This window comes from Xenopus laevis, chromosome 7S, assembly GCF_017654675.1.
Source record: "Xenopus laevis strain J_2021 chromosome 7S, Xenopus_laevis_v10.1, whole genome shotgun sequence".
In the NCBI taxonomy this organism is placed as follows: domain Eukaryota; kingdom Metazoa; phylum Chordata; class Amphibia; order Anura; family Pipidae; genus Xenopus; species Xenopus laevis.
The window spans coordinates 49,953,053-50,067,240 of NC_054384.1; the positions used below are offsets into that span (position 1 = coordinate 49,953,053).

Genomic DNA, 114,188 nt, shown 5'->3' on the forward strand with positions numbered 1-114,188 from the left:
TTAAACACGGAACAAAAATGGGAAGTCTTTAAATGCTGCTTAATAAATATACATGTCAGTATATTCCCCTTGTAAGCAAGGAACGACGTTGCAAAGCAAAACCTTTTTGTTTCAATAGAAGTGTTGGTGTTGAGGTGGGTAAGAAAATGCGTGCTTTTAAGGCTTTCAAGTTAGCTGGGACAGCCAAATCAATTATAAGGTACAACGAGGCCAATAAATCATGCAAAGAAGCTATAAGGCAAGCTAAATTAATATGTAAAATTATATTGCAGCAAGCAGTAAAAAAAATCCCAAATTATTTTTTAAATATGTTAATATTAAAAAAATGAAGCAGGAAGGAGTGGGACCTTTAGTTTCAGAGGGGGGTCAGCTGGTTGATGAAAACAAATTAAAAGCGCATATTCTGAATTCAAATTTTTCGTCTGTCTACACAAATGAGGAACCAGTTATTGAAGGTTTCTTTCTTAATAGTCCTAATTCTAGTAATACAACTAATGATGCATGGTTCACACATGAGGAAATCCTGGGATACTTAGCAAGCTTAGCTCTGTGATTGCCAAACCTCTTTACTTAATTTTTCAGGATTCATTTAGGTCTAGCATAGTGCCGAGAGACTGGCAGATTGCTAATGTGGTGCCTCTATTCAAAAAAGGATCCTGTTCTCAGCCTCAAAATTATAGGCCAATTTTAGTCCGACGTCAGTAGTAGGAAAGCTTTTTGAAGGGTTATTAAAGGATAAGATACTGGACTTTATAGCAAATCATAATAATATGAGTGTATGCCAGCATGGTTTTATGTGTAATAGATCTTGCCAGACTAACTTAATTTCTTTTTATGAGAAGGTAAGCAGGGACCTCAATTCTGGGATGGCAGTGGATGTGATTTACTTAGACTTTGCTAAAGCATTTGATACAGTGCCACACAAAAGGTTACTGGTTAAATTAAGGAATGTTGGCCTGGAACATAGTGTTTGTACCTGGATAGAGAACTGGTTACAAGATAGACTACAAAGAGTGGTGGTAAATGGAACATTTTCTAATTGGACCAGTGTTGTTAGTGGAGTACCGCGGGGCTCTGTACTAGGTCCCTTGCTTTTCAACTTGTTTATTAATGACCTGGAGGTGGGCATTGGAAGTACTGTTTCTATTTTTGCAGATGATACTAAATTGTGCAGAGCTATAGGTTCCAAGCAGGATGCTGCCGCTTTGCAGAGTGATTTGTCTAAGTTGGAAAACTGGGCAGCAAACTGGAAAATGAGGTTCAATGTTGATAAATGCAAGTTATACACTAAATGGCAGTGTGTTGGGAGTTTCCTTAAATGAGAAGGATCTAGGGGTTTTTGTAGATAAAACGTTGTCTAATTCTGGGCAGTGTCATTCTGTGGCTACTAAAGCAAATAAAGTTCTGTCTTGCATAAAAAAGGGCATTAACTCAAGGGATGAAAACATAATTATGCCTCTTTATAGGTCCCTGGTAAGGCCTCATCTGGAGTATGCAGTGCAGTTTTGGACTCCAGTCCTTAAGAGGGATATAAATGAGCTGGAGAGAGTGCAGAGATGTGCAACTAAACTGGTTAGAGGTGTGAAAGACTAAAATTATGAGGTTGGGGTTGTTTTCTCTGGAAAAAAGGCGCTTGCGAGGGGACAGGATTACACTTTACGAGGACATTATAGACAAATAGCAGGGGGCCTTTTTACCCATAAAGAGGATCACCGTACCAGAGGCCACCCCTTTAGACTAGAAGAAAAGAACTTTCATTTGAAGCAACATAGGGGGTTCTTCACGGTCAGGACAGCGAGGTTGTGGAATGCACTGCCAGGTGATGTTGTAATGGCTGATTCAGTTAATGCCTTTAAGAATGGCTTGGATGATTTTTTGGACAGACAGAATATCAAAGGCTATAGTGATACTAAACTCTATAGTTAGTATAGGTATGGGTATATATAATTTGTGTGAAAGTAGGGAGGGGTGTGTGTATGGATGCGGGGTTTTCATTTGGAGGGGTTGGACTTGATGGACTTTGTCTTTTTTCAGCCCGATTTAACTATGTTCATCTGTAAAAAAGGCATAATTTATTATAGTTCGGGCCTACTTTTAGGCCCATGATATTGTTTTTTTCTCAAATCAGTGCTTTGTCACCACCTTTTACCCTCCGTGAGGTACACAAGAATTAATCTTTTCCCCTGGACAATATCTCAGTTTAACCAAGAAAGTCTGTACCTTTGTAGACCACTTTTTACAAGCTATGTTCTTATCTTTTGACTGTTTTCTTGCTTATATTGAACAACTTAATGATGTGAAACTGAAAATTATTCTTGTGATATAGTGTATGATTACACTTTACAAGTACATTAGAGGACATTATAGACAAATGGCAGGGGACCTTTTTACCCATAAAGAGGATCACCGTACCAGAGGCCACCCCTTTAGACTAGAAGAAAAGAACTTTCATTTGAAGCAACGTAGGGGGTTCTTCACAGTCAGGACAGTGAGGTTGTGGAATGCACTGCCGGGTGATGTTGTGATGGCTGATTCAGTTAATGCCTTTAAGAATGGCTTGGATGATTTTTTGGACAGACATAATATCAAAGGCTATTGTGATACTAAGCTCTATAGTTAGTATAGGTATGGGTATATAGAATTTAATTAAAAGTAGGGAGGGGTGTATATATGGATGCTGGGTTTTCATTTGGAGGGGTTGAACTTGATGGACTTTATATTTTTTCAACCCAATTTAACTATGTAACTAACTATGTAACTATGTAATGTGGAATTATTGTAATCCAGCATACCACATGCTCTCCTCCTCAGGGTTGTCAACTATACTTCTTATGATTGGGTGAGACAGGGCTGAAACCATTCTATGAATTTGTTTTGAGTTCATTAGTTATATAGGTAGAATATACCAGTCACCTGTTTTAGAGCAAGCAAGTTATTGGTTGCTATTAATAATGGACAATTCTGACTTGTTTCGCTTTGCCGAAAATTAGTGAAATGGCGAAAAAAATTCGAAATGCATTGAAGTCTATGGGTAACACATTTCTTTTGTGAGCAACACAATTCCATTGGCGTCTATGGGCGTCTTTTTTTGCAGTGGAACCTGCTGAAAAATCTTGCTCATCACTAGTTGCTGGATTGCTGCTATTGGGCAAACTAAGTGCCTTTTTTGACATATGAGGTAGCTGTGCTAACTTCAGATTAATCAAGAGCCTTTTAAGTCACTAAAAGGCTGTAACACCCCTCAGGAAACTAAGATCTACTCATTGTTGGATCCTAATTAGCCCGAGGTCTCTGGGGCCTATATAACCTTTAAACTCTGGTTCATTTCTATACCATTTTCTATTTCTAAAGCATATAAGTCAGTCAAGGTGAAAATATTTTTCTCTTTCTTGAGCTTATTTTTACTTATGTATGCAGACAGAAAAAAGATTGCACATGATGTTGAAGATGGTGGAAGATGGTTCTATAAACAATATGTTGTGTTATGGTACAACCTTGGGCTTCGAGGTTACTTAGAATAAGAACTAACTAACTAAAATTATTTTGGAAAAAAGTAATCACCTTTATACTGAATGTAACCAATCATGTATGGTTAATATTTTCTATGCTGATGTGATATTATAAGATATGTGTAACAGTCAGTGTGGGTAGAAAATTCTCCTGAGCTACTGAATGCTTTTGTATTCTGTGCTTGAATAAACTTCCTTCTCTGATTAAAAATTTGAAATGGCATTGGATTGTATCATTGGAAAAGACACTTAGGGGCCGATTCACAAAGGGTCGAATATCAAGGGTTAATTAACCCTCGATATTCGACTGGGAATTAAAATCCTTCGGCTTGAATATCGAAGTCGAAGGATTTTTGCGCAAATAGTGCGATCGAACGATCGAAGGATTATTCCTTCGATCGAATGATAAAATCCTTTGAAACTAACAATTCACAGGATTTAAATCCAACGATCGAAGGAATATCCTTCGATCAAAAAAACTTAGCTAACATTGAGTTTGGTAGCTTTTAGATGGCGAACTAGGGGGTTGAAGTTTTTTCTTAAAGAGACAGTACTTCGAGTATCGAATGGTCGAATAGTCGAACGATTTTTAGTTCGAATCCTTCACTCGAAGTTAGTGAATCGGCCCCTTACTGAGGTCCAGACCCAACTACAGGAAAAAAACAGCAACATTAAGGGGGTAATTTACTAAAACTCGACTTTTTTCTCACTTTATTCGACAAAACGACCAAATCCAAATCCCCTTAATTCACCAATAAAACTGCTTGAAAAAATTGGTGCTACAAAAAGCAGCGACAAAATTTTATGCAAATTTTTTGAATTGTTGCTCTGAAAACTCGAAAAATTTGTTGGATTGCCAAGCAAAAACCAGTGCAAACACCCGAAACTATAGAGAATCCTGAAGGTAAAAAACATGCTGCACTTGTTAAAAAGGGACCATCTGCCATTGACTTTTACATGATTTCGAAAGATTTTAGGTGGAGTATTTTCGGATATTAATTTTTAGCACATTCAGAGCATAGTCAATCTTGAAAAATGTGAGGTATTTTTCCCACTAAAAATACAAGTTTTTGCCCCATTAAAAACTCGACCATAAAAATTTGAGGTTTAATAATTAGGCTAGAGTCATGCGTGGGTCCATTTTTTGGAACCCGTACCGGCAACCTGCAATCTAGGACTCTAAATTAGGCCCCTAAATCTAGTGCCAGGACCCCCGTTACAAGTTAAAAAAAACATTGGTGGCAGGGGTCTATAGAGTATTAAAATAATAAATTGGTGACCAGGGGTTTAAATAAAAAAAAAACACACACACACATTGGTGTTCAGTAGAACTGAACTCGCGGCTTCAGGACTTCAACTTCGGCTATTTTTTGCAGCTTTGGATCTTTTCACCGCTTCAGCTGTTCGGCACTTCGGAAAAGGTGGCATGGCTTTGGTGCTGTTAACGGGGGCCCGGCAATTTCAAAACATGCAGCACAGCCGGCCCCCCTTAAAGCCCGGTACAGGAGTACCCCCGGTGCCCCCCTGATGGCGGCCCTGACTATGGTCCCTCCCACGGTCCACTCACCAATTAGAAGTACATGGAGCCAGACAGAGTTGGGCACACTGCTGGGACTGGTAGGCGTGGGGGTACTGTAGGCACCAAGTAGGGGTGGGATGGGATAGATAGCCTGTGGTGAATGGGCAGTTCTATGTGTCCAAATGGGAGGGGTGAGGAAAGCATACATGTAGTAGTGCTGCGCTTCTAATCTGGGACACCCCCCCTGCAGAATTGATCCTGTCCACCACTGAAGTAGACCGGGATATCGCCGAAGGGATCAGAGCTGTGAGGTGACCCGTGTTGCTTTATTTGAAGCCGTGGTTGTGATTGGTGCAGCAATTCTTGTGCAGTGAGTTTGCAGCAAGTGAGTGGGCTGAGGTCTGTATATGTGAAGTGACACTCGCAGGAGGCACGCGCTTCTGTAGGATTTGTTAAGACGCGTTCTGGTTAGAGGCAGGGCAGGAGTAAACACAACGCAGATTGGGGGAAAGAGGAGCTGTGCGCGGCTGTGTTCGTAAGGAGAATCACCATGTGTCTGTGGCAAGTTCTGAATCCCCTCAATGTTGCTGCTGCTTCTGTCACACGCACATTGTCACTTACATGGTAACATAGTAAGTTAGGTTGAAAAAAAGACACACATCCATCAAGTTCAACCTTTTAAAGGAAAACTATACCCCCAAAATGAACACTTAAGCAACAGATAGTTTATATCATATTAAGTGGCATATTAAAGAATCTTACCAAACTGGAATATATATTTAAGTAAATAGTGCCCTTTTACATCTCTTGCCTTGAGCCACCATTTCGTGATGGTTTCTGTGCTGCCTCAGAGATCACCTGACCAGAAAAACTACAACTCTAACTGTAACAGGAAGAAGTGTGGAAGCAAAAGACACAACTCTGTCTGTTAATTGGCTCATGTGACCTAACATGTATGGTTTGTTGGTATTTTGAGTACAGTGAATCCTATGATCCCAGGGGGCGGCCCTTATTTTTTAAAATGGCAATTTTCTATTTATCATTACCCAATGGCACATACTACTAGAAAAGTATATTATTATGAAAATGGTTTATTTACATAAAGCAGGATTTTACATATGAGTTGTTTTATGCAATATCTTTTTATAGAGACCTACATTGTTTGGGGGGTATAGTTTTCCTTTAACTTTTTATAACCTGCCTAATTGACAGCTGATCCAGAGGAAGGCAAAAACCCAATCTGAAGCCTCTCCAATTTGCCTCAGGGGGGGAAAAATGTCCTTCCTGACTCCAAAATGGCAATCAAACTAGTCCATGGATCAACTTGTTCTATGAGCTATCTTCCATAACCCTGTATTCCCTCACTTGCTAAAAAACCATCCAACCCCTTCTTAAAGCCTTCTAATGTATCGGCCTATACAGATGATTCAGGGAGAGAATTGAACATCTTCACAGCTCTCACTGTAAAAACCCCTACTGAATATTTAGGTGGAACCTCTTTTCTTCTAAATGGAACGTGTGACCTTGTGTCAGCTGGAAAGATCTACTGGTAAATAAAGCATTAGAAAGATTATTATATGATCCCCTTATATATTTATACATAGTTATCATATCACCCCTTAAGCGCCTCTTCTCCAGCATGAACCTCCCCAAATTGGCCAGTCTTTCTTCATAGCTAAGATTTTCCATACCTTTCACCAGTTTAGTTGCCCTTCTCTGTACTCTCTGTAATATAATAATGTCCTGTTTTAGTGATGGAGACCAAAACTGTATGGCATATTCTAGATGGGGTCTTACCAGTGCTCTATAAAGTGGAAGAATGACTGATTTCTGCTGTGAATCAATGCCCCTGTAGCAAGGATGCCACATCCTGGGTGGAATTTATTGGGCTGGATAGTTTTGTGTCATCTGCAAACACATACATTACTTACAACACCCTCCCCTAAGTCATTAATGAACAAGTTAAATAAAAGTGGACCCAATACTGAGCCCTGAGGGACCCCACTGAGAACCTTACTCCAAGTAGAGAATATACCATTAACAACGACCCTCTGTGCCCGATCCTTTAGCCAGTTTCCTATCCATGTGCAAACAACTTCATTAGGCCCAACAGACCACTTCTGTGCCTTTATTAGGAACTAAATGGAACCGCCTAATTCTTAAAGTGTCTCGACTGTTCGGCACTTCGGAAAAGGCCTGTCAAGGGCCCCTTTAAGGCCTGGGCCTGGTACAGCAGTACCCCCTATGCCCCCCTTATGGCGGCCCTGCTTGCTGTACACTAACTTCTATCCTGTCTGCTCCACATTTTTAACCTTTTAACTGCCAAGAACGTAGCTCCTACGTTCTTTTGAAAAAAGGCTTTAAGTGCCAGGAACGTAGGAGCTACGTTCTTTACTAAAACAGCTCTCTCTCTGCACACACTGCAAAATCAGCGTGCAGAGAGGAGCAGCTAGCAGCAGAACCCCCTAGGCAACGAGCTTACCTGAAAAAGATCGGCGATCCTCCACTCCAGGGTCGCAGAGAGACGCAGCAACAGATTCAGCAGCTTCCATGTCGCAAGCACCAGCAGAGCACGTGCTCCTGCTTCGCCCACGCACTTCCTGGTGCAGTGACTCAGCGTGTCTCAACCCTACCGCACTGAAAAGAACTCCTCTTCATCTAGAGTTGGTAAGTGCCCCTTTTTTTACTTATTTACAGGTATTTACAGGCATTTACATATACACAGTACACATACTAGTAAAAGTATTTTTTTTTTATTTTCTGATTTTTTTTATTTTTCAAACTTTTGCACATATTTACATACTCAAATACATATATGCACATATTTATACACTTTTTAGAGCTGTACATCCATGCATACACAAACACACACTTATAGGGGTTTTTTTTCACTTTTTTTTTGTTCATTTTCTAAGTTTCCCTTATGTTATTTCCCTAAAAACTTTAGATTTCACAGCATGACTACTGGATCAAGCATTTTGACCTCTAACCACGCTGTCTGATCAGTTGTTTTGTTATTTCGTTGATTTTCCTAATTGTATTTGCTTTTTTGTGATTTTTATTGCAGTTTTATGCTTGCATTGTTTTTCCTTATGTCATTTTTTAGCATCATTTACACTTTGATAATTTGGGGTAGAAACACATTTTTAGCAATTCTGTGTTTGTCAGAATGTGTATTTTCCAAAAATATATGGTTTTGGGGGGTCTTTGTACTGTTAGTTGGTCTTACGGCACATTATATGCAGTCAGAGTGCTATGTTCACAGAAGGCGAATTGACAGCCGAGAAAATTCTTATGCACTGTTTTTATTTGGGATCCGCACGTGCCCACCTGCTTTGGTTTATCTATGCATATTGGGCATCAAACTGTTCAGTAGACCCTTGGCGTCAATATTTAGGGTGTTTTCTTATTGTATGTAAGAAATTGGGTGAGATAAATGCGACCAACTGCAATATTTTTAGGCGATTTTCAGAAATATCATAAAAACCATTGCCTTTAGCGTTGCTTTGCAGTATGTACATTTGGACCAGAAATCAAAAATTTAGTCTTACCTGAAATTTTCCTTTTCTTTAGTCCGAAAGGCAGCACATCACAATTGGGTAATAGATTCCATTTCCCCTGATAGGACAGAATAATAAACAAGCTTAATTAACCCCTATAAGAGTCACCTCCTCCCCCCAGGCATCAGTGTTCATTTTCTAGCTTCTTAAATAAAAACATACCACTTCTTTAAATTTATCGGGAGGGATTATTGTGCTGCCTTTCGGACTAAAGAAAAGGAAAATTTCAGGTAAGACTAAATTTTTGATTTTCTTTACGTCCTACAGGCAGCACATCACAATTGGGATTTAGCAAGCTAAACACAGGGAGGGATCATTATTTCTCTGCCAAGGCCGATACCCAAACTGTACTGCCAAAGGCTGCTTCTTGAGAGGCTGCTATGTCAAGCTTGTAGAACTTTGCAAAAGTATGTACATTACTCCAAGGGACTGCTCTGCAGATATCTCAAATATGCACTTGTGATCTTTCTGCCCAAGAAGTGGACACTATCCTTGAATATGCTTTTAAATCTGCTGGAGGTTTCCTCCCTGCCATATAAGCTTTCCTATCCAAGGATCTTTAAATGGTGACTCTTCCACAGGAATTGTTGTTCTTTTAGAAAGTCTTGCGATCAAAACATCCACCGGAAGTGGCTCCTCCCAGGGTGCCTCCTTAGCATCTATAGGAAACATCAATTAGAATCTTTTTATCAATTTGGGTGTGTTTTCCACCTAAAATAAATAAAACCGTTCCTTAGATTTGTGTTGTACTAATGAGGAAGAATCACTATCAGCAACTGAATCAAGATTCTAAACTAGATTACAAATCTCTAGAATGTCAGCAGGTGACATACGTGTATTTATATTTGATCTGACCTCATCAACATATTTTGACAACAGTTTCTTGAACCAGCTAACAAACTGTTCCGTGTTATTTACTGGCCACTTGAAATACATGATTCACAATTTGACTGAGAATAATCTTCAGGCAATGGCTGATCACATCCTGAACAAATATTATATCTGGATTTTCGCTTTTTCCTGGAAGATCTTTCTCCAGACACCTAAAATATATGAAAAGTGAGCATAAGTACACATTAACTTTGTAAATGTGACCCCAGTAAATCTGCTACACATAGTACCTTTAGCAGCCTAATCACAGTCTAGCTTCTTCCGCTACAGGAACGGACACACAAATGGCAAATGCTGCACAATACCTGCTTAAGGGCATACCACACCCTTAGCTGTGAGTTTCCTGGAAATATCTTAAACTCCTCATACTCACCATATTTTGCATGCATGTGGTATAAATGATACTCCCTAACCAGTAACAGTTTTATACTGGTAAAGATAATAGAATGCAGGACAGCCTAGGAATGGTAACAGCAATGATAATTTGCAATTATTTGAATATCACATTATAACAGATTTCTAAACACTCATTTGAAATGGTAAACTGCAGATGCAATACTATTAAAATATAACTGTAAAGGAGTAATAGGATATTTGCAACCCCTATATCTTTGTAATATAGACAATAAAATTCAAAGTTTCCTGAATGCACTGCCCTTGTACTCTACAAGGTCATGATTTAATGGTGGTAAACTGCAGTGCCGTATAAAAACTAATGCAGCATAATGGACAAGGTACCACTAGCTACAATCTACAGTCACATACCTCGCATGCTGAGGGATTATAACTACATTATATTAATAACCCCTTAACTAGAACATTAGTGAAAGTACAGTTCTGTATTCTGTATGTTTGGATCTATATGTCACTTAAATCTAGTCACTTACAACTGGGTAGTTGTATCATTAGAATAAGACACAGCATTATCTATCTAGTATCCATATATTTTGGAATTAACAGATAACCTGCCAAAACCCACATCCATAAATGTAGTACAGTTAGTGTTGATATACTTAGCTATTGAGCATAGTCAAGATAACCTACAGTTTACACCGTAGGATAGAAACACGGAAAAAGCCACAAACACAGTACCAATACTTCAGCAATTGGCATGTGATAGTAGCTGGATTAACCTAGAGAGATACTAAGTACGGTAGTTGTAGAAGGAAATAAAAAGACCTGAAGCACTATGTTAATATGGTGCATAAACCAAAAAAATTCAGACAATCCATCATGAAACTATTTTCACCGCTGTAATGTCATAGCAATGAACTTCCGAAAATGTTTACTTTTAACATTTACAGTGCAATGTCTGCAGAAATTGCAATGTGGTAAACACATTGTATTTCTGGAGTGCCCTTTGTATTCATCTGCTTAAATGCTGTCAACTGTAAAGATTGCAATATGTTAATATATTGAATTGCACAGTACAAATAATTCAGCGCCGTGAATGGTTATACGATAACTTGGGTTGCAACCGAACTTGTAGTATAGTAAAAAAGTGAACTGCAGTCGTGCACATAAGATCCGTAAATTGAATGTATGACCTTATGGACAGGTTACATGCAGATGTCATAGTAAGGCAACAAGTGAAGTAAAGGGTGCCCTTAGTATAATGCAAGGGTGTGTTAGTAAAACTGGTTATATCATGATAATACTGATGTTTGCAGACCTATATAGTTGTATGAACTACAGGACTTCAACTGGCCTCCATATTCTCAATGACTATCCTGCTAGTACTGGTTAAATGAAGACATTCCAATATGGTAATATAGAGAACTGTAGGCGAGTATTTAGTACAACACTCTGAAAGGCTATATAATGATAGTTTTGATCATATCATTACATAAATTGTAAATAAGTAATAATGAAACACAGAAGTGCACTTAATATCCTGAATGGCTATTCTGCTATTACTGGTAAAATGCAGACGTGACGATATGGTATTATAGCGAACTATGGAAGCACAACACACTGAATGGCTATACAATGATAACTTTGATTAACAATAGCATAAAGTTACATAAATTGTAATATAGTAATAATATCTGCAGAAATGCACGTAATCCAAATGCTGATGGACTATTCTGCTAATCTGGTTTGATTGCAGCCATTACACTATAGTAGAATAGAGAGCTGTAGTTGAACATTTAGTAGAACACCCTGTGCAGAAGTGCACTTAATCCATACACTGCATGGCTATTCTGCTAATCCTGTTTGAATGCAGCCATTACACTATGATAGTATAGGGAGCTCCATTTGTTGCATGGCAGCTTCATGGTATCACAGGTTAATGCAGATGTTGCCGTATGGTAGCAAAATGAAGATAGCCATGCACTTAGTTTGAATGCGGTCATTACATATGATATGTTGTATTATGATACTGCTTAATACAGGTATTGTCGTACAGAATCCTGGTGGAGAGCAAGGGTGTGATTAGTGTAACACACTGTATGGCTATATCATGATAGTACTTATGCCTGCAGACATAGTAATAATAATAACCATATATGCTGTTAGAATTCATATGCTGAATGGTAGACATTGTAATTCAGGAATGAACAAACATTTTTACACACAAGAAAAATTGCAGGTAAGAACCACCGCCTGAGGATTAAATCCTGCAATACTAACAGCTTCATGGTGAAATTGGAGTCTCATGTGGTCATTTACCACCATTTCCTACTAACCATAACAAGTAACCGGTTTAGTAGCCATATTGTTGGGAAACACGGTGTTGAGAAAGTGACAATTCTGTGTATATCCCAGGGATTTGGTTAACCATACCCGCAACAGTTCCAATGCCTTTACTGAGATAGCCAAACAGCTAATTTGTTACGTCAGGCTCAAATACCTGCAATCCCAAAAAGCTAATTTGCATGCCAGAGGCAATTAGTGCACCAGGCTCCTTTGCATTAGGAGCCTTTCCCTTAAAGGGACAGCACATTTGCTGATGTAGGCTGAGAAAAAAAAAATAAATAAATAAAAACAGCTAGTATTACTGAGGCTAGGTTACCAAACTTTCCATAATGATGTGGATCCAATCCACTATAGTTGATAAGGCTGCACAATCTGAATGCTATCTGGCAGACTGCAGAGTGCACAGTGAGGAGAGCCCCATACTCCTGTTTGTATGTAAAAGCCAAGTTATTGTACACATGTTATTCCTCTGAGTACATGATTTACATAGTGAGTGGGAATAGTTATTAGGCAATAGTTCTTCACATCCTATGACCCATAGTAATTCTGCTAAGACTATCCATTGTACCTTAGCAGCCTAGTCAAATTCTAGCAGCCTGGCAGCTTCCGCTCCAATAACTGACCCAAATGACAAAGGCAATAAACACTGCAAGATTACCTGCTTTCCATAAAGTTCCTGGTTTATACTGCCTTGTCCACTTAGACGCGCACCTACACAGAACGGTAGTGCGACGTCATCAGCATACGCCCGGTAATACCGGCGTGTAGCGCTGAACCACATCCAGACATATTCTTCTTCTCTCTGCGGGTCCTCACGCTCTCTCCCAGCAGTCAGGTTACTAGTGAGGACTCTGCATTGCCTAAGGGCGTTTTTCCTGCCTCCCCGAAGTGACCCACGCTGGCGTGGTCACTTCTACGGCCTTCAAGCTCTCAAGCCTGGATCTTCAGCCTTCCGGCCATCTTCTACGTCCTATCCTGGAAGGACAGAAAAAAAAAACACTGATGCCTGGGGGGAGGAGGTGACTCTTATAGGGGTTAATTAAGCTTGTTTATTATTCTGTCCTATCAGGGGAAATGGAATCTATTACCCAATTGTGATGTGCTGCCTGTAGGACGTAAAGAAAAGATAGTTTTAGCAAATTTTTATTCGGCACAAGGTGTACTTTCCAAAAATATATGGTTTTGGGGGGTCTTTGTACTGTTAGGGGGTCTTACGGCACATTATATGCAGTCAGAGTGCTATGTTCACAGGAGGCGAATTGACAGCCGAGAAAATTCTTATGCACTGTTTTTATTTGGGGTCCTCACGTGCCCACCTGCTTTGGTTTATCTATGCATATTGGGCATCAAACTGTTCAGTAGACCCTTAGTGTCAATATTTATGGTGTTTTCTAATTGTATGTAAGAAATTGGGTGAGATAAATGTGACCAACTGCAATATTTTTAGGCGATTTTCAGAAATGTCATAAAAACCGCTGTCTTTAGCATAGTATTGCAGTATGTAAGTTTGGAGTAGAAAGACAGTTATAGCAAATTATTATTCAGCAGAATGTGTACTTTCCAAAAATATATGGTTTTGGGGGGTCTTTGTACTGTTAGGGGGTCTTACGGCACATTATATGGAGTCAGAGTGCTATCTTCACAGAAGGCGAATTGACAGCCGACAAAATTCTTAAGCACTATTTTCATTTGGGGTCCGCACGTGCCCACCTGCTTTGGTATATCTATGCATATTGGGCATCAAACTGTTCAGCAGACCCTTGGCGTCAATATTTATGGTGTTTTCTAATTGTATATAAGAAATTGGGTGAGATAAATGCGACCAACTGCAATATTTTTAGGAGATTTTCAGAAATATCATAAAAACCACTGCCTTTAGTGTTACTTTGCAGTATGTACGTTTGGAGTAGAAAGACAGTTATAGCAAATTTTTATTCAGCAGAAGGTGTACTTTCCAAAAATATATGGTTTTCTGGGGTGAACCTAGTTTTTTCTACCTTTGGCTGTCGCAAAATGCTGTATATGTGCTGATTATGCAGTATCTGGAATTACAGAACTCGTATGGGGTGTCTTCTTTCTTGGGCCCCTATACGCCACATACTTAGGCGTACCTATGCATATTGGGTATCAAACTGTTCAGCGGACCACGGGCTTTCATATTTAGGGTATTTTATCTTGGTATATAATGATATGTGTGAGATACGATGCTTTAGAGTTGGAGTATTGAGGAGATTTTTGTATATGTCATAAAAATTGCGAAATGTAGGAAAGCTTTGCGGCTTGGTACTTTGGAGTAGAAAGATGTGCATACCCATTTTAGATTCGTCAGAATGTGCACTTTCCAAAAACATATGGTTTTCTGGGGTGAATATACATTTTTGTACTTTTGCCCCTTGAAAAATGATATAAATGTGCTGATTTTGCAGTATTTGGAATTCCAGAACTGATAACTCGTATGGGGTGTCTTCGTTCTGGGGCCCCTATACTCCACATACTTAGGTGTACCTATGCATATTGGGCATCAAACTGTTCAGCGGACCCCGGGCTTTTATATTTAGGGTGTTTTATCTTGGTATGTAATGATATGTGGGAGATACGATGCTTCAGAATTGCAATATTGAGGTGATTTTCAGTAATGTCATAAAAATTGCCAAATGTAGGAAAGCTTTACGGCTTGGTACTTTGGGGTAGAAAGATGTGCATACCCATATTAGATTCAGCAGAATGTGTACTTTCCAAAAACATATGGTTTTCTGGGGTGAACATACATTTTTGTACTTTTGCCCCTTGAAAAATGCTGTAAATGTGCTGATTTTGCAGTATTTGGAATATTATTCAAATTGCAGGTGAGTGATTGCTCACCAAAATGAATTACACCTCAAAGGAGATGTTGATGATGAATATAATAGATCTGTCACTTAAATTAAAGTGCACTTAAATATGAAGTGTGAGAGTTGTCTTAACAGAAACCAAATCTGGGGATACTGAGCAAAGCAACCCATCTATTGCCCACTGGTCAGCAAATTCACTCAACCGGCCAGTGAACACTGCCTGGGTGTACTCTGCTCGGATGCGGGAACGCACCAGCACCCGGAACAAAGCCTCTACCGGTAGAGGATTCCCACCCTCCAAACATTGCATTCTAGACTTATGGCTAGTTTGGCTAAAGCTAGGAGCAAGTTGAAGAGAAGGTCTTTCTCTCGATTGTCCCGGGATACTGGGCGTCCAAAAATAAAAACGTGAGGGGAAAAATGTAACCAGAACTGCAGATGAAGTTTCCTCAAAAGGGCCAAAAGAGGTTGCAGTCTAGCACACGAAAAATAAGCATGAAACACAGACTCCCTTTTGCCACAGAATGGGCAAGCAGCTGTGGAGTCTGTAAAATGGACCAGGTACTCTCCTGTGCTCAAAGCACCATGGAGCACTCTCCAACTCAAGTCTCCAGTGGGTCTAGGCACCAGGCTGGAATAAAGGGCTCGCCACTGGGGTTTCTCACCCTCATTAAACACCCGCCTCCAGATGGTATCATAGCGGGAGACAAGAGCAAGAAAGTGTACAGTGTGGAGCATGAGGGAGTACAATAGCTTTCTTGTCATGTCATAAAAGCACGTCGAGGTAAAATTCTCCAACTGGCTCAAGTTGGGAGAAGGAGGTGTGTCAGGGGATTGACGGGTCTTGGGTGCTATTTTTATGGCTGGAGGTGGAGAGTTCCAAGGTGGATGTGGTTCTCCACCACGTAAAACCCCATCAATAAATGAGTGAGAGTCAGGAGAGAGGTTATTCTTGATCTCCTGGAGCAGACGATGTGGAACTCTAGTGGTAAGGTACCCCATGCGTGGCATAACTGCCCGAGCTTCCACCCAATCTGACCTCTCGAAATCCAGGAAATCCCCAACTCTGGTTAGCTGAGCCCTGCAAAGGCGGTGACGGATGCTGGTGGACTCCAACATCCTAGTCTTTAAAGATGGATTGTAAAGTATGGGCTCAGTTAGAATGTCCTCCCCCTGAATGCCTCCTTGCCTTAGCACAGTCACCATGCTCCAGGTCTTTAGAGTCTCTTGGTAATAAGCCGGCAATGGTGAGAGGCTTCTTATGAATCCTTCAGGTTCGATGACAAACAATTGCCGGTCATACCCCATGTTGCGTACCTGATGATAAAAGCTGGATGCTAGGGTACACCACTGTGGAGAAGGATCTGCATACAAGTATCTCTGTATCTGCTGGAGACGGAAAGTATGTACTTGAGAGCGTATGCATACAACTCCCTGTCCTCCCTCTCTCAAGGGTAGGCTTGAAACACCTGCAGAGACCCAGTGCTTTCCCATCCAGAGAAAGTCCAGCAACCTTCTCTGGATTTTAGCAATGAATTCTTGGGTTGGGCTAAGACATGTCAGCCTATACCAGAGTTGAGAGGCTACCAGCTGGTTAATCACCAAAGCCCTCCCCCTCATAGAAAGCATTTTAGCAAGACCCTTCCACTTTCCCAGGCGGGTAAGAACATGCTCCTCAAGTTCAATAAAATTCTGTGGAACAGGACGCTCTTCAGCTGACAGATAGACACCTAAATATTTGATGACTTTAGTCTCCCACGAGATGTCGCGAAAAGCAGAAGGCAAAGAATCTACATGTAGAGGACCTTCCAGAAGGCCTGAGCTCTTGGTCCAGTTGATCCGAGCTGATGAGGCAGCAGCGTAAACCTCTTGGCATTCTTGTGCTCGCTCAAGATCAACTAGGTCCTGGGCCACAAGGATGACATCATCAGCATATGCTGAAAGAACTACCCTCATGTCAGGTTCCCTGAGCACCAGTCCTGTAAGCCTCTTCCTTAGTAGACACAGGAAAGGCTCAATGGCCAGTGCATACAGCTGTCCCGACAAAGGGCATCCTTGTCGAACTCCTCGTTTGAAGGCCAGAGGTGCAGTCAGAGACCAGTTGATTTTAACAAGACACTCTGCAGAGGTGTACAGTGTTTTTAGATAGCTCACAAACTGTGGGCCAAAGCTATAGGCTTGCAGAGAGCCTAAAAGATATTGGTGATCTACTCTGTCAAATGCCTTCTCTTGATCCAGGGAGAGAAAAGCGAGAGATAGACCAGCCTTCTGGGCAAAATGTAGTAAATCCCGAACCAGAAAGACATTGTCAAAAATTGTCCGGCCGGGGACTGTATAGGACTGGTCAGGATGAACCACCTCTGCCAGCACAGACTTGAGCCTGAGTGATATAGCTTTGGCTACAATTTTATAGTCTGTGCTGAGCAATGAGACCGGTCTCCAATTCTTAATAAGGCGGAGATCCCCCTTCTTAGGTAGCAGTGATAACACTGCTCGACGACACGAAAGTGGCATCTCACCGGTCTTGAGGGCCTCATTTAGAACCCTATGGAAATCATGTCCCAGAGTATCCCAGAAGAACTGGAAGAACTCTACAGTCAATCCATCTAGCCCTGGAGATTTATTATGGGGCATTAAGTGGAGTGCTTGAGAGAGTTCATTCAGAGTGATTGGTTTTTCCAACCTCTCTCTTCTCCCTTCGCTGACCTCTGGAAGCCCATTCCATAGCTCCCTGCAGGCATCTGGAGAGATGGGATCAGGAGAAAAAAGGTTCTGATAGAAGGACCGGGCTCTGTCCCGGATAGCCTCCGGATCTTCAAGGGGGGTGCCATCCTCCGCAAGAAGGCATGTTATTTGTTTTCGATTCCCCTTCTTCTTCTCCAGAGCATAGAAGAATCGTGAGCCACGATCCATATCGCAGAGTAACTGCATGCGGCTTCGTACATAAGCACCACGAGCCTGTCGATGTTCCATGTTACGCAGAGTCTCTTTCTTTTCTACATATTCACACTGTATGGCTTGGTCTTCAGAGCCTGACAGCCTTTGCTCAAGATCAAGCACCTCCCTATTCAGAGCCTCAATCTCTGCATTTTTCTGTCTGCTCAAACATTTTGTATACTCTTGACACAAGAGCTTTAGGTGAACCTTGCCTACATCCCACCATTGACTCAGTGTGGCAAATTCATCCTGATAACCCTTCCAGTCTGTCCACATTTCCCAGACTGCCTTTGCAAACCCTTCATCCTTTAATAAGCTGTTATTAAAGTGCCAATAGGCTGCTTTGGGCAGAGATGGTGCAACTGCCACTATCAAAGAAGCACAATTGTGGTCCGAGAAAGGTGCCAAGCTAATATTACTGGACCGAACTCGTGACATAATATGGCTAGATATATAAAGCCTATCAATCCGGGACTGAGACACACGGCCATCCCTCACCCTAACATAGGTGAAAGCATCGGTTTCTGGGTGTTGTTCTCTCCAGATGTCTACCAAGGAGAAATGGGCAATGAGTTCCCGCAAAGCTGACTCAGATGAATCCCTTTTCTGGGGAACATTCCGGTCCCGAGCCTCAAGGGTGTAATTGAAATCACCCCCTATAATCACGGCTTCATCTGAGTCAATTGTCTCCATATAGGCTGATAAACTTTCAAAAAAATACTTTCTCTCTGGTCCAGTAGTTGGGGCATACAAGTTTATCAGATTGTATGTTCCACTAGACTCCCGGACCCGGAGATGTAACAGACGGCCTGGGATGACAGAATTAACACTCAGTACCTCTGGCTGGAAGGATTCTGAGAACAAGGTCACCACCCCACATGACGTCCATGTGAGGTGATTAAAAAAGATTCTACCCTTCCATTCCAGATGCCAGGTCGCTTCAAGCTCCTGAGTGATATGGGTCTCTTGAAGGAAACTCACAGAGTACCCTCCTTGGCGTAGAAAGGAGAGTACCTGAAACATTCTAAAAGGCTCCCGACAGCCATTTGTATTAAGAGTGCTTATACTTAGAGCCATTATTGTGTGTTAGTAAATGCTTTAGCCCTCACAGAGGCCTGGTGAGACAAACACTTTTTGTGGAACTTAACACTACGGAGATATTCTGCAGTTCCATAGTTTTTGGCCTCTTTTATGACCTTGATGTATTGTCTCACAGAACTGATCACCAAAGTCAAATCATGCCACTTCTCTAGAGCCATATGTAGCTTCTTCTCCAATTTAACACCAAGGGTGCTCTCAAGAAACATCTTGAGATCCTCAGCTGGGATGATTGGGGTAGAAGGATTTGTCACAACTGTGTCAACCTCCTCTTCGATGTCCCCCTCATCCATGAACTCTTCTTGGCTAAGGGATTGATAATTTCCCCTCTCCACTGGAGCTTTGATAATATCTACACAAGAAGTCGCAGGAGAAGGATCAGAAGCACCTGCTATCTGGAGACCCAGCAACGGCTCAGATAATACTTGGATTTTGCTTGGAACACCACTGGAGGTGTTTGGCTCAGGGGTAGCAGATGGAATTGGCTCCTTAACAACAGGAGCTTTAGAGGCTCGATGGGCAACCTCTGCCCTTTCCACTGCCTCCTGTGCCTCCTGAATGGCAATAACATTGGGGTCAGTGGAAGAGAAAGGAGGAGAGATCTTAACATGCACAGTAGACCTTACAGAGTCTGTCTGGCTATCCTCCATATTTACAACTCTAGCCTCATTATCCTCCCTCGCAGCATTGTCTGCAGGATCCTGTATGGGGGTTGTCCCAATGTTCTCCATTTCTTGGAGTGAAATACCCTGAGGCACTAAACACTGAGGCTGGTTGTAGTTCCCAAAGCTCAGCACCTCAGGGACACTTACGGCCCACTCTGCAGGGGTTTCATTAGCTGTCCCGTTATACTCCAGGGGAAGATCCCCTGTTGGAGACAGATGCAGCACCCCTGACTCTGTGGGGAGACCTATAATCCCCTCCTCTTCCCCAACTGGGTCTATAGGTGCATGGTCTGGCACCAGTTTATTGCATCCAACAGTTGGACTAGACAATATCACCACATGAGGAACAGATGTTTTGCTGCCCTTTTTGCCCTTGGATGGGGGTGCTCCATCATTGACCACTGAAACCCATTCCTCAGGTATCAGCCTGTTGGATTTAAATTTCCTCTTCTTTTTCTTGTCATTTGAAGAGGAAATGCTACTCTCTGCTCCCACCACGACAGGTGTTACAACCACCGGCACCCCCACACCCTTAGGAGTGTTAATAACAGGGTTACGTTGGTTTTTGGCAAGAACAACTGCAGCACTAAGGGATGCATTGACATTCCTCCCCCCCTTCTCTTTTGCTGAACTTGAAATGCAGGCTGTAGCCTTAGATAACTTGAGTGGAGAAGGAGGAGGTTTGGAGGTTTCAGAGGTGGGTTGTGTAACAACCCCCTTGAGGTTCTTTACTGAAGGGGATTTCTCCTTTGAGGAGCCTGCAGCAATAGATGTGGCAGGGTATGCTGTTGCATTAGAGGTACTGGGGGCAGGAACAGGGACTGTGGTCTTAATATGCCCTTTGGGGCAACTCTGGCGAGTGTGCCCCAGGTTCTTGCAAAGGAAGCACCTCACTTCTTCAGTGCAGTAAAAAATTTTATAGAGCACCCCCTCAAATGGAACACCAAAGGACCCCTCAATAGTATCTTGACCCCGAGGCAAAAGTAATTGCACCTGCCTTTTAAAAGAGAGGATATGTCTCAATCTGCTCTCCTTGCAACCCAAGGGAAGTTTAGAAATAGTTGACTTTATTTCACCGAGGGCTTGCAGGTGGGGTAGCAATAAGTGGTCTTGCAGGAAGGGGGGCACATTAGATAAGACTATCTTTATGCCTAATCCTTCTAGGGGTTCTACAGGGATATAACCACCCCCTACTGTGATGCCTCTCTGCACTAGAGTATGCACTGCAGTTAGTGTACGGGCAAATATTATGGCTTTCCCATACATTTTACTTGCTGCCACTATTACAGATGGGCCCACCACTTCAGCTGCAGCTTTTATGTAAGCCTCTATGCCATGAGCTCCTGTCATTAGACATCTAACCCCATGCTTCCTTGTAAGCTGCTCTACCCCAGCAGTGACTTGGCTTGGGTTGTTGCCAATAGCCACTGCCTGTGCAAAACTTTTAGCAGGGGTCACATTGGCTGCAGCAGCAGAAACAGAAGCAGTGGAGCTTTTTGACAGAGGCTGTGACTGGTGCTTTTTAGCATAGCTACAGCCAGGTTTTTCAGCTCCTTTTCCTTTAGGAGCTTGAGGTATTTTTTTATAATTTTGTTTTTATTCCCTCCCATTATTTTACAAAACAATCCACAAAAAAGTAAGCTTAATTCTATGAATCAGCAAAAGTAAATGCAACAATGAGAAGCTTTAGCAGGGAGAGGGTTAACGAGAGCAGGTGCCTGGGAGTTGCACTGCTACTAGAAAATGTTTTATTTTCTTAAATCCTTCTCCCTTTAGCTTTCTCTCCTTACAAAACAAGGATAAAAGTAAAAGCACACACACAATCTGTGCAAATAGTGATAAATTTCAGCTAAAACTAAATACAAAAAAACAAGTGAAACTGACACCCAGGTGTGGGGGAGGGGTAGGGGATCTGTCAGTGAGTTTGTAGCCCACAGGAAGTGAAGGGAACTGGGCTAGCAATCACTCACCTTCTGGGTCAAAATAAAAATCGATTTTAAATAAAGTAAATCAACTCAAAACTTCCCAAAATTCACACACCAAGTAGCTAACACCTTCACACACCAAATGAGAACAAAAAATCCTGCCTTAAACAGGGATTTCTCTGCTTAATTTGAAATCAAACAGAGAGCTTTCTTTTTTGTGGCTTCTGCAGTATTTGGAATTCCTGAACTGATAACTCGTATGGGGTGTCTTCGTTCTGGGGCCCCTATACGCCACATTTTTAGGTGCACCTATGCATATTGGGCATCAAACTGTTCAGTGGACCCGGGCTTTCATATTTGGGGTGTTTTATCTTGGTATTTAATGATATGTGGGAGATACGATGCTTCAGAATTGCAATATTGAGGTGATTTTCGGTAATGTCATAAAAATTGCGAAATATAGGAAAGCTTTGCGGTTTGGTACTTTTGAGTAGAAAGACATGCATACCCATTTTAGATTCGTCAGAATGTGTACTTTCCAAAAGTATATGGTTTTCTGGGGTGAACATACATTTTTGTACTTTTGCCCCTTGAAAAATGATGTAAATATGCGGATTTTGCAGTATTTGGAATTCCAGAACTGATAACTCATATGGGGTGTCTTCGTTCTGTGGCCCCTATACGCCACATACTTATGTGTACCTATGCATATTGGGCATCAAACTGTTCAGCGGACCCTGGGCTTTCATATTTGGGGTGTTGTATCTTGGTATATAATGATATGTGGGAGATACAATGCTGTAGACTGGACACTTTGAGGTAATTTTTTAAAAAATGTAACACGTTTTTATAAAAACTGCTAACTTTAGGAAAGAATTGCAAATTGGTAGTTTGGAGTACAAATATATATTTACCCATTTTGAACTCGTTAGAATCTGTTCTTTCCAATAAGGGGTGGTTTTTTAGGGTAAACCTACTGTTAGTGGAATGTTTGGCCTTGAAATCAGATGTATGCAGTTTTGTGGAGTGGTGCTTTGGAAATTTGGTAGTTTGCTGCTTCGGAGTTTTTGATCTATAGAAGTAAGAAATATCCATAAAATTATATATATTTGGTATTGGCGCGTTCGGGAGACACAGAACTTTCCAAATCTGCCATGTTCTCATGCATAAAATAAATTATGCTTCTGATATATGCGTTTGTATCATGTGAAACTGTTTTTTTTTGGGTTTTTTTATACACTTAGAAGCCCATATCTTTTTACAGGACTGGAATGACAATGAAATTCTAGCATATTTTGAAAGCTTAGGTTGTCCTGAAAAAAACAATATCTTATTTTCATGGGTAAACTAAAAGACCCCCCCAGGAAAGTCCCCTAAAGTGAAAGAGCAAAAAATGTTCAAAAACGGTCTGGCAAAAGATGTTCCAACTTGGCCAAATTGGCTGGCAGTGAAAAGGTTAATGTTTTTAATATGCCCGCTCTGAACTAAACATCTCACTTCACTTTGGTTGGTTAATTACCATAGGCGGAGGGTGATTTGTTTGTTTGGGTAGGCTGTCTGTTACATCAACTAGAGATTTTCAACTTGAGGTGAAACAGCTGATTCAGTCCCATATTATAAACACTGACAAAAGTTGTAATTCAAATATAAATTTTATTAGATACTATTAAAATTCAAACATTCCCCTCATGGCACCTAACGCGTTTCATGCTTACCTAGCATTATTGTTATAGGCAATCTCTAATAACTCAGTTTCTTTCTAAACCCTAAATACTAGCTCTCATAGACTGCCCCACAATAAAACCAATCACAATCTGCCACATATGTTGCATATAACATTCATTATAACCACGGCTATTGGCTCAGTTTTTTTGTTAGTTGTCATAATATGGTCTACACAGTCCATGTTTCGGGGTATTACAAAACGTTATAAAAACACAGTATAAAAAGTCATAAAAGATAGTAAATATCATTAAATATAACAAGTTACATCAAATGCATAGTTTAATCCAAGTGGCAACCTGGTTTGTAAGTGGAATATCCAGTATACTTTTTCGCAATTTTGTCACAAAATCTCCTCCTCTGTCTCCTATTCTAATCTGTTCTATTCCTTGTACAGAAAAATATTTCAGATTACTCTCATTGCACTCTGCAAAATGCCTAGTGACATTGGTTTTGTTACTTAGCTTGATATTATTGATCTGATTAATATGTTCTCTAATGCACAAAGCCCAGACTATTTTGAAAATAATATTCATATTTTTAGAATTATAAATGAAGTTTGGTTTGTCCACATTACTGGAAATTAGGGCTAATGATTGGGTTATTTAACATGAAACCACAAGGGATTTGTTAACTGTGTCATTTATTGGAGATCTTATATATAGAAAGTATAATGCAGATATATGTTGGTCCCCTTGCAAAAAACAGTAGCTGCTTTTTGATGCATTATTAAAGTAATACAGTATAGTAGTAGATGAGGTTAAAATAATTTACACTCAATCTAGCCTAGCATAACTGATCTACTAACTCAGTACTGTTGTGGTCCTGAGGGCCGGAATTATTTTCAAAATAGTCTGGGCTTTGTGCATGGCAAGTGGAAAAATACTTAGTATTTAACCCTGCAGTCTGTGGAAACATTAGTTGGTAGCTCTTAAATCAGACCATGTATGGGACAGATTTCAGATTGTAGTGCATCCTCCCTGTGTGCTCAGACAGGTGAATTACAACTTCTACATTCAAATACCATGGATCAATTTTTCTGGCCTACATGGTGGAGGGCCGATGATAGAAGCCCGTGTTAACCACTCCCTGTTTTTAAACCACAACCACTTTGAACCACAGCAATGTTACCACAAGACCATGTCCACATTAAATGAGGTTGCACACCAAAAAAAACAAATGGTTGGTTCTCACTGCAGGGAAATTACTTATCACTCATATGTGAAAAAATCACATATTAAGACATAACCTCTCCTGTGGATAACACAGCACCCCCAGCATATGCTTAAACACCTTAAGGGCCCCTAACAATAATTTTGAAATGCTAACAAACCCCCAGAACAAATACCAGGATTATGTTTCACAGGTAGAGTATGGCACAAACAGGGAGCACAGGACAGGCAGATCATGGAACACACAGGGCGCATAGGGCAGGCAGAGTATGGCACACACAGGGAGCATAGGACAGGTAGACTATGGTGCACACAGGGAGCATAGGAAGGGCAGCGTTCGGCACACACAGGGAGCATAGGACAGACTGGTACCCCTCCAGCAGTTTATATTTGCTAGGCAGCTAAGGATACAAGGCTATTAACCCTCTTAAAGTGATTCTGACATGTTCCTATAAAAATCATAGGAACGTGTCAGTATGAAGAAAATGCTGCACACAAAATATTTCCTGCCAAGGCCCGCCCCCGCAAGGCCCCCCTCAAATCTGCCCCCTGCCCTGCGCACCTTTCTCAGCCAAATCCCTCCCTGCACTGACTGATCTTCCGGGTTGCTTCACTGATGCAGGGCTGGGGGCGGAGCAATCCTACCATAGGCTGAAGTCCTGTTGTGATACGTAATCAGCCAATGGAAGGATCGCGCCGCCCCCAGCCCTGCGTCAGTAAAGCAACCCGGAAGATGTAGGAAACAGTTGAAGAGATTTAGTCAGCATTTGAAGAGATTTTTTAAGTGGGTCGGATAAGTGCGGGTTTGCGGGGCTGGGGACGGCTTTGTGGGGGTATTGAGGGGAAATATTTTGTGTGCAGCATTTTCTTCATACTGACACGTTCCTATGATTTTTATAGGAACGTGTCAGCATCACTTTAAGGAAACTGTCACCCATATACAATCACAATGGTTCCATTGAACTAATCAGGTAGGTGTTTGCTGAGACTCACAAAGGTGGAAAGTCAGATCTGGTCACAATGGTACTATAACGACTGTATTACACCTTCACAGTTTCAACTAACACCTAACTGAATAGTTCAATGGAGCTACCATTGACCTTTGATGGTATTTATTTTTGTGCCAATAATCCCTTGCAACAAATCCTTCCCAAAAAACCCTATCCATCAATGGAGTCACCAGATAGGATTTTTTTTTTAAAGATGCTAGTGAGCAGTGCCTTCTGTCCCTCCCCCGATAAACTCAAATAGACACATCGGTCAGTCAGAGTTTTTTTTCTTTTTTTTTCTCTCTTACTTATTTTTCTATTTTCTCAGGCAAACAGGTTTTGGGAGGCTTAGCCTTAATAAAAATCTGCATATGTTAATTACTGTATAGTTCCAAGACACTAGCAAACCTCCTCGCTCATAAACTATAAATTACTCCGCCTCCCTGCCCGGTTCCAACACCTTTGCCTAAGGCACAGGTAGGATGAGTTCCTTGGACAAAAATATTTTTGAAATTTTGGAGGTTTTCTCTAATTTGAATACACTCTCTGTATAACACACCATTGAATAAGCCTCTGAGCCAATTCATTCTTACTGCAGGTCTTACAGAAACCACTGGCTTAAACAGCCCAAATTAGCTATTTTTGCTATGCAAAGAAGAGAAATTGCCTTTGATTAGTATGTGCAATATTAAAATTACAACGCAAAGTAATATTTATATCCTGTTTACACAAGTGCTCCGTGAATAAGGAGGAGCATTGAATGGTTCCAACACTGAGGTTGAGATTTGGGCAGAAAAAGTATGAGCTGTCCTACATATCTAATATGACTAAATATCTGATACAACGATGTTTGCAAATATTTGTAACCCTGTTATGAGCTAAGGACTGGACCAGAGGTATGACATCCAATATGGATTTAAACTGAAAAAGTCACTGGATATCTCAACACCTTGAAAATATAAGAATATTTACTTTAGCAGAATCACAGTGTAAATTAGTTCAAGCAGCTAAGGGTGGTCTTTCACAGAAAATTTACATTTTTATTTTATATATGTAGGGGACCCATAGGTTTAATATGTCTATATAGGTGAGACCACACAGATGGTGAAGTCACATATCTGACAACATCGCTCAAGTATAAATTTAGGACATATGTCATTACCTGTGTCGAAACATTTTTTGGAAAAAGGACATACAGCAGACCAATTGAAATTTATGGTGTTAGAAACTATACCTCCCTTAAAGAGAGGGGGAGACAGAGAATTGAAGCTAAAACAGAGAGAGAGGTGTGGTGAATTAATAAATTTAAATCATTATATCCTTCAGGTCTAAATAGGGACTATGACCTTTTCTTATTCCTCTGATACCTAATGCCTTTGTAGGGTTAAATTGGTGGAGTGATGGATGTGGAACATGCAATATGCTAATTATGAAGTCATTTCCTGTTTACTGCTTTTAAATTTCACGTGTGTAATGCTGTATTATTTACGGCTTGATAAAGGGCATATAGCTTGCCCGAAACGTCGCTATACTGATGTGTTGAATATACACTTTTTGCAAAAATTGTGTGCTGCTCCACTTCTTTTTTCTATATATATCACAAAAAAGACCCAGCACTCATATTATAATGCATATAAAATGTATTGTAGAAACAGCCACATAGCCCATACAAATAGTGATGCTTCAGTGTCTACAAACACCTTTATCAAGCCATATATTATATATATATATATATATATATATATATATATATATATATATATATATATATATATATATATATATATATACCAGTCTCATGGGTGTCCGCACTCTTTTCTCCTGTTTTGCTGAGGTGCACGATCAAATGTTTGTAATGTATATGATGAAGGGTCAGCACACTCATTTGTAGATCAATCAAACGTGATTTTATTCAACACAGCATTGTGTCCAACGTTTCGGTCCCACTTGGGGACCTTTATCAAGGATATATATATATATATATATATATATATATATATATATATATATATATATATAGGCAGGATCAAGCGGCACTCACCATTCAGAAATATTCTCGCTGGGTGCTGACCAATAGATCAATAAAAAGTTTAAAGAAAGCACTCACGGCATTGATCATGGGATGAGAGCCGAAACGCGTTGATGCACCATGCACGAATAAAGACACTTTGAAATTCATCCCATGATCAATGCCGTGAGTGCTTTCTTCAAACTTTTATATATATATATTTATATATATATATATATATATATATATATATATATATATATATATATATATATATATATATCATATGATACAATGCTTAACTCATTGTATAAAAAGGAAAAATTGTGAGAGCACTCCATGGCTTAATAAAAATGTACTAAAATACATCCCCTTTGAAAGCTAATGGCGGGGGAGGACTAAGCCCTATGATGAAAACCAATGCCCAGGTCGGGAGACCTTATTTTTCAGGTAATGCTCTTATGCCGGGAGGCTTTAGCATTTGAAATTATGACCAGAGGTAAATAGTTAGGGACCGCCATATGGGTTTTACCTTGACGTGGTATGGTGGCTTATCAATCTTATGATCATAATTTTGTAACTAAAAAAACCCCTGTCTTTGTAAATACATGCATCTGCATAGATTACTGATATGACAGGGGACCAGGGAATGTGCATTGATCAATTTTTCTTCTTTTTTTCTATGTCTGTAGTTAATTTGGCCAGATCGGTAGCACTTCCAATGTATTTTAGTACATTTTTATTAAGCCATGGAGTGCTCTCACAATTTTTCCTTTTTGTATTTTGTATTGTAGCAGATTTATTCTGTTCGGAAGTTCAGCAGCTATGCTGCAGGCCAGGCTTCCATGTGGTTGTAGCACCCCCACACCTGTCTCTTTAAATGGTGGAACAATGCCTTTGGAAATGGGTGTTGGTCTGGGCAGTTTCTCCCTCTTAAAAGCCGCAAGCGGGGGAGGATTAATCTTATGGAACCAATGCTGGGGTCTAGGTTATCTCTCCCCTTTGAAAGCTAATGGCGGGGGAGGACTAAGCCCTATGATGAAAACCAATGCCCAGGTCGGGAGACCTTATTTTTCAGGTAATGCTCTTATGCCGGGAGGCTTTAGCATTTGAAATTATGACCAGAGGTAAATAGTTAGGGACCGCCATATGGGTTTTACCTTGACGTGGTATGGTGGCTTATCAATCTTATGATCATAATTTTGTAACTAAAAAAACCCCTGTCTTTGTAAATACATGCATCTGCATAGATTACTGATATGACAGGGGACCAGGGAATGTGCATTGATCAATTTTTCTTCTTTTTTTCTATGTCTGTAGTTAATTTGGCCAGATCAGTAGCACTTCCAATGTATTTTAGTACATTTTTATTAAGCCATGGAGTGCTCTCACAATTTTTCCTTTTTGTATTTTGTATTGTAGCAGATTTATTCTGTTCGGAAGTTCAGCAGCTATGCTGCAGGCCAGGCTTCCATGTGGTTGTAGCACCCCCACACCTGTCTCTTTAAATGGTGGAACAATGCCTTTGGAAATGGGTGTTGGTCTGGGCAGTTTCTCTCTCTTAAAAGCCGCAAGCGGGGGAGGATTAATCTTATGGAACCAATGCTGGGGTCTAGGTTATCTCTCCCCTTTGAAAGCTTATGGCGGGGGAGGACTAAGCCCTATGATGAAAACCAATGCCCAGGTCGGGAGACCTTATTTTTCAGGTAATGCTCTTATGCCGGGAGGCTTTAGCATTTGAAATTATGACCAGAGGTAAATAGTTAGGGACCGCCATATGGATTTTACCTTGACGTGGTATGGTGGCTTATCAATCTTATGATCATAATTTTGTAACTAAAAAAAACCCCTGTCTTTGTAAATACATGCATCTGCATAGATTACTGATATGACAGGGGACCAGGGAATGTGCATTGATCAATTTTTCTTCTTTTTTTCTATGTCTGTAGTTAACTCATTGTATGCTTGCATATCTCAATTTAAAGGGGTCAGCCAGAAGTGAGGAGGCTGATAAGTGCTAATGGCAAAAAGGAAATGAGTAACTGATTTAAAGGAAGGGGATATGTGAAGGATATAATTTTCCAGTATTAATGACAAATGGCCAGCTTACAAAGCAAATAAGAAACAAAGAGAAAAAATGAAAGGTAAGTATATGGAAACCAACAAATGTTTCTTTTCCTATTCAAACACGTAAGCATTGGCTATATTTGAACTCATGTTAATGCCAATATTTTCTTAAGGAAAATGTAACAAAAATACATTTTAATGGAGAAAAAAAAGGTTCAATCACTGGGAGGTGCTTAGACACCCCTCAGTGATTGTATTCACTTCCCTGATACCCCTGGCTTGTGTTCCTGTTAAGAGTACATTGCATTGGGCAGGGGTGCTTCTGTGAGCAGACCAAGGAACAATACTCTTCTTCCACTTCTTCTTTCTTGAATACAATAGGGCTGACACATGCACAGTAGAGTGAAAATGCCAAAAGCTACTGCACATGCACATGAAGTAAGAAGAAGCAGGAAAAAGATTGCTCCCTGGTGCATGCAGTGATTACAATCACTGGGGGGTGCCAAACATTTTGCACCACTTGTGATTGTACCTTTTCCTTTCCCTTTAAATGATTGTGTTCAGGCACAAAAATGTAATAATTGCAGAAAATATTTAGTGGATGGACCATTATAAAATACTGTATTATTATTATTTTTAGAGCGCCAACATATTGCGCATATTGTAGTCATATTTATATTACCTTGTAAGATCCCTTTGGTTTTGTAGTCTGTATATAAAGGTATAGTTATAAATGGGGAATATATTTTACTGTGTTGTTTTATTTCATTGTGTTATCAGACATATCTTTACTTTCTATTTTGTTATAGAAAATATTTCAACATTTAACCTTGGTTAAGGTTGCAAGTGAAAATATGCAAAACACACAAATGTAAGCAAAAGGGTCTTAGAGGTTGCACTGATATTTGCAACTAAATTCTTCCAAGTGAATCAGATACTAATGCACATCAGAAGTAATGCCATTCCAAAATTCTGTGTAAATAGTATGCACTGCAACTTTTGTGTGACCATTGTGTGCTAATTTGCACCTGTACTGGTGCAATGTGGACAGGTTGTAGTGGATACTATTAATTAAACTTGGACAACAACCAGTGCATGAAGTTCTTTAACCCCATGTAGGTCTTTGTTTTTCCGATTAAGACATGTAAAACACATTTCAAAAATTAAAGCTTTTATTTGGACACAAGGCTGTACTTGTAGACAGGATACTTAGGTGTGTCCAGAACATACAGTGCCTACAGTGACTTCAACCTTTTACTAACAGTGACTAAATAGGGTATGTTGCTCTGTTAGTTTGTTACGTGGCTCTTTGGTGCAGATGCACCTGGCAACTTAGGCATTGTAGACACCCCTCCCTTTCTCTCCTTTCAGTCCTCCCTATTTGTCTCACGTCTTCCTGGTAGGATTAGGGAGGAGCTGTGTTTGTGAGAGAACTGATCAGTCAAAGAGAGAGGCAGGGGATTTACAGGGAGAGTGAGTGAATCAGAGAATTACTGAATCACACAACTAGGAAGAGAAAATTGAGGTCTGAAAGAGCTGCAGATCTATGACATCTTAATGAAGCTACATTAAAGGATGGTACAGGAAAAGACAGAAGAAAAGAATGTTACAATCTGAAAGGCAGATCAAGAGTATCATGCATTATTTTCATTGTCTTAACTGACACAGAAGAAGAAAACAGAAAAAGAACTGAAAATAAACCAGGAAATTACAGAGAAGTGAAAAAGAGAAACTGTGTCTGTTGCTAAAAAGTACAAAGTTTCTTCATCATGAAGGATCGGCTAGAGCAACTGAAAGCGGCAAGTACACAAATCAAAACAACAGGGAATTGTTGTGGGTATATGGCAATGAAAAGGTCTTAAGAGGTTAAAAGGAACGTTCACAAACCAGTTTTACAGGTTGTATTCTGGGAACTTCCCATGGTCACTGTAATGTATTTAATGACAAATGGGAAAATTGTGCCACCATTCTTTATTTTAACACTTCATCTGTACACAGTGGGGCAAATTTACTAAAGGACGAAGTGACTAATGCAGGCGAAAAATCAACAGTGTGACGTCATTGCGGTACTTCGTAAATTTAGCGGTCGCTGGCGTAACTTCGCTAGCGAAGGAGATAGACTCTAGCGGTACTTCGCTCCCTAACGCCTGGCGAATTTGCGCTCTGGCGAATGGACGCAACTACGCAAATCCACAAAGATGCGGATTTTACTGAACGTTACCTCTTGCACCAGACTTGCCTTCGCCACCTCAGACCAGACGAAGTGCAATAGAGTAGATAGGACTTCCTAAAAAAAAATTCTTTTCTTTTCCTTTTTTCAGGGTGATAGGCTGAAAAAGAGCGTAATTTTTTTTGGGGGTAACCAGCTTCCTCCCTACATTTCCTAACATATGGCACATTTTATTAAGGTTCCCGGAATTGTGTAGTGTAATGTATTTGCTGCAACATATACGTCCATTGAACTTTAACTTCCCGCCTTTGCAAATTAGGCAACGCTAGCGCAACTTCGCCAGTGTTCGTCGCCCTGGGCGCAACATCGGATTTTAGTGAATTAGCATTGTCCTGGCTAAGCTATGCCTGGCAAAGTGTTGCACTGTGAGCGAAGCCGCCGCTGGCGAATTTTTGGAGGTTAGTGAATTTGTCTCAGTGTACTAGCTTCCATGCCACCTATAAATGTATCAATGATATCTAAAATTAAAGATATTATATTATTATTACATTGCAATGTATTATTATAGTAGTACCTGTACATGATTGTACAGTTTACTATATTCAGAATAGGTTGACATGGCAAATATAAAGAATACATAAGTCCCTGAGCCACAATAAAACATTATCAAAGATCCTTTCAAAAGGCTGGGGTAAAACCCTGTCCTTGATAAATGCAGCTAACATGCTGACTGAGGTAGTAAGTTACATAGATAAGGTGACATACTAACCTAAAAAATTGGGAATTATGATTAATAGTTGTTATTTGCTATGAACAGCAAAACAGCAAAAGATAGCAGGCAGTATGGCAATGATCGGGTCAGAGTATAAGATTACCTCCTTCTTTCTGATACAGTGACTAAGGAGGAATGTTTGATGACTGATTAACAAACCAGCTTTACTTGATGACTGAAAAGCTTTAGAAATCTTAACCATTTGCTTTTTAAATATTAAATGTAAGAACATTAAATTGTCACAATTGTATGCATCTGTGGAGTATGCCAAAATGTAGCAGATTGTCTTGGTATCAGCCACTTCTTATTCTAATATGACTCTAATTTGAGACTTTATTTTATTCAGCATATAGCTGCTGTTTGGAGCTATGTGCATACAGATTTCTTTTCTTCCTATACTATGTTGTTTTCCCTTCCGCCATTACACAGTTTTTTTTTTTAAAAAAAACCTTAATAACATGTTATAGTTATTTGAAGATAATCCACTGACCATCTGCACCAAGAGAGACGGACAGAGAAAAGAGACAACTAGAGTGAGACTAGAAGATAACCAGCTGGAAAACATTCATTAAAGGGATAAACAAATAGAGCAGCTTTTAACAGCAAAGACAGAAACTGCAAGGATAAAAAGATGATATAGACTGGTCACGGGATAGCCATAACTAGTGACAGAGGGCTAGAAATAGACTAATAACAGTAATAACAAGTTCAAAAGATGAGAACCAGAAGTAGATATTATTTTGTTGTTCTTTTTAAGAAATATGTAATTAATTAAAATGCTAAAGAATATTTTGGAATGGCAGCATTATTAGGTGAATAATTTATTGTTTTTTTATTTATTTTTTTGTAGACAAGGGACACTGATGATCAAGATGAAGTTGACATCTCCATCGACAATCCCGCTTTTATGGATGACTTCTTTTCCCAGGTTAGATCTGAGATGTACACAGCACATGTCACGCTACATGACTTGTGGGCTGGCATGTACAAGTGTACAGTTATATTTAAAGGTGCTTCCTACTGTATAGCTGCTCCCCACATTTTCCATTTCAAGGCTGGATTGGAATCAGAACATGTTTGGTAACGGACAATCTGAAAATCTATTTGCACTAAAATGCTCATTCTATTTTGTTTGGCACCCAACCATACACTAGACAGCTTCTAATCTTTTACATAAGAAGTGGTGTATTCTGGCCAGCACCTGTGATTCACGGTGCACATAATACCATACATGGTACATCACATGAAGCAATTAATGGACAAAGTTTTGTCTTTTGATTGCACACCTCTTCCTGTTACAGTTAGAGCTGCTGTATTTATGGTCAGGTGACCTCAGGCAACACAGAGAATATCATACAATGAGGGATCAAAGGAAAAGATGGGCAATATTTACTTAAAGGAATTGTTCAGTGTAAAAATAAAAACTGGGTAAAAAGATATGCTGTGCAAAATAAAAGATGTTTCTAATATAGTTAGTTAGCCAAAAATGTAATGTTTAAAGACTGGAATGATTTGATGTATAACATGTCAGTCAGAACACTACTTCCTGCTTTTCAGCTCTCTTGGTTTACACTGACTGGTTACCCTGGTTACCAGGCAGTAACCAATCAGAGACTTGAGGGGGGGCTACATGGGTCATACCTGTTGCTTTTGAATCTGATCTGAATGCTGAGGGTCAATTACAAACTCACTGAACAGAAATGTACCATGTGGCCCCCCTTCAAGTCGCTGACTAACTCAGAGTTATAGAGCTGAAAAGCAGGAAGTTGGATTCTGGCTGTTTTCTTAGAGATCTGTTCACTCCAGCCTTTATACATTTTTTTTTGGCTAACTAACTATATTAGAAACATTTTTTATTTTGCACAGCCTATCTATTTACACAGTTTTTATTTTCACACACTGAACTATCCCTTTAATATTCCAGTTTGGTAAGATTCTTTAATATGCCACTTGATATGATATAAACTGTTGCTTAAGAATTCATTTTGGGGGTATAGTTTTCCTTTAACTAAGATCTTTCTAATTCCAATTTAGCCCTCTAGACAACTATCATGGGATCTATTGCAACCTTACAGTACACCCCAGTTTTAACTGATACCTGCAGAGTCAGGACCATTGCTCTTAAACATGTAAAGCTAACCCATGGCTGTCCTTCCCACATCTTCCACTATAGGGCAACTACCATATGAAACATTTTGCTGAGCTGTTGAAATACAAGCAGTGGCCAAAGTTCTAGCAGATCTCTTTCATAAGGGTAACTTTATAAGCTACGAACAAATTTAACTGGCCAGACCTGAAAGGCCACCCAGGTTCTTTGCTTACCAATAATTTCAACACCTGCAGACAGGATATGAAGCACCTAGCCAACTAACTCTGTTAGGCATGTGACTTTTACTCTTAATTTTACGTTTTGCTCAAATGAATATGACAATTGTTTTGTTTACAATTTACACAATTTTTTTTATATATATATATATATATATATATATTTACATGAAACATTAAGGGGCCTATTTATTACAGTGCTACGCAAAATGTTGGCACTATATAAATACATGTTAATAATAAAATAATTATTAGACCTCAAATTTTTCTGGTCAAGTTTTTAAAGGGGTAAAACTAAATTTTTTTGAGGAAAAGATTAACTAAATTTTTTTCAGATTTATTATGCTCTGAAGCTGCTAAAAAATTTGAATCTGAAAATACTCTTGCTAAAACCTCATGTATAATCATGTATAAGTCAGTGGTCCCTGTAAAAAATTGGAACATGTTTTATACATTCAGGAATCATGATAGTTTTGGGCGGTTTGCCCTGGTTTTCATTTGAGAATCCAATAAATCTGAGTTGTCACAGTGACAACTTGAAAAAGTCATGTAACCTACGCCCTGTTGGAATAAAGTTGCCTGCTGGCCCAGGGGTAATGTGACCAATAATTGTCTCCTAAATGTAATGGTGCATGAACCTCTGTAAATCCTTTTAATCTATGCAATACTACTTAAGACTCATAATTGTTACTTTGTTTTGTTGTTGTTCATTAATATGCTAAAATAGCTTAGTTCCGTTTTAGACCAGCCCCTACTTCTGATTTTCTCACATTCACTTTCATCTAGTATGATACTTATGGATTGGAGAAAAGCTGATGTCATTCAAATATTTAAAAAGGGATTATGATCTCAGCCTGGCAATTATATGCCAGTAACTTTGACATCTTTGGTGGGCAAATTATTTGAAGGCTTGTTAAGGGATCACATTCAAAATTTGGTCCTAGTGAATGGCAATATGAGCAGCAATCAGCATGGCTTTATGAATGATAGGTCATGTCAGATACATTTGATTGCTTTTTATGATGAGGTTAGTAAGATGCTGGACAGTGGGAGGGAGGGGGTAGTAGATGTGATATATTTGGATTTTGCCAAAGCGTACCCCACAAATGACTGCTTTCTAAACTAAGGTCTGTTGGGCTTAATGAAGTCATTTGCACATGGATAGGAAACTGGCTACAGGATAGGGTACAGAGGTTGTTAATGGTACATCTCTACTTGGAGTAAGGTTTTTAGTGGGGTCCCTCAGGGCTCGGTATTGGGTCCACTTTTATTTAACTTGTTCATTAATAACTCAGTGTTTGCAGATGACACAAAACTATCCAGCCCAATTAATTCCATCCAGGATGTAGCATCCTTGCAACAGGATCTTGAAAAACTGGCAATCTGGGCAGCTAAGTGGCAAATGAGATTCAATGTTGATAAATGTACAGTCATGCACCAGGGATATAGAAATATCCAAGCCACTTATACCCTTAATGGGACTGCACTGGGCAAATCCATTATGGAAAAGGACCTTGGAGTCCTTGTAGATGATAAACTTGGCTGTAGCAAGCAATGCCAGTCTACAGCATGCAGTGTAATTAAGGTCTTGAGCTGTATTAAAAGGGGCATTGATTCACGACAGGAATCTGTCATTTTTCCACTTTATAGAGCACTGGTAAGGCCCCATCTAGAATATGCCGTACAGTTTTGGTCTCCGTCACTCAAACAGGACATTATTGTATTAGAGAGTGTACAGAGAAGGGCAACTCAGCTGGTAAAAGGTATGGGAAATATTAGCTATGAGGAAAGACTAGCCCAATTGGGGATGTTCACTCTGGAGAAGAGGAGCTTAAGGGGTGATATGATAACTTTGTATAAATATATAAGGGGATCATATAATAATCTATCTAATGCTTTATTTACCAATAGGTCTTTCCAAGCTGACACAAGGTCACCCATTCCAATTAGAAGAAAAGAGGTTCCACCTAAATATTTGGAAGGGGTTTTTTACAGTGAGAGCTGTGAAGAAGTTGTACTGGCTGACACATTAGATAGCTTTAAGAAGGGGTTGGATGGCTTTTTAGCAAGTGAGGGAATACAGGGTTATGGAAGATAGCTCATAGTACAAGTTGATCCATGGACTAGTCTGATTGGAGTCAGGAAGGGATTTTTCCCCCGCAGAGGCAAATTGGAGAGGCTGCAGATGTTTGTTTTTTTTGCCTTCCTCTGGATCAACTGGCAGTTAGGCAGGTTAAAAAAAGTTAGAAGGTTGATAGAGCCATTGCCTGGCCAGCTTCCGCCAATCGCAGCATCTAGTGGAGGTGGGTGTGCGCACTTGCGCTGTAAACATCGGTACAGCTGCCCGTTGCCTCGAACCCGTCATCTGGCAACCCAAAATTAGCATATTTAGCAGCGTACACAGTAGACACAGCTCCCTGTGTCTCATGAGCTCAGATTAAAGCAACGTGCCTAATAGCGATAGCCGCTCGTAGCAGGCAGTGACAGCTTGCAGCCGGTGGCATATATTTCAAGGCACAAACCGCATCAGAGCGGATAAGGAATGGGTTGGAGCGCCCAAGGTATGGGACCAGGTCAGGGCTGGCGGGTGTACTTCACACACTAGACAATCAAAATGTCAGCAATCCGCAACTGGAAAACCAGAGGGTATAGGACAGCACAGGCATGGTGGTATGTGGCATGATCAGCAGATAGTGTAAGAATAGGGTAAAAACAGCGTAGGAGGGACAGAGGAGCGTAGGAGGAGGAATACAGGAAATGAACTATAGTAACATGTCCATCCAAGTGTAGCAACTACAAAGGCAAATTGTCATCAGAAACATTTAGTGGAAACAGCAGTATTGAAACAGTAATATACACATAAAGTATCAACAAGCGAAAAAGGGTCTATTATGCACCAAGGTTCACAAAAACATCCTAGTGGTAACCTCTTGCCTGGAACCTCTCGAATGCTTCCTTCAGTTGGGTTTCTGCCGTTACAGGATCACTGTTGTTACGTATTGTCCGAAGAAATTGTGAGTAGGGAATTGCCCTAATGGTCGAGGGAGGGTGGTCGCTGTCAGCATGCAGAATAGTGTTTCGATGCCTTGTAGGAAGGCATATCGGAGGGAGATCCGTTCGTTTGGCGACATCGCCAAACGAGCGGATCTATCCATGTATGGCCACCTTTAGTTTATTTGAAATTGGTTAGGTCTTGTTTATGTTTTTTATGATGTCAGTTAATTTTTTCAACCAGTCACAAGTATTGTCAGATTTTAGAGATTCTAAGTGGGCCGTTTCTAGTTTAGCAATGTCTTCCCTGACTTTCACCAGGTCTTTGCCTACTTGTTCTACCACCAGTAAGATTAGATCCAAGGAGCAGCGATTCAGGATGCCACACCACTTACTGTAAAAATCAGGGTTACTGTGTCCAAGAGTTGGTATGTTACTAATTCTGAATCCTCTTGGAATCAATTTCTGTCTGTGGTAGTTAGATATGAAAACGCCATGTAAGTGTAGATCCACCTCTTTACGTTTCATGTCCAAAAGTTCATGGTAAATATTGGTGGAGGATTTACTCACAGTTTCTTCAAAGGTAGTGTCTGGGAATAGAATCCGGTCTGCATCCAATGTAGTGAATCCAAATTCCCTTGTGGTGTCTATATTCAGTGCAGGTTGTGTGTATAAATCCTCCATTCCCTCCTCTGCTGGTCCTACGATACACTCGATGTCCTGGTCGAAAGAGGTGAATTGATCACAGTGACCAGTTACCAGCCTTCAGACGACCAGCTCATCACCTATCTTCGCTACATAGATGATTTGCTTTTGATTTGGGGAGGAGACGTCACATCACTTACCACATTCTTTAATAAACTTAACAGTCTGGATACTCCAATTCGTTTTACAATAAATTTCAGCGACCAGAGTATCGAATTTCTTGATTTACTTATCTTTAAGACAGCTGATGGCCTAGGGACGAAGCTATACAGAAAACCTACGGATCGAAACACTATTCTGCATGCTGACAGCGACCACCCTTCCTCGACCGTTAGGGCAATTCCCTACTCACAATTTCTTCGGACAATACGTAACAACAGTGATCCTGTAACAGCAGAAACCCAACTGAAGGAAGCATTCGAGAGGTTCCAGGCAAGAGGTTACCACTAGGATGTTTTTTGTAAAACTTGGTGCATAATAGACCCTTTTTCGCTTGTTGATAATTTATGTGTATATTACTGTTTCAATACTGCTGTTTCCACTAAATGTTTCTGATGACAATTTGCCTTTGTAGTTGCTACACTTGGATGGACATGTTACTATAGTTAATTTCCTGTATTCCTCCTCCTACGCTCCTCTGTCCCTCCTACGCTGTTTTTACCCTATTCTTACACTATCTGCTGAACATGCCATATACCACCGTGCCTGTGCTGTCCTATACCCTCTGGTTTTCCAGTTGCGGATTGCGGACATTTCGATTGTCTAGTGTGTGGGCACGGACTGAAGTACACCCGCCAGCCCTGAGCTGGTCCCATACCTTGGGCGCTCCAACCCATTCCTTATCCGCTCTGATGCGGTTTGTGCCTTGAAATATATGCTACCGCCTGCAAGCTGTCACTGCCTGCTACGAGCGGCTATCGCTATTAGGCACGTTGCTTTAATCTGAGCAGCGGCTCCTGAGACACAGGGAGCTGTGTCTACTGTGTCCGCTGCTAAATATGCTAATTTTGGGTTGCCAGCTGACGGGTTCCAGGCAACGGGCTGCTGTACCGATGTTTACAGCGCAAGTGCGCACACCCACCTCCACTAGATGCTGCGATTGGTGGAAGCTGGCCAGGCAACGGCTTTGATTGGATGCTCCTCTATTTGCCCAGGGGCCCTGACAGCGCTTCTGATTGGTCAAGGACGGTTCAGCACAACAGTGTGGTTTTTCCTGGCACAGAGAGAGTTTTCTCGAATCGAATACTTACCTACTTATTCACTTTACTCCCTTCACTCACTACTGCATCTCTCCCCTTTCTTTTTCCCTGCACCTCACGAGCTTACGAACACTCTGTACAGTACCTGATTGACAGCTTACACGGTTGCCAGGCAATGATTCTTGGCGCCATTTTCTGTGTTTGGGGGTTTAAATTCTGGGGAATTATGGGTTGTCTGAATGTTTCTTTGTATACTCCTGACGAAGATCCCTGTGGGGGATCGAAACGTTGAGCTTTAATAAACAACTTTTTTTGTTTTTCAACTCTTTACAAAACCTGTGAGTGTCGCTACTTTCGACTTTGCATTTATCCAAAATTGGCAGGCACCCAGGTACATTCACCTGGAAACGGTGTGCACCTTCAAACAATATATATATATATATATATATATATATATATATATATATATATATATATATATATATATATATATATATATATATATATATATATATATATATATATATATATATATATATATATATATATATATAAAATATTCAAAAGTCATGAATATCTTGTACATTATATCCTTATAGAGATTAGACATAAATATATAGATCTGAGGAAATAGTGAGATCAGTTGGCACAGAATTTAGTGGGAAGGTTGTCAAGTAGAGAATTGCACATACCAACAAGAATAAAGGGATATGCAGGAAGAAGGTTTCTTGTGTTTTGCTGTTGTGCTGTGAGTTGGTCATGCCAAATACCATCCACCCATTAATTGGCATACTTTGTGTTAGATATGCTCTATTTTGAGGTGCCAGGCTAATGACTTGAGGCAGACTGATCTTTAAATAAGTGGTATTTATTTACAAAGGAACTAAAAGGTATAACATAAAAAGGGAACTAACTAACATGGAGGGAGGTAGAAAGGGATAGGGAAGGATGCAATGGAAGGGAGTGGAAAGTGACTAACTAATAAAGTATTTACAATGCTCTTTATATACACATAAGGAAGACCATTCAAACAAACATACTACCCTGTTCCCAAAACAGCCACACCCAAAAGACAGTCCCAGCCAATCAGGTCAATGTTAGCTTTTCTTGAAGATGGTTCATCTCTTCTTAGATAGACAAGGGACTGAAATCAAGTTAGGAAAGAAATCCCATAACCCAATGCTCCAGGTGTCCCTTTGTTGATCCAGCAGAGTGTCATTTCCTTGGGAACTCTTGCTATCCCTGCACCCACACCACTATGTCCAGTTATTTGCATCTCTTTGATATGGACATTACTGTAGCTGCAAGGATTGTTTTATGGCAGGATGACTGTTGTCCAGGCTTGCACCTTCACAGTTGCCATTGATGGAAAGGCAAATATCTGTTAACCCATTGCGTGTATGGGCTTATTGTTGAATATCCAAAATTCAGTACTACATTCCCCACTTTTTTTTTTGTGTGTCAGAATGACAAACATACTTTTGGATATTCTATGAAAACAAACATAATTACTGTCGTGGCAAATCCTCTTCGCAAGTTGTGGCAAATCCTCTTCGGACCTGTGGCTCTCTCGGTGTATTATGCCAATGGGCAGGGGACATACAACAATACACCATTTACTCACATTCACACATAAGATATGGCAATAACATCGGTTTTCAATACCACCAAACATTGCACATGACATATACACATGCATTTCATGTAGCATAACATCAAATTAAACTTTATATACTACAGACATTTGTTCGCTAGTCTGCATATTCTTATATTAATGTTATTTTTATCCAGATAATGCCTTCTAACTTTATATTTAAATTCACTTCTATGTAAAAACAACAAACCACATCATACATATATATATATATATATATATATATATATATATATATATATATATATATATATATACACAAACATTCTATGACGAAAGTTGTGCCCTATGTTTTCCATTTTAACCTAAACAATGAGTGAGTAATGTTGTTCTGAAACCTGTTTTAATAAAATTCAAAAGTTCTGAACACATTTGCCTTTCAAAATATAACCAAACTCAGTTGATCCAGGGCCCAAATTTTTTCTATGTAGTTTCATGGATCCTCGAAATAAAAGAGCAAGAGCAGGACCATATGTGTAGCATTATTATCTGTTCAATACATTCTGTTTAAAAAAAAATAACATAAAATGAGAGCTGCAAAAAAAACAAAAATAAAAATTGTAAAAACATTTTCATGTATCTTTTGGTGGGCTTTAGGAAAGAAAACTATGATCACCCCCCATTTGGTACCGAAAAACGTAGGTACCATTATGCAAGTAGAGAGCAAAAAAAAATTCTAAATTACACGGTCTGCTATTTTTAGCAGTGTTTTGATTAAAACAATGAAGATACTAATACTGTATACAAACTAACACACAAAACACTAAACAGAGACAACATGTAAAACAAAGATAAACACATTTACATTTAACAACACAAATACATGAACAAAAACAAATACCTGTGGACAATAAAGTTAATAATATACCAAGGACACCAGTATTGTGAAGAGATGTTATTGAGTTTAAATATTGTTTTTTAAATTGTTTGCAAACAATTATTTTACTATTGAGCTCATTGATTGTACCACGTGGTTTTAAAAACAATACAGTTATCCAGTTAATCAGGGTTATTTAGTGTAAGACACAAAGTCATCAGGTGCTGTGCTCCTTAAAACAAATCTACAACCTGTTGAAACAAAAATCAATTTTAAAATCACAGTATCTTCTTCATTTTACAGGATAAATGGACAATCGTTCTTCCACTAGTACTCTGAAAAAGAAACATACATATAATTAATATACATAAAATTACAAATAACATAGTACATATCCATTATACAGTGGTCATGGCCATATCTAGTTTTAATTCCATCACATTCCTTGTCATTAGAAAACAGGCATATTTGTGTTTGGTACACCCTGGGCAAACTGTGCTAAATTGGCCATTAGCATTTGCATAGCAATGTGAGACCAACTGCTGTAAAGCCACAGTGGAATGTTCACCCAAGGCATAAAGGGTGGGGCAGTTGTCCCTTCTTTTCCTGTTTTACAGGGAGGTGTGTGAAATTCCCTTTTGGGCTCATTTTGGCTCTCTTTTTGATCTCCTGCACTATTGGAACCTGTGTCTATGTTATCAGAGGAGACAACAGTTTCAGGCTCTGAGGGAGGGCTATGGTCTAGGAGATAATCATTTAGATTTTCCTGTGCATCCTCCTCTTGTCTCTGTATTGAATGGATTGGGTAAGTATCATGCTGATTGGCAGAAGTTCTGCAAAATCGAGCAACATGACCATACTTACCACAATTGTAACATTTCCGTGGAAATCTCCTGCTTTGGTGGTTTTTAGAAGCAACAGAAATATGTCTCTGGAATTCAAAAGACTCCTGAGACCAATCCCTAAGTGTATTTATAAAATTGTTGTATGAGGTGGCATACCTAAGGGCAGTTCTTGTGTTGTAATCAACATTACATTTATTTGCCATTGAGTAGAGAAAATTGGGCTCATCTGGCAACATATCAGGGCAGTTGAATACAACTTTATATAGGGAGAGATAATCAGTGCAAAATAACATTGGATCATCTCCTTTCTTATACCTTGCATTCTCCAATGCATTTGTACCTCTTGTATCATGCCCACCCAAAATCCTTTGCAACTCTCTTAACCTTTCAGTGGTACCTCCCCAATTTTCATTGATATTGGACAATGTCCCAATGTGCTTACCAACCGGAGGCCTAAGTTCTGCAGCCAACTGATATGGGAGCCATGCCCTAAGCAAGGCACATGCATCTTTATTTCCAAGGTTATATTGTTTGACCACAGCTTCCAATTTATTGGAAAGGGTAATAGGGGATAAATTAGTGTCAAACTTTCCCAATATCTGGGTCAAACCTCTTGTATTTTCAGTGCTGCTGAGTTTGAATGAATATTATTATTAGTTGGCCCATGTGTATTATTGATCTGTTGTCTAGCACATTCTGATTGGGGGCTAAAGAGAGATGGACTAGGTAATGTTTGTGGTCTTATACCTTGTTCTCCATCTTTTATCTCTTGCTCAGTAACAGGGCAGACACTTACTGGGACATTTAGTTCATATCCAGCCTTGCTTTCTAAAGATATCACCTCTTGTTCTCTGAGCCTGCACCTCTCCTCACAATCCTTCAACTTTTCTTCTAACAAATCATTCTGTTTAGCTAACAGTTCTACCTTCTCCCTCAGTTCTTCTAATTCTGAAATATGCTCTTCTGAAGTGCTAGCTGCTACAATAAGTGACTCACCAAACTTTTCCAAGTTTTCTCTTAACTGGACCTTCTCATTTCTCCACTGTTCTGCCTTATTCTCAGCAATAACTTTCATCTTTAATAATGCTAATATTTCATTGGCCATTTTAATTTTCTTTACCATTTTTGCAAGATGATTACATTTTACTTTATTGTTGTAACTTTGACACTGTGTCAGTAGACTTTTAAACTGATGTGTCAAAGACTCATCTGCACATGAATGGTAATCAGCTGAGGCATATTTGTTTACATATCTTTGAACAAATTCCATGTTTACAACAAACAATACACACTACAAACAATTACTTACACAAACAAAACACTAAACTTCAGAACAACAACAAACTATACCATAGTTTCTACACAATAACTGACCTTACTACCTTACTTAAAGTGTTCCTTAACTTCTTTCCACTAAAAAAACAGAAACGTTTCTAATACAATAACTTCAGTTAAAATTAGATAAAAGAAACATATACTTACCTGTGTTAGGCTCCAGGATTTCTTTTCTGGTCAGACCTTTAACGCGTCAGTCTCAGGCTTCTCAAATCTTCTCAGCCAAGCAGATTCCTTTTCCTTACGATGATGGGTTTAGTTGAAATCCTCAAATCTGGGGTGCCAATATGTTGGATCTGCTCTATTTTGAGGTGCCAGGCTAATGACTTGAGGCAGACTGATCTTTAAATAAGTGGTATTTATTTACAAAGGAACTAAAAGGTATAACATAAAAAGGGAACTAACTAACATGGAGGGAGGTAGAAAGGGATAGGGAAGGATGCAATGGAAGGGAGTGGAAAGTGAGTAACTAATAAAGTATTTACAATGCTCTTTATATACACATAAGGAAGACCATTCAAACAAACATACTACCCTGTTCCCAAAACAGCCACACCCAAAAGACAGTCCCAGCCAATCAGGTCAATGTTAGCTTTTCTTGAAGATGGTTCATCTCTTCTTAGATAGACAAGGGACTGAAATCAAGTTAGGAAAGAAATCCCATAACCCAATGCTCCAGGTGTCCCTTTGTTGATCCAGCAGAGTGTCATTTCCTTGGGAACTCTTGCTATCCCTGCACCCACACCACTATGTCCAGTTATTTGCATCTCTTTGATATGGACATTACTGTAGCTGCAAGGATTGTTTTATGGCAGGATGACTGTTGTCCAGGCTTGCACCTTCACAGTTGCCATTGATGGAAAGGCAAATATCTGTTAACCCATTGCGTGTATGGGCTTATTGTTGAATATCCAAAATTCAGTACTACACTTTGCAAAGGCTTAGGCCTTTTCAAGAACAAAAGAATATTGTTTATATATGAAGCAAAAGCTTTAATTCTTTTTTTTTTCAAGATAGATTCAAATCTGGTGTGAAAGGAAGCAAATTGCCCCAGAAAAGCAAATTTTAGTTTTATAATGTTAGTATTTAAGAGCATAGATTGGGGCGTTATGCATTTCACTAAAAACACATAACAGAAATGGTTACGTGCAACAGGCCCCTCGACAAAAAATTGTTTGGAGGGGCCGGTACCCACAAAAAACTTGCAGCAACTCCCATGGGCACACAAAATTAAAGATACTATACAAGCAGTGCCGGACCGGTCCAGGCCGACTAGGAGCCCTAGGCAACAACCACGTCCCTTCCACCCACTTGCATGCGCTCAAACACATAAACAGGTGTAGAGCATAATACATCTGAAAAACTTTAGTTTTTTTTCCTGTAAAAATTAACGTTTTTCTCCTTAAAAACATGGGCAGAAAAATTGGAGGCTTAATAAATAGGCCACTTGGCGTCAGTTAAAAGCAAAAAAGTCCAATTGGCACTGTATTCAAGGATAAGTGTTTGATTGCAGCTCCCACCAAACGTGTCCACCTTGCAGGACTATCACATAGGCTTGAAAACAGGGCTGCCATCATTTTTAAAAAATATTCTTTGGGGCCCCATTTTTTTTTAACTTATAGAGGGGCCCTGGTCACCAATTATTTTTTAACTTAAAAGGGGGCCCTGACCATAAATAGCTTTTTATAACTTGTGTGTGTGGGGGTTACCTTTTGTAGCACTGATGTCTGTGTGGTATTTTACACTGTTGTGTGGAGTGGGCAGGATCTGGGGTGGGGCTTGTTGTACGGGGCCCCATGATTTCTAATGGCGGCACCTGCTTGAAAATATATTCTGTGGTGAAGAGCAAACAAGAAAACTCCTAGTGCAGAATATCCAAATACGTTGTGCTCAGTAAAAAGTGCAAAAACACATCCACCCTGTCAGTATGGTAATCCTACTAATAAAGGTAATAAGAAACCTCTCTGGAGAGAATACCTACTCACCAGATTTAAGAGGTATTTAGGTTACACGCATTTAGTTCAATCTTCACAACCTTGGATAAAACAAAGATAGGAATGCCAGGGCTGGAACTAGGGGTAGGCAGAGTAGGCACCCGCCTAGGGTGCCATCATGGGTTGGGGGCGCTCTTTTAATTGTAACTTAATAGTAATAATTTAATCGTTTTTTAATATTATAAACTGCCTGTTCTTTCCCGTGAGTCGTACTGTGGGAAGAAGCACTTCCCACCTCCCTCTTGGCAGCTGCTGGCACAGGTACATATTTGTGGGCAATATCTTGGCTGCTACTTGCACAGGTAAACAGATGATATGGGGCAAAATCCATTGATTTTTGGCTGCTGCTGGCACAGATACATATTTAGGGGCAATATGATGGATTTTTGGCTGCTGCTGGCACAGATACATATTTGAGGGTAATATGATGGATTTTTGCCTGCTGCTGGCATAGGTGCATATTTTGTGTCAATATGATGGATTTTTGGCTCCTGCTGGCACAGGTACATATTTGGGGGCAATTTTGTGGATATTTTTGGATTGACTGCTGTTGGCACAGGTACAAATGGGAGCAATATGAGTTGTTGGCACAGGTACATGAGGCAACACAATGGCTGCTGGCACAGGTACAGGGGGCAATATGAATGGTATGGTGGATACTGAAATATGGAATCATTTTTGCGAAATTAATTCTGCATTTCTTATTTAGAGTGTCTAATTGCCATACATATTTTATAAAAATGTTCGAAGCATGTACACAGTTGCTTAATCTTTCTCATACAGAAAAGTCCTTTGAATGTGTGGTGAAGAGTCAAGAATCCTGACCTCACGTACTGTTTTGGATTGAGTTTTGAGCTACCAGGAAGATTTTAATTGCCTGTTGTATTGAATCTGAGACTGGGATCTAGGTTGTCTGATATTGAATGATCTGTGGTGATAATTCCTTTTTGTGGAATCATGTATGGGTCTTTTATCTTGTTGTAGAAAGACTCCAAACTGTAAAGATGTAAGACTAAAAAACTAGATGAACAGGTGGAGACACAAGGAGAAAGGAGACTGGAAAACTTTATTTCAGATTGTTCTGCCTCCACAGTGGAACAACTCAACCCCAATTGTTCTGCAGACAATTGAACAGTGAAAGATTTGTTAGCATACACTTAATTTGGAGCAAGGCAGTTGTATGTGTAGGCACAAAATTAATGGGACGTCTTGGTACGTAATGTACAGTAATGTATCTTCATTTAACAATCAAAATAGGTTAGAAATATCCAAAAACACAGATGTGAATTTTTTGGTAGGCTTAGAGAAGAAAAGAGCATGTGTAACATAAATAAAACAGAGACCAAAACTGAAAAGTCAAAATAAGGCAATATAATCAGTAAGTAATTTAATAAAAACCATTGCAACTGATTCAATGTTATCTTATTTTTGTAATGTGTCATAGCTTTATTTATCATTTTATTTGTTTAGATCGAGGAGATCCGTCACAACATTGACAAAATTGCAGAGTGTGTTAATGAAACAAAGAGGCTGCACAGCGTGATCTTGTCTGCACCTCTCCCTGAGCAAAGTAAGTAGTTGCAATTAAATTAGTACAGATATTGAAATATAAATATGCGTTTGATTATTAATGCTTTAATATAAGTGGCCTGCTTTGATAACAGAGGGCAAAGTTCTAGTGTAAAATCTGGCCTAATTCACCCATTGTAAAATATTCTAAAGAATTCCAAAGTCAATTTGTATCCAGCAAAATGTTGGTAATTTTGCAAATCATGTCCAGCTTTAATATATGAGCATTTCCTGGGCATGTAGTGGACATTCTACTATACACCCTCCAATCAAATGAGTGTGTGAAAATGAGAATGACAGAATTTCACTCTAGGGGACTGTGGCGATCTCTAACGTCACTCTTTGATAAATATACCCCATAGTGTGAGTGCAGAGCACAATATTAACCCTGCCCTTAACTAGTGAAAATACAGGGTTTTCCTCTGCCTACTGAGGTGCTAGGAAATAGGTGTGCCTGGTGCTACAATTTTGATGCTACATGCTGCAATGACGTGCAGTAAATTCTTTCTGTATGGTGATTATAAAGTATGCACATTTGTGCCCATTTCCGTGCCCAGTACTTCACTTGCCGGAAATGGAGCAATATAAGAGAATGAACTCAAGGACTGATTATGTTGCTTTAATATTATTGGTAACAGAGGGCTCACAAAATCACCACCTGAATGCTTTACAGTTGAGAATATGTCAAAACTCAAACTAAAAGTACTCAATTTGATAGTTGGTCCACTATAACAACATGTTATTGTTTTGGGCAAAGGCACACAGAACAATTCCAGGTGTTACACTGTTATAATGCAACCAGTTTTTAAACAGCCAGACTTGTAGCGCAATACATATAGTTACTTTTCAGAACTCAAGCAGCTTATATGCTGCTTTCCCACAGTCTCTTATGGCTATTTTTAGTGTGGCTCAATCTCTGCCCCTACACTTACACCACTTAAGGTCCATATACTTGGGATTCCCTAGGTACTAATCTCACCACATGTACTCAGAGAAGGTTAGAGCTAGTATTCTAGCATCCTCTACTTCTACATGATAGAAACACTGAACTGGAATGTAGCTTACGCATTCTTTTCACTCACTATGGGACACTAACACCGATGAATTCAGTGATGGAAATATTAAATATAAGTGACAGCATATGATAGGTGAGAGAACATTTAATTGTTTCTCTATTTGCATTTTCAGGGAAAGATGAAAAAGTACAAATATATGTATCATTATACACTGAATCTAAATAACTGTAAAGGTAATCATATAATGACAATAGACATCTGAAATAATAGGAATAGGAGGAGAAAGTGTAGGGTAGTGGTGCAGGGGTAGGAAGGAAGAGGAGAACTGGGCTACTTACTTCTGAGGTGATAGTATGGTGATAGTAGTGAAACATATCCATAATACAACTCAGCAAAACTACAGTAAACTAAATTGCCACATCGCTGCCAACCATGACCTTAGGGATTAGAATAACTTGTAAATATAAAGGGAAGGAAAAAGGTGTTCAACAACTGCCTCCAGCTATTATTATGAGACTGTTATCAACAGTGTCAGACTGGGCCGGCGGGACACCATGCCCCCCAGTCCGACGCTGGTTATCAAATTAAACCAGATGGACCATACACTTGATCTACATGTTTAAGACCTTTATGAGAGCGAGAGATAACATACATTTTCAAAATTATTTTGAAGAGAGGGTACTGAAACTAGAAAAATAGTAAAGTATGCTTAACAAGGTAGAATTAAAAAAGGGCTTATTAAGCAAGGTGAGGCAAATTGCAACACACTGTACTATTTGCTTCCAATACAATGCTTCCACAGGAATGCAACTGTGTTGTCCATAAAATCTCCAGCACAGATTGCAAATAGGTGTGCTTTACAACAAAATGTGCACTTGCAAGTGCAGCTTGCCCCTAAGACCATTTCCTTCTACCTTCATTTTTATACTCATTGTAAAAGGCAGAAATGTTGCACATTATGTTTTGAGCTTCTATTTATCAACCAAATGAAATCACAGCTCTTTAGCATTGAAGATCTGTGAATCCAAAGATGCCTCATCCCATCTTCTTTTTTGCTGATTCACTGCACATGCTCTGTACTGCTTTCAGTTACTGAGCTTAGGGACCGACTCACAAGGTATTCAGTATATAAAATATAAATGTATAAGACTGAGACTGGTAAATAATGTAAATTATCGGTACATGGCAGCTCAGAAACCAATACAATTATCATAACAATTTATAATCAGCCCTGTAGCATCAGATTATATAACAGGTCAACCTAATTTGCTGCTCGATGATTTGAGACAACCACTAAGCCTAGCTACTCAACAGCTGCTCAAAGCCCACTGAACATGGTGCTTTGAAGGCTTTGATCATTATTACTATAGAGATGCTGAACCTTAAAGGGGTTGTTCACCTTTAAGTAAACTTTTAGTATGATGTATGTAGAGGGTCATATTCTAAGACAATTTGCAATTAGTTTTATTTTTTTATTATGTGTTTTTTTAGTTATTTAGCTTTTTATTCAGTAGCTCACCAGTTTGCAATTTCAGCAATCTGGTTGCTAGGTTCCAAATTACCCTCCAGTCACTGATTCTAACAATAGACAGGAATATGAATAGAAGAAAGCCTCAATAGAAAGAGGAGTAATATAAAAAGTAGAAGGCAAAGAATTCGAAAACTATAAAATAAAAATAAATAAATAATGAAGACCAACTGAAAGGTTGGTTAGAAATGGGCAATCTATAACATACTAAAAGTTAACGTAATGGTGAACCACCCCTTTAAGTCTGCTTTAAAATTTTTCGGTTTATAAAATATGGCACTTCTAGCCATGTTTATTTTTTAGGGTTTAGTTCTACTTTAATGGATATTGCATCAAATGCTGCACTGCAACATATCCGAAATTGCAACTGGATATGTTTCATTCTTGAATTTCACCATAGCTGAAAAAAAGCACAGAATATTTTTGTATGTTTGTTCTACTTGGGTTGTGTAAAAGTAAAATGGTAATAAATCAATAAAGTACCACCAAGCTGTGGATTTACATTTGTTCAGGCAGTTAATACATTGTTGGCTCCATTAAACTGATAATGTTCCAGTGAAAAATGATAAAGTTTATTCAAGAATAAATGTCAATCAGTTCAGAATCACAAAGGTTGGCAAAGTATTCTACAGAGCTATGATATAAACAATATCATGGGACCAGACTGTAGATTTACTTCCATTAGAAGTCTGTGAACTTTCAAACTAGAACTACAATTTGCTCACCTGTTGTCAACCTAGAATTCAAAACAAGCCTTCAGGACTTGTAATGGTGAACCACAAACTGATCTAAAAGACTAGGCATTAGCTGAACCTAGTCACACATGTTCATTCAAGCAGTGATATTTTTCAGTCCTATAATACAAAGTGGTATACAAGTGTGGGGCCTCTTATCCAGAATGTGCAGGATCTGGGGTTTTCTGGATAATTGATCTTTCTGTAATTTTGATCTTCATATCTCAAGTCTACTAGAAAATCATGTAAACATTAAATAAACCCAATAGGCTGTTTTTTTTACTTCCAATAAGGATTAGTTATATCTTAGTTTGGATCAAGTACAAGGTACTGTTTTAATATTACAGAAAAAAAGGAAATCATTTTTAAAAATTTGAATCATTTGTAAAATGGAGTCTATGGGAGACGGCATTTCCATAATTCGGAGCTTTCTGGATAACTGGTTTACGGATAACGGATCCCATACCATTACATCTATGCAGCCGGGCTCCACAATAACTTTTTTGAGAAAACCTAAACCAGATTTTATGACCTATTTCATGAGGTCAGAACATAATAAAAGTTGGTTTTTAGTAACTATAATTTCTTTGTAATTTGTCAATGACAAACAAAGCTAATTTATAGCATACAGACTCTAACTTTTTTTGAATTTCTTTTTTTTTTTTGTTTTAAGAAACAAAGGATGAGCTGGAGAATCTAACACTGGAAATAAAAAAAACAGCAAATAATGTGAGATCACGTTTAAAATGTAAGTATATTGATTAGTGGGGCTACTTATTGACAATATAATTCTCTGTCCAGATTCAGTGAGAAACCGCAAACTTTGTACTCTTGGTACCCTGTCTAGCACTCTTGACAATATTACAACTCTTCTGTGGTAATCATTGATATACAAGGGACTGACCTTAGTCACTTAGTGGTGGTAGGTGGAGGTGGGGCCCTTTACTTCAAGAAAACCACAGGTCTCTCTCTCCTCGCTGGGCTTTCCAGTTCTAGTTTAATTGTGCTGGCTTCCCGATTGATTTTGGTTTACCTGCACCATGGTTTTCTGCTTGGCCGCTTGCTAGCCAACCACCAATAACTAACATGGCAATTCCCATTGGAAAGAGCAGCCATTGCACCACTACAGGAGGTAAGTGTGAGGGTTTAGCACCACCATCTACACTTTCCACTTGCTTGCAAATATTCTCACCACACCTAGCCTCCATATTAGAATAATAGAAAGGTGGCTATATCATGTATAGCCACTCAAATTATATCAATACGTTTAGCCAACAGGACATGCACCTTTCTGTCATTTTCACAAACACACTAAACAGGGCACAATCAGGGTCTTTTTGAGAAGCTACCATTGGGACTGCTACAGCAATCTTTATTAGATTCAAGGAATTCTCAACAGATGACACATCTCTTTTCATTAACACTGATACCAGTTCCAAGCTAAACCCAGCAGTACCTCCAATGTTATATAAAAGATATTGTTTTTGCCACTTTGCCAGTACTGCATCCTTTCCCTGGAGCTCAACGGTTGGCATAGGACACACCTGACTCATTCTACAGTAACAATAACTAGAGGGTGTCGTTTCTGAAGAAACCACGGGATGTTGGCTATGAAACGCTATAGGTGTCTTGCCCAGTCGCCCCCGGTGCCTAGAGAGTACACAAAGTCGGTAGAATCCGGATTAAAACGGTGAAATTTAAAGCCAATCCAATTTTACCATTGAAATCCATTCAAACAAACTGGCTATTTTTGGCTCCGCCCACTTTTAAAAATTTGCATCCCAGTCACCCCTTCACCAAATGGACCAAGTTTGAGCACTCTTACATTAACAGTGTAAGATTGACAGGAATTTAAATATTCCCATTGAATAGCGTTTGGTAAAATGTGATTGGCTGTCTTAAGCTCCGCCCAGTTTTCTGAATTTTAACCCCAGTTACCTAGTCATGGTCAGTGCCAAGTTTGGGGCCTCCGGTTTTAAAACTGTGAGAACGGCGGTAATACAAAATTTTACATTAAAGTCAAGAGGTGAAAACTGATTGGCTGTTTTTGGCTCCACCCACTTTTCCTAAATTTTGACCGCAGTCACCCAGTGAGTAATTGAGTCAAGTTTGGTACACCTAGCATTTAAACTGTGATAATAGCAGCAGTTTATCATTTTTCTTTAAGGTCAATGGCTGAAATCTGATTGGTTGTTGTTGCCCCGCCCCTTTTTTTCCTAATTATGAACCACAGTCACTCAGTGACTAACATTTCAAAGTTTGTGAATGCTCTGATTTAATGTGTAAAAATGGCAGCATTTTTATTTTTTTCTAGTGAAAATCAATGAATGAAATTCGATTGGTTGTTGGTGGCTCCGCCCACTTTTTCTAAACTTGAAGTGGAAACCCCCAGCGGCCACATTTGTGATATTCAAGGTCCCTGACATCAATACTGTGAGAATGGCAGCCTTCTTAATTGTTCCCATTAAAATCAATCAAAGAAATCTGATTGGCTGTCTTAAGCTCCGCCCAGTTTTCTGAATTTTAACCCCAGTTACCTAGTCATGGTCAGTGCTAAGTTTGGGACCTCTGGTTTTAAAACTGTGAGAACGGCAGTAATCAAAAATTTTACATTGAAGTCAATAGGTGAAAACTGATTGGCCGTTTTGGCTCCACCCACTTTTCCTAAATTTGACCGCAGTCACCCAGTGAGTAATTGAGCCAAGTTTGGTACACCTAGCATTTAAACCGTGATAATAGCAGCAGTTTATCATTTTTAATTAAGGTCAATGGCTGAAATCTGATTGGCTGTTGTTGCCCCGCCCCATTTTTTTTCCTAATTGTGAACCACAGTCACTCAGTGACTAACATTCCAAAGTTTGGGAATGCTGTCATTTATTGTGTAAAAATGGCAGCATTTTTATTTTTTTCTATTGAAAATCAATGAATGAAATTCGATTGGTTGTTGGTGGCTCCGCCCACTTTTTCTAAACTTGAAGTGGAAACCCCCAGCGACCACATTTGTGATATTCAAGGTCCCTGACATCAATACTGAGAGAATGGCAGCCTTCTTAATTGTTCTCATTAAAATCAATCAAAGAAATCTGATTGGTTGGTTTTGGCTCCACCCACTTTTCTTAATTTTAATCCCAGTGACCAACTGTGCCAAGTTTGAGGACCCTGCCATTAACCGTCTAAGAGCGGCAGCAGTTTAACATTTTCCTATTTATTTGAATGGCTGAAACTTTAGGTAAATTTTAGCCGAGTCACCCAGTGACCCACGGTGCCAAGTTTGGGAGAGCTCTAGCTTTAATACTGTGAGAATTACAGCTGTTTACATTTTCTCATTGAAGTCAATAGGGAAAATCTGATTGGTTGTTTGCGGCTCCGCCCACTTTTTTGGGTCCCCAAAATAGGACAGAATTTTTCAGTTTCACCCCATGACTAAATGAGCCAAGTTTGGTGAGTGTAACTTCAAAGCTGTACAAGTGGCAAAAGTTTCAAGTTTTCCAATGAAAGTCTATGGGGAAAAAAGGGGTCGTCGGGGGGTCGCCACAGGGGCACGGAGGTTGGGATCGCTTAACAAAGCACAAGCAACCTATTAGAGTATGAGTCGAACAAGTGTGCAAAGATTCATAATTGTACTCCTAAAACTCTGGGAGGAGTAGCGTTTAGAAAATTGCTCAATTTTCATTGGGCGTTGGTAGCTCCACCCACTTTGGGGTGCCCCCCCAAAATACTTATTTTTATTCGGGGTGACATCAACTATATGTGGTCCGAGTTTGGGGACTGTATCTTCAAAACTGTACAAGTGGCAGCGATTTGAAATTTTTCCCTGTCAATCTCAATGGGAAAAAAGGGGTCGTCGGGGGGTCGCCACAGGGGCGGGGTGGGTCCCCAAAATAGGACAGAATTTTTCAGCTTCACCCCATGACTAAATGACCCAAGTTTGGTGAGTGTAACTTCAAAGCTGTACAAGTGGCAAAAGTTTCAAGTTTTCCAATGAAAGTCTATGGGGAAAATGGGGTCGTCGGGGGGTCGCCACAGGGGCACGGAGGGTGGGATCGCTTAACAAAGCACATGCAACCTATTCGGGTATGAGCCGAACAAGTGTGCAAAGTATCATAATTGTACTCCTAAACCTCTGGGAGGAGTAGCGTATAGAAAATTGCTAAATTTTCATTGGGCGTTGGTAGCTCCGCCCACTTTGGGGTGCCCCCCCAAAATACTTATTTTTATTCGGGGTGACATCAACAATATGTGGTCCGAGTTTGGGGACTATATCTTCAAAACTGTACGAGTGGCGGCGATTTGAAATTTTTCCCTGTCAAAGTTAATGGGAAAAAAGGGGTCGTCGGGGGGTCGCCACAGGGGCAGGGTGGGTGGGATCGCTTATTAAAGCACAAGCAACGTACTTTGCTATAAGAGGAATAAGTGTGGAAAGTTTGGCGCTTGCACCCCTAAAACTGTAGGAGGAGTAGCGTTTAGAAAATGGGGTTCGCCAATAATAATAAGAAGAAGAAGAAGAAGAACGAGCTGAACTCGAAGAACAGAACAGTATGTTGGCTATTTCATAGCCAACATAATAAAAGGAATGACGTGTGATTAATCAAATTTTCCACTCAGATTCTGAAAGCATTTCATAAGCAGAACGTGAACACAATATATTAACAGTACCTGCAATAAAAGTGATTGATTGCTGCTAAGATGTTATCATCTAGAATTTTGTAAACAACTTTAACACATAGTACTATGAGTTGTTAGATTTAGGGGCCAAACTGTTACACCACTTCATGACATTCAGGGCACTCTCAATAAGTGACACATCTTTTCTTACTTACATTAAGTCTAGAATGTAGATGGCACCAACAATGCATGATAAATATGATCACACTTGTGTAACGTTTGTTCTTCCTGATATATATATATATATATATATATATATATATATATATATATATATATATATATACATATATATATGTGTATATATATATATATATATAATGATATAGACAGTATGTTTGCTTCTCTTACTTTCCATTTCAGCAATGGAACAATCCATTGAACAGGATGATATGCAGTCATCAACAGACCTTCGGATACGAAAATCTCAGGTTGGATATTGCTTTGTTTGGTATAGATTATTCAAAATGCAAAAACAGGACATGTAATTGTGAAAACGTGGAACTTTTTTCATAGTACAGGGTAATGGAATAATAATTGTAAAGATTTGCCAGGTCTACTAATCTATAGCAGCCAAACATTTATTTGCTTTCAAACAGATATGAGTTAGCACATGGTACAAGCAGTGAAATGTTTATTATATTTTGTCCTACAAGTATTTACATCACATTTCTATGCTGGTGTGGTGCAGTTCCCTGATACGTGTTGAAAAGATGAATATTGCATTAATAGAGATAAACAGGGATGACACATTCACATTGCAAATATATATATATATATATATATATATATATATATATTTATTGTGACAACTAGACATGTAGGGGTACCTGGGTCAGTGTCTTGGGGCCGCTTTCCACAGTCTTTTAGGGTAAAAACAGTCACAGTAGTCACTCCTCTTAAAGGCAAGTGCTTGCAGTTTATTCTGTTACACAGTCTTTAGTAACAAGCACACAAAGAAATCAAAACAAGGAAAAATAAACCCTTGCACCAGAGCGCTGGCTAAACACAGTTGGCAGCCTAACTACAGTTGGGTGGCTTTCCCAACACCAACTTAAAACAAAAGAATCACAATATAACACAAAACTCTGGTAATTAGTACCTTCCCTGTGCAGTGCAGCTCCTGCTCTCTCTCACACTCTGAGGTGGTAGGGGTCCCTCCTCCCAAGGTCAGTCAGGTACTTTAGCTGCAGCAATTACATTGCAGCTTTGGTCTGTATTAATTAATCCATGTTCCAGGGTGTTGTATTATATAACACCCTGGGAGAAACATATCGCCCATCTATAACTAACCCAGCTGCTTTGTTACACATCCTCCCCCCCAGCGCAGACCTAGAGGGGTGAGCGACCATGGACATTAAAGAGTATAACCTTGACAGCCCATCAGCATTGCCTTGTTTTATTCCAGCCCGGTGTTCCACAGTGAAACTGTAGGGCTGCAAGCTCAGAAACCTTCTGGTAACCCTTACATTTTTGTCTTTGTTCTGGCTGATCCATGTAAGTGGGGCATGATCTGTATGTAATAAGCCTGAACTGTCTGCCCAAGAGATATTATCTCAACGATTCCAGAGCCCATTTTATGGCTAAACATTCTTTCTCCACAATTGAATAGTTCCTCTCCTGGGAACTAGGTTTTCTACTCAAGTAGTTTACTGGGTGCTCCTCCCCATTCACTTCTTGTGACAGAACTGCCCCTAAGCCAACATCCAAGGCATCTGTTTGCACGATAAATCGCTTTGTGAAATCAGGCGCCACCAAGACTGGATGTGCACAGAGGGCTTATTTAAACCTAACAAAAGCTTCTTCAGCTTCTGCTGACCAACGTACTATTACAGGAGCTTTTGCTTTAGTAAGGTCAGTTAAAGGACTGGCAATAGTAGCAAAATCAGGTATGAACCTTCTGTAGTAGCTTGTTAAGCCCAGAAAGGTCCTAACTTGTTTTTTGGTGGAAGGTCGTGGCCAGCTCTGAATAGATTCCACCTTTGTGATTTGTGGTTTAACTAGACCCCTTCCTATGGAAAATCCCAAGTATTTGGCTTCCTCAAGCCCAATAGTAAATTTTTTTGGATTGGCCGTTAAACCAGCTTTCCTAACTGAATCTAGAACGGCTTCAACTTTTGGTAGGTGGGATTCCCAATCTGTGCTGTGAATGACTATGTCATCAAGGTAAGCAGCAGCATACCGACCATGGGGCTTTAGGATTTGGTCTATCATTCTTTGAAAAGTTGCAGGGGCCCCATGTAACCCAAAAGGTAATACTTTATACTGGAACAGCCCCTCGGGAGTGGAAAATGCAGTTTTCTCTTTTGCTTGTTTCGTAAGAGGAACCTGCCAATAACCTTTTCTCAGATCAATAGTTGTGAGGTACCTTGCTTTCGCTAACCGCTCTACCAGCTCATCAACCCTGGGCATAGGATAAGCATCAAATTTAGATACAGCTTTTAACTTGCGATAGTCATTGCAAAATCTAATTTCCCCATTGGGTTTTGGGACAAGGACAATGGGACTGCACCATTCACTTTGGGATTCCTCAATCACATCAAGCTCCAGCATTTTTTTTACCTCCCTATTAACAACCTCTCTACGAGCTTCTGGTATTCTATATGGTTTGAGATGTACACGTTGCCCCCGGATCTGTAACAATGTCATGTTCAATTATTTTAGTTCGCCTGGGCATTGCTGAGAACACATCTTTATTAAGGTTCACAAAATCTTTGACTTCACGTTTCTGGGGAGTCGACAGGGTATCGGCTATGTTTACCTCTGGTGCTTTCTCCACTTCAAGAGGAGATTGGGATGCCATTAACACCTCCCTGTCCTTCCACGGCTTTAGCAGGTTAACGTGATATATCTGTTCCGGCTTCCGTCTACCAGGTTGTCGTATTTTATAATTAACCTCTCCAATTCTCTCCATTACTTCATATGGGCCATGCCAAGTTGCTAGAAATTTATTTTCTACTGTAGGGACTAGAACAAGTACTCTGTCCCCTGGCTGAAATACACGCAATCTAGCATTCCTATTGTATGAGTCTCTTTGAGCTCTCTGGGCTTTTAGCAAATGCTCACGTACAATAGGCATAACGGCCTCAATCCTATCCTGCATCTGAGCCACATGTTCTATAACGCTTCGGAAAGGGGTAGTTTCATGCTCCCAGGTTTCCTTCGCTATATCCAACAACCCTCTGGGGTTCCGACCATATAATAATTCAAATGGAGAAAACCCTGTTGAAGACTGGGGAACTTCCCTGATTGAGAACATTAAATAAGGCAACAGGAAGTCCCAGTTTTTCCCATCTTTGTCAATTACTCTGCGGAGCATGGTTTTTAGGGTTTTATTGAACCTTTCGACAAAGCCATCTAACTGAGGGTGGTAAACAGATGTCCTGAGATGTTTTATTTGCAACAACTTGCACAACTCTTTCATGACCCTAGGCATAAATGGTGTCCCTTGGTCAGTTAGAATTTCCTTTGGGATACCCACCCTACTAAACATTAACATTAACTCCTTTGCTGATGAATTGCGTAGGGGAATAGCCTCAGGGTATCGTGTGGCATAGTCCACAACAAATAGAATATATAGGTGTCCCCTAGCAGATTTTATAAGTGGGCCGACTAGATCCATGCCTATCCTATCAAAAGGAACATCAATTATTGGAAGAGGCACAAGGGGGCTTCTATAAACTTTCAGGGGGGCAGTATGCTGGCAATCAGGGCATGAGGAACAATAGTTGCTAATGGAGGCAAATACACCAGGCCAGTAAAACCTCCTTAAAACCCGTTCCTTTGTTTTCTCTACCCCTAAATGTCCTTCTAATACATGACTATGTGCCAGCCTTAGAACAGCATTACGGAACACCTGGGGAACCAGTAACTGTTGGTGTACAACCTCATTTCTCTTTTCTAAACGATACAGGAGATCATTAGGCACTTCAAAATAAGGATATGAAAGTGAGACACCTGGGTTATTCACAACCCCATTTGTCACCTGAACATTATGCCTTGGTCCCACCAAAGTGGGATCCTCCCACTGAGCACTTTTAAAATTAAGAGGACTGACTTCTAGGTCAGCTAATTCCTTGTTTGTCTCATCAGAAGTATGGGGCTCAGTATCACTACTTGTGTTATTCCCTACCAAAGCAGGGAGAGGGGTTGGGGCCTCATCACACTGTACATCAGCAAAGGGAAATACATACTCGAGGTTATCTGTATCCCCCACTGGTTCTTGTGATGTACCATTAACAAAAGCCCATAAATCAAAGAAATAAGGGAAATCTCTTCCCAACACAACTTCATGTGCAAGTTGGGGAACCACTCCGACTTGGTACTCCACAGACCCACATGGGGTTGCCAGGGTGACCTGCGTAGTAGGATAATCCGGTCTATCCCCATGAACACAGACAACTCCCACACTTTTTGTATGATCAATTTTACACTGGGGTACAAGGGACCGGGTTACTAAGGTTAACATACTCCCGGAAACCAGTAACGCTTGTACCTTTTTCCCATTTACTTTTACAGTACACCATTGTGGTTTCTCGGCATAACAGCATACAGCATCTGCCTCTGCTCTTTTTGAAAGCAAAGAGTAAGGTTTACCCCTGTTACTCATATCACTTTGCATAGGTTCAACATTTAATGGGCAGTCTTTAGATATGTGTCCATACGCAAAACATTTAAAACATTTTACTGTATTATAAGACCACTGTCTATTGTCTTTGCCACCCTGATCTTCATCGCCCCTTAACCTTGAGACAGTCTTAAGGGTAGGGACACACTGGACGATTTGTCGCCAACGTTTTAAAAAAGTAAATCGCGGCGACAAGACGATCGTCTTTTTTGAACAGACGATTCACAGCGACTGTTGGCACAGAGCGATTTGTATCCCATTACTCTGTGCGGTACGTGCTCCACCCAAACCGGAAACGGTTTGTGCTTCCCGCTGTAACCTGGCGTCTTTACATCTTTACGTTCTTGCGTCATTGCGTTCGCATTGTAATTTGAATACAATTGCTGCTACTTATCTGCATGTGTGTGCGTGTCTAGGAGATTTCAGTGCTTTTCTAAGTACATGCTATTTCTGATAAATCGCTCGGAAAAGGGTCTCAGTGCGTTTTGGAGCTACAGGCGATTCACAAACGCACTGTGGGCACAGGAGCTGGCGTCTTTCATTTGGTTTTGTTCAGAGACAAAACGAGCGATATGTCGCCGCGATTTGCTTTTTAAAAACGTTTGCGACAAATCGTCCAGTGTGTCCCTACCCTAATAGACCTTGTGCGACTCTGAAATTTGGAGCTGGGGAATTTCTCATCACTCGGTGGATTAACCAGCTGTCACTCCCAGACGTGCAAGTATTTCCGCCTTCAACTTGCTGTAGCACTGGCATCTGCTGGCTCCAAATCATGATATGCCTTTTGTGGTTCTCCACTCAGGAAAGGGGCCAGTAAACTTGCCCATTCACCAGTTGGCCACCATTCTCGCTCAGCGGTGCGTTCAAAGGCTAGAAGATATGCCTCAACATCATCAGTAGCCGCCATCTTTTGCAGGTAATGGCTTGCACGTATGAGCTTTTTCCCATGCTGGGTGAATTCAGGGTTTAGACTGACTTTGTCTGACAAGGCCTGTATTTCCTGCTGCACCATTCTCGTAGCCGCATGCTTTTCCTGACGGACCTCGGCCTGTACCTCTACCAGCTGTCGCACTACTGTTTCAGTGCTTTCTTGCTGGATTTTGGCAAGAGTAGCAACACTTTCTCCTTGTTGTAGAACCAGCTGCTGCAAAGCAGCAACACTCTGGGAAGCATGTCTGTTTGTCTCAGCAGCATGTCTGTTCGTTTCTTGCTGCACTGCAGTAGACTGAATGAGAGCTTTTATCACATCCTCCATTTTGGAAACTGCTGTACTTTTACCCTCAGACTTTAGTGTGGTGCCCACTGCATCCTCCACCACGTGTGACAACTAGACCTGTAGGGGTACCTGGGTCAGTGCCTTGGGGCCGCTTTCCACAGTCTTTTAGAGTAAAAACAGTCACAGTAGTCGCTCCTCTTAAAGGCAAGTGCCTGCAGTTTATTCTGTTACACAGTCTTTAGTAACAAGCACACAAAGAAATCAAAACAAGGAAAAATAAACCCTTGCACCAGAGCACTGGCTAAACACAGTTGACAGCCTAACTACAGTTGGGTGGCTTTCCCAACACCAACTTAAAACAAAAGAATCACAATATAACACAACACTCTGGTAATTATTACCTTCCCTGTGCAGCTCCTGCACTCTCTCTCACTCTGAGGTGGGAGGGGTCCCTCCTCCCAAGGTCAGTCAGGTACTTTAGCTGCAGCAATTACCTTGCAGCTTTGGTCTGTATTAATTAATCCATGTTCCAGGGTGTTGTATTATATAACACCCTGGGAGAAACATATCGCCCATCTATAACTAACCCAGCTGCTTTGTTACACATCCTCCCCCCCAGCGCAGACCTAGAGGGGTGAGCGACCATGGACATTAAAGAGTATAACCTTGACAGCCCATCAGCATTGCCTTGTTTTATTCCAGCCCGGTGTTCCACAGTGAAACTGTAGGGCTGCAAGCTCAGAAACCTTCTGGTAACCCTTGCACCAGAGCACTGGCTAAACACAGTTGACAGCCTAACTACAGTTGGGTGGCTTTCCCAACACCAACTTAAAACAAAAGAATCACAATATAACACAACACTCTGGTAATTATTACCTTCCCTGTGCAGCTCCTGCTCTCTCTCTCACTCTGAGGTGGGAGGGGTCCCTCCTCCCAAGGTCAGTCAGATACTTACCTTGCAGCTTTGGTCTGTATTAATTAATCCATGTTCCAGGGAGTTGTATTATATAACACCCTGGAAGAAACATATAGCCCATCTATAACTAACCCAGCTGCTTATATATATATATATATATATATATATATATATATATATATATCATCCTTCACTATGCATGAAAAAAATAGCATTGCATAAAAGTCACAGCTATGTTTCTAAAATTATTACAAAATTATTGGTTTAGCATTTTTACAAATGATTACAAATTGGTAGGTTTAAATCTTTTTTTATGAAAGAAAATGTAATGGTATGTGTTCTCGTTCCACAGCACTCTGTTTTGTCTCGGAAATTTGTGGATGTTATGACTAAATACAATGAAGCTCAGGTTGATTTCAGAGAAAAAAGCAAAGGCCGAATACAACGACAGCTGGAAATTAGTGAGTTGCCATTCTAATACACTCTAATTTCATATAACTCAAATTAAATACGACCATTTGAGACAATAAGTCAGTCTCCTTTGGGTATAAGGGGGAAGACTGTAAAGTTGATAGAACAGTAACACCAAATTATTAAAACATTTTTAAGTAATTTAAATATCATATGCCCTGCATTTGTAAAAATGATGTGTTGTGTAAAAGTTATGTGTTTGCTTTAGAAAGACTACTATAGTTTATATAAATAGGCTGCTGTGTAGCCATGGGGATAGGTATAGGACAAACTGCACACACATTATGCAATAAATTGTGTAAAATTCCCTAATTGCATATACTGTATTCATAGCATTGGGGGCAGCCATTCAAGCTGTAAAAGGAGAAAAGTCACAGGATACACAGTACATAACAGATAAGCACTGTAATCGAATGTACTAGTGCAGGGAAATAGTACATTATATTTAAATTCTTTAAAACATGTGTGGGCCTAACGTGGGTCTGAACAGGATAAACAGATGAATGGTGGTAAAATACCTGAAAAGACCAAAGCATGCCTTCTTATCCCCTTCTATGCAATGTTGAAGACCTGCCACAGGCAACCCGGCAGGCAGCGTCGCCCCCTCCACTGTGCACGGACAGCCGCGTTACCCCCCTTCACGAACACATTTGTCTTCGTTGGCAAAAGTTTCTTTTTTCCACATCTGTTTTCTAATAAATTGTGCAAAATCACAAACTCACAATTGATGTTCTGCACACATTCATGTCTGTGACCATGATTTTGTGACCATGATTTTTTTGTAAACACAGAGGCTTAAAACCCATACAAATCTCTGGGAATGCAGGTATACCCTTTTTCCTTACCCTAATCCAACTCGCTAATGTCATTACCTACCCCTTGACAACATCATCCTTGCCCCCTATACGTATTACCATGAAGTGATATAAGGGGTATTCCTTAAAACTGTAACCAATTGACAGGTGTTGCCCTGACATGAAAGTAAACTGAAATGGATTAACATATAAACTAGACAAAGGAAAGTTGTGTGAGATAACAGAAAATTATATGGAGACAGGATATGTGAAATAATATTAGAAGCTGAGAAGTATGTTTATGAAAAATAGAAAATAAAAATATGGAAAATATAATTCCCATATATGAAAGTTTTTTTGATATTTGTAAGATGTATCTTGGCAGAAGCTTTTAAAATGTACTGTTTTCCTTTAAAAAAAAAAACCTGTTATTTAATATACTGAAGTTAATCTGAAGCTTTTGCAGTCATCATACTTAATGTTGTCCTTCTCTCTTGCACTTCCGACCAGCTGGCAAAAGTACCACAGATGAAGAACTGGAAGAAATGTTAGAAAGTGGAAATCCTAGCATCTTCACTTCTGGGGTAAGAATAAAAATCAATGAGTATGGGGAAGAAATATTAATAATTTAGGGTGGGGATGGAAAATGGCATTTGCTATGCTTTTTAAGATATAGTAATACTTATTTTACAGGAGCAGAAGTAGAAATGTTTCGGGGGTATACGTGTTTCAGGATAAGGAATAACTTAAAAGAAAATAATTTCACAAACTGATTCAAAAGAAGGTTGAGTTAAGATTTTAAGTAATCTAAGGCTAGCACAGGTTATGTACAATGTTATGTCTTGTACACAGTGGTATAAAAAGAAATGGCACACAGCAAAGGCCAGATGACTTGCTTAAAACAGTATCAGGCACTAGGGGTAGGCAGAAGTGGCACGTGTCTAGGGTGCAATGGGGGGGGGGCACAAGGGCACATACCTTGCCTGCCTTCAGCTCTCCAAACAAGTTACAGAGGTTTTCCAAAGGCGGAATGAGGACTGGATCTGTCTTGGGAGTATGTTTGTTATGGCCCAGCGCTGAGCAGTATGAATGATAATGGCCTGACTTGTATTAAGGAATAAGATCCTGGACTTCATTCATTCATCATACTACTATGAGTTTGTGCCAGCATGGTTTTATGCATAATTGATCTTGCCAGACTAATTTAATTTCCTTTTATATGAAGGTGAGCAGAGACCTGGAATCAGGGAAGGCAGTGGATGTTATCTACTTAGACTTTGAAGACATTCTTCCTATTACTGTGAAATTGTGAAGCTTCCTGCTGGCACAGCCAGGTACTGATTTGGGTGGGGGGCCATATGTTTGCTTTTTCTGCTGGCACAGCTCCATAAATACTTGGGGGCAATATGATGTGATCAGATTTATTTTTGGCTGCTGCTGGCACAGGTAAAGATTTGGGCAATATGATGGCTGCTGGAGGGCTGTGTGAAGGATGGCTGCTGGGCTTGCTGATACAGGCATGGGGGGGCAGTATAATGGATGCAGCGTAAGTTCAAAAAAAAAAAGTCTTTCACATCAGATGACACCCAACGCGTTTCGCGTGTCTCCACACGTAGTCATAGCAACCTAGCCGCTAATTAATTAATTGAATAAGCTTGCAGCACCTGTAAATTGTTGGTATGACTATTAAGACATACCCTTAAATCCATATGCCTCCTCCTCCCCTGTGTATAATACAGTACCTTCAGCATATGATTAAACATCTTAGGGGCCCCTAACAATATTTTTAAAATGCTAACAAACCCCGAGAACAAATACCAGGCTTATGTTCCATAGGTCAGGCAGAGTATGGCAAACACAGGGTGCAAAGAGCAGGCAAAGTATGACACACACAGGGAGCATAGGGAAGACAGAACAGAGCAGGAGACAGGAAAATCAGGACCACTCTAGGATGTACTACATACAGTGACTCAGTGCTGGTGCCCCATTCGCATTTTGAATATGGTGTGAACAGGTGAACAATGTGCGCAGTTTCAGTCTGGGTCTCAGGTGTGAACAGTAGAGGTGTCGCAAGTGTGAATAATGCAGGGGGGATTACATGTGTGAACAATACAGGGGATTGCATTCTGAATTTGAAGTTTAAACTATGCAGGGGCCAGTAAATCTCTGTAGTGATACCATTTAAATCTTACAAAAAGCAGACACAGCAGGCAGACTTTGATGTGGAGGGCCACATAAACGGTCACAGTTGGACAGCCCTGACGTAGATGGTTCTTCACAGTTAGGGCAGTGATGTTGTGGAATGCACTGCCGGAAGATGTAGTGATGGTTGATTATGTTAATGCCTTAAGTGTGTCTTAGATGATTTCTTGGACAAGCATAATATCCAAGGCTATTGTGATACTAAAATCTATAGTTAGTTTATGAGTATATATAGCTTATGTGAGTGCATGGAGTGGTCGGTGTGTGTATGTATGGATGCTGGGTTGAACTTGAAGGACTTTGGTATTTTTTTCAACCCAATCTAACTATGTAACTATGTGTGTACCCAAGGGCTTCAGGCAATTCCAACTGAGGGGTGATTCTGAAACTTTTTTCATCCATCCAGTGAGCATAATAATAGTTTGGGCGAAAATACATATTGAATAACATTGTGTGCTGTTGCATTAAAAGTTGATGTCTATGCTTTATTGAGAAAAATGCTCTTTATCTCTTGAATGGATCACTTTTTTTTTCACAAATCTTTTTATTTGTTTCTCAATATGCAGATGAAATAAATTGTAGCAAAATAAAAAAAAATAAATAAATAAGGTAAACAGTCAATGTCAAGTACAGATTTGAATATGAGAAAGCAGGGTTGACAATAGTAATCTAAGTTCTTACCAAGTGATCATAAAAGAAAAGAACCGGGTAGGTATTCCTCTATCTATAAATATTGAAAGTTTCTCATGATTTCATTGTCTGTAGATGATGAGTTGGAATGTTAGAGATTTGTGATCATGTTAGAGTGGTTGTAAATATTTGGTTAAGATGATGACTCCCGCGGGGTCCCATTGTAGTTGGTTGTTGTGGATTACCAACAGACCTTAGCAGTTGTTCCTCCTCACAGACAAGATCGGTCCCCATCAGCAGCTCCCTTTCGTACCACGTGGTATTTTGAAAAGTTTGGATAGTTAGTAATTTTGTGGGTGATGGAAGGGTGTTTATGTAAGTCAGCCAGGTGTCAAAAAACAGTCCTGTGTTTTTTTCCTTGTTTGTTAACGTTTCTATCCAATCTAAGTGAAATATGTATTGCAATTTTTGTTGCACCAAAGATATTGGAGGAGGGAATTGAGATAGCCAGGTGTGTAGGATGGCTTTCCTGGCTGCCGCGCCAGTCTTTCTGCTAGGGCCCTCTCCGGTTTGGAGGTATGTGGAGTAGGTTGCATTTTGCTAAATATAGCCCATGTGGCATTAATGTTCAGTGACTTCCCAGATAGGTTTTCCCAGTAACTAGCGATTTCCTTCCAGAACTGCTGTATAAGTGGGCATGACCATAGACAGTGTATTATATCAGCTCTGGGTGCTCCGCATTTTAGGCAGTTATCTGAATGTGTTGTGCCTATATGAAATCTTTTTAAAGGTGTTAGGTAAGTATGGTGTAGAATTTGTAAGGACATTTCTGGTATATACTAGCAGGCAGAATTTTCATCATTCATGTGTGGTATCTGTAATGGAAACTGTTACATTTTCTCAAGATGGCTTCCAAGATGGCGACCCTCTGCTCCACCGCATGGCTCCTGCTGGGCGCTGTCCTGTGACATCAGCATCTTCTCGCCCTGGGATTGGTCGCCGGCGACGGAATGGACGCCGGCGTCAGAATCGGGCGCCGGCGTCAAGACGTCAGCGTGAGGACGCTGGCGTCTGCGTCTGACGCCAGCGCGTCAACATTTTGGCGCCAAGCCTTGGACTATTTAAACCCCATTCCCCTTTTCTTCTTTGCCCAATTATAGGTTCCATTGACTTGTGTTCCTGGGTGTGTTATATATATATTCTGATTATCCGTGTACCGACCTTTGCCTGTTTCTTGTCTTCGTTTGATTGCCGCCTGAACTGATATTTTGCCTGTACCTTGACGATTGTTCTGGATAAACCCTTTTTGTACTTCGAACCTGGTTTGGTCTCCTCTTTGGTCCTCAACTTTACTGCTGCGCCTTCGGGCCCATTACAGTATAATTGGGCCATGGACCCCTCGGAGGAGGCCCAAGCACCTCTTGATGTCGGAGGGGCCATTCGTGGATTGGCTTCTTGGATGAAGACGTATGAAGCTCAACAATCCCATTTTGGCCAGGCCCTTGAAGCGATTTTGGAGAAGCTTACTGCTCTGTCTCCTGCAGCCCCTGCGGTTGTGCCTGCTCCGGCCATTTCAATTCCGCTTCAGGTTTCCGAGCCACGTCTGCCTGCTCCACCTCTTTTCAGCGGTGATCCGGAAGCGTGTAGAGGCTTTATCAATCAGTGCGAGTCAGTTTGTTTCCGAACGTGCAAAAGTGGGTTATATAATCACTCGTCTGCAGGGAAAAGCTTTGGAGTGGGCATCACCCTTTTGGGAAAAGGAGGATCCGCTTATTGACAACGCCAGGGCCTTTGTCCAAGAACTCCGTACGGTGTTCGATGCTCCAGGTCGTGCCACTGCATCCTCCGCTAGACTTTTCCAGCTGCAGCAAGGCGTCCGCTCTGTCTCTGAGTATGCCATAGAATTCCGCACTCTGGTGGCGGAGACTTCTTGGAACAACGACGGTTACCATGCAGCCTTTTACAATGGATTGGCCATGCGGATAAAAAACGATCTGGTGTCTCGTGAAATTCCCTCCAGATGGGAGGACTTGGTCGCCTTGGCCGTGAAGGTGGATACCCGCCAGAGAGAGTTCCAGGCCGAACTTGACCGTGAACGCTCCAGGAGGAGTTCCCGATTTCAGCCTATCCTGGCCCCCCGCTTCCAGAGACCCTTGCTCTATGATCCTGCTTACAACTCGCCCTCTCCAACTCCTGCGGCTTCTGCTTCTTCTTCATTACCAGCTGAGGAACCGATGCAGATCGGACGGGCTCGTCTTTCCGAACAGGAGAAGAATCGGAGAAGGGCGGCGGGGTTATGTCTCTACTGCGGGGGCAAAGCTCACTTTGCTCATGAATGCCCAGTGAAGCCGGGAAACGCCAAGGCCTAGGTAAGTTTGGGGAGACTTACCTGGGCGGGATTTGTCATTCTCCCCATTCTTCTACTCAACGTTTCCTCCTCCCAGTGCAGATCCAGTTTGGTTCCAAAAAGATTTCTTCTCAGGCCTTCCTTGATTCCGGCGCTGCCGGAAATTTCATGGATCGAAGCTTCGCTGGAAACCATTCCATTCCTCTCCAGTCTTTGGCGAATCCTCTTCGAGTCCTGGCGATTGATGATCGTCCCTTGTCTTCGGCTATCATCTCGCAATCCACTCGAGAACTTTCTTTCAAGGTGGGCACCATGCATCTGGAAAGACTGTCCTTTCTTCTTATTGATTGCCCCTCCACTCCAGTCGTTCTTGGTCTTCCATGGTTGTGTCTCCATAATCCTGTTATTGATTGGGCTTCTACACAAGTTTCCAGGTGGAGTCCATTTTGCTCACAGAACTGTTTACCTGCTGTTCCTGTCGTTAAAATTTCTTCTGTGTCATCAAACTCCTTACTTCCCTCTGTGTATCAAGCATTTGCCGATGTCTTTAATAAAACTTCTGCCGAGAAACTTCCACCTCATCGTCCATACGACTGCCCTGTAGAACTTTTATCTGGCTCCATGCCTCCTCGTGGCCGCACCTACCCACTGTCTCCCTCAGAGACTTCTGCGATGAAGTCCTATATCCAGGAAAATCTTCAGAGAGGATTTATTCGTCCTTCCATCTCCCCTGCAGGAGCGGGATTCTTCTTTGTTGAAAAGAAAGATGGTAGTTTGCGGCCCTGCATCGACTACAGAGGACTTAACAAAATCACCATTAAAAACAGGTACCCTCTCATTTCTGAACTGTTTGATCAACTTAGGGGTGCCAGTCTCTTTACTAAGTTGGATCTTCGTGGGGCCTATAACCTCATTCGGATTCGTGAGGGGGACGAGTGGAAGACTGCCTTCAATACCCGGGATGGTCATTATGAGTACCTGGTCATGCCGTTTGGTCTTTGTAATGCTCCTGCGGTCTTCCAAGAATTTGTTAATGACATTTTTCGAGATTTATTGGGGCAGTGTGTGGTCGTCTACTTGGATGACATTCTTATTTTTTCTAAAGATCTCCAGGAACATCGCAACCAAGTACGTGAAGTGCTATCCAGACTGAGGAAAAACAATCTGTACGCCAAGTTGGAAAAATGCATCTTCGAAGTTTCTTCTATCCCTTTTCTTGGCTATATCATTTCTTCTCTAGGCTTCAAGATGGATCCTGCCAAGGTTTCTGCAATCCTAGACTGGCCTCTTCCTACCAGCGTTAAAGCTGTTCAAAGGTTTGTCGGTTTTGCAAATTACTATAGACAGTTCATTAAAAACTTTTCTTCCAGACTTGCTCCAATCCTTGCCTTGATTCGTGGTGGAAACAAACCTCAACACTGGCCCCCTCAAGCTTTGGAAGCCTTCAAGTCTCTCAAAGAAGCATTTTCCTCTGCTCCAATCCTTAGACACCCCGAGCCTCTCCAACCTTTCTTCATCGAAGTCGACGCCTCGGATATCGGTGCTGGAGCTGTATTATCTCAGAGATCTTCTTCTGATGGTAAACTTCATCCGTGTGCTTTCCTTTCCAAAAGATTTTCTTCCCCTGAACAGAACTATGACGTTGGCAACCGGGAGCTACTTGCTGTTAAACTGGCCTTGGAAGAATGGAGACACTTATTAGAGGGTTCCTCTGTTCCGGTGACGATCTTTACTGACCACAAAAATCTCGAATTCATCCAATCCCTCAAACGCCTCAATCCCCGACAAGCCAGGTGGGCACTTTTCTTTTCTCGTTTTAATTTTGTCATTACTTTTCGCCCTGGTTCCAGAAACAGGAAGGCTGATGCACTATCCAGAAGCTTTATTCCTGAGGATTCTTGCTCCGAGGACCCTGAGCCTGTTGTTCCTTCTTCCAAGATTATTGCAGCCTTGTTCCCTTCCTGTGCTCCTCAGTTACTCTCCGCTCAAGCTTCCGCCCCTGAAGAGACTCCCCTGGGTTTAGCTTTTGTTCCTCCTGAATTCCGTCTTGCCATTTTGTCACAGTCTCACAATTCCAAACAGGCTGGTCATCCTGGGATTAAAAAGACTACCGAACTTTTGTCTCGTTTGGTCTGGTGGCCATCTTTAAGGAAGGATGTTAAAGACTTTGTTTCCTCTTGTTCCACCTGTGCCGTTTCTAAGTCTGGACATTCTCCTCCCAAGGGTTTTCTGTTGCCTTTACCCATTCCTTCTAGACCTTGGACTCATCTTGCCATGGACTTTATTGTCGATCTTCCAAACTCTTCTGGCCACACTGTCATCTGGGTGGTGATAGACAGATTTAGTAAGATGGCTCATTTCACTCCTCTCCGCAAACTGCCATCTGCTCCGGAACTTTCTGAACTCTTCATCAAGCATATTTTTTTCGTCTACATGGCTTTCCTGCAGAAATCGTGTCTGATCGTGGTCCTCAGTTTGTGTCTAAGTTTTGGAGGTCACTGTGCAAAGCCTTGAATATTTCTCTTCAATTTTCTTCCGCTTACCATCCTCAGTCTAATGGGGCCGCCGAACGTGTCAACCAAGCATTGGAGCAGTTCCTGCGTTGTCATGTGTCCTTGTGTCAGGATGACTGGTCGGACCTTCTTCCATGGGCGGAGTTTGCCCACAACAATTCCATGCATTCCTCTTCCCAGAAATCTCCTTTTTTTTGTGTTTTTGGTTTAAATCCTTTGGCATTTCCTCAAGACCTCCTACTCACCAACGTTCCTGCCGCCAATGATCAGGCTGCCCATATGATGGCCATCTGGCATGCTACGGCTGCTAATTTGGAAAAGAGTGCTTCTTCCCAGAAGAAATTTGCCGAAAAAAAGCGGATTGCTTCTCCTACTTACTCTCTTGGTGACAAGGTTTGGTTGTCCACTCGAAATATTCGTCTCAGGATTCCCACTCCTAAACTTGGTCCCAAGTTCATCGGTCCCTTCCCCATCATCGAGGTCATCAATCCTGTGGCAGTCCGTCTTCTTCTTCCATCTGAGATGAGGATCCCTAATGTGTTTCATGTGTCTCTCCTTAAGCCTGCAGTCTCCTCTCCCTCTTCTTCTTCCACAGCTCCTGTTGTTGTCGATGATCTTTTGGAATTCGAAGTTAGCAGAATCTTAGACTCTCGCTTTTCCAGGGGTGCTCTCCAATACCTCATTGAGTGGAAGGGTTTCGGTCCTGAGGAATGCTCCTGGGTGAGGAAATCTGACGTTCATGCTCCCATCCTTGTCCGCAGGTTCCACAAGCAGTTTCCCTCTCGTCCTGGTCCCGGTGGTCCTGAGGCCCCCCCTAAGGAAGGGGGTACTGTAATGGAAACTGTTACATTTTCTCAAGATGGCTTCCAAGATGGCGACCCTCTGCTCCACCGCATGGCTCCTGCTGGGCGCTGTCCTGTGACATCAGCATCTTCTCGCCCTGGGATTGGTCGCCGGCGACGGAATGGACGCCGGCGTCAGAATCAGGCACCGGCGTCAAGACGTCAGCGTGAGGACGCTGGCGTCTGCGTCTGACGCCAGCGCGTCAACATTTTGGCGCCAAGCCTTGGACTATTTAAACCCCATTCCCCTTTTCTTCTTTGCCCAATTATAGGTTCCATTGACTTGTGTTCCTGGGTGTGTTATATATATATATTCTGATTATCCATGTACCGACCTTTGCCTGTTTCTTGTCTTCGTTTGATTGCCGCCTGAACTGATATTTTGCCTGTACCTTGACGATTCTTCTGGATAAACCCTTTTTGTACTTCGAACCTGGTTTGGTCTCCTCTTTGGTCCTCAACTTTACTGCTGCGCCTTCGGGCCCATTACAGTATCGAAGAATATCCGTGTTTTCAGATTGTGGGATGATTGCCTTCCATTTCGTGACATTCATGGTGGTATTATCTACTGTATATCAGTGGTTGTCCTAAATGGATCACTTTTTGAACGTCAGTTGTTTAATTTAATTTATTTTACAGCACTACTGAATTTGTATTCACTTTATAAAGCATTCATGTGAATAAAAGCAATACAAAATAGTAGTCTCATTTTTTTTACTCTTTCTACAGATAATTAATGACTCACAAATATCCCGTCAGGCGCTAAGTGAAATTGAATCCAGACATCGTGATATTGTACAATTGGAGAGTAGCCTAAAAGAACTCCATGATATGTTTATGGATATTGCCATGCTTGTGGAAAACCAGGTAACCTAAATGTGAAATGTTTGAAAATATAATGTTGAGAAAGTACATGGATATCAGTGCCAACTGAGTTATTACCTGTCAATAAAACTGTAAGCTATGTTTGTATTTTCTATCCTTAATGCTATGATTTTCATGGAAATTGAGACTTCTTATAGATCAGGTAACTACAAAAATAAAGATTGTGCACGTGTATATTTACAATTCTTTACTGTCCCCCACTTTCACTTTTAATAATAATTTTATTCTTAACAGGGGGAATCGTTAGACAATATAGAGTTAAATGTAATGAATTCTGTGGAACATGTGGAGAAAGCACGTGAGGAAACTACAAAAGCTGTGAAATACCAAAACAAAGCACGCAAGGTGAGAAGGGATATTGCATTGCATATTTTCAGATTTACACCTGAGGCAGAGCAAGGGTAGTTGAAGAGAGAAGAGAAGAAATCTGAGGGCAATATAAAAGACAACTCTAAAGGCATCTGTTACTCATATTTTACTTTGTGTACCTCTTTATTCATCTATTTTCCTTTACTTTCATCCACAACTTCCATATTCCGCACTCATATCATAAAATTCCCTGGTATTCGTCTTGCACCCCCCCCCCCGGGATCCATCCTCGTCCCACCCTTCTTTGTTTCCATGTGTATTCCCTTCTCTTTGAAAAGGGTACTCTAATAGATCGTATTGAAAATAACATGGATTAGTCAGTTGGATTTGTGGAACGAGCTGTGGCTGATACAAAGAAAGCTGTAAAATACCAGAGTGAAGCCAGAAGGGTGAGAACAACCATTAAATATTTGATCATTTAATAGCTACCTATACCTAACCCATCCCAAGTAACCACTGTGTGTGACTAAATAGCCAAAATAAACATGGTATATCTGAAAATACAAAGGACCCTGTAATGTGGCAAAAATACGATATGTGACCCCTTATATACCCAAAATATCTATTTATTTTCTCTTTTTATTCTCTTTTCACCTCCTTTGCTTTGACTACATAATTAATAGGAATACCTGACCAAGTGTTGGTTTGCCTTCAGGTTAAATTTTAGAATGGCCTATTCTTAGCATCTCTTCAGTTGGTCTTTTTTTATAGCTATAGTTAATAGTTATAAGTTTATAGTTATTTTTTAAATTATTTGCCTCTGACTATTCTGACTATTTCCATCTTTCAAATAGGAGTCACTGACCTCAGCAGTCAAAAAACTATTGCTGTGTGAGGCTACAATTTGTATTGATACTTTTTATTAGTTAGGCCCCCTCAATTCATATATCAGCCTCTCATTCAAACCAGCAACCAGATAGCTGCTGAAATTCCAAAACAAAGAGACGTTGAACAAAAAGCTAAATAATTTTAAAAAATGCAAATAATAAAACATGAAGACCAGGTGCTCTGATGTAGAGCAGAATAGCTCTATATCATACTAAAAGTTAATTTGAAGGTGAACAACCCTTTTTAAGAAAAGGTACTGACAGTTTGTAATATCCTGTTAATGATCTGGGGTATATAAAAATGTTTTATTATTATTAAATTAGGGTCAACTCCAGATAAGGGCAGGAAGACAGAATGACAGTGACTAAGAACACACATTAAAAATGCATTTTATCATATATGCCATCTGTTCCTGAGAGTTTGGTATATATTATTCCTTCCCTCAATGTTCCTTCCCTCAGAAAATGATCATAATTTGTGTGGTGGTAGCTGTGCTGATAGGAATTGTGGCTTTGATTATCGGTTTGTCAGTGGGACTGAAGAAATGAAACTAAAGCTGATCCCTGTAACAGGAAAATGCTCTTGTAAGTAGTAAGAATTTATATTAACCTAGCATGCTATGGAAAATAGATGTAATTACTAGGATTTCTCCAAAGAAAACATCAAAAAAAATTTGTAGGATGGAGTTCTTTTAATGTACTTATTTAAATCCCTTTTAGAACCCAGTGATCCAATCACAAGATATCCAAAATGCTGTTTCTTGCCGATTCCCAGGCAGATGATTTTAGCAGATAATTAATTAATTTTCTGGTATAAATCAGAATGTACTTTCTGAACCCTCAAGAAGTCTGGTGATCACTGAAGGGACCCTATTGTCTACTGTCACAGACCCTGTCTTTGGACAATGTTTTGGGGAAGAAAAAACCTAAAAATTTCATTATACATTCTTTAAGAATCTCTAGTAAATAGCGTCAATTCACCTGAAGGTGAGCTGTCCATTTAATTTGCATGTGAGCAATTAAAGAAATGTTAGCCTCAGTTACAAATATTTTAGTATAGTTCTTCATGTACTGTATACTTTACTTTCTGTGTATGGGTTTTTTTTCTTAACCTCTTGGCTGCTGTGAATTGTAAAATCTACTTTGCTTCCTGAGTAGGACCAGATTTCAGTTTCCTGGTAACTCTTTGATCAATGCCACGTTGCTTGTTGTCTGGCAGCAAGCAGCACAGTAGGATTAGAGGCAGACCATAGACAACTGGTGAATTTCATGGTTTTAGAGAAAAGGGGAGATAGAGATGTTACAAGATTATCACATGTTGTTAGAAGCAAGATTAGAGCAAACCACAAAATATTCTACTTATTGTATCCCTTGATACAATTATTAAAAAAAAGATTTAAATGTTAAATTATTCTTTTTTTTTTTATTAGTTGTTTTTCAGTTAAGCTTTTTTTCAGCAACTCTTTGGTTGGTAAGGGTCTAGTTTACCTAGCAACCAGGCAGTGGTTTGCAAGAGAGACTGTATTATAAATAGGAGAGTGCCTGAATAGAAACATAAGGAATAAAAGCAACAATAATCATAAAATTGAAAGCTCACAGAGCAATAGTTTTTTTAGCTGCAAGTGTGAGCACTCCCCTAGAAATATGTAGAAAAGGAAGGCAAATAATTCAAAAAGCTATAAGGATAAATAATGAAGACCAAATGCAAAGTTTCTAGTAATTGGACATTCTATTAAAATCTATATTAAAATTTGGCTTTAAAGCCATATTTAATTTACCAAATTTGTATAACTAAAATGCTATACAGTTAGGTCCATAAATATTTGGACAGACAACTTTTTTTTTCTAATTTTGGTTCTGTACATTACCACAATGACTTTTTAATGAAACAAGCCTTTTTTAACACAATCACTTCATTTCAAAAGAATATTCTACTTCTTTGCTTTAATAAACTCCTGGGTTGCTTTGGCTGTATGTTTTGGGTCATTGTCCATCTGTATTATGAAACACCTCCAATCAATTTGACTGCAGTTACCTGGATTTGAGCAGACAGTGTCTCTGAACACCCCAGAAATCATTCGGCTGCTTCTGTCCTGTGTCACATCATCGATAAAAACTAGTGTCCCAGTGTCACTGGCAGCCATGCACGCCCAAGCCATCACACAGCCTCCACCATGTTTTACAGATGATGTGGTATGCTTTGGATCATGAGCTGTTCCACACCGTCTCCATACTTTTTTCTTGCCATCATTCTGGTAGAGGTTCTGTCAAAAGAACTTTTTTCAAGAACTGTGCTTGCTTTTTTAGATTTAGATTTTTTTTAGCAAAATCCAATCTAGCCTTTCTATTTTTGATGCATATGCATGGCTTTCACCTTGCAGTGCACCCTCTGTATTTACTTTCATGCAGTCTTCTGTTCATGGTAGACTTGGATATCGATACACCTATCTCCTGGAGAGTGGTGTTCACTTGTTTGGCTGTTGTGAAGTGGTTTCTCTTCACCATGGAAATGATGTTGCGATCATCCACCACTGTTGTCTTCCGTTTTTGCGTTGCTGAGTTCACCGGTGCTTTCTTTCTCCGGATGTAACAAACTGTAGATTTTGCCACTCCTAATATTGAAGCAATTTCTCGGATGGGTTTGTTTCTGTTTTTGCAGCTTAAGGATGGCTTGTTTCACCTGCATGGAGAGCTCCTTTGACCGCATGTAATCTTCCACATACAAGCACCCCCCCTCAAATCAACTCCAGTGCTTTTATCTGCTTCATTGATAGACATAACAAAGTGATTACCCACACCTGCCCATGAAATAACCTTTGAGTCAATAAATTGTCAAATAACTTTTGAACCATTGGTCCAATTACTTTTGAGCCCCTGAAATGAAGTGATTGTGTTAAACAACGGCATTAAAGCTGAAAGTCTGCAGTTCAACTGCATCTGAGTTGTTTCATTTAAAAGTAATTGTCGTAATGTACAGAACCAAAATTAGAAAAAAAAGTTGTCTGTCCAAATATTTATGGCCCTAACTGTATATACTGTAAATATAAGAGCCTCACCAAGAGCTAACCCTGAGCTAAAGAATTGACACCTGACAACTATGTGGAGCAGCCACATAGTAAACCCAGCCCCCCCACACACATATACAATAATCATTTGGTTCCATACTGAAACTACACATTTCTATAAGCAGTAGCTTTAGATGACTAACACAATAGCCTGTTGTACACAACTGACTTTGCCTGGTATGGAATATTAAAGTAAAAATACATTTGTTTTGCATGTATTATTATTTTATATTCTCACCCCAACCTGCTGAAAACCAAAACACTAATCCTGCTTAAATATAATGCACCAATGTGTGGTATAAAAAAAGCTAAATTTAAATAAATCAGATCAGCGGCGTTCCCTAAAATAGATTAACTGTTTCCTCATGAAAGCTAATCAGATGTGTTTAATAGTTTTTGTATTTTTTTTACTGAAGGTTTTAGAATTAATGAACAGAAACAGCAGTAGAGAAGAGAGAAAGAAAAAAACTCTACACTGTATTGACCTGTCTTACATGGAATAATTATAATTTACTTTAATAATGTAGCACATATAAATACATATATATTTACACATGAAGGAAACAATTTATAAAGACAGCAGCTTTCTGGTTAGCACTCAAAAGTTCCTTTTGAGTTTGATTATTAAAAACTTAAAAACATAGGGGGGGGTTAAACAGGGTTGCAAGGTCCTCAGAAAATCTTAAAGTGTCTTAAAGTCATTACTTCAACCCAGTAAATCTGATATGCTGCAGAGTTTTCAACCATAAACTAATCCAGCACTTTAAATATAGGTCTGTTAGCCATATTCCTAAACTACAAAACTATTCCTTGCGTTATAACATTTTGTATTAAGTTAAAAGTATCATAAAACTTACATGATACTTTTGTTCCTTAACCAGACATTTGTCAGAGAATCTGAAAATAAAATACTGTTTTTGTGTGTGTTTTCAGCATAATAGCATTCTGACATAAACCTGATCAATCACTGTTTTTGGTAGTAATTATATTTCTAAATGGCAAATAATTTACTAAAATGTGTAGTAGAGCAGGGGTCCCCAACCTTTTTTGGACTGGGGACCAGTGCAAAATGGCACCGGGGGTGGGGTTGGGGATGGCGGGGTTGGGTCGGCAGGGGTCAGCAGCAAATTTGGATGCGCCGGCATCCAATTCGGGGTGCGCCGGCATCCAATTTGGCGCACCGGCGTCCAATTTGTTGTGCCGCGTTTTCGCTGCGGCCCAGTGCGGGAGTGTCCAAGATCCGCTTCCGGCCCGTGGCCCGGAGGTTTGGGACCCCTGTAGTAGAGTAATAAAAAACCAACAAACCTAACAGTCATGACATGCATGCTGCTGATTCCATATAATTGAATCATTAATTGAGGCATGTTCAAAATAATAATAGCTTGTTCCAAATAATAACAGTGTGGATTTAATGAGTCCATTCATTCTGTGAAAAAAATGGGTCAGTTACATCAGCTCCAGGAAGATCAAAGTAGGTCTAAAGTTACCTGTGAGTACTGTTAGAATTAGAAGATGCCTATGTGAAGCCAAGCTATTGGCAAGAAGCCCCTACGAAGTCCTATCGCGTCGCGCTGAAGATCCGAGTCTCCCAGAGTCGCGGTGAATACCTGACATTGCCCCCCCCTTAGGAACGGCCTCTGGACGTTTATCTGAGAAGGCTTGTTTGGATACTTCTGGTGAAACCTCTTTAAAAGATCAGTAGCATGAATGTTATCAGTGGGTTCCCAAGAGTTTTCTTCAGGACCATACCCCTTCCACTTGATAAGGTATTGAAGCTTCTTGTTCCTGATCCTAGAATCCAAAATCGATTCCACCTCGTATTCTTCATGATCGGAGACGATAATGGGATCTGGAACTAGAGAACTCCGGCCCTCAAACTGATTCTGGACCACCGGTTTCAGAAGTGCCGTATGAAAAACAGGATGAACCCGCAAGGACCTTGGAAGAAGAAGTTTGAAAGCAACAGAATTAATCTTCCGTAGGATTTCGAAGGGTCCAATAAAACGTTGTGCCAATTTCTTCGTAGGACAATTAAGTCTTAAATTAACAGTTGAAAGCCAAACCTTGTCCCCAACTTTAAACTCTGGATCAGGGGCTCTCTTCTTATCAGCAAAGTACTTGAAGTTCAATTGAGCCTTACGTAAATTCTGACGCAAGGTTACGAGATTTGACGACAAAAACTCAAGTCTCTCTTGAGCTACAGGAACCGATACTACCTGAGGAATACCTGGAATCATTGTTGGGTGAAACCCAAGATTGGCAAAAAAAGGAGTCTGTTTAGTGGAAGAATGAACAGAGTTATTGTAGGCAAATTCTGCCATTGGAAGAAGAGAAGCCCAATTGTCTTGCAGAAAGGACGAAAAACATCTCAAGTATTGTTCTAACGTTTGATTCGTCCTCTCCGTTTGTCCGTTGGTTTGGGGATGATAACCTGAAGAAAAGGATAATTTGATCTGTAGCCCTTCACATAATGCACGCCAAAATTTAGAAGTGAATTGCACTCCTCTGAGACAATGTCCTCCGGAAGACCATGAAGTCGAACAATCTCCTGGATGAATATCTTAGCCAGTCCAGGCGCTGAAGGAATGCCACACAGAGGGATAAAGTGAGACATCTTCGTGAGCCTATCTACTACAACAAAAATAGTAGAAAAACCTTCAGAACCAGGAAGATCCGTAATAAAATCCATTGAAATGGAACCCCAAGGGCGATCAGGTACTGGTAACGGATAAAGGAGACCTGAAGGTTTGGAAGTAGCTCCCTTGCATCTGGCACAAATCTCACAAGAGCGAACAAACTTCGCACAATCCCCTCCCAAAGTAGGCCACCAAAAATGACGACGAGCCAAATCAAGAGTCTTACGAAAACCTGAGTGTCCAGCCAGTGGAACATCATGAGCATATCCCAAAGCCTCCAATCTGAGAACTAAGGGAACAAAAAGTCTATTCCTGAAATAGTAAAGACCCTCGTGAGCCTCTAATCCAGGAGTACTAGGAATGGATTCCGGTGTGCAGAGTTCTTTCACCTTCTGAAGAAAGGAGGGTTGAAGAAGCAAAAAAAAATTTGGCTGAAGAACAGGATCTGCTCCAGACGACCGAGAAGGATCCAAAGAAAACATCCGCGACAAAGCATCGGCTTTAACATTTTTAGAACCAGGCCGGTAAGTTATGTGAAGATGAAACCTTGAAAAAAAAAGTGCCCAACGAGCTTGTCTTGGTCGGAGTCTTTTGGCAGAACGCAGATATTCTAAATTCTTATGGTCAGTAAGAACCAGAATCGGATGTGCAGCACCTTCCAAAAGGTGTCTCCACTCTTCTAAAGCCCACTTAATGGACAACAATTCTCTGTCTGCGACATCATAATTCTGTTCTGAACCAGATAACTTCCTGGAAAAGAAGGCCACTGGATGCATTAAACCTTGAGGAACAGAACGCTGAGATAGTACAGCTCCAACGGCAACTTCAGAGGCGTCTACTTCCAGGATAAAGGGCAGAGAAGGATCTGGATGTGTGAGAACACGGGCTGTGGTAAAAGCTTTCTTCAATTGCTCAAAAGCCGACTGAGCTGAAAAAGACCATTGAAATCTCACCTTTTGTTTAGTGAGATCCGTGAGTGGTTTAATGATGCCAGAAAAATTACGTATAAATTTGCGGTAAAAGTTGGAAAACCCGATGAACCTCTGGACTGCCTTACGATCATTGGGGGTTGGCCAGTCCAGGATAGCCGAAACTTTCTTAACATCCATGACGATTCCATTGGTGGATATCACAAATCCTAAGAATTCAATTCGATGCTTCTCGAATTCACATTTTTCCACGTTAACGACTAAGTGATGAAGGCGTAACCGAGAAAATACTTCTCGCATGTGTCTACGGTGCTCTTCTAAAGAAGTTGAATAGACCAAAATGTCGTCCAGATATGCCACAACAAAAGTATCTAGAATGTCCCGAAAAATGTCATTAATAAAGTGTTGGAAAGTTGCTGGTGCGTTACATAAACCAAACGGCATGACGAGGTACTCATAGTGCCCGTACCGTGTACGGAAGGCCGTCTTCCATTCATCGCCTTCTCTCACTCGAATCAGATTATAAGCACCCTTCAGATCAAGCTTAGAAAAAACGGTTGCTGAACGCAGTCTCTGGAAAAGTTCGTGAATTAAGGGAAGAGGGTATCTGTTCTTGATCGTTACTTTATTCAGTTCACGATAATCGATACAAGGTCGCAGTGAATGATCCTTCTTTTCTACAAAAAAGATGCCTGCTCCTGCTGGAGACGTGGAGGATCTAATGAAGCCTTTTCGAAGATTCTCATCAATATAATCCTGTAGAACCTTCAGTTCGGGTTCGGAAAGGGGAAAAATGCAACCAAAGGGAATAGGTGAACCAGGGAGTAAGTCAATAGGACAATCATAAGCCCTGTGTGGGGGAAGAATGTCCGCCAAACTTTCATTGAAAACATCAAGGAATTCATGGTAAACGACCGGGACCGAGGATAACAAATCTCGATTCTTCTCAGAAGCACAAACCAAGGCTTGATGGAGGCCAGGTGACTCTCCTTGCACACAATTCTTGAGACAAAAAGAAGAAGACAAGAATAATTTCCCTGAAACCCAATCAATGACTGGATTATGGACCCTCAACCATGGTAGCCCAATAATAATTGGAAATAGGGGTGAAGGAACCACATCGAAACAGATAGTTTCATGATGAGACTTGTTTATTGTAACATTTAAAAGTTCAGTCTCAAAGGCAACAGGTCCAGAATTCAAAGGTGAACTGTCCGCCATTCTGATCAATACTGGTTGAGACTTCGGGCGTAAAGGGAAACCATGGATACGGGCAAAGGTAGAGTCAATGAAACAGCTACTGGCCCCAGAGTCAATGATTGCTGTCACTTGCACTTGTATTCTTCCCCACTGTAACGAAAGCAAAAGAGAAATATGGGAATTCTTTAACTGCAAACGAAGTCCCAACCCAGCCCTACCGGAAGTAATATTACCATCAGGGCGGAGAGGACATGTCCGCAGGAGGTGACCAGCAGCACCGCAGTAAAGGCAAAGGTTCAAACGCCTTCTCTTCAATCTTTCCTCAGGACCGAGGCCAGGACGGGTCAGACCAAGTTGCATTGGTTCAGGTTCAGTGGAAGAACTGGATGAGGTGCCTGGAAAAGGAGCTCTGGGGACCATCCAGGAGACGGGAACTGAAGACTTCTCCGTACGTCTTTCTCTCAGGCGTCTGTCAAGCTGGATGGTAAGCTGAATGAGCTCATCCAAAGGAATAGGCACTCCAACTCTGGCTAATTCATCTTTTAGCTGCGTTGATAGTCCAACTCTGTAATGATGTCTGAGAGCGGACTCGTTCCAGCTTGTGTCAACAGCCCACCTCCGGAATTCCGCGGCATAGTCCTCCACAGGGCGCTTCCCTTGCGTGAGAGAATGTAAAGCAGCTTCTGCGGTTTCTGGGCACTGTGGGTCATCATATAAGGAAGCCATGGCTGCAAAGAAAGTCTCTACATCCTTTAGAAAAGGGCTATCAAGCTCTAAGAGGCAGTGAGCCCAAGTTTGAGGTTCGCCTTGAAGAAAAGAAATAACGGTTCCCACTTTAACTTTTTCGCCGGCATAGGTCTTGGGCTTCATAGAGAACAGCAACCTACAACTGTTCCAGAAAGACCGAAACTGCTTCCGATCCCCAGCAAATCTCTCGGGTAAATGAATCTTCGGTTCATAATGTCCAGACGCGGATGCTGGCGAAGAATCAACATCATCAGCGGGGAGTTCCGTTAAACGAGCTTGAATGCTTTGGTAGCCACCTTGTAAATCCTGGACAGCACGTGTCAATGCCGCCATTTGCTGGGACAAAGTCTCTAAGATATTGACTTCCTCTAATGGTTCCTGTTGATAGGGCTCGGACATACTGTCAGACTTACCGAACCGGGTGGAACCACTGACGAGAGTAAGACAGCCCTTACAGCTCCTCTACCGACACACCCTCCAGTGGGAACAGAGGGAGATCAGTGAAGGTGTAGTAGGGGAGCCTGGATTCCTGGCGGGGTGCGCTGGTCTGTGAAGGAGCAGGTCAGGTGCCTGTGAGGATACAGGAAGGCACGGGTTAAGTTTGCTGAGTAGTAGGAACAGGGAGGATGTGCAGGAGCTGGGCGACAATCACCTAAGTGTTACTGCTGGTTAAGGATGAAGGAGTCGTTGGCGAATAGTAGGCTGGCACCGATAACACTTGGGCTGCTACACAGAACTTGCTGATGGAGTAGAAGCACACGTAGGTAGAATCACAGGGGAAGGCTCCCAGGGCGAGATAGTAGTGGAGACGAAGGTGGGTAACAAGATCGGCAGCAAGGATAATCTTCAGTCGATAGGCAAAGGTCAAGGCAATGCGTAAACGGAAACAGGCAAAGTTCGGCAACAGGTAATCAGATACAAGCAAGGTTCCAGGGGTTAATTCAGCAGCGAAGTCAGGAGGCAGGCAGAAGTTTGGCAACAGGAGATCAATACAACAAGCGGAGTTCAGAGGGTTAACACAGAAAAGTAGTCTTAAACAAGCAGGTTCGGCAACAGGAGTTCAAATAATCAAGCAGGGTTCCAAGGGGTTAAGCAGGAGCGTAGTCAAAAGGCAATGCAGGGTCAAAACCAAGGTACAATAATAATCAGATAAACTCTTACTCACAACAGCTAGAAAGTGATGTCCGAGCACTGGGAGAAACTCTGCGCCGGCAGAAATACCATCGCCTGCGTCATCACGCTGCGCCCAGCAATTCCCCTGCGCCGGCGTCAAGGCGCCCGCGCCGTCACTGGAACGCAGCGCTGGAACGCATCGCGCCGAAGATCCGAGTCTCCCAGAGTCGCGGTGAGTACCTGACAATGTTCCTCATACTATGGTGTTGGGCCTATTTATCGTATACCAGGGATCATGGATCAGTTTCAGAGGAAATGCTTTTGAAATGGGTGTTTCAACAAGAGAACGACCCCAAACACAACAGAAAATGACAACATCTTGGTTCCAGACCAACAAGATTGACATTATGGAGTCCTATAATCCAATATTAAACTCGAGGGGTGACATCAAAAATGTTGTCTGTAAGGCAAAACCAGTAACTGAACTAGATGGGGGCGGGCCCTGGTGCGTGACGTGCAGCCGGGCCCCCGCCCCCCTCCGTACTCCATTTTCAGACTGCATTTTAGTGGCCAGTGGGCTGCCAGGGGCCCTGAGGGGGTGCGGGCCCTGGCCCGCTCGCACCCCCTGCTCCCCCGGTAGTTCCGCCACTGGGCAAAACCAAGAAATGCAGAAGAATTCTAGAATGTAACAGGTGCCAGAACTTGGTCAACTGCATGCAACACAGATATGTAGCAGTTCTCAGAAACAGTGATTATACAACTAAATATTAGTTCAGTGATTCAAAGGAAAGCAAAATCTTGAAACATTTTTGAATGTCTGAGTTTGTAAAGAAGAATGCAGACACTGCTATTTTTTGGAACAGCCTAATATTCCTTTTCAATCAATTTTCCTTCCTGTTTTGATTTGGAATAGAATGTGTTCCCAATGCATTTGCATGTAAGGAAATAAAATCTATTATAAGGATTCTGAGCTTTATTCACTTTTTAAACATACTGCTATTATTCTGAACACAACTGTATATATTAGAGATCTATGGCACCTAACACACACATGTATTGGAAATTCCAAATGCTAGTTGCAAAGGGGATTAAGAATTTGTACAGTTCTCTTTCTATACTTGAAATATCCCTCTAAGTATGAAACTGTGGTAGTACCTAATGTACCATGTAATCCATAGGAAAAAGTCCTATTTTATTTAAGAGCCATGAATGTCATTTAATCCTTGTTATTTTTGCATGTTAAGTACTAAAACATTTTTTTACAATATAGTATATATAGTAATATAGTATATATTTGTAAATGTTATTTAACCTTTTTTCTTTTACTCCTTAGTTGAACATTCCTGTGACTCTTACTTCCTCTTCCACCAGCAAATGGTCCCAACTACCACTACCCAACCTCTGCTTCTGTGGCTAATACTGTTTTGATGTTTGTCAGGGCATGGGACAAGCTTATGACTTGCAGGATTCCATGACCAATTCTGCTCCTTGAAACCTTATCCTTTACCCAAAGAGCCTGATGCTGCTAAAAATAGTCTGTTACTTCATGCATTCATACATCTTGCTAAATTAATTTCTGAATCATTACTACTTCTTTCATAGGGGCAAATTTACTAAAGGGCGAAGTGACTAACGCTGGCGAAAATTCGCCAGTGTGACGTCATTTAGGTACTTTGCGTTTTACTAACGATCACTGGCATAACTTCGGTAGCGAAGGAGATAGATTCTAGCGCTACTTCGCACTCTTACGCCAGGCGAAGTTTCGCTCTGGCGAAAGAGCATTACTAAGTCCAATTAACTTTAACTTCATGCCATATGCAGATTAGCCAACGTTAGCGCAACTTCGCTTCGCTTGGCGCAGTAACGTTAGCGCAACTTTGCCAGAGTTCGGATTTTAGTGAATTAGCGTTGTCCTGGCGAATCTACGCCTGGCAAAGTGTTGCGATGTGAGCGAAGCCATCACTGGCGAATTTACAGAGGTTAGTGAATTTGCCCCATAAAGTAAGAAGTAAACATTTGATTCAATGAGGTGCAAAATGCCTGAAAACCCAGTATCTATGGACAATGCAGACTAGCTGACTGATTCAACTGCTTCCACCTCAGTATTAAAAGAGAATTCAACCCGTAGTTATGGCAGGTCAAGGTGTATTGGCCTACAATTGCTTATACTTCATGACGTAAACATACAGTATGTATACATTGATTGTTCGATCTGATTTTTTTTTTATCAGTAAAATGATAAGGAGGGACTTTTGTATACAGAAGCTCACATTTGACTGTCCTTTCTGTCTATTTCTTATTGTTTGCTTTCATTTTCATCTTTTACTCTTGTCTTTGTGACCATCTTTCCTTTTCTCCTCTGACCTTTGTAGAAGACAATTATGATTCTGATTTGCTGTGTAATTCTTGCAATTGTCATAGCATCAACAATCGGAGGAATCTTTGCTTGAGGTGAGAGCACAAGACACAGTTGTCTGAGCCAGCCATGGCAATGAAAAGTGAATTGATACAGGCTGCTAGCTCATAGCTCTGTTATGTGTAATTATGTATATAGTACTATATGTTTATTAAGTTATCATTCATCCTAATTTTTTTAGACTAGGAAATTATTTAGAATACTTATTTTAACAAGGTCTGCTAAAATCTATTTCTAAACTATGGCTGCATAATAGGAACCACCATAGCATCTGTTGCTCTAGTCTATGGGTCCCCAACCTTTTTCACCCGTGAGCCACATTCATATGTAAAAAGAGTTGGGGAGCAACACAAGCATGAAAAAGTTGCTTGGAGTGCCAAATACGGACTGTGATTGGCTATTTGGCAGCCCCTATATGGATTGGCAGCCTACAGGAGACTCTACTTGGAACCATACTTATACTTATACTTTTATGCAATTAAAACTTTCTTCCAAGCCAGGAATTCAAAAATAAGCTCCTGCTTTGAGGACACGGAGAGCAACATCCAAGGGGTTGGAGAGCAACATGTTGCTCAGGAGCTACTGGTTGGGGATCACTTCTCTAGTCTAATGAATGGATGAGTGAATTTATAATGATGATGATTTGTTGATTCTAAACAACATAATTACAACAATATGAATGTGGCTAATGACAGCTACAGAGCAAAAAAAAAGTGATATTGCTACATGTTGTTTCAGGTTTCTGTTTCTTCTACTAGTGGAAAAGAAAATCCAAGCAAGGTGAAGGAAGATGATGAATGTTAAGAAATACTGAAGATTATGATTAACATTAAAGAATTTAAAAATGGTCTTTTGTGTTTGTGCAGTAACAAATAATGAGCATGTGGTCTGTTTTAGACCTCATTCATACTATCTTTCATTATTTAGTTGTCAAAATGGACTGTTAATAGGGACAGACTGCACAGTAGAATTCATGTCTGTAAATATATTGAAGTTGGTAGGATTTAAATGCATGTAATCTGAAGCAGAATGTATTATACCATAGTTGTAGGATGCTTTGGGAAAACTCAAAGGGACAGATATCATAATTCAGTGGAGTATTTCCTTGAACATCAAATAGTTTGTTTTTTTTAAAGAAGAAAACTGAAAATTTTAATTCAAGGCTTTTAGACTCATTGAAAATAAAAAGAACAATGTGATTCTAGCTTGAGTGCAAGTTGTTTTGAAATGAAAAAATGCATACATAAATATCATATTTATATTATATCAGCTAGTGATAGAGGGGAAAAAATAATCGCAGAAAAAAAAGTTGCACAAGTTGTTGCTCTATTTTTTATGCATTCACATTTGGGTTTTCCCTTGACCATGAAAATGCGTAAACTGACCTCCAAGTAGCATTCATCAAATTCACATCCAACTTCAAAAGAACTCATGAGACTTTGTTTTCCACTAAAATACAATGCTGTCTAATCATTTTGATAGTACTGCTAGGGGTGTAATTATAGAAAAAGCAGACAGAAGTCCCCAATTGCCAGGCCCTTTCTAAAAGGGAAATCCCCTGCCTGCTGCAGGCACATGCAGTGAGGGTGTGGTTTTGATGTGCACCTCAAAAAAAAATGTTCAGGGGGGCCCATGATGGCTTTAGGTGAAAATAAACAACTAACATTTGTATGGAAGAATGTGTCTGTGCTTAAAAACAAATACAATTCTACATGTATGAAAATGGTATAATCATCATTTTGATATAATCTGGCATACTGTATATGTAGTATGTCAGGTTATTGCCCAACATTATGGAAAAAGCTGATGGATCACTTTAACATAAAACCATGCTCTCCTAAAAGAAAGGCATAATGTGAAGAGTACTAGAGTGAAAATGACCCTTTATGACCAGCCTATCAAAGTAAACCTCTCAGCTCTGCTGCAAGCTGTATTTCAAAAGGTCTTTCCTGCAAAGGTTTTGTGTGTACAGTATTAGGGTATCTGTTTTGTGGCCCTGCATTTTCTACCTGCTCTGGATACTAACATGCATGAAGCACCTCAACAAAAAGACACGTTTTTTTTTAATGTTAGTTTTACCAACATAAGTAAAGCCACAAGGACACCACATTTTGTCATATCCATAATCGGTAAAGTACTGTGTAACGTGTGTGTGTGTGTGTGTACTATATATATATATATATATATATATATATATATATATATATATATATATATATATATATATACATATATATATATACATATATATATATATATACATATATATATATATATATATATATATATATATATATATATATATATATATATATATATATAATGTAGTAAAGATGACCAGCAACACCGAGTTTTTTTGAAAAAAGCAAGTTGTATTCAAGTTACATGCAAAGCCGACGTGACGTTTCGGTCCACTCAGGGACCTTTCTCAAGGCAACCATGTTTAATCACACACGTGTTTATATACCCACAATCCCACAGATCCATGAACAGGAAATGACATCAATCATCCATAAAAAGTGAATCACAAAAACATTCTGTACGATTCCAAAATATCAATATTAAAAGTGTTAAATATTAAATAGACTGGTGCTAAAATTTGCAAAGTGACCAAGTGCAGAATATATCCATTGGATTATAAAGTGCACTTACTGATAAAGGTAGTGCTGTGTAGTTAAAACCAGGCTAAAAAACAGCTATTCAGCTGTTAAAAACAGTCAATCGTTAAATGATACATTTATCAAACTACAAATGTTACATACGTTACATTCATCTAACAGTTGGCAACCCTAGATACTAGTATATATACATATATACATACATATATATATATATACATACACAGTCATATGAAAAAGTTTGGGAACCGTTCTTATTTCTTTGGAGTTTTGTTTATCATTGGCTGAGCTTTCAAAGTAGCAACTTCCTTTTTAATATATAACATGCCTTATGGAAACAGTAGTATTTTAGAAGTGACATAAAGTTTATTGGATTAACAGAAAATATGCAATATGCATCAAAACAAAATTAGACAGGTTTATAAATTTGGACACCTCAACAGAGGTATTAAATCAATACTTCCTTTTGCAAATGTAACAGCCTCTAGACGCCTACTATAGCCTTTGATAAGTGTCTGGATGGCGGTATTTTTGACTATTCGCCCATACAAAATATCTCAACTTTATGACTGATGCTTGAACATTATCCTTAAGAATTTGTTGATATTGGGTTGAATTCATCCGACCCTCAACTTTAACAAGGGCCCCAGTCCCAGCATGATGGAACCTCCACCAAATTTGACAGTAGGTAGCAGGTGTTTTTCTCGGAATGTGGTGTTCTTCTTGCACTTTGTTCCAAAATGATTGTGGCTTGTCTGAATGAGCTTTTGCATACAACAAGAGACTTTGTGGCGTAAGTGCAGAAAGGGCTTTTTTTCTTATCACCCTGCCAAACAGATGTTCTTTGTGCAAATTGTGCTGAATTGTAGAACAATGTACAGATACACCATCTGCAGCAAGATTTTATTATTAACATGTATTTATATAGCGCCAACATATTGCTTCTTGCAGGTCTTTGGAGGTGATCTTTGGGTTGTCTGTAACTATTCTCACAATCCTCCACATATGCTGCTTCTGGTTTTTTTCTTGGCCTGCCAGACCTGGGTTTTACAGCAACTGTGCCTGTGGCCTTGCATTTCCTGATTACATTCCTTACGGTTTAAACCTCTGAGATAGCTTTTTGTAGCCTTCCCCTAAACCATGATACTGAATAATCTTTGTTTTTAGATCTTTTGAGAGTTGCTTTGAGGATCCCATGCTGTCCCATGACCTCTGACGAAGTGCCAGAAAGAGACATGAAATGCGTCAGGTGACCTAATATGTCATAGGATAGGAGTACATCTGTAATGGATGCCTGTTTGTTTTAATCACCCCAATAAAGCTGGATATTTGATTTTACTCTACACGTGTGGAATGGTTTTCTCAACCACTACATCCCCTACATAAGATTCAAACAAAAGCACAACTTGCAATTGGTCACCATAAATACCTTTTCTCATGATTGGACACACCTGCCTATGAGGTTCAAGGCTTAACAAGCTAGGCCAACCAATTTGGTGTTACCAGTAATTAATATGGAGCAGTTACGTGCATTCATATTAGCAAAATTACAAGGGTACCCCCATTTTTGAACAACCAGTTTTTCACGTTTGATTTAATTTCATACAACTGAATACTGCTTCACTAAAAATCTTTGTTCAAAAAAAAAAAAAACAGTACTCAGATGTTAGATGAAAGACATACCACTGTTATCTTTTTTGTTGAAAGTGGAATAAATTATTATGCAGGCTGAGACACACATATATATATATATACACACACACACACACACACACACACACACACACACACACACACAAAACTGCATGAACAGCCAACGTGATGTTTCAGTACTGTGGCTTGAATTCAGTGTTTTGGCAAACTATATGCGGCCCCTAGAGCCAAAAAGAACGATCTTGCTTTCATCATTCCAAAAATGTTGCACAATTTATCTTTAGGCCAGTCAATGTGTTCTTTGTAAACTGGGACCTCTTTAGCACGTCTTTTTTCAACAATGGGACTTTGTGGGGGCTTCTTTCCGATAGTTTGGCTTCACATGAACATATTCTAATTGTAACAGTACTCACAGGTAACTTAAGACCTCCTTTGAGCCTTTGCCATTTTGGCTATTCTACTATCCAATTGAATGGTAGTATACTGTTTACTTCCACATCTTTCAGGCTATGGTTGCCATTTTAAAGCATTTGAGATCATTTAAACTAAGCAGCCTATGATTTATTTCACTTCTTTATATGGTTTCCCCTCTCCAATCTACTTTTTATCAATATACGCTGTTCTTCTGAACAATGTTTGGAATGACCCATATTACTTATACTTTCAGAAAGAAATGCACTATTACCAGCATGTACAACATTTGCTGCTTTCCTTCCTTCCTTCCTTAAATAAGGGCTGCAATTGACACCTGTGTTTTCACAGAATGAATGACCTCACTAATTGAACTCCACACTGTTATTATTTGGAGCAACCTATTATTATTTGGAAAAAGCCTCAATTAATGATTCAATTACACAGAATCAGCAGCATGCTTGTCATGAATGTTGGGTAAACATTACAATACTTAGACTAGACATTGAGGGATAAAAAAAATCTTTCCTTATCGTGGAAATAATGCTATATGAACGAATTGTAGAGAGAGAGAGAGAGAGAGAGAGAGAGAGAGAGAGAGAGAGAGAGAGAGAGCACAGTCAGTTGCACCACATCAAATAGTCCTTTTCAAAATATTATTGTACAGCCAAACCCAACCCCAACCCAAGTACATTTAGTTTAAAGATCATTTACCCAACTGTCTGGCCATCTGTCTTATAAGGTAATCTGGTTACCTGGTAGTATATTTAAATAAAGGAATTGGTACATTCTGAACTTGCTGGCTTCAAATGGCTTTCCCACTCTCACCCAATTCCCATCTTTAAAATATAATACAGTACTTGCCAAAATAGATTACAAAACTGAATTAGATGTCTTATTATTAGAAAGGAACATGTTACATTTTTGGTCAACAGTGTCATGTTCCATCACCAATGTTGTCTGTTCTGTGTGTACCTGATGAAACAGAAGGGGAATCAATTTGGCTACATTTTCTACATCTTTTCAGGTGTGGTGTTAAGGAGCAAGTGTGCACTACTGAAGCACAAACATGGCTGCATTGTGGGGCTGGAGTCCAGTGGCTCATACTCTTAATAACTCTTAATAACACTTCTAAATTCTTCTAAAAAGAATTTTAAAACTGCTTACAAATTTAATACAATGGCAGGTGTTAACATGATTAATATGATTACTTGAACAAAGCATGTGCATGGTTAGACATTTTCTATTACCCTGCTGGCAGGATATTAGATGCATGACCTTATTTAGCTACAACCAAAGGAATCAACACTTGCCAAGATTATGGGGAAAGCAGCATTGGACAAATACATCAGATATTTTCAATTAAAGATCCAATGCTGGGCTGGACAAGGAGATCTTAACAATTTAAAACAGCTGTAACCCTAAATATATTGTTACCACAACCTACTGTTAAATTACTACAACTAAATTTTAATTTCAAATGGCAGGAAACAAATATACACTACTTGGGTATTGATATTCCCCGAGATACAAACATGTATCAATATAACTATCCCCAGCTCTGGGAAAAGACAGGCGAGACCCTGCGACAATGGTCAAAGATGGATTTTTCATGGTTCGGGAGAATACATGCCTTTATGATATCTCTCTTACCTAAATTGCTATATTACTTTAGGGCACTGCCAATCCTAATCCATGATCATGATCTTCAAGCCATGCAGAGAAAGGTATTTCAATTCATTTGGGCCGATAAACACCCCAGAATCACTAGACAGACCATATACAGGACTAAATGCAAAGGCGGTCTTGGCGTTCCAAGTTTAACTTATTATTATATAGCAGCTCAACTGGTACCCCTCATACACATGCACGCATCCACACCGCCTAAATGGGTAATGATACTGAAGTACCAACTACATCCAGTTACCCCACAAGCATTACTATGGTGCCCCGCAGTACAACGCCCAGAATTTACTGACCCCTTTTTAAATCATTTCCTGAATATCTGGGATAAATATAAATACCCAGCTAAACTTATCTCATCTTCCCACCTTCCAAAGGTGGACATCTAAGTGTTTCAAGACTATATACAATTTTTATTCTGTATCAGGTCCTAAAACCTACTATACATATATATAATTTTCCCCTATCAGAGATATTTCAATACCAGCAAATAAAACACTTTATACATACCTACAATAAAGAAAAAGTGCCAATTACTCCCACATACTTTGAAAATGCTTGCATTAAATATCCATACGCAAGGGGACTAATTTCGTACATGTATCGAATACTTCTTGACACACAATCCCAAACCCCTCTGTCATATGTTACAGCATGGGACAAGGATCTTAACACTGATTTGGAAAGTTTTGGCTTGTAAGAACCTTGCTAATTAACCGATTTGCCTTGATAAAGCGAAAGACGAAACGCGTGTTGGCAAAATGCTAGCATTTTAGCAATTGGACTGGATTCCAAAAATTGCTTTTATTAATCTTTTCTAACCTTGGATATTTTAACCTTTTTTGACCGCCTTTGTATTTCTTCAATCTCTTTTACTATAGGGCTCTGTGAGATTTGTGGTTTTATAGGGAAGTTCAGCTCTCCTTCATAAGATAGTAAGGTAGACTCGAGAACAAAGTCCCCAGTGTCCTATTTTCTCCCTGTGTGGGGTCCCAGGGCCTAGAAAAAACAATCAGACAGTAGATTCTTGGGACTTCTTTTTCCATTTCCTTGCTTTTATTTCTCAAATGCTGGTTTTGGTCTGTATATTATAAATGGTTTATTAATTCACTTCCTACACCAAACAGCTTGGGCTGTTTTTAAAAAACGAATTCTAACTCATTTTGTTTGCACATTGGAAATCTGTGATTGCAATTGGTGGGTGGCACTAGCACTTTAAATGCATTGATTTAAGGTTGGTTGATCCGTGGTCGATTAATCTAATTGAAGATTCGCTTTATACATTGAAATAGCACATGCTATTCAATGTTCTTATAAGCAATCGATTAGAGACTTAAGCATGTGGATAACTACATTTATAATAAAGCCTCATGCCAGTAATATAATTATGTTTTAAAATCTATTTATTGCACTAAGCACTTATTTTGTCTATAATTAGGTAGGGGTGCGGAAGGAAGGGGGGTTTACTTCTTTTTTCTTGATGTAAATTTAACATGTACAAGTAATTCACACCTCCTTCCCTCCAGGAAGTGAAATTGTTAATTAGCAAGGTTCTTACAAGCCAAACCTTTCCTAATCAGTAACCATTATTGGGGTTTTTTTTCCTCCTGTTCTTTTGTTTGAACCAGAGCCAGAGAAGAGATGGGCAGCACTCCAGGATAGGATAAAAAAGCCTTTATTCACATACAGCAGGGCAGCATAGCAACGTTTCGAGCCTCGCACGGCTCTTTGTCAAGCTAGCATATCATTATACAAAGTCTCCTTTATATACACCAACATCATAGCACCCTCTAGGGGCTGCATCTAAGTATCAAAATTGTAGCACAATGTTTCACTTATCTGACAATACGTCAATTAGTAGTCCCATTTCAGTCAAAGACACACAATGTATCCTCAGATAAACTGTAGAAAAAGGAGAACATTAAAACCAGATTAAAAGAATTAATATAAATTATCTAAAAACAGGAGATAGATCATATTCCAGATTAAGTCCATTCGGTGCTAGGGTATCTAATTTCCTGATCCACCATGCCTCTTTATATAGCAATTTTTTGACCCTGTCACCTCCCCTTCTCAACTTCGGGACAGCATCCAAGATCTGAAATTTTAATTGTGATATCGTATGTCCCAATTCTATAAAGTGTTTGGCGACCGGCTGATCCACTCTTTTACATTTTATAGTTGATTTGTGTTCTCTAATCCTATCTCTGGCCATGCGTGAGGTTTGACCCACATAAGCTAAGCCACAAGGGCACTTTATTGCATAAACCACAAATGTGGTAGTACAGGAATAATGGCCAGAGATAGGAATAGGGATACCACTTCTAGGGTGGTGAATCACCTCTCCCTTTTGTATATTGCTACAGCAATTGCATGAGCAACAGGCAAATGTGCCCTTCTTAACCGGACGTAGTACCGTCTGTCTACTCTCTTTCCCTGAGCCCAAATCTGACTTCACCAACATGGAGCCTATAGTACGGGCCCTTTTATAAGACATAACAGGTGGATTCTGGAAAGCAGGGACGCCCCCCAGATTAGTTTTTAAAATACCCCAATGTTTTCTAATAATTTTCCCTATATTATCACTCAACGTGTTATAAGTTGAAATAAATGGTATTCTGGCATGATTTTCTCTCTCTTTTTCTTAAGAGCTGTTCCCTATCAACATTCTCGACTTCCCCTCTTTGTCCATCCACCACCATCCTAGGATAATGTCTAGAAAGAAATTTCTCAGACATTTCATCCATCCTTACTTTTGACAGTTTCTCATCCGAGACTATCCGTTTCACTCGTGTGAACTGTGACTTAGGAAGTGATTTTTTGATCTGTGGTGGATGGAAAGAAGAGAAATGAAGCAGAGTATTCTTATCTGTTTCTTTGGTGAATAAATCAGTATGGAGTATGTTATCACACATGTATACTCTGGTATCAAGGAAAGCAATCTCCTGTGAATTTACATGGACAGTAAACTTGATATGTGAGCATGCTGAGTTAATTTCCCTATGAAATTGTTCTAGGGACAAACGTGGCCCCTCCCATATTATGAATACATCATCTATATAGCGTAGCCATTTTATACAATGTTTTTTGAAAAGTTGATTCGTGTAGATGAATTTTTCTTCAAATTTACCCATAAATATATTCGCATATGAAGGAGCCACGTTTGATCCCATGGCCGTCCCTTTCAATTGCAAAAAGAATTCGTCTCTGAACAAAAAGTAATTCCATCTTAATACCATTTCCAGGCAACTTAAGGTGAATCTCTTTTGGGCTCCATCAAGGGTCTCATCTTGTTCCAAACAGATGTGAACCGCCTCCACACCCCCATCATGTGGGATGGAGGTGTAGAGGCTTTCCACATCCATTGTGGCTAGCCACACTTCCCTTTCAGGTAAAGAAATAGATGCCACTTTATTTAAAAAGTCACCTGTATCCTGGATATAGGAACACTGGGAGATAACATGTGGTCTGATAATGGTGTCCACAAATCTTGCTAAAGGGGTAAAAACTGAGTCGATCCCAGCCACTATTGGTCTTCCAGGTGGTTTTTTTACATTTTTATGGATTTTCGGCAGCATATAGAACACAGGGGTCACAGGGTTCCCCTGTGTCAAATATGCCGCCAATCCCTCATCAATGACATGTACATCTTTAGCATTTTGTAAAAGTGTCCCAATCTTTTTTTGTATGTCAGACAGTGGGTCCCCACTCAGTTTAATATACGTGGTATCATCAGATAGTAATCGTGTAATTTCTCCAATATAGTACTCAGTAGACATGATAACCACTGCACCCCCCTTATCAGCACTTTTAAAAACTAAATCCTTACGATTTGTAAGTTTGTTTAGTGCATCAAATTCATCTTTTGTCAGGTTAGGGGTCATTGTATGTATTTCCCCACGCCTATAGGCATTTTCTAATGATTTCATTTCAGTGGTTACCATGTGTACATACGTTTCAATTGGAGCATTTTTGTTGTCAGGCATAAAATTACTAAGTTTGGATAGGCCCAATGTTTTGGCATAAAAGGTCCCCATGGCCAGTTTTTCCTCATAAACATCAACATTAGCAAATTGTGCTTTTAACCTTAGGTTCCTAAAGAATCTAAATAACGCCAAGTCCAGTTCAAAAAAGTCCGGGCCAGTAACTAACGCAAAAGAGAAACCTTTACTGAGTACCTTAAGTTCCTCTCCCTCCAGCGTGACTTCGGTTGTATTTACCACCGTCGTGGGCGATGTTTCTTCCGCAGTTTGCTGTCTTTTGTGTTGTGCCCGCTTGCCTCCTCGCCGCTTGTTTCGCTTGTAGTGAGCGATGTCTGGGAGCTGGATAAAAAAGCCGTCGTTGGTGCGTTCGCAGAGGATCTCTTGGGCCTTGCGCCATCAGCCTCCATACGCTCACCTCCGCCATTTCTATTAATAATGCGGCCGCGGTTCCAGCCCACGTGTTGCCTCTGGTCTTTCATACTCCGCCATCTATACACCAGGCCTGTGCTGTAATCTTCAGCGTCACGTCGGAACTTGTCCCGCTTCCGCACCTCCAGGGCCACACGGAACTTGTTGAGCGAGTCCTGCATTGTAAGCTGTCCCTCGGAAACTTCTTTCTCAGCACAATGGTTCCGCATCTCTGCTTCCTTCTTGGTGATATGCAGTGTCAGCGCTGGCGATTCCTTCTGGATCTTTTCCATCAGGGCCACCATTAAGTCAAGCAAACACTTGTTTAAAATGGATTCCCACTTTTTAGTAAACTCTTCATCATCCGCAAACAGCGTGGGTCTCAGATGAGAGCGCAGACCACGTGGGATCCGTTGCAATCGTACATATTCAGCCATGGTTCTTAAATGTAAGTCCCAAGCAATACTTTTTCTGTGTAGTTTCTCAATCTCTCGAAAATCACATAACACATCATGTTGGGAAAGAAACTCACTATTGCCTTTGACTGCAGTGGTTATACGTAAAACTTCTTCAGTAGTATATGCAAAGCTCATATTTCCACCGTGGTGCTCACCTCCAGAAGGAAAACAATTCCAGAAAAAGATTTGAGGGGCACACACCTGGTTAATTACTTCGTTTGATTGGGTGCACCTCCCGTGGTGTCCTTCCACACCAGATTGCCAAAGCCAGAGAAGAGATGGGCAGCACTCCAGGATAGGATAAAAAAGCCTTTATTCACATACAGCAGGGCAGCATAGCAACGTTTCGAGCCTCGCACGGCTCTTTGTCAAGCTAGCATATCATTATACAAAGTCTCCTTTATATACACCAACATCATAGCACCCTCTAGGGGCTGCATCTAAGTATCAAAATTGTAGCACAATGTTTCACTTATCTGACAATACGTCAATTAGTAGTCCCATTTCAGTCAAAGACACACAATGTATCCTCAGATAAACTGTAGAAAAAGGAGAACATTAAAACCAGATTAAAAGAATTAATATAAAGAGGCATGGTGGATCAGGAAATTAGATACCCTAGCACCGAATGGACTTAATCTGGAATATGATCTATCTCCTGTTTTTAGATAATTTATATTAATTCTTTTAATCTGGTTTTAATGTTCTCCTTTTTCTACAGTTTATCTGAGGATACATTGTGTGTCTTTGACTGAAATGGGACTACTAATTGACGTATTGTCAGATAAGTGAAACATTGTGCTACAATTTTGATACTTAGATGCAGCCCCTAGAGGGTGCTATGATGTTGGTGTATATAAAGGAGACTTTGTATAATGATATGCTAGCTTGACAAAGAGCCGTGCGAGGCTCGAAACGTTGCTATGCTGCCCTGCTGTATGTGAATAAAGGCTTTTTTATCCTATCCTGGAGTGCTGCCCATCTCTTCTCTGGCTTTGGCAATCTGGTGTGGAAGGACACCACGGGAGGTGCACCCAATCAAACGAAGTAATTAACCAGGTGTGTGCCCCTCAAATCTTTTTCTGGAATTGTTTTCCTTCTGGAGGTGAGCACCACGGTGGAAATATGAGCTTTGCATATACTACTGAAGAAGTTTTACGTATAACCACTGCAGTCAAAGGCAATAGTGAGTTTCTTTCCCAACATGATGTGTTATGTGATTTTCGAGAGATTGAGAAACTACACAGAAAAAGTATTGCTTGGGACTTACATTTAAGAACCATGGCTGAATATGTACGATTGCAACGGATCCCACGTGGTCTGCGCTCTCATCTGAGACCCACGCTGTTTGCGGATGATGAAGAGTTTACTAAAAAGTGGGAATCCATTTTAAACAAGTGTTCGCTTGACTTAATGGTGGCCCTGATGGAAAAGATCCAGAAGGAATCGCCAGCGCTGACACTGCATATCACCAAGAAGGAAGCAGAGATGCGGAACCATTGTGCTGAGAAAGAAGTTTCCGAGGGACAGCTTACAATGCAGGACTCGCTCAACAAGTTCCGTGTGGCCCTGGAGGTGCGGAAGCGGGACAAGTTCCGACGCGACGCTGAAGATTACAGCACAGGCCTGGTGTATAGATGGCGGAGTATGAAAGACCAGAGGCAACACGTGGGCTGGAACCGCGGCCGCATTATTAATAGAAATGGCGGAGGTGAGCGTATGGAGGCTGATGGCGCAAGGCCCAAGAGATCCTCTGCGAACGCACCAACGACGGCTTTTTTATCCAGCTCCCAGACATCGCTCACTACAAGCGAAACAAGCGGCGAGGAGGCAAGCGGGCACAACACAAAAGACAGCAAACTGCGGAAGAAACATCGCCCACGACGGTGGTAAATACAACCGAAGTCACGCTGGAGGGAGAGGAACTTAAGGTACTCAGTAAAGGTTTCTCTTTTGCGTTAGTTACTGGCCCGGACTTTTTTGAACTGGACTTGGCGTTATTTAGATTCTTTAGGAACCTAAGGTTAAAAGCACAATTTGCTAATGTTGATGTTTATGAGGAAAAACTGGCCATGGGGACCTTTTATGCCAAAACATTGGGCCTATCCAAACTTAGTAATTTTATGCCTGACAACAAAAATGCTCCAATTGAAACGTATGTACACATGGTAACCACTGAAATGAAATCATTAGAAAATGCCTATAGGCGTGGGGAAATACATACAATGACCCCTAACCTGACAAAAGATGAATTTGATGCACTAAACAAACTTACAAATCGTAAGGATTTAGTTTTTAAAAGTGCTGATAAGGGGGGTGCAGTGGTTATCATGTCTACTGAGTACTATATTGGAGAAATTACACGATTACTATCTGATGATACCACGTATATTAAACTGAGTGGGGACCCACTGTCTGACATACAAAAAAAGATTGGGACACTTTTACAAAATGCTAAAGATGTACATGTCATTGATGAGGGATTGGCGGCATATTTGACACAGGGGAACCCTGTGACCCCTGTGTTCTATATGCTGCCGAAAATCCATAAAAATGTAAAAAAACCACCTGGAAGACCAATAGTGGCTGGGATCGACTCAGTTTTTACCCCTTTAGCAAGATTTGTGGACACCATTATCAGACCACATGTTATCTCCCAGTGTTCCTATATCCAGGATACAGGTGACTTTTTAAATAAAGTGGCATCTATTTCTTTACCTGAAAGGGAAGTGTGGCTAGCCACAATGGATGTGGAAAGCCTCTACACCTCCATCCCACATGATGGGGGTGTGGAGGCGGTTCACATCTGTTTGGAACAAGATGAGACCCTTGATGGAGCCCAAAAGAGATTCACCTTAAGTTGCCTGGAAATGGTATTAAGATGGAATTACTTTTTGTTCAGAGACGAATTCTTTTTGCAATTGAAAGGGACGGCCATGGGATCAAACGTGGCTCCTTCATATGCGAATATATTTATGGGTAAATTTGAAGAAAAATTCATCTACACGAATCAACTTTTCAAAAAACATTGTATAAAATGGCTACGCTATATAGATGATGTATTCATAATATGGGAGGGGCCACGTTTGTCCCTAGAACAATTTCATAGGGAAATTAACTCAGCATGCTCACATATCAAGTTTACTGTCCATGTAAATTCACAGGAGATTGCTTTCCTTGATACCAGAGTATACATGTGTGATAACATACTCCATACTGATTTATTCACCAAAGAAACAGATAAGAATACTCTGCTTCATTTCTCTTCTTTCCATCCACCACAGATCAAAAAATCACTTCCTAAGTCACAGTTCACACGAGTGAAACGGATAGTCTCGGATGAGAAACTGTCAAAAGTAAGGATGGATGAAATGTCTGAGAAATTTCTTTCTAGACATTATCCTAGGATGGTGGTGGATGGACAAAGAGGGGAAGTCGAGAATGTTGATAGGGAACAGCTCTTAAGAAAAAGAGAGAGAGAAAATCATGCCAGAATACCATTTATTTCAACTTATAACACGTTGAGTGATAATATAGGGAAAATTATTAGAAAACATTGGGGTATTTTAAAAACTAATCTGGGGGGCGTCCCTGCTTTCCAGAATCCACCTGTTATGTCTTATAAAAGGGCCCGTACTATAGGCTCCATGTTGGTGAAGTCAGATTTGGGCTCAGGGAAAGAGAGTAGACAGACGGTACTACGTCCGGTTAAGAAGGGCACATTTGCCTGTTGCTCATGCAATTGCTGTAGCAATATACAAAAGGGAGAGGTGATTCACCACCCTAGAAGTGGTATCCCTATTCCTATCTCTGGCCATTATTCCTGTACTACCACATTTGTGGTTTATGCAATAAAGTGCCCTTGTGGCTTAGCTTATGTGGGTCAAACCTCACGCATGGCCAGAGATAGGATTAGAGAACACAAATCAACTATAAAATGTAAAAGAGTGGATCAGCCGGTCGCCAAACACTTTATAGAATTGGGACATACGATATCACAATTAAAATTTCAGATCTTGGATGCTGTCCCGAAGTTGAGAAGGGGAGGTGACAGGGTCAAAAAATTGCTATATAAAGAGGCATGGTGGATCAGGAAATTAGATACCCTAGCACCGAATGGACTTAATCTGGAATATGATCTATCTCCTGTTTTTAGATAATTTATATTAATTCTTTTAATCTGGTTTTAATGTTCTCCTTTTTCTACAGTTTATCTGAGGATACATTGTGTGTCTTTGACTGAAATGGGACTACTAATTGACGTATTGTCAGATAAGTGAAACATTGTGCTACAATTTTGATACTTAGATGCAGCCCCTAGAGGGTGCTATGATGTTGGTGTATATAAAGGAGACTTTGTATAATGATATGCTAGCTTGACAAAGAGCCGTGCGAGGCTCGAAACGTTGCTATGCTGCCCTGCTGTATGTGAATAAAGGCTTTTTTATCCTATCCTGGAGTGCTGCCCATCTCTTCTCTGGCTTTGGCAATCTGGTGTGGAAGGACACCACGGGAGGTGCACCCAATCAAACGAAGTAATTAACCAGGTGTGTGCCCCTCAAATCTTTTTCTGCTTTTGTTTGAACCAGTCAACTTTTATAATGGCCACAGGCATTAGTGTAACTGATGACTTTTGTGAAATAACCAATAAAAGTTTTAAAGAACTTGATCTGATATTTGAGTCAGAGACTCCGGGGGATATAAGTATTAAACCACATAACAACATGATGTTGGATAATTTTAGACAGTTAATGATGAAACAATGCAGATCATGGTGGAACTTGCAATTTTTTAAAAAATATCTTTCGAAAGGGTTAATCCCTAGAGGTCTTAGAGTTCAAGTCTTTCCCACTTTTGAAGTGCCAAGTGACTCCTTTAAAGAGAAATGGGAAGCTATACTCAGTGATTGCTCATTTAAACTAATGAAACAACTTATAGTAGAAGAGGAGAATAAATTGACTCAACTGGATGAACAAATTCAACTTATCCAGGGAGAATTAAACAGCATTGAACATCAATAGAATTACATTAACCTCAATAGAATTACAAGCTATTAAGGATTTAGAAGAATTATTATCGGAGAATGAGAGTGGTTATGCAAAACAAGATTCAACAATGGTATCTTGGCAAGGGAAATTAGAGGTTAAATCACAATTTACTCCACCTTCCACCAATTCTCCCAATGTAGGAATATTTTTAAACCTAGTAATGGGAGATATAATGCGAATCCAACCAAATATTGAAAAAAGACAAAGTCCATCAAGTCCAACCCATCCAAATAAAAACCCAGCATCCATACACACACCCCTCCCTACTTTCACACAGATTATATATATACCCATACCTATACTAACTATAGCGTTTAGTATCACAATAGCCTTTGATATTCTGTCTGTCCAAAAAATCATCCAAACCATTCTTAAAAGCATTAACTGAATCAGCCATCACAACATCACCCAGCATTACCTTTGCATTCCACAACCTCACAGTCCTGACCGTGAAGAACCCCCTACGTTGCTTCAAATGAAAGTTCTTTTCTTCTAGTCTAAAGGGGTGGCCTCTGGTACGGTGATCCTCTTTATGGGTAAAAAGGTCCCCTGCTATTTGTCTATAATGCCCTCTAATGTACTTGTAAAGTGTAATCATGTCCCCTCGCAAACCCCAACCTTGACAGTCTACCCTCATAATTTAAGTCTTCGACACCTCTAACCAGTTTAGTTGCATGTCTCTGCACTCTCTCCAGCTCATTTATATCCCTCTTAAGGACTGGAGTCCAAAACTGCACTGCATACTCCAGATGAGGCCTTACCAGGGACCTATAAAGAGGCATAATTATGTTTTCATCCCTTGAGTTAATGCCCTTTTTTATGCAAGACAGAGCTTTATTTGCTTTAGTAGCCACAGAATGACACTGCCCAGAATTAGACAACTTGTTATCTACAAAGACCACTAGATCCTTCTCATTTAAGGAAACTCCCAACACACTGCCATTTAGTGTATAACTTGCATTTACGTGTATATTTGCCAAAGTGCATAACCTTGCATTTATCAACATTGAACTTCATTTTCCAGTTTGCTGTCCAGTTTTCCAATTTAGACAAATCACTCTGCAAAGCGGCAGCATCCTGCATGGAACCTATAGCTCTGCACAATTTAGTATCATCTGCAAAAATAGAAACAGTACTTCCAATGCCCACCTCCAGGTCATTAATAAACTAGTTGAAAAGCAAGGGACCTATTACAGAGCCCTGTGGTACTCCACTATCAACACTGGTCCAATTAGAAAATGTTCCATTTACCACCACTCTTTGTAGTCAGTTCTTTTAGCCAGTTCTCTATCCAAGTACAAATACTATGTTCCAGGCCAACATTCCTTAATTTAACCAGTAACCTTTTGTGTGGCACTATATCAAATGCTTTAGCAAAGTCTAAGTAAATCATATCCACTGCCATCCCAGAATCGAGGTCCCTGCTTACCTTCTCATATATAAGAAATGAAGTTAGTCTGGCAAGATCTATTACGCATAAAACCATGCTGGCATACACTCATAGTATTATTATTTGCTATAAAGTCCAGTATCTTATCCTTTAATAACTCTTCAAAAAGCTTTCCTACTAATGACGTCAGACTAACTGGCCTATAATTTTGAGGCTGAGAACGGGATCCTTTTTTGAATAGATGCACCACATTAGCAATTCGCCAGTCTATCGGTACTATGCCAGACCTAAATGAATCCTTAAAAATTAAGTAAAGAGTTTTGGCAATCACAGAGCTAAGCACGCTAAGTACCCTGGGATGAATACCATCTGGCCCAGACCTTTGTTTATCTTAACATGTTCTAGTCTCTTTTGAATTTCCTCATGTGTGAACCATGCATCATTAGTTGTATTACTAGAATTGGGACTATTAAGAAGGAAACCTTCAATAACTGGTTCCTCATTTGTGTAGACAGATGAAAAATATGAATTCAGAATCTGCGCTTTTAATTTGTTTTCATCAACCAGCTGACCCCCCTCTGAAACTAAAGGTCCCACTCCTTCCTGCTTGATTTTTTTACTATTAACATATTTAAAAAATAATTTTGGATTCTTTTTACTGCTTGCTGCAATATCCTTTTCCATATCAATTTTAGCTTGCCTTATAGCTTCTTTGCATGATTTATTGGCCTCCTTGTACCTTATAAATGATTTGGCTGTCCCAGCTAACCTGAAAGCCTTAAAAGCACACCTTTTCTTACGCACCTCCACACCAACACTTCTATTGAACCAAAAAGGTTTTGCTTTGCAACGTCGTTCCTTATTTACAAGGGGAATATACTGACATGCATTTTAAAGACTTCCCATTTTTGGTCTGTGTTTAACCCTGTGAAAAGCATTGCCCACCTAATATCTTGCAGAGATGCGCTTATACTGTCAAAGTTTGCACGTCTGAAATTTAGTGTTTTAGTTACTCACTTATAGAATTGCTGACCACTATTCCCTAAATGCTCACCCACACAAAGGTTAGAGATGAGTTCAGTATTATTAGTTATAACAAGGTCCAGAAGTGAGTTATTCCTAGTAGGTTCTTGAACGAGCTGGAATAAAAAGTTGTCATTCAGCATATTTACAAACCTACTATCTTTTTCTGTCTTGGCAACCCCATTATCCCAGTCAATGTCTGGATAATTGAAGTCACCCATAGCAACAACTTGACCCAGCTGTGAAGCCGCTTGTATCTGGCAGAGTAGCTGAGCTTCATACTCGTAACTTATACGAGGTGGTTTATAGCATACACCAAAGATAATTCTCTTTGTAACCTTTTGCCCAGTCAAAATCTCTAACCAGAGGGATTCTACACCCTCACTATCTATGAACCAAATATATCTCTCAAAGAAAAATGAGTCTTAAAAGAGATGCAAAGATGGAAGGACGTGCAGATTAAGCAGTCCGATAAAGGGGATAATGTAGTCAAATGGCCCAATAACATGTATCTGGAAGAGGCCCATAGACAATTATCCTCACCCAGTAATAAAGAAATTCTGGGAGATCCAACAGATAACTACAAAGAACTTTGCGATAAGCTCATAAATGAAGCATTTAAAGATAATATCATTAACAAAAAAGAATCACTATGTTTTATCGGTTACCTAAGGTACACAAAAAACGTGGATAAACCCCCAGGTAGACCCATCATCTCAGGCAACGGCAACATAACAGAAAAGGCCAGCCAATACATAGATATAAGAAGAAGACCTTTGGTTTAAAATCTAGAATCCTACGCTAGGGACACCATGGATGTACTCAATTAAATTAACAACATACATATAGGTGGAAATACCTTGCGTAAAGTATACAGAGATTCAACGTAAATACCTTACGTTGAATCTCTGTATACTTTATTGATTACAGTTCAGCATTCAATACAATACTACCCTGCAGACTGTTCACTAAACTGAAGGATTTAGGACTTAACAGCCGTTTGTTTTCCTGGGTGTTGGACTTTCTCACAGGCAGAACACAGGTAGTGAGAGTTGGTAACTGTGTCTCTAACAGTATCACTATTAATACCGGAGCTCCACAAGGGTGTGTTCTTAGCCCCCTGCAGTACTCTCTCTACACCCACGACTGTGTGGCCACACAACACTATTGTGAAGTTTGCTGATGACATGGTAGTGTTTGGCTTCATCACGAACAACGATGAGACGGCCTACATGGAAGAAGTGGATAACCAGACACTGTGGTGTCAGGAAAACTGCCTCCAGCTGAATGTTAGCAAGACCAAGGAGCTGGTGGTGGACTTTAGTAAGTCCACATATCTGAGAACATGACATGGTCTAAACATATCCAAGTTCAAACTAAAAGGGCAAAGCAGCGTTTGTACCATCACTGACAGTTGAAGAAGTTTGTGGCCTCTTCGAAGATCCTAAAGACTTTCTATTTCGGTGCTGTGGAAAGTGTCCTAACACACAACATTACATCTTGGTTTGGAAACAGCTGTGTCCAGGACCGCAAAGCCCTTCAGAGAGTTATACGTGCAGCAGAACGCTGCTGCAGGTCAGCTCTTCCATCCTTGCTGAATATTTACACCAAGAGACGCAGGACCAAAGCCCTCAGGATTCTCAAGGACTTATCACATCCCAGTAATGGACTGTTTCACCTACTTAAATCGGGGAAAAGGTTTTGCAGCATCCTGGCCAAAACTGAGAGACGTAAAAGGAGTTTCTATCCTCAGTCCATTAGACTGCTGAACCAGGACATGCCACCTTACCCATAATTTTCCATATCCCTTCCCCCTTCTTTTTCTCACTTGCACTTATTTGACCTACAGATGAAGCCACTTGGATTTGTGAGTTAAATGCGTCATGACTCAGAGTTAATTGAAGAAACTGTGTTATCTAAAGTTATCTTAACTCATTTAATGCATTTAACCTTTTCATTAGCATACCAAAGCACCATTGTTCACAATGGTGAATGCTTTAATTAGATGGGATGTTGTGTCACAGTTTTCTGTGTTAAATGAGATAAATGGGATATCTGTGTTTAGTTATTCTGTGTCAAACAGACAAACCAAAGTGGCTGCATCTGTATGTGACACTACAATACAGTATTGCACTGCTGGTTTTTTTTTATTTTTATAAGTTTTATACAATCTTCACTCACTGCCACTTTGTAAATAATATGGTTTATGTCACCTTAACCATATCTCCTACCCCCTTTCCCTTTTTTAACTTGCACCTACTTGATCTATGTGACACATTAGGTCACCACAATACAGTACTATACAATTCACATATATTGCACTTTAATACTGGGTACTGTTATTGCACCATTTCTTCTATTTTATTTCACAATCACCATAATATGGTTATTTGGTGTACTGTACTGATGTTTTTATATTTATATTTTTATATAATCTTCACTCACTGTCACTTATGTAAATAACATGGTTCATCTTGTACTACATACAGTATGCTCTGCTGCTATACTTAATTTTAAAGTTTTTTTTTTTAATGTAAAATGTTTTTTTTGTACTTAGTTGTAGTATTAACTAGTATTTTTTTAACTTTGCAGAGTCTAAAAAAGTGGATCAGGATGCATTTCACTGCATGTTGTACTTGTATTACTATGCATGTGACAAGCTCTTCAATATTCTCTGTATACCCAGATGGGTGAATCAGATGAAACCAATTTCATATTAAAACTGATGAGATTCATTCTACACTATAATTATAATTATAATTATTTCACATTCCAGGGCAAATTCTACCTGGGGAACGCGATGGGCACTTCCTGTGCCCCATCATATGCCAACCTATTTCTTGGATAGTGGGAAGAAACAATAGTAAATGGCACAGCCATAGAACCCTACAAAAATAAGGTGTTAAAATGGATTCGGTATATTGACGATATCCTGATTTTGTGGGCAGGTACTAGACAGGAAGCCCTGGAATCTGTCGACAAGCTGAACAATAATAATTTCAATATTAAATTGATGGTTAAGATATCTGAAAACTCAGTTTCATTCCTAGATCTTTCCATCATGACAAAAAATGAAGGTAAACTCCTTACATCTAATTATAGGAAAGAAACAGCTACAAATTCCTTATTAAGCTATTCTAGCCATCATCCTTATGCAGTGAAGAGATTACTCCCAGTTTGAGAATTCCTGAGATTGAAACGCAATTGTTCCTCCCATGAACAATTTAAAGAACAAGCTGGCCTATTAAAAATCAGAATAAAACAAAGAGGCTATTCTGGTAAATTGATTAAAAAAAAAAAGCATACCATAGAGCCCTGGTCACTGAAAGGGAAAAACTGCTCTTACCCCAGTCCAAAATTCAGGGGGATAATACAGTTAGGTTTATTACCACCTTTATCACAAGTAGTAAATAAATTAACAACATTATCAATAAACATTGACCAGTTTTGAAAGAGGATGCAACTTTAGACTCTATCTTACAAGACAGAGTATCTATATGCTATAATCGCAGCCTGAATCTTAAAGACATGCTATCCAGGGAGCCACTATTAAAACCCAGGCAAACCCAAAAATATCAAGCGCTGCTTTCCATGTGGCAACTGCAATGTGTGTGACAAAATGGAGAAAATGTCAACCTTCACTGATAGATTTAATAAAAATCATCAGATAAATGACTTTATAAATTGTAGGACAAAGGGAGTCATATATGTGTTGGAATGTCCATGTCAAAAACAATATGTAGGAATGACAATACAGATGCTCAAATCAAGCACAACAACATTGCAGCTCGATTCAAAATGCTGATAATATAAGGAAAACAGATAACACTCTATCTACAGTTGCGAGCCATTTTAAACAGTATCATAACATGAACCCTGCCAGTATCAAATTTTGGGCCATTGACAAAATCAATTTGAAGCAGGAATTACTGAAACTTGAGACCTACTGGATATTCAAATTGAATACAGTTTCACCTAGAGGGTTTAATGAAAATATTCTATTCCATGCCTTTATTTGAGTGAAACACATAGAATTGTTAATAACACTATGATATATATAATTATAAAACGGAATTCCTCATAATAAACCCTTAAACTTATAAAAACAATATTGCTAGGCAATACTATATTTTTTTTCTCCTTTTAGAAATGCAATACTCCAATATATATATATATAGAAATTGAATCAGTGTCCTGCTCCTCCCACAGTTGGCATCATTTTTGTCATAGGTTTTCCAACCAATCATGGGAGGAGAAAAAGGCCCTATACAATGACCTAATATGCTGATTCACAGCGTCTAAACGTCCATGTAAGTTCGCTGCGTGTAAGCTTGGTGTAAGTTTAAGGCTCTTAACACACTACCATAGATAAAGAAAACTGGGACAAGATATGGGAAACCACAGCTCACTGTTCTAAGAATATTTTGCTACTGGAAACTGCATATAAATTTCTTACGCGCTGGTATATGGTCCCTCGATTGCACAAGATAAACCCCCAATTTAGTCAAGACTGCTTTAGACACTGCAGTCAAACAGGTACTGTGATGCATATCTGGTGGGACTGCCCAAATATTCAAAGGTTCTGGACCAGGATTTATACTATTATATATTCGGTAACACAAGTCAACCTTAGGAAAGATCCTTTAAACGCTGTATTGAATAAAGGGATATCTACCATCAATACCTATACCAGAATTTTGATCAATTGTATGTTTTTGGCAGCGAAAATCACAATAGCTAAACACTGAAAAACATCCTTTGTTTTTTTCTTTGATTTCCCATTTTAAAGACAAATTGAACTGGATAATGGTTAATGAAAGGTTAACCAGTATACTTAGAGATAAATATGAGAAATTCAAAGAAATATGGGAACCGTGGTACCGATATTCTTTCAAAAAACAACTGAAGTGAGAGTCAGGTGTCCTGATAGCCAGAACACTTGCCCTACAACTCCCAGCAACCCAGTTCAGACCACCATCAACAGTGCTGGTAGTAGCTTAACACTAGTTCCCCATAGCTTAAAACATAACTTTTAATAACTTATTAGTTAAAAAACCACACACACCCTTAGTGTGCCACACTTCCCACGACCAAACAAGACCCACTGCGTTAACTACGTCAGTGCTGGACTGTGTCCTTAAAAACATACAATAAAATTGCCCAGGTGGACGAGTGGATGGTCTCGTGCTAACTTGCAACGTGACCAGATTCACCAAAGCGTTCCTATTAGGAAAGTATACCCCAATCAGGACTGTAACCCCCTCCCTTCCATTTTTCCAGGAGTACCTGCCTATCTACCTAGGGAGCGGTCGGAGCTACTCTCACCGCCATCCACCTATGCTGCCCTATGCGTTTCGCCAACTCAGCGCCTTCTTCAGGGGCATAGGTGGTGTAGGTGATGTGTGTTCTAATCATAATTACATTATCCATAGCAGGCTGCTTCTATCATTAACTGTTTTAAATCTGAAATTGTAGAGGCTATTTATTAACCCTATCTGTACCAACGTACTGCGTAAGCAATGATGTGCCCTATAAGAATGGGGAAAATGTGAACCCCTCATTGAGACCCACTGGAGATCTACTATTCATTGCATATATCCACCTGGCCTCAGTTTGTAGCAACTTCTTGTTAACATCGCCCACCCTCGAGGTTTGATTCAGCTGTTCCACCGCCATAAACTTCATTGCACTTGTATTGCCATTATGATATTCATTAATGTGGACTGCCACTGAAGTGTTACGTTTATGTTTAACATCCCCTACATGTTCTTGAATTCTCCTGCGAAATTCACGCAACGTTTTGCCCACATAATGTTTTCCACATATACATTGCATGATATACACTATGATTGTGCTTTTACAATTCATGTAGTTTTTAAGTTTGTACTCGATATTATCCCTTGTTAGGATTATTGTGGACGTTCTTTCCACTAGCGGGCATGCTATACAATTTCCACACTTATAGCATCCTGTTATTTTAGATGTTAGCCATGTAGGTTTGACAGAACGAGTGTAATGACTATGGGTTAACTTGTCATGTAAATTTTTACTTCTCCTGTATGTAATCACCGGATTCCTTCCAATTACTTTGCTCAGCTGGTAATCCTGGTGCAATATATGCCAATGTTTTTTGATGATTTTAGTGATCTCATTATGAACGGCATTATAATCGCCGATGAGCCTAAATACTTTTTTGTCTTTCCCCGTGTCCTGTCTCCTATTTTTCTTGACAACTAACAGATCTTGTCTATCGGTGTCTAAAGCTCTTTTATAGGCTTTTTTTTTTAGGGAATTGTGAGTGTATCCTCTTTCCTTAAACCGAGTGTATAGTTTTCTAGCTTCAATTTTGAAGGCCTCCTGAGTACTACAAATTCTCCTGAGTCTTAAATACTGTCCCACCGGAATCCCCCTGATAGTGTTAACCGGATGCTGACTCTCAGCATGCAGCAAGTTGTTTGTTGCAGTCTCCTTTCTATATAGGGTGGTGGACAGATTTCCTTGTTGGTCCCTATAAATTGTGATATCCAAAAAGTTAACTGATTCTTTATGAAGCTGTGCGGTTACCTTTAGGTTAATGTTGTTGGTATTCAGCCTATCAACAAACACAAAAAATTGTTCACTCGTGCCTGACCAAATGAGCACTATATCATCTATTTAGCGAAGCCATGTTGAGATTAATTGTGTGAATTCCGTTAGTTCTTCTCCAAATACTACATTCCGCTCCCACCACCCCAGGAATATATTTGCATATGTGGGAGCACACTGACTCCCCATGGCTGTACCCCTTATCTGGTGGTAATATTTATTATTGAATGTGAAGTAATTGTGAGTTAACACAAATTCAAGAAGTTTAATAACAAATTCGTTGTGGTTAGAGTACTGCTGAACTCTTTGTATAAGGGTTTCTCTCACTGATACCAAACCCACTAGATGCAGAATACTTGTGTATAAGGACTCAACATCTAGGCAGGCTAGATATTGTTCAGCTTCCAATGTGATCCCATCCAGATGTCGGATGGCATCTGTGGTGTCCTGTACGAAGGAGGGAAGACTGTTAACAAAGGGTTTTAAGATGGCATCTAGATAGATGCTGGATTTTTCAGATAGGCTGCCTATACCGGACACTATCGGACGACCTGGGGGGGCTTTAGAATTTTTATGAATTTTCGGTATAGTGTAGAATGTGGGTATTATTAAATTTTTTGTATTCATAAATTCAAATTCTTCTTTACTTATTACTTGTATTTCTACACCCATTTTTAAAATTTTAGATAGCGCCAACTGAAATTTTTTGGTAGGATCGTCCTTTAGTTCTACATAACAATTTTTGTCGCTGAGTAATCTCCTGCATTCAAGCATATATGCCATCCTGTCTTGAATAACAATGTTCCCCCCTTTATCGCTTGGTTTTATGATTATGTCATTATTATTTTCCAGTTCCCTCAGACCCTCCCTCCCGTTCCTTCCATGTTAGATTATTCTGTCTATAAGATTTGTATTTATTGTTGTCATGGAGGGCCTTCAGATCTACTGTGCAAGCTTCAATGAAAATATCTATCTTGGGACATAGAGAATTGGGTGGGGTAAAAGTGCTCTTTGGCTTTAATGTGGTGAAGGGACCCTTCATTTCAGCTCTATATTTCTCATTATCCTCTAAGAGGTAGCATAGATCATCTAATGCTCTCCATTCCTCCTCGACCAAGTGGTGTCAGCGCCTTCTTTATTAAAGTGTTTATATAATAACAATTTTCTTCCAAAAAGATTCAAATCTTTAATCCAATTGAAAGTGTTAAACGTGTTAGTGGGTGCAAACGACAGACCTTTTTGTAAAGCTTTCTTCTGTTGTGGATTTAAGACATATTGTGAGAGGTTAAATATTTGTAGCGAGTCACCGCTCGCTATCTGTTCAGTCGGTAGCCCCATTTCTGTCTGTCCCTCAACCGATCCCCGTTTGTCACTTCCCAAGGTGGTCCTAAAAAAGGTGGGGTAGGGGTAGATCTACCTGCATCCGACTTTTTACCTTTATACTGTTTTTTATCATAATGTTTCCTTGGACTGGGTAACACTGCTGGTGACTCACTCAGTTCACTGAACTGCTGATATCTGACTCCCCATGCCTCACACGCCCCATCTGTTTGCTACCAGACGGAGCATCCATGTTATATATTTTGTTGGATGAGAAGTCAGATTTGTCCCTACAGAATTTTTTCCATTTGCGTGTTTTTAATTCCCCCGCTACTTTATCAATGCTGGCCTGTAGATCTTTTTCCCACTTAGAAAACTGTTCATGTTCTTTATAGTTTTCTAACACTTTTAGATTTACTTCTACTGCCTCATTCACTTGCTTCAACACTAATTCTTCCTCAGATTTGATTAATTCCATTAATTCCAGAGAACATTTCGTCAGAATGTTACACCATTTATCACGAAATGCAGCATTATCTAAATGGCCTGCGGGATTCAATTTAATCCACAGTCCTCTTGGAACAATGGATAATTTTAGATAATTGTCTACGGTAGTAATCTCCCACCACAACTTGGTCTGTTTTATCATGGCACGTGAATATTTGTAGTCTGTCCCTCAACTAGTGTTAAGAACTAGAACTGCACTGTTGATGGCGGTCTGAACTGGGTTGCAGGGAGTTGTAGGGCAAGTGTTCTGGCTATCAGGACACCTGACTCTCACTTCAGTTGTTTTTTTGATTGTGATACATTGTATTCAATCTTGCAGACCAGCTATCAAGCAAACATTGTTGCGCAGTGGATGCTAAATTAAGCAATTGATACCGATATTCTTTCCCAAGTACAGTAACCCCTTCAATCTTCCTGTAATCGTTCTATAATGACTATATAGAG

General features: G+C 40.1%; 1 protein-coding gene and 1 pseudogene across 12 annotated transcripts; one reads left to right on the plus strand and one right to left on the minus strand.

The window, feature by feature from the left end:
• The first annotated feature begins 27,914 nt into the window (after positions 1 to 27,914).
• On the plus strand, positions 27,915 to 88,333 carry LOC108697535 (syntaxin-3). 11 transcript variants are annotated; one of them, XM_041571217.1, is made up of 11 exons: positions 27,915 to 27,976; positions 29,512 to 29,670; positions 33,386 to 33,463; positions 47,871 to 47,970; positions 51,921 to 51,995; positions 56,246 to 56,343; positions 63,024 to 63,132; positions 64,447 to 64,520; positions 73,200 to 73,337; positions 73,590 to 73,700; positions 84,299 to 88,333. In XM_041571217.1, the coding sequence occupies exons 3-11, from the start codon at positions 33,443 to 33,445 to the stop codon at positions 84,611 to 84,613; spliced, it is 1,041 nt and encodes a 346-aa protein (XP_041427151.1). In that variant the 5' UTR covers positions 27,915 to 27,976; positions 29,512 to 29,670; positions 33,386 to 33,442; the 3' UTR covers positions 84,614 to 88,333. The 11 variants fall into 11 exon arrangements, with proteins under 11 accessions (XP_041427151.1, XP_041427150.1, XP_041427147.1 ...); XM_041571215.1 differs by lacking the exons at positions 27,915 to 27,976; positions 29,512 to 29,670 and adding an exon at positions 30,376 to 31,392 and having other exon boundaries at positions 84,299 to 84,473; positions 85,575 to 88,333; XM_041571219.1 differs by lacking the exons at positions 27,915 to 27,976; positions 29,512 to 29,670 and adding exons at positions 30,390 to 31,392; positions 75,014 to 75,136 and having other exon boundaries at positions 87,396 to 88,333.
• Positions 41,162 to 44,808, minus strand: LOC121396367 (annotated as a pseudogene). Its single transcript, XR_005963003.1, has one exon. The product of XR_005963003.1 is annotated as a posterior protein-like (transcript).
• Positions 88,334 to 114,188: the final 25,855 nt, after the last annotated feature.

Excerpts from the sequence above, each read along its gene's own strand:
- LOC108697535 (XM_041571213.1), top strand. The coding sequence starts at position 31,363 with ATGAAGGATCGGCTAGAGCAACTGAAAGCG. Across the intron at positions 56,344-63,023 it reads TTCGGATACGAAAATCTCAG|CACTCTGTTTTGTCTCGGAA; the intron begins GTTGGATATTGC and ends CTCGTTCCACAG. Across the intron at positions 73,338-73,589 it reads CCATGCTTGTGGAAAACCAG|GGGGAATCGTTAGACAATAT; the intron begins GTAACCTAAATG and ends TATTCTTAACAG.